The 144,179-nt window shown below is 42.8% G+C and overlaps 2 protein-coding genes and 1 long non-coding RNA gene across 7 annotated transcripts; 1 reads left to right on the forward strand and 2 right to left on the reverse strand.

Annotated features, from left to right (window-relative positions):
- Positions 1–5,487: 5,487 nt before the first annotated feature.
- Positions 5,488–91,386, reverse strand: PAXIP1 (PAX interacting protein 1). Of its 5 annotated transcripts, XR_010598205.1 has the most exons (22): positions 91,034–91,223; positions 85,740–85,874; positions 80,821–80,864; positions 72,930–72,993; positions 71,066–71,179; positions 58,055–58,690; positions 52,764–53,496; positions 51,950–52,044; positions 43,692–43,787; positions 35,983–36,120; positions 28,382–28,503; positions 27,599–27,783; positions 27,397–27,440; positions 25,679–25,746; positions 23,150–23,252; positions 17,282–17,450; positions 16,385–16,483; positions 12,759–12,859; positions 9,370–9,504; positions 9,202–9,277; positions 7,062–7,122; positions 5,488–6,275 (listed from the first exon to the last, which is right to left on the reverse strand). XR_010598205.1 is itself a non-coding variant. In XM_005297195.5 (21 exons), the coding sequence occupies exons 1-21, from the start codon at positions 91,079–91,081 to the stop codon at positions 6,260–6,262; spliced, it is 3,183 nt and encodes a 1,060-aa protein (XP_005297252.2). In that variant the 5' UTR covers positions 91,082–91,386; the 3' UTR covers positions 5,488–6,259. The 5 variants fall into 5 exon arrangements, 3 of the variants coding, with proteins under 3 accessions (XP_005297252.2, XP_065438800.1, XP_065438801.1); XR_010598204.1 differs by lacking the exon at positions 16,385–16,483 and having other exon boundaries at positions 9,202–9,294; XM_005297195.5 differs by lacking the exon at positions 16,385–16,483 and having other exon boundaries at positions 91,034–91,386.
- Positions 91,387–100,423: 9,037 nt separating this feature from the next.
- LOC135981259 (uncharacterized) lies at positions 100,424–111,035 on the reverse strand. The gene is made up of 2 exons (XR_010598203.1): positions 110,810–111,035; positions 100,424–101,195 (listed from the first exon to the last, which is right to left on the reverse strand). It is a non-coding gene; the product is annotated as an uncharacterized LOC135981259 (long non-coding RNA).
- A 307-nt stretch (positions 111,036–111,342) lies between these two features.
- HTR5A (5-hydroxytryptamine receptor 5A) lies at positions 111,343–114,559 on the forward strand. Its single transcript, XM_008163040.4, has 2 exons — positions 111,343–112,223; positions 113,182–114,559. The coding sequence occupies exons 1-2, from the start codon at positions 111,486–111,488 to the stop codon at positions 113,512–113,514; spliced, it is 1,071 nt and encodes a 356-aa protein (XP_008161262.2). The 5' UTR covers positions 111,343–111,485; the 3' UTR covers positions 113,515–114,559.
- The last annotated feature ends 29,620 nt before the right edge of the window (positions 114,560–144,179 follow it).

Below are 144,179 nucleotides of genomic sequence, written 5' to 3' on the forward strand. Positions count from 1 at the left end.
ATGGTGGATTCTCCATCACCGACAATTTTTAAATAAAGAGTGGATCTTTTTTTTTCTAAAAGATCTGTTCTAGCAATTTGGGGGGGGGGGGAGGGAGTTCTATGACCTGTATTATACAGCTCAGACTAGAAAAGGATCATAGTGGTCCCTTCTTTCTTATGAACCTATGAATTGCAGGATCAGGGCCTAAGTTTGTTAGAGGATTAATCTTTGTAGTGTACTGTGAAGACATGAAGTTCTATAACTGCGCTAAGTACTAGAGCTCAGACTGGCATAAATGATTTTACACTGAACATATTTCTGATTCAGAACAATTGCTTTAAATGCAAGACCAGGAGCAACAAAAGCAGTTTTTTTGTATAACAAAAAGCATCTTAATCCCCACAAACTGATGCACAGCACAGAGAAAATGCTTTTTAAACAGCATACAACAGCTAACCCATCAGATTTAATTTTTATATCCCAATCTGTGAAATTCATAAACATTTCAGGAACAATACATTCACTATACGAAAAGGGAATATTACCCCATTCAATTTAAAACAGTTTGTATACAACCATAGAATAATAAAAGTGTAGGACTGGAAGGGACCTCAGTAGATCATCTAGTCTAGTCCCCTACACTCAAGGCAGGACTATGTAAAAACTAGACTATTTGAGTGGTGTTTAATCTTAAAAACCTCCAGTGACAGAGATGCCACATTATCTCTGGGCAATTTGTTCCAGTGCCTAACTACCCTGACAGTTGGGAAGCTTTCAGCCCATTGCTGCTTGTCCTACCCTCAGAAGTTAGGAACAATTTTTCTCCCTCCTTCTTGTAACAACTTTTTATGTACATGAAAACTACCAAGTTCCCCCTCAATCTTCTCTTCTCCAGACTAAATAAACCCAGGTTTTTTTTTTTCAATCTTTCCTCAGAGATCACCTTTTAAAATCATTTTTGTTGCTTTCCTCTGGACTTTCTCCAATTTGTCCATACCTTTCCTGAAATGTGGCGCCCAGAACTGGACACAATACTTCAGCTGAGGCCTTATCAGCGTGGAATGGAGTGGAAAGGAAGAATTATTTCTTGTGTCTTGCTTATAACACTCCTACTATTACATCCCGGAATTATGTTTGCTTTTTTTTTTTTTTTTTTTTTTGCAAGAGTGTTACACTATTGACTCAAATTTAGCTTGTGACCCACTATTAATCCCAGATCCTTTTCCGCAGTACTCCTTCCTAGGCAGTCATTTCCCGTTTTGTATGTTTGCAATTGATTGTTCCTTCTTAAGTGGAGTACTCTGCATTTGTCCTTACTGAATTTCACTCTATTTACTTGAGACCATTTCTCTAGTTTGTCCAGATCATTTTGAATTATAATTCTAGCCTCCAAAGCATGTGCAACCCCTCCCATCTTGATATTGTCCACAAAATTTACAAGTGTACTCGCTGTGCCATTATCTGAATCATTGATGAAGATATTGAACAGAACTATAACCAGGACAGATTCCTGCAGGACTCCACTCAATATGCCCTTCTAGGTTGACTGTGAATCACTGATAACTAGTCTCTGGGAACAGTTTTCCCACCAGTTATGCACCCACCTTAGAGTAGCTCCATCTAGGCTTTATTTCCTAGTTTGTTTATGAGAAGGTCATGCGAGACATTATCAAAAGTCTTAGGCTGTCTACACTACAGCCTATGTCGGGAAAACGTATGTTGCTCAGGATGTGAATATTCCACCCCCCCTCAGAGACATAAGTTACACCGACATAAGCATTAGCGCTGTCCACACAACGTCGGCAAGAGAACTGCTCCCACCGACATAACTTACACCACTCATGGAGGTGAGGTTTTTTATGCTCACAGGAGAGCTCCCTCCCGTTGGTACAGCTGCGCTGCTGAAGCACTGTATGTATAGACATATCCTTACTAAAGTCACGTTATACCACATCTACCGCTTCCCCCATCCACAAGGCTTGTTACCCTGTGAAAAAAGCTATTAAGTTGGTTTGACATGATTTATTCTTGACAAATCTATGTTGACTATTACTTATCACCTAATTCTCTTCTAGGTGTTTGCAAACTGACTGCTTGATTATTTCCTCCATTATCTTTCTGGGTACTGAAGTTTAAGCTGATTGGTCTAAGTCCACAGGTTGTCCTTATTCCCCTTTTCATAGATTGGCACTACATTTGCCCTCTTCTGGTCCTCTGGAATCTTTCCCATTTTCCCTGAGTTTTCGAAGATAATCACTAATGGCTCAGATACCTCCTCAGTCAGCTCCTTGAGTATTCTAGGATGCATTTCATCAGGCCTTGGTGACTTGAAGACATTTAGCTTGTCTAAGCAATTTATAGCTTGTTCTTTCCCTAATTTAGCCTCAGATCATATCTCATTTTCACTGTGGTTCACTATGTCAGACATCCGATTGCTGCTAACTTTTGGTAAAAACTGGAAACAAAAAGTTGTTTCGTAATTCTGCCATTTCCACATTTTCTGGTATTGCCTCCCCAACCCCTCCATCATTGAGTAATGGGCCTATCCTATCCTTGGTCTTCCTCTTGCTTCTAATATATTTGTAGAATGTTTTCTTGTTACCCTTTGTCTCTAGCTAGTTTAGTCTCATTGGGTATGTCTTCTCTACCAGCCGGATCAGCGAGCAGCGATCGATCCAGTGGGGAACGATTTATCGCGTCTAGTCTAGATGCGATACATCGACCCCCGAGCGCTCTCCCGTCGACCCCTGAACTCGAGCTTGTCGAGAGGCACAGGCAGAGACGACGGGGGGAGCGGCAGCTGTCGACTCACCGCGGTGAAGACACCGCCGTAAGTCGATCTAAATATGTCTATTTCAGCTACGTTATTCACGTAGCTGAAGTTGCGTAACTTAGATCGATTTCTTCCCCCCCAGTGTAGACCAGGCCATTATGTGCCTTCGCCTTTCTAATTTTGTCCCTACATGCTTGTGGTGTTTGTTTATATTCATTTTTTGTAATTTGTCCAAGTTTCTACTTTATGTAGGACTCTTTTTTGAGTTTCAGATCATTGACGATCTCCTGGTTAAGCCACTGTGGTTTCTTCCATACTTCCTATCTTTCCTACACAGTGGGATAGTTTGCTCTTGTGCCCTTATAATGTCTCTCTGAAAAACTGCCAATACACAGTAGAAGTTCCTTACTGCTTGAATGAAAACAATAACCCATCAGGAAATACCCAGCCAGTTGACTCCTGCTGCATTTTTCCACCCGTTTCCTTGACTCCCAGAAGTCTTAAAATTAAAAAAAAAAAAAAAAAAAAAAAAACTGTGAAGGTTGATAATTTAAACATCAACAATGAGAATTATTTCACTGCTGATCAAACCCTGTGTCAAGGTTCCTTCCCCACTCTGAACTCTAGGGTACAGATGTGGGGACCTGTATGAGAACCTCTAAGCTTAACTACCAGCTTAGATCTGGTTTTGCTGCCACTACCCAAATTATTTGAGTCATTTGGGAAACTCTGTCTACCTCCCCCCCCAGAATATCTCCCTGCCAAGTACTATAACCCTTCCCTGCGTAGCCTTGAGAGACTTCTCCACCAATTTCCTGGTGAACACCGGTCCAAACCCTTGGATCTTAAAACAAGGAGAAATCAAGCAGGTTCTTAAAAAGAAGGCTTTTAACTAAAGAAAGAAAGGTAAAAATCATCTCTGTAAAATCAGGATGGAAAATAACTTTACGGGTAATCAGATTCAAAGAGCCCAAAGGAACCCACTCTAGCCTTAGGTTCAAAGTTACAGCAAACAGAGGTAAACCCTCTAGCACAAGGAACATTTACAAGTTGAGAAAACAAAGCTAAAACTAACATGCCCTGCCTGGCTGTTACTTACAAATTTGAAATATGAGAAACTTGTTTAGAAAGATTTGGAGAGCATGGATTGATGTCTGGTCCCTCTTAGTCCCAAGAGCGAACAACCCCCAAAACAAAGAGCACAAACAAAAGCCTTCCCCCTCCCCAAGATTTGAAAGTATCTTGTTCCCTTGTTGGTCCTTTGGGTCAGGTGTCAGCCAGGTTACCTGAGCTTCTTAACCCTTTACAGGTAAAAGGATTTTGGTGTCTCTGGCCAGGAGGGATTTTATAGTATTGTACACAGGAGGGTTGTTACCCTTCCCTTTATAGTTATGACACCCTGCAAGAAAGAGATCATATTATGAAGGGTTGCACAACTTGCTGAATGGCATCCCATTTTGGTGTCACAAGGAGGTGGAACTTTTCCTGTTCTGATCCTGGCTAACTTCTGCTCCCTTTCATCATCTCCACCTGCCTTGAAGCAAGAGACAACTTATTTCTCGTGGCTTTGTCACTTGTGATAGGACAGCCATACCAAAACTCATGCCGATCAAACCTTTCTCACTATTGTCACCATCGTGTATTTTCTGTACCCCCCACACATAAAAATCACTACTCAGAGTAAAAAGATATGAAGTGAAAACTACAATGCTAAAGAAAACTGAAGTGATAGTTCAGGGACCTATTGCCCAGGGTGGTAAGAAAACAACATAGGACAACCGGGCTGTTTTCTTAAATATCCTCACACTTAATTCTCAGATTCTAGAAACGTACACGGTGTACCAACATTCACTGCTTTTTAAACAGTTTCAAAGCTCTTACTGACAATGTGCACATGCTCAAGAGTGAGAATCTGCAGAGGCAATTCTCAATGAAGAATCAATATTTATTTTGAGAGATACACGTTTCAACAACAAAAAAATCCAATAGATATCACTAGAACTGGCAAAAAAAAAAAAAAAAAGTCATTCAAAATTTTTAGCAAAATTTTGAACTCAACATTTTATCCAGCTCTAAGATCAGCAGTAAACAGACTGTATAGTTTGAAGATTTCATGTATTATAGTAACCCCAAGGAGGAGCAAAAAATGCTTAAGAAATCACATCAGAGAGTGCAGGACTCCAATTCAGCAAGGTACTTAACCAAATACTTAACTTTAAACATTCCCAGAAGTGAAGCAACAGAGAAAGAGGTCAATTACCACAGAGATTTTATGCATTCTCTAAAACACAAAATACATAGTTTTAAATACTTATATAAATTAAATAGTATGATATAAACCGAGCTTTCTATGGACAAACTGAAGATCAGCTTTGCTCACTTTTTGATATTACTACCTTTGCAAAACCTTCTCAAAAAGTGTGTCTAAATAAGAATATAGTGCCTGCTAAAACACATGGTTAGATACTGTTCAAAATACTTCTGAGCAATTCAGAGCACACTTAAATGCAAGAGTTACACTGGGTCAGCAGCATGCATGGTGCTTCACAAGTAAACAGAATGCCTCTCCCCTGACATAACTGCTTGCTGATTAAGCAAAATGTACGTGCTCTCAGACTGGGTTTTTTATCTATTTGTTGATCAGGATTAAGAATCTAAAGCGATAAAGTAGATGTAATGGCATGTGTATTGCAAGAACAGTTCACTTTTGATAAAATACAAGTTAAAAATAATTTTGAGAGATTTTTAAAAATATTTATTTCATAAAATTGATTACACAGAAGAAAGTTATCACAACAGTGTTACGAGTGTGTGGGCTGTAGTCGCTCCCTCCAAGTTTATAAATGTGTCGAAAGGAACACATTTATGCACTTACAAGAATTTCCTTTTAATTTACCTGGCTTTTATATATTAACATACCCCAAAAAATAAACTTAAAATCTCACACCACTTGGAAAAATGATTCGCTTTCTTTTACCAGAGTGCCATAACTGCACAATATTTAAAAAAACACCACTAAAATTTAGAGTAAAACATTTATAGTACATTTATTTAAAACTTGGGCAAAATACCAATATAAAAGAAAATAGAGTGTAAGAAATAAAAATAAAGTACAAAACATTTTCAATCTTCAAATCCATAACTTAAGAGACAGCAAGCCCTTTTTATTTTTATTTTCACATCCAAATTTTCCTTTAGATTGAAGTACCATAGTTAAAATATTTAAAAACTAGCAAACTAATTAATTATGATATCTAAAACGGGATCTTTTAAAACGGTAGTATAATACAAAACATAGTAAATTATGTTTCCTCATAATAAAATTACACATCCTAAAAAAGATGCAGTTTTTTTTTTGCTTTCCTGCTTTGAACTGCTCATCATCCCAAGGAACACAGCTGGAAAACAGCACTCACAGGAAGTATTAGTTACTTTACACGGTGGCTGGAACAGCTAGATTTAATGCTCCAAGGACTCCGAAGCAATAAGGCATTTTACTATCCATCAAGTAAATTTATATGTAAGTTTGTTAAGGGAAAACAACTTTGAAAAATCAGTGCAGAAAAAATTTACATAAAAACATTAACTCAAAGAAGTATAATGCTTGCTTTTCTTAGGCGAATATTACGGATATCTACAGGGTTTACAATATTTTGGACTAACGAGCTATTTGCTACTTCTAGAAACCACTGACAGATAGAATTTATACTTTTGCTTAAAATGTTGCTATTGTTCAATCTACTTTGTGTGTTCAGAATAATCTTTTCTAGAATATACTTCAAACAAGCCAAAAAAGTTTAAGCGCCCCCCCCCCCAATCAATTACATCATATTTATGTAGTACCTTCTTTATCCATCTTTGATACATTATTGCAATCCAAAAATGTTTAGTTTCAGTAATCAGGATAAAATTTGTCATTTTAAAATTAATTATTCAGACCATTCCCCAACTCATCTACCCCATAGGGTTCTCTGCTTCAGGGGAATCTGAAGTAATCTGTCAAGTACTGGGAAAATAGCAAGTATGTTTTCCACAAATCCACCCAAGTCTGAAATTCAAGACAAAGCAGTCTGTGTCTAGATCGGTCCAACTGTGCAAAAAGGGAGGAGGATGAATATAACATAGAGGAGACTACACATGAGTGATTGGAAAAAAAGTCACCACATTCGTTCTACTTTAAATTGAACCTACGTCTCCAGAAACAACAGACTAACGTATTAACTTACCTTGTCTCCTAGTATATAAATACATTTAGTAAAACCTTTCCCAACAATCACATTTCTTGGTTTTCATATAAAAAGGATATGATTCATAATCCAGTGTTTGAGTAAGTACTCCAGTCAGAACAAACTCCGCATTATGGACATCTAGAAATATTTTAAAAATATACAAGATTAATATACTACAGAGAGCCTTCTTCACTCTACATCGCAAGGAGCATGGGGGATTAGCTGAGATATGTTCACTGACAGACCTAGAATTGAACACTGAAGAACTGGAAGACGGGCATTCTCTGTGGGATTGTTTTACTTTGACCCTATTTCCTCTATCAGTGTGACACAGCTCAAGTATACTGACTTGGCCTATCTGCTTGACCACTTGCCTGAAATGGGCCCTGATCCTGCACAAAGTTCTGTTCGAGAAGAACCCTGTAAATCACTGAAGCACCATGAGAGTGCAGTTCAGTCACTGAAGCACTACAGGAGTGCAGGGGGAGAGGGGTCTCTCCACAGGATCAAAGCTTTGGTTAGGAAAGTGTTGTGGTTTTTTTGTCTGAAGTGTGATTACTGTTGGTTATTACACTGGGTCCATATTTGTGGCTACTGTATGTAGATGTGCAAGTATTGTCTGTGTGGATCCTGCTATTGGTGTTTGGGCATCTCATGCATGCAGGTTCAGAAAGCTTGGCCAGCAGTGTCAACTGGGTCCGCACATGCACCTTGCATGTCCCAGTTCCCCAAACCTGAGGGCATAAAAGGGGGTGCAGCCCCAACTGCCACTCAGTTCTCTCTGACTGCCTATGGCAGCGAGTTGGAACTGTATACAGTCCTCCCTGCTACACGCAGCAGATTTAGAACTTCTCTGCTTATCCCCTCTCTAGTGCAGGATTAGTATTAGTATTTGAAGTGTTCTTCTGTCCTGTTGACAAATTTATTTTCTTCAGATCTTTCAGGATTGGTACCAAGGCAATTCCCCTACCTCACAGTAAACACAGCCCCAAGTGTTTAAACCCTGCCCTTCAATGATGGCCTCATATCAGTCATAGGTGGGTCTATGAAATGGTTTCTCAGCCTGTGGTTCTTAGGGGGACACATCTCAATGGGTGCTCCACTCTCGGTGTACTTGCGCCCCTTGTGCCTTTGTTCAGAGATTTCACATAGCAGTGTCTGTTTGGCCTGCACATATGCTACGTAGTTTCATGCTCCACACCAAACGCTGCATATAGCGCTGTGCAGAATTGCCCTCAGTTCCTTCTCTACTGTGAAGCTCCATAGTACACAACTCCAAAGCAGAGGGGAAGGAGGGCGAATAGTGAAGCACCCATAGGGAAACACCTCTCAAAGAACCAGTTCCTGCACTGAGTAACCATTTCTTCTCGTTTGAGTAGCTAGGGGGTCACAGTTGAGGTAAAAATCAATACGGATGACTGCTAAGGTTCTCTCTCAGACTGAGGTGGTTGAGAAGGAACTGAGGATGGTTCGCCCACAGAGCACCATATAACCACGGTGTGGAGCATGAGACTGGGTAACACACATGCACAGGCCAAATGGACACTTATGTGAAATCTCCAATTAAAGGCGCAAAAGGAGCAAGCGCACCTAGAATGAAGCACCCATAGGGACACTACTTGAAGAAAAATTGTGTGATTACTCTGGCTTGGAGACACTGACAACTTCAAAATCACATTTCCATCTGAAAATGCTGTACCTACTATTTACATTATAATGATTTTATGAGATATACAAAGATCAGAAAATAAACCTAAAACAGAGAAAGATATGCAGTTTGTGCATTTGTTGCTAGTCAACTGCATTTCCTGTCTTATGAATTGGTATGATGACTAACATGCAGTCTTTTTGGTCCTGGAAGACTATTCTGCAGTAGCAGAGCTGAAACTGAAAAGCAGCAGAAAATTTGCACAACAAGATGGCAGGAAGGATAAGATAGGGGTCTGAACTATTGGGTGACAGTAACAGGTCTGCTCAAACATCAGCAGGTAAGCAGAAAAGCCCTATATATTTCATTTTAAAACCAAGGACATACTATTAAAAAGGTGCTTCATCACGTGTTTTTGTTTGTTTGTTTGTTTGTAAGTAGACAGTACTCCTTTAACTGTATTTTAAATCTATGACTGTTCCCAGTAATGGGTGTATGTACTTATACAATGAAAAATAAATACAGTAAGCAAATTATGAATTGGAATCCTATTAGCAGTTCACACGTACCTATGCCTCTGGCAAAATATTCTCGACATAAGTGAAGATCATTTTCACAGGATATCAAGATTATCGCTGACAAACTCTAAATTAAAAAAACAACTAAATATGAGTTCAAATAAGAGAACAATATATTTTATACATCATTTTTAGAAAGCCAAGTGATACTGCACTCACTTTGTTTTGTTTGTGTTCCATAAGTTTTCGAAAAGAAGGTTGTTTGGATAATACTTTTCCTCCTGCACATTCCACAATTGCCTTCATGGTGGAAAGGCTAGGACAAATTCCAGGTGTAATGTAAAAGTATTTCCCCTAAAAACAAAAATCTTTTTTTTAAAATATATACATACACATATATAAATAAAATGTAAAAAAGGGGAAAGTGAAGAGTACAACTTTTGATCCTTTAGCATCTGATATGTGTATAGTGCTGACATCCACTATAATGCAAGGGTCATTTTAAAAATTATGAAGCAGATCTTCTGCTGGTGTAAACTGTCATAGCTCCATTAAGAGCTATGATAACTTACACTAACTGAAGATCTGCCCCTATTTACCTCAAATCTTTCTGTGACGCTTACAATAATGACCATAAAACCTTCAAATGATAAATATTTTCTTAATGAATATTAAACAGCAGTTAGGTAAGGATGCAAAAAGAAACACCCCTATTTCAACTGTGTGGTTGCCCAATGGCTAGCAAAAGGACTTCCACAAAGAAAAGGTGAGTCTTATTTTCCAATTTATAACCACTAAATTTCTATTTCTATCTAGCTATCTAGTTTCACTGACAATTTCTTATTGTCCCGTTTATAACCACAAATTTCTATGGTCTGCCAACAAAACTACAACTAGCTTTCTGCCTGCTTGAGACGGTTAATAAAGGTGATTATATAAAGTGTATTTTATCTGTTCCTACTTGCTTGCCATCTGAACTGGTAAAGAGATGCTATTTTAACTTCTTTGACCCTCCAGCCAACTTTACTTCCAGAAAAAAATTGAAATTTTACATTATTTTTGGCTTCCGAATTTCTGACTGAACTATGCCAGGTGCAAAAGGTTTTATGCTCAATCCCTAAAGAGTTATTTTGACATGCCTAAGTAAATTGGTCTCTGTTAAAACAACACTTCCACTCCAAATCTAAAATTGTTTCTTATAATGCACAATCCTGGGACAAAGTTCAGGAAAGTCATCTTTTAGATGAGGTATGTCTCATTATGTATTGCTCTCAGGACAAAGGTGAATGGTTTCCTTGTTTGCTGTGAAAACGTAGCACAGAAAGGCCAACTTTTTCTTTTTCTTTAAGTATAAGAATAAAACCAATAGTGATACAGATGTAGTGTATACCAATAGCAACACTATCTGACATGATTTTAGTAATTGTCAGGTTATTTCATTGTAAGTTTTACATGAAATATTTAGAAATCTACCTATACAAATATTCTTAGAAGAATCACATCATTCTGCTCTTAACAGGAGTCTGAAAGTAAAGTGATTATACAGATGAAACTAGCTTGCATATATGTTTTCTATTAAGAAGTCAAACTGCTTTAAAAGATTATGAAACTGCATTAAAACTTTGGTTCCAAGTGGAATTCTAATTCAATGCTAACAATAAAAATGTCACATGTATCAGCATTGTGCAGAAAACATATATGCAAGATTGTTTCCCCTATAAGTACATGTATAAATTTCAGCTAATAGCAATAACACACTCCAGGGAGTTCTTTCATTTGGTTTTAGACACCTACGTTTTTAGCCTTTTGTGTTACTCTGCCTTCTTGCCTATGCGCATGCCTACCAGGAAAGCTGTCTTTTTACTTAAGCACATGTTTGGGAAAAGCATTGATAATTATCAGAAAAATACATTTAAGATTGATCAAAGAAAGAGAAACTAGTTGAGCACCTTGAGGTTAATGGCAAGTGCGATAATTTACAACATGGTTTTACGAAGGGCAGATCGTGCCAAACGAATCTGATCTCCTTCTTCGAGAAAGTAACGGACTTATTAGATAAGGGAAATGCGGTGGACCTAATATACCTGGATTTCAGTAAAGCGTTTGATACTGTAGCCCAGGAGGAATTATTGGTTAAGCTGGAAAAGATGGGGATCGATATGAAAATCCAGAGGTGGATAAGGAATTGGTTAATGGGCAGAATGCAGCGGGTCGTATTGAAGGGTGAACTGTCAGGTTGGAGGGAGGTTACCAGTGGAGTTCCTCAGGGTTCGGTTTTGGGACCCATTTTATTTAATCTATTTATAACTGACCTCGGAACCGATTGCAGGAGTAGACTGATAAAGTTTGCGGATGATACGAAGGTGGGAGGCGTTGCCAATTCGGAGGAGGATAGGGATATTCTGCAGGGAGACTTGAATGAGCTTGTGAATTGGAGTATCAGAAATAGGATGAAATTTAATAGTGAAAAGTGTAAGGTGATGCATTTAGGGATGACTAACAACAATTTTAGTTACAAGATGGGGACGCATTGGTTAGAAGTAACGGAAGAGGAGAAGGACCTAGGGGTTCTTGTAGACCGAAGGATGACTATGAGTAGACAATGTGACGTGGCGGTGAAAAAAGCCAATGCGGTCTTGGGATGCATTAGGCGAGGTATATCTAGTAGGGATAAGGAGGTGCTGCTTCCGTTGTACAAGGCGCTGGTGAGACCTCATTTGGAGTACTGTGTGCAGTTCTGGTCTCCCATGTTTAAAAAAGATGAACTCAAATTGGAACGGGTGCAGAGAAGGGCCACTAGGATGATCAGAGGAATGGAAAACCTGTCGTATGAAAGGAGACTAGAGGAGCTCGGGGCTGTTTAGTCTGACAAAACGAAGGCTGAGGGGGGATATGATTGCTCTCTTTAAATATATCAGAGGGATAAATACCAGGGAGGGAGAGGAATTATTCCAGCTTAGTACTAATGTGGACACGAGAACGAATGGATATAAACTGGCAGTGGGGAAGTTTAGGCTTGAAATTAGACGAAGGTTTCTGACCGTCAGAGGGGTGAAATATTGGAACGGCCTTCCGAGGGAAACGGTGGGGGCGAGGGACCTGTCTGGTTTTAAGATTAAATTAGATAAGTTTATGGAGGGAATGGTTTAATGGTAAGACATAATTGGTGGGGAATACCGAGCAATAGCAGGTAAATAGTACAATGACTAACAAGGGTCAGGCTGGAGACTCTTGCCCACATGCTCGGGGTCTTACTGATCGCCATATTTGGGGTTGGGAAGGAATTTTCCTCCAGGGTAGATTGGCTGAGGCCCTGGAGGTTTTTCGCCTTCCTCCGCAGCATGGGGCAGGGATCGCTAGCAGGAGGGTTCTCTGCAAATTGAAGTCACCAAGACACAGGATTTGGGACTTCATCAGCAGAGTCAAGGGAAGGGTAGGGACGGTTTTGTGGCCTGCAGCATGCAGGGGGTCAGACCAGATGATCATAATGGTCCCTTCTGACCTTAAAGTCTATGAGTCTATGAAATGAGTGACCAAGCATGTTTTGTCTTTTATTGTAGCAATGAAAAACATATATGTATTTACGCATGTTATTAAAAAGTGTGTACCTTAAAAAGTGGAGCCACTTGTGCTCTCTTTAGAGACTCCTCTAAACTGAAGCAGAAAAGCACCTCAGCTTCTGCATCTCGGAGCATGAAGTTCTGCTCATCTGGAAAAGAAAATATACACGTTACAAATGTGACAAAGGAAGAAAAGATGTCAACATAACCCTTTGCCCAGATTCAAACCTTATTTCAAATTGTTATAAAAAACGAATGGTAAAAAATCTGGTAAAAACCTCACTTGTTTTGGTGTAACATGAGCATAATCTCATTGCTTTTAATAAAAAACTGCCTTTTATTGAAGTCAAGCTACTAAACAATGTTGTCCATTTAAAAGTCACGACCCCTGTATAAAATGTGTTTTAATTATAATTTAATTTTACTATTATTGAGGATCGACCAAAATTACTGACTGACAAAAATTCTTAATATATTTCTGTATTTTTGCTGTGTTTACTTTGTAGATTTCACAGCATTTTCTATCCTATATGGGCCCCACAACTTCTGTATTGGAGAGCTTCAAGCCACATTAATGCATTTATCCCCATTTATGAAAAGGTTGTAGAGCAGTTTTTAAACTAAGGGCTGGGGGAAAGCTGACAGGGGTGGAGAAGCACATGGTTTGGACAGAGACATCCCTAGGGGAGGATCTATAAATGGAGATTCTCTATGTCCTAGTAAGGAGGAGAGGATGGAAGATGATAAAATATGCATAGGATATGATGAGAAACAGTTACATGAAAAAAAATCCCATTCAATTACATCATGTAATGGCAAACAGCTAAAAAGTGACAAGTTTTTATATTGCTATAAAATAGGCATCACAGAAACTTGGTGGAATGAGGATAATCAATGGGACACAGTAATACCAGTGTACAAAATATATCAGAAGGACAAAACAGGTCGTGCTGGTGGGGAAGTGGCACTGTATGTGAAAGAAAGGGTAGAATGAAATGAAGTAAAAATCTTAAGTGAACCAAACTGTACCACAGAATCTCTATGGATAGTAATTTCATGCTCGAATAATAAGAATATAGCAGTAGGGATATACTACCGACCACCTGACCAGGGTGGTGATAGTGATTGTCAAATGCTCAGGGAGATTAGAGAGACTATAAAAATAAATTCAACAACAACGGGGGATTTCAACTATCCCCATATTGACTGGGTACATATCACCTCAGGACAGGATGCAGAGATAAAGTTTCTAAGTGGAGCACAGGATATGATTAAATAGGTGAATATAGCTGGACCGCCTGATAATATGACCACAATGTAATTAAATTTAACATCCCTGTGGCAGGGAAAACATCACAGCAGCTCAACATGGTAGCATTTAATTTCAAAAAGGGGAACTACACAAAAATTGACAGGTTTCAGAGTAGCAGCCGTGTTAGTCTGTATCCGCAAAAAGAACACGAGTACTTGTGGCACCTTAGAGACTAACCAATTTACTTGAGCATAAGCTTTCGTGGGCTACAGCCCACTTCATCAGATGCATAGAATGGAACATATAGTAAGAAGATATATATACACACATAATACAGAGAACATGAAAAAGTGGAATTAGCCATACCAACTGTAAGAAGCTAAGCTATAAAAGATGCAGCGAGAGGCAAAAAGGCATCCTTTAAAACGAGGAAATTAAATCTTAGTAAGGAAAATAGAAAGGAGCATAAACTCTGGCAAGTGAAGTGTAAAAATGTAATTAGGAAGGCCAAAAAAAGAATTTCAAGAACAGCTAGCCAAAGATCAAAATGTAATAGCAAAAAAATCTGTAAGTACATCAGAAGCAGGAAGTCTGCTAAACAACCAGTGGGGCCACTGGATGATCGAAATGCTAAAGGAGCACTCAAGGACAATAAGGCCATTGCGGAGAAACTAAATGAATTCTTTGCATCGGTCTTCATAGCTGAGGATGTGAGGGAGATTCCCAAACCTGAGCCATTCTTTTTAAGTGACAAATCTGAGGAATTGTCCCAGATTGAGGTATCACTAGAGGACCTTTTGGAACAAATTGATAAATCAAACAGTAATATGTCACTAGGACCATAAGGTATTCACCCAAGGGTTCTGAAGGAACTCAAATGTGAAATTGCAGAACTGCTAACTGTGGTTTGTAACCTATCATTTAAATCAGCCTCTGTACCAAATGAATGGAGGATAGCTAATGTGATGCTAATTTTTAAAAAGGGCTCCAGAGGTAATCCCGGCAATTACAGGCCCGTAAACATGACTTCAGTACCAGGCAAACTGGTTGAAACTATAATAAAAAACAGAATTGTCAGACACATAGATGAACAACATTTGTTGGGGAAGAGTCAACGTGTTTTTTGTAAAGGGAAATCATGCCTCACCAATCTATTAGAATTCTTTGTGGGGGTCAACAAGCATGTGAACAAGGAGGATCCAGTGGATATAGTGTACTTAGATTTCCAGAAAGCCTTTGACAAGGTTCTTCACCAAAGGCTCTTAAGAAAAGTAAGCTGTCAGTGGATAAGAGGGAAGGTGTTCTCATGGGTTGGTAACTGGTTAAAAGATAGGAAACAAAAGGTAGGAATAAATGGTTAGTTTTCAGAATGGAGAGAGGTAAATAGTGTCCCCCAGAGCTCTGTACTGGGACCAGTACTATTCAACATATTCATAAATGATCTGGAAAAACAGGTAAACAGTGAGATGGCAAAATTTGGAGATGATACAAAATTACTCAAGATAGTTAAGTCCAAAGCAGACTGTGAAGAGCTACAAAGGGATCTCACAAAACTGGGTGACTGGGCAACAAAATGACAGATGAAATTCAATGTTGATAAATACAAAGTAATGCACATTGGATACATAATCCCAACTCTACATATAAAATTATGGGGTCTAAATTAGCTGTTACCGGTCAAGAGAGAGATCTTGGTGTCATTGTGACTAGTTATCTGAAAACAGCCACTCAATGTGCAGTGGCACTCAAAAAAGCTAACAAAACGTTGGGAATCAGTAAGAAAGGGATAGATAATAAGACAGAAAATGTCATATTGCCTCTATATAACTCCATGGTACGCCCACAGCTTGAATACTGCATGCAGATGTGGTCTCCCCATCTCAAAAAAGATATATTAGAATTGGAAAGGGTTCAGAAAAGGGCAACAAAAATGATTAGGGGTATGGAACAGCTTCCATATCAGGAGAGATTAATAAGATTGGGACTTTTCAGCTTGGAAAAGAGACGACTAAAGGTGGGATATGATAGAGGTCTATAAAATCATGATGGGTGTAGAGAAAGTAAATAAGGAAGTATTAGTTATGCCTTCTCATAACACAAGAACTAGGGTCTCCAAATGAAATTAATAGGCAACAGGTTTAAAACAAACAAAAGGAAGTATTTCTTCACACAATGCACAGTCAAATTAGGTGTGCTTAACAGGAACTTTGTGGAACTCGGCCAGAGAATGTTGTGAAGGCCAAGACTATAACAGGATTCAAAAAGAACTAGATAAATTCATGGAGGCTAGGTCCATCAATTGCTAACAGCCAGGATGGGCAAGGATGGTGTCCCTAACCTCTGTTTGCCAGAAGCTGGGAATGGGCGACAGGAGGATGGATCTCTTGATGGTTACCTGCTAGGATTATATATACATACGTACACACTCACACACACTTCCAGTCCTAAATGCACTTTTATCCACAAGTGCATTGCACTCAAGCTTTCATCTTTACTTCAGAAAAATTCCTGTTAAGCATACCTAATTTGATTTAAAGAAAAGGGTGGATCAACATTAGTTATTTTTTCTTTGTCTACATTATAGTAATGCCTACCAACATAATGCATAAAATGTGCAGTTTTTTTTTTTAAACCATCTCCCCCTCCCCCCAGAAAACCCCAAACAAACCAACCAACCAACCTAGACATCTAAAAAGCAGCAGAAGTGCAAGTGGATGAAGCACTAGTTAAAATTATAGTTGGTATGCAGAGAACAGAAATAAAGAAAAGGGAGGGAGGCTTATGAAGGCTTTAAGTAATATTAGTGCATACTATGCTATTTGATAATTCAGAACATTTAAAACAAAGGAATAATGTTATTAAAAGTTAAGAAAAAAGGAACTAGTTTTCTTTCCTTTGGGTGAAGTAATTGGTATTAAACCATGCGGAGAGCTGAAGGCAAAGGGCTTTAATTGAAAGAGAAAAAGTTAATAGAAAACCAAGTGAATTTTGTTCCTATGATACCACTACACTGATAGCAGAACCCTTATTCAACCATGAAATATTTTTTAAAAATTAAACATTTTGTCGGTTCTAAAATACAAAACAGACTGCTAAGGTCTTAGCTGTCAACTATGTCTGAAGAGAATTATGTTTGAATTTTTACGTACAATTTATTCAGACAATAACTGAATGCCTAATATCACATTCCAAAATAGTGGTCTAAACAAAATCAATCACAAAAAAATATGTTTTGTTCAAATATAATTACCACCCTTGCATACTTTTAAAAAAAATATTGTTCAGTTTATCTATATGAGTGACTCTAGTATTCACTTACCAACAAATTTCTGGCATTTGAAACACTCTTCTAACCACTCCGGAGTTACTATGTGCTTGACTACTGAAATTGCTGTCAGGAACTTTACAGTACGGGTCACTTTGCTGGCAACTAGATGTGTGCATTTCTGTGCAGATTCTGCTACTTCACCCCCAAGAATGTAGAGTTTCTGAAAGTTAGAATCATAGAATTATAGAAATGTAGTGCTAGAAGGGATCTTCAGAAGTCATCTAATCCAGTCCTCTCTATTGAGGCAGGACCAAATAAACCTAGATCATCTAGATAACCTAATCTGTTCTTAAAGACCTCCAATGATGGGGATTACACAACCACCCTTGGAAAACTATTCCAGTGCTTAATTATCCTTATAGTTGGAAAGCTTTTCCTACTATTTAACCTACATCTCCCTTGCTGCAGATTAAGCCCATTACTTCTTGTCCTATCTTCAGTGGAGATGCAGTACAATTGACCCCTTCATAACAGCTCTTAATATATTTGAAGACTATTAGGACTGCTCCCTCCCCTCCACCAACCAAGTCTTCTTTTCTCAAGACTAAACCTTTTATCATTTTTTTTTAAGATTACATTAATAAAAACATTAAAAAGGATAAAGTGGGAAGCATAAAGCAGTTATCAAACTATTGCATCCCAGAGGCTGCATTAGCTGCTATGGAGTTCTATAGCGATGCTCTGTTGATTGCTAGTGGTGGTGGTACTAAGGAAGGCAGACTCTGTGACACCCCAGCAAATCCTCCTCATATCATGCTTACTTGGACGATGTTCAGGCAAAACTATCTGGGCCTGAGGGAAGATATGAAAGTTTCATTCCAAACCAATTGAACACCCCAATATTCACTTCCTATAGGGCACATATATGAATCTTATAAACGTTAAATTGGTACATCTATGAAGTGCACACACTTTAAAAAACACCTATTTATTTTATGTAGGAAGTTTCAATATGTTTACAAATCTATGCCATGTAAATATCAAAGACAAAACAACTGTAACAACAGGGAGCTTTTGTTTAGATAAGTAACCTCCATTTATACTGTATAATGTTTATCTGTAACTGGAGGTTCTTCTAGAAGTGTGGTCCCTATCTGTATTCCACACATGGGTATGCATACACACCATGCGCCTGAGTCTGGAGATTTTCACTAAGCAGAGTACATTGTTCTGCACATGCACAGTTCTCCTCATGCTCTGAACCTAGGGTATATATGGGAGGCGGTGCAGACTGGCGCCTCTCCAGTTCCTTCTCCTACCACAAATCCAGTTATGATCTACAGCAGAGGGGATGGAGGAGAGGTAGTGGAATACAGCTAGGAACCGCACATCTCAAAGAGACTTTAGTTACAGGAAAGTACGCTCCTTTTCTTCTTCCAGTGATAGTTCCTATGTGTATTCCACATGTGGGAGATTAGCAAGCAGTAGTCAAACAGAAGATGGGTGCAAGGATGCAGAAATGATGGCTGACTGTAATACTTCTGTCCTCATAGTTGCATCTGTAGTAGAAGACTGGACCAAAGCGTAATGTTTTGTGAAGGTGTGAAAGGCACTCCAGATAGCTGCCCTATATCTCTCTGGTAGAAATGCAGTAGTCTAGTCTCACGTACATGCAGTAGAGGTTGCTTGTACTCTGGGGGAATGGGCCCTCACCCTCTCTGGGGCAGGGATGTGAGCTAGCTGGTAACAAAGGATAATGCAATCAGAGATCCATTTAGAAAGTCTCTGTGCAGATGTAGCTTGACCACTCAATCTCTCTGCTATAGTAAACAAAAAGTCTAGGTGTCTTTCTAATCACCGTTTTTCTTTGCAGATCAATGCCTGTGCTCTTAGGATGTACAGAGATTGAAGCTTTCTCTCTCCTCATCAGAGGCATGCAGTTTTGGGGAAAAGTATCCGTAAGTTGGATGATTTGATTCATGTGAAACTCTGGAATTATTTTGGTGATGCATTTTAGGTGGGGCCAAAGAGAGACCTTTTCTTTATAGAAGGCAGTATATGGTGGATCTGCCATCATTGCTCCCAGCTCGCTGACTCTCTTGGCTGATGTGATGGTGCCTAGGAAGGCAACTTTCATTGACAGATGGGACATAGAACATGTGGCTAAAGGTTCAAAAGAAGGTTTGGAGAGAGAAGAAAGAATGAGGTTGAGGTCCCAATGAAGAACTGGCTTCACCAGCAGTGGGAAGGATCTAAGAAGTCCTTTCAGGAATTTAGTCATCATGGGAGGAGGGAAGATAATGTTAGACAATAGGACAACCACACTATCTGGATATCCTGGGACCAGATGATTGGGAGGAAAGCATTGCCCGCAGGTGGATTGCTCTTAGTTCCAGTAAATGGATAGACACCCTGGACTCCCCCAGGGGTTCAGATGCCTTATGCAGTATGTTTGTCCATATGAGCTCCCCAAACTAAGAGCGAGGCATCAATAGCAATCGTTGCGTCAGTTGTAGGTGTGAGCAAAGGAGTCCCCACTCAAACTTTCTCCAGCTTCGTCCACCAGACGAGAAAGGCCAGAAACTTGGACGGAACAGTTATTCTGGCATTGAGATGGACTTTTTCTGGTGAGAAGATGGACTGATTTTGCAGGCAACAAAGATGAAGCCTGGCAAATGGTGTCATATGTGTGCATGAGGCCATGTGACCAAAAAGGGAAAGGCAAGTTCTGACTGAAGTCAGAGAATGACCTGTTTTATGAGCTCTTCCATTGCATGGAATATCTTGGTAAGTAAATAGGCTCTCGCTGTAGTTATGTCCAAGGTCGCTCCCATGAAATCTATGGACCTTGTGGTGGTCAAAGTGCACTTTTCTTGGGTGACACAAATTCCCAAGGAAGATAGTAAATGGAGCAGGAATTGGGTAGCCAACTGGACTTCCTTTATGATCTGTCTGTAGCAGGGTGGTCACCCCGCTCATGACCTGAAGGGCTTAAAACAGCCCTGGGAGAGGGCTGGGGTGGGGGAAAAGCTAGGCTGATTAGGGGAAAGCAGCCACAGGTGGGGCTACGCCCCAATCAGGCCATGGCTGGCCCTATAAGAGGGCTGAGGGCCAGAGACTGGAAGACACTCTCTCTCTAGCTTTTTGAGACAGAAGGACCTGGCTGCCTGGGAGCTGAGAAGGATACCTAGGGTGGAGCAGTGCTGGGGAAGGGCAGTGGGAGATGGGGAACTCCATCCTAGAAAAACCCCAGGCTGCAGGCCTTGGTAAAGGGCCTACAAAAGGCAGCCCAGAGATAGGCAAAGGCAGCAGATCCTAACCCCCATGCTGATGACAAGTGGTTTACAGACTGCAGTCTGCCCCAGTGAGCAGGGGCTAGATGATAACTGGCAGTAGCCACTGAGGCAAGGTAGGGATAGAGGGTTGGGGGTTCCCCTGGGCGGGGAGACCCAGAGAAAGTGGGTTGCTGCTGGGGGCAGAACCCTGAAGTAGAGGGACACCCCGGGGCCAGTGGCGTGCAAGTTACCGGCCTGCAGAAGGCGCTCTGGGTTGGAAAGAGCTAATTCCTGAGATGACCAGCAGGAGGCGCTGCACCAGTGAGTCACTGCCCCGCCACACTGTCATAAGCCAGTTGTTAAGTTACAGGAAGATGGAAAACCAACTTCTTCTTATCCAGGCTGCCACCACTGAAAAGACTTTTGCAAAGACCTGGGGTTCCGTAGCTAGGCCAAACTGGGCTCTGCATTGGTAATTGTCTTCACCAAAGAGGAACCTTCTGTGGGATGGGTAAATGTCTGTATGAAAGAATGTCTGTGTGAAAATCAAAATTCAGCATGGTCACACTGGCATCAATAATTCCCTCCATTGAAGAAGGCAAACTATTTAACAAACAGTTTGCCCTCTTACAGAGAGAGAATTATTGATGCCAGTGTGACCATGCAGAATTTTAATTTTTTGGATGAATAATATATTTAGTTGGCCTAGGTCGAGAATCAGACTCCATCTCCCATTCATTTTGGGGACTAACAAGTATGGGGAGTAGAATCCTTTCCCTTGATGCTGAGAAGGAACTCTTTCTATGGCTCCCCAGTGGAGAAGGGAGTCCACTTCTTATGCAGAATTTCCTCGTGTGACTAGTCCCAGCAAAGGAGCCAGGAAGTAAGTTTGGGGATAGGGATTGATAGAAATGTGATCAGATAGCCATAGTGAATAATTTCCAGCACCCATTTGTCTGTTGCGAAAGCCCTCCATTTGTGGGCAAATCTATGTTGCGACCCCTGAACCTCTTCAAGCTGTATCTGGAGTGTGGACACCACCCTTTGTAGGAGCTACTGATATTGCCTCTAGTCATCAGGCAGAGATGGTGAAGATGGCATAGCTGCCTCATCTGGGAAAGACAATGAAATTGCTCCCAAAACCATCAGAACTGTTGGATTCAGTTCAGCTCAGTCTTCTACATATTCCAATGGAGCCAGCTGGTGTTGGCCAAGAGATGGCAAGTAAGGTTCATGTACTGATTCTGGGTAATGCCAGTATGAAGGCTAAACCGGCTGAGGAGAACCCCATAGCACTGGGTACCACCTGTTTCTCAGAAAGGCCTATTTTGATTGCAGGATGGAACCCTGCTCTCTTTAGGCCCGTTTCTGCATGATAGGGTAGGGGCTCTTCTGAAACCTCTAACTCATCAGATGAAAATGCTGGATCCTGAACTTCTGGCAGAACCAGTGATACGGTACCCAGGTTCAAGGGTGGGAGAGGAGAGAGACCCCATGACCACAGAAGAGGAAGCTCTTCTGCATCAATTATGTCTGTGAATAAAGGCAAACCTCAGAGTAGTGGGGAGTGAGGATAGGGGAGAGCAAAAATGTCCTCCAGAGAGACATAGGTCTCGGACCATCTTGGGGTATGGGGAGAATCAGCTGGTGGGCCTGTCGGATCCAGTGTTTCCCTGGTCACATTGGAAGTTGGACTCAGACATGTGTGTACCTATATGTGGAATACACCTCACTGGGCTAAAACTTATGAGGGAGGTCTTCCTCTCTGAGAGGGGTGGGGCTTAGGACACACCCCTCTGCTTGGCATCTCCCATTGGCTGGCTTAGACAGGGAGCCATTTAATGTGTTTGCTTTTCTGACTCCCATTCTGAGGAGCCTATCTCTCCCCATGCATTGTATAAGGAGCCTGAGCATCTAATTCAGGCTTTGGGAATCCCAGGTATTTTCTAGGCATGGTTAGGCATGTTGAGGCTGAACATCGCCACACCTAAATTCATTTCTGAATCTAGCTCCAAGTATGTAGCAAGGTTCAAAGAGGGATTGGACTTTTATATGGGTAACAAGAATATCCAGAGTTTTAACAGTTAATAAGTTTTGGAAGGGATATAAAATCTCATGCTTTAAAATTTAAAACAATGTCTGTGAAGAAGCAGGATTAAACATTCATGGGAGATAGACAACACAGAGTAGGCAGATATGGGGTAATCTTGCACCTTCCTCTGAAGCATCTGCTGCTGCACAGAGTCAGAGACAAGATACTGCACTAGATTGACCTTGGGTCTGATTCAATATGGTAATTCATACGTTCCTCGCCTGAACTTGGTCATTTGGTTTGCTATTGGAGGTACTGAAGGTATCCTCCCCTCTTTGAAAATGAACATTAGGAAAGAAAAAATAAGACACAAGCATGAAGTACCTGAGTAATGCTAACTTGGATATAACTAGCAAATAAAACTCAATTTACCGAAAACTATACTCTCTACTGTTTTAAAACCATTCCCTACAATTTTCTCTCTTTATATCTATTAGGCCTATTCTGATAAAGGCTTGTAGCCCCAAATTAAACTTGATGTATTAGGGAAAATAATCTAAAGTTGCTAAATGTTCCAAAATATTGTGCATAAGTGACAAATATGAAAGTCACCTTGATATACTGCTGGACTTGTGTTGGCTCAAATCCTGTGAAGAGCACCATTGGGGTCAATTCTGGTGAGAGCTTTTTAGTAGGTGGTGGTATGTCCTCAATTCTACAAAATAGAAAAATACAGGACATCATGATAACTGGGACCAATGTTTTTATTTTAAAACCACTGAAGCACAATCTTGCAAACTTTTACTCATGGAATTACTCGCACAAGTAATGGTTTGCAGGATTTATGGCTTTATGATAAAAGGTTTCCAACCTGAGAACAAGATGTGTTTAAGTTGGTACAAGGAACAGACTGAGCACAGTCCTGACCCAGTGGAGGTCAGACTATCTCCACAAAGGCTTCTTAAGCTGCAGTGCTTTTCCAGAAACATATCCGATACCCTGGCCGCTTTTCTTATTTACACTTTCACCATTATAAAGGACTGTAGACTTTACACAGTGAATACAGAATGATTCCCTAGAGAAAAATCACCAATGTCAAACCAATCATCCAGCATGATTTTAATCCTAGAGTTAATATAAATGCTTAACAGGCAACATATTGTTTGTGCCATGAATGCTAACCCTTTAGAAATCTCTGCTCAATTGCTGGGCCCAGTTTTGGAGACAAGGTGAAGAAATCTCTCACAAGATGTTGTAGTCTCTGATTCATAAAAGGCTCATAAGCTCACTTTTTAGTTTATTTAAAAAGATGCCTTTGCAATTATTATGTTTTTATGTGAATATGTTGTTTCCATTTCACTTTCTCTTGTCCATTCTCTCTTCCCCTCCCGACCTTTTCTATGTTCCATTGGCTTTTTAAATCCTTTTTTCAGTTTTGCTTTCTATTTTTTATGTTTGGATGTCTTCTACATTTTCAAATATATTGATTTCAATTACAACACAGAATACAAAGTGTACAGTGCTCACTTTATAAAAAAACAAAAGAAATAGTATTTTTCAATTCACGTAATACAAGTACTGTAGTTCAATCTCTTTATCATGAAAGTTGAACTTACAAATGTAGAATTATGTACAAAAAGCCTGCACTCAAAAATTAAACAATGTAAAACTTTAGAGCCTACAAGTCCAATCAGTCCTACTTCTTTTTCAGCCAATTGCTCAGACAAACAAGTTTATTTACATTTGCAGAAGATAATGCTGCCTGCTTCTTCTTTACAATGTCACCTGAAAGTGAGAACAGGCATTCACATGGCACTGTTGTAGCCAGCGTCACAAGATATTTAGGTGCCAGATGCGCTAAAGATTCATATGTCCCTTCATGCTTCAACCACTCTTCCAGGAGACATGCGTCCATGCTGATGGGTTCTGCTCGATAACGATCCAAAGCAGTGTGGACCGATGCACGTTCATTTTCATCATCTGAGTCTAATGCCACCAGCAGAAGGTGGATTTCTTTTTTGGTGGTTTGGTGTCTGTAGTTTCCGCACCAGTGTTCCTCTTTTAAGATTTTTAAAAGCATGCTCCACATCTCATCCCTCTCAGATTTTAGAAGGCACTTCAGATTTTTAAATCTTGGGTCGCATGCTATCTTTAGAAATTTCACATTGGTATCTTCTTTGTATTTTGTCAAATTTGCAGTGAAAGTGTTGTTAAAACGAACAACATGTGCTGGGTCATCATCCGAGACTGCTATAACATGAAATATATGGCAGAATGTGGGTAAAATGGAGCAGAGGACAAACAACTCTCCCCCAAGGAGTTCAGTCAGCATGGACGCATGTCCTCTGGAATGATGACCGAAGCATGAAGAGGCACATGAATCTTTAGTGCATTTGGCATATAAATATATTGCGATGCCGGCTACAACAGTGCCATGCAACAGCTGTTCATCTGTTTCAGGTGACATTGTAATTAAGAAGTGGGCAGCATTATCTCCTGTAAATGTAAACAAACTTGTTTCTCTTAGCTATTGGCTGAACAAGAAGTAAGACTGAGTGGACTTGTAGGCTCTGAAGTTTTATATTGTTCTGTTTTTGAGTGTAGTTTTGTAACAAAAAAATCTACATTTGTAAGTTGCACTTTCACGATAAAGAAATTACACTACAGTACTTGTATGAGGTGAATTGAAAAATACTATTTCTTTTGTTTATCATTTTTACAGTGCAAATATTTGTAATAAAAATAATATAAAGTGAGCACTATACACTTTGTATTCTGTGTTGTAATTGAAATTGATATATTTGAAAATGTAGGAAAACATCCAAAAATATTTAATAAATTTCAATTGGTATTCTATTGTTTAACAGTGCAATTACTCGCAATTAATTTTTTTTATTGCCATTTTTTTTTTAGTTAATTGTGAGAGTTAACTGTGATTAATCGACAGCCCTATTGGCAACATGTAGCCATTTTTGCCAGATACAACCATCTTAATAAGTAAGGGATTCGATGGTTCCACGCTGACAGCTAATGGACAGTTTTGTGGACATTCTCTTATGTTTTTTTTTATAACAAAGGAAACAGAACCCTGTGCAAAAGGAAGTTAATGAGCTTTTGTCACTGGTAGTCAGTTATTCTTACCTTGCCCGTTTAGAAGAAGGCTGAAGACTTGATTCATTTTGCTTTGGTTTCAGGGGCAATCTCACACCCTGCAATTAGACCACCATACATTTGTGTCTGAAGTAAGCACAAACTTTCTGATTAGCCATCCTAGTTTTTCTGTTTCACAATAAATCATTTAACTACTATATTTTAAAGCAGCGGTTCTCAGCCAGGGCTCCGGGGACCCCTGGGAGGCCACGAGCAGGTTTCATGGGGTCTGCCAAGCAGGGCCGTCATTAGACTTGCTGGGGCCTAGGGCAGAAAGCCAAATCTGTGCAGTGCGGTGTTGAAGTCTGGGGCCCCGAGCCCTGCCACTGGGGCTGAAGCTTGAGCAAATCAGCCTTGCGGGGTCCCCTGTGGCATGGGGCCTCAGGCAATTGCCCTGCTTGCGACCCCATAGACCCAGCCCTGGTGCAGGCAGGCCGTGGAGTTTTTATAGCGTGTTGGGGGGCATCAGAAAGAGAAAGGTTGAGAACACTTATTTTAAAATATATGAAGACAACTAAATCTACACGGGATGAAAAATGTGCTAGCACAAGCTACATTTCAACTGGCACCTAGAAATTGAAGGCTGCATATCCTATTGCTGCCTACTTAGTCAATCAGTCCCTCCATAAATAGTGTGGTAAGTACCAAATAGTGCAGGCACACAAGACCATATTCCTAAGTGTCTAAACTTCAATTCAAAAACTGGATGATGGCATCAGGCTTAAGGCCAGGTGTCCGGGATACTTTAGTACTGGTTTTGTCAACTGCTGAATGCTTGAAAAAATGGAATTATTTAAAATATTTTGACAGCAAAAAAAAAGTTCAAATGAATTAGAAAGTTATTCAGCTCTTGCTTACTAAAGAGTATGGTAATAAGACTAAGATAACAAATAATCCAGAACAGAAAAGATAAGGCAAGTATTGTGTGTGCAATGTGAAATTTTATCTAAATGCCATCTGTTGTACAACTGAACTGTATATTCATTGGTGCAAACTAGAATTATCCATAAAAGCAAGTCAAACATTGTGAAATTGTTAAAAGAATGACCCTGACATGGATAGGGAAATCCTAGTCTAAAAATTTTCAAGATCATAAAATAGGTTAATGTTATTACACATTGACAAAAACAATTTCCTTGCTTTTGTCAGTTTACATTACAGTCTTACTACATTGTTTATCAATATAACTTTTTAAAACATAATATTCTTAAATAAGATTACAAATGCCTTTCACTTGGTACCAAGTCCCTGGTTTTGGGACTTGATATTGTGTACTCATAACAGTACTTGAAACCATATGAATGGAACAATTCTGCCTTAATTTTGCACAGTATAAATATTATGCATTAAGGCCAAAATTTTCAAAGGTAACTAATGATTTTGGTTGTCCAGCCTGAAAAGTCTTAGAAGGGGCCTCAGTTTCAGAAAGTGCTGAATACTGATCCTCTGAAAACCAGAACCCTTTAAGAGGTTTCAAGTGGGCCCCTAAAATTGCTTGGATTTTGCAAAATGATTTCTTTTCTTTTTCTACTGACCTGAAGCATGAAAATAAATTAACGTGGAGAACAACATCAAATACAGCAAGGAGGCTTTTTTTTAAATATACGTTTATGCCCATCCTGATTTTCACCTACTCTCTCATACATGGATACAACAAAACCCTAGCAATAACTATTTGAAAACACAACTGGAAGAATAAGACAACATACCATTAGAAGCTCTGATGATACCTTCAATGGCACTCTCCAAGCATCTACAAGAGGTGAAGAAAAAAAAAACATAGGATCATGTGAATAATTTGTTACAAAAAAGATATGACGCAGTCCAACATGACTGAGTATAATTATAATTGTATCCAGTAGACTAATCTTTGTGGTATACAGGATATTGTGAATGGAAATTCCCACTTACCCAGAAGGTTTAGAACTAGCTGCTGAGTAGGAGAAAGGGGGTCCTGAAGATTGAACACTGTATATCTGTTATGTTGAATCTGCCGTAATGCTTCAAAATTTCCAAGCAATATATCGCAAATCCACTGCGCGTTTACACATGGTATCCTCCATTCTTTGGCTTTCTCATACTTTAACCCAGTAGGCCTTATTGTGCAGGGGGGGAGAAAGAAAATACACACATTAATAAAAAGGTACTTCCTTCAGTAAGTTCTAGAATACCAACATTCTCTCCTCAGCCTACCCTATGGATTTTTTTTATTGGCAGTTGCAGACAAGTAAGTGCTTTTCCTAAGAGATATTTTTGCTATACATGTGAATGGTTGGTGAGCTAGAATTTCTGCCCAGAACAGAAGATCTAAAATGCCTCTAGTTGAAGACCTTTTAACCAATCAGTATTAATCATTTACTTATAAATGGCCTAATAACTGTATCTTCTCTTAAAGAGAAATAACATTACACTTAATAGCTCAAAAGTTAGCTTTCTAAACTCAGAAGTAAAAAATTGTAATTACTGGAATATAACAGGACTTAGTAATATAATTAATAAACCTGTACATCCATACTGCAGTTGTCTAGATCACTCCAGAAAAACAATAATTAAAACATAAGTGCCTTTATCATAAAATAGCTATAAATGAATAACATATAGCGAGAAAGTCACTAACGTAATCAAGGATCATTTTGTAGCTAGACTGGAAATAGGTTATTGAAGATATGAATGCTGTTGAGATAAACCACTTACTCTTTACAGATGAGAACTGTGTTGCTGCGACACAAATAGCCAGTGTATTTGGCCCCTGCTAGGTAAGCCATTAGTTTGAGATCATCTCGGTCACTATCAACAAATCCTGTCACTGAGATAATCTAGTGTAGAAAAGAATGAGATTTACAATTAATAATAATAATAATAATAATAAACTAGGCAGTATTTACACAGATGCACACATAGGTTGTAAATAAATAGGAGATTATTCTTCTCTAGCCTGGTGAACTTGTCAATGTGTCTCAATGAAATGGAGGTTACTTATTGTAACTGGAAGTTCTTGAGATGCATAGTCCCTATCTGTATTCCACACGTGGATACACATGCACACCACGCACCTGAGTCTGGAGATTTTAACAAGCAGTATCCGTTGGACTGCACCAGTACAGTAAGTCTCCTTGTGCTCCTGACTGAGGGTATAAGAGGCAGTGAGGTGTATGCCCCCCACCCGGTTCCTCTTCTTACCACAAATCTAACCAGATCCAAAGCACAGGGGATGGAGGACGGGTAGTGGAATGCAGATAGGGACCACACATCTCAAAACTTCCAGGTACAGTAAGTAACCTCCATTTCTTTGAGTGCTGGTCCCTATGTATATTCCACACATAAGTGAGTGGCAAGTAGTGCTCAGGCTGGAAGGGGGTGTGAAGAAGCCAGAAACAAAGATTTTTTCAGTATGGCAGATCCCACTGCTACATCTGCAACAGAGGCCTGGACTTGTGCATGGTGTCTAGGAAACGTGTATGGAGTTCAAGGTAGCTACTGTACCTATGTTCTGCATTGGGAGTTCCTGCACAGATGACCCACTTGGATATGGCCTGACCTCGGGATCGCTCTGTAATTGCAATAGAGTGTTTTGGTGACTTTCCGATAGCTTTGGTTCTTTGCAGGTAAAAAGCCAGAGCATGTGGGACGCCAAGAGAGTGAAGTCTCTTCTCTTCAGGAGAAGCGTGGGGGTTTTAGAAAAAAAGACAGATAAGTGAATACACTGGTTGATGTGAAATTGAGAGAGGACGATGGGGAGAAATTTAGGGTGGAGGCGAAGCGATACCTTTTCCTTCTGAAAGACCTCTAGGGAGGATCTGCCATGAAGGTTCCCATTTTGCTGACCCTTCTGGCCAAAGTGAGGGCCACTAGAAGCACCACTTTCATGAACAGGTGGGACATGAAGCATGTCGCTAAAGGTTCAAACGGTGGTCTGGAGAATTTTGACAGCACAGGGTTAAGATCCCATAGCAATATAGGTTTAGTGACTGGCAGGAAGGCCTCAATGAGACCCTTCATGAATTGTGTCATAGTTGGGTGGGTAAAAATAGAGTGCTCATCTACTGGAGGGAAGAAGGCATTAATGGCTGCAAGGTGGGCTTATAACAAGCTAATGAAAAGACCAGACTTTAGATAAAGGAAGTAATCTAAAACAATCCAGATGCTTGAAGTGACTGGGTAAGACTGATTGTGCTGTACAAAGGTGGAGAAATGCTTCCATTTAGCTAAAGAGCAAGTCCTAGTCAAATCTTTTCTACTCTGGGTAAGCATAGCTTGCACCAGGGAATAACAAGAGTGTTCTACTTCCAACGCACATCCAAACACAAGGCCTTAAAGTGGAGCGAGGCCAGGCTGGGGTCTTTGATTCTGCCCCTGTCCTGCATCAGGAGTTCTGGGAAGGGGTGGGTCTTGACTGGAGGGTGGGCTGACATTGACAGCTCTGGGAACCAAAACTGTCTGTGCCAGCAGAGTGCTAGGAGAATGACGCTGGGCTTGTGGCACGTATCTTTCTCAGGACCTGTGGAAGCAGAGGAATGGGAGGAAAGGCATACTTGAAACCTTGTAAGTCATGGCCTATGGCTCCCCTGAAGCAATACAGGGGAAGGGAAATCTTTGTTTGTTTGTTTGGGATGCAAAGAGGTCCCAGGAGATGTGCCCCATTTTCAGAACGGGCTGTGGATTTCCCACTTGCAGTCTGCCTAGAAGTGCCTGCTGAGGTTGTCTGCTAAGGAGCTGCAAACACCTGGGAGGTATGCTGCCTGGATAGGAATGTTGTGCCTGATGGACCAGTTCCAAGCCTGACTGCTTACAGATACAGTGGGAAAGATCTTGCTTCTCCGTTTGTTTATGTAGACAATGGCAATGATACTGTCTGACATCACTTGGATATGGAAGGCCCATATGAGCGGGGGGAAGGCCTTGCATACGAGGCGGACTGCCCACAGTTGCAGTTATGTTGATGTGTAGTCTGGCCTCCTGTGGGGTCCATGTGTCCTGTCAGTGTGATTGTTCAGGAGGGTGTCCTACCCCAGAAGGGAAGCATCTGTTACAATGGTGTCAACAGAAGTGGGAGTAGAGAACCTTTTCTAGGTTCGACTGCCATATGAAGGAAGCGATGATCTTGGCAGAAATGGTCACCTTGGCGTTGATGTGGTCCTTGTTGGGCAAGTAGACTGAATTGAGCCAGGCCTATAGGCATCATAGATGAAGCTTGACAAAGGGTGTCACTTGAGTGGCCTCGCCAGGATAGGCACATTCTCACTTTAGTTCTTGGTCTGGAGGATATCAAAGAAACCAGGTTGCACATCATTTGGAATCTTTCTGCAGGGAGGAAGGAAAGCACTTGTAGAAACAGAATCCAATGTAGCCCCAATGAAGTTTAGCATCCTCGTGAGGGATAAAATGGACGTTTCTCTGTTCAGACAGATCCCCGGGGATGCAAGAAGCTGAATGAGGAATTGTGTAGCTGACCTGACCTCCCATTGAGAGCATCCTACCAGGAGCCAGTCGTCCAGATATGGAAAAACTGTACGGCCCTGAGGTGTCATCTGGGCCGTCACCACAGAGAACATTTTTGTAAACACTTTGGAGGCTGTCCCTAGTCCGAAAGGGAGGACTTGGAATTGGAAGTGCTCTTGACTCACCATAAACAATAGGAACCTCCTGTGGGAGGGATGAATGTCTATATGAAAATATGCCTTCCTCATGTCGACAGCCGCAAACCACATCTCCTCCTGAAGATAGGGAATTATTGCTGCCAATGTTATCCTGAATCTCAACTTCTGAATGAAGATGTTGAGTTGCCAAAGATCCAGACGGGGTCTCTAACCTCTGTCTTTTTTGGGAACGAGGAAATACAGAGAATAGAACCCTCTTCCTTGATTCTGAGGTGGGACCTGTTCTATTGCCCTTTGGTGTAGTAGGGATTTCATTTCCTGTTGAAGAATCACCTTGTGAGAGGGGTCCTTGAAGGGGGATCAGGAAGAGGGTTTGTAAAGAGGGAAAGAGAAGAACTTTATAGGGTATGCCTGAGGGATGAGCTTCAAGACCCAACTGTCTGTCATGATTAGCTCTCAACTGTGGGCAAAAAGAGTAAGATGGCCCGCAGAAGTGGCAGGAAAAGGGGTATGTGGCACCAGTGATGGTAAGTGTGAATCCTAGGAGGGGGCTGAGAAGGGGTCACAATCATGGTGGTAGAGAGGGCTGAAAAGCAGAGCCTCTGAGTCTTCTGTTTGCATGGAGACTTGGCAGGACATTGGTAGTAGAAAGCATGAGGAGGAGGAGTTGGTCTTGGTTTATCGGTCTGACTCTGGTGCCTCCTCCTTTGAGCTGGTATGTAGATCCCCAGGAAGTGGAAGGTCGACCTCAAGTCCTTTAACGAATGCAGAAAGTCATCAGTTTTCTCATTAAAGTGGTTTGACTCGTCAAAGGGAAGGTCCTGAATAGTATTCTGCACTTCCCTGGGAAAGCCCAAGGACTGCAACCAAGAATCCATTCTCATAATAATACCAGTGGCTAAATTTCTCGATGCTGTATCCACTACATCAACTGCAGCCTGAAGGGCTGTTTTTGCCACTAACTTGCCTGCTTTAGAAGGGAGAGGAATTGGGGTCTGTCTTCAGGTGAAAGTTTGTCCTGAGAGGCTACCAGCTTAGAATAGTTGCTGAAGTTGTACTCAGCTAGCAGGCATGGGAATTGACAATGCAAAATTGCAAGCCACAGAAGAGAAGGTACTTTCTTCCCAAAAGGTAGAGTCTTTTGGAGTCCTTGTTTGATGGGGTGGTCCAAAAGTATTGTGACCTAGTCCTTTCTGCAGCAGCCTATAGCACCAGGGAATTGGGGGCGGGGTGGGAGAACATAAATTTGGCTCCCTTTGCCTGGACAAAATAGCTCCTCTTGGCCCTGTTAGGTGTGGTGGCACAGGATACTGGGGTATGCCAGACCAACCTCACTGGTTCCAATATAGCCTTATTAACCAGGAGGGTTAATGTTCAGCCGTCAGGGGTGTGGGTCTTGAACTTCCTCTAGAGGTATTTGGGGATTGTTAGCCACTCTTTGCAGCAATTCTTGGTATTCCCTATGGTTGTTCAGTGGGGTAGGAGAAAAAGGAGAGACCGCCTCACCTGGGGAGGAGGAGGAGATTCCTGTCAGAACTGTCGGTACCTGTGGTTCTGGTTCAATATCCTCCTCGTACATGGAGGGATCCAGAGGTTGGCAAGAAAGAGAAGAGTGGAAAGACTCCGGGGTCGATCCTGGGCATCTGTTATAGGGACCCCACAGTCCCCGATGGTGCCAGAAGGAGGAGCTATTTGTGGGGAACCCCAGGGGACAGAGTAACATCGGTCTCTGGGGAGGTTGTGTCTATATGTGTAAATCACCTGTTCAGACTTGGCTTTCTCCAGGGAAGCAAACTACACTTACTGCACTAAAACTATGACTATACCAAATCTAAGACTAACTATTTACAATTTTATTTACGGGTTCTCCTAAAAACTGAAGAAAAAGAGAACACTAGATTCTGAGTGAGGCCATGTGGCAGTAAGAAAGAACCAAGAGGGCATCAGTCAAACTGCCTGTTACACCTTGCTCAGAAGCACAAGGAGACCTACTGCATATGTGTGGGCTGATGGACACTCCTTGTTAAAATCTTTGGACACAGCAGCATGGTGCACATGCATACCCACATGTGGAATACACCTAGGACCAGCACTGGAAGAAGAATATACAAATTAGTCCCACTTTATAGGTGGGGAAAACTAGGGCCAAACAGTGGAATGACTTGCCAAAGGCCACAGGAGGACTCAGTGTCAGAGTTAGTACTATAGCTATGGGAGTCCTATCTCACTTTTGTGCTAAATTTACTGAACTATCAATTCAGTTCCTTCTTGGGAATTATATATTTTTCTGGGAAATATTTTTTGTTCTTGGTCGCTTTTGAAAGAAAGCCACATCATTATAATTGTGATAATGAAGCCCTGGAACAGTAAATTGCCAAGATGTGTGCAAGCCTTGTTTTGTAACTGTATCTTATTGCAATCCTTGGTATTTCTCTCCCAAGTCCTCATTTGTCTATCTTTGGCCTCATATGTTGCATCATGTCTGAATTTGGAGCAGGGTCCATGTCCGTGTCTTTATTAGCTGCCTAGCACACATCTGATGAGGGGAGGGGACAGAGGGGTAATTTTAAGAATCCACAAAACATATCAAATTTACAAGCACAAAAAAGAATTAAAGATTGAGAGTGTAAATTAATTAATGTCAAGCAGAAATTAAGAAACCATACAGCAAAGAAATAAAACCTCTCCAACCACCCCCAACTCAACATGTGTAAAGTTTGAGTGTGTGGAAGATCCAAGTTACAAAATGAGGAAACTACCAGGCCTCTTGAAATCAGGCCATTAATTCTGAGAACTGGCAACTTAGCCGTCTAAGGTTATGTCTACATTGTGTTTGAAAACCCCTGGTACTGAGTCGCAGAGCCCACGTCTACAGACTTGGGCTTCTGTTATGATGCTAAAAACAGCAATGTAGACATTGCAGCTCAGGCTCTGAAGTCCACCCTGGGCCTGAACATCAACAAAGCTGTATTTACCACATAGCGCAAGACCAACTCTGTTAACCTGAGTTCTAAGACTTGCTGCCACAGGTTTTAAAATGCAGTGTCAACATACCAATAGTGAGAAATGACAGCTATCCAAACTACCAAAGAAAGCTACTGCTGAACTAAGAAAGGATTGCCAGGATTCCTAGGAAACATAACTTATTTCAACTGCGGTGTTTGTTTGGGCTACAGCAAACCTGAATTTCTGTACCTGTATAATTATTAAAATTGCTATTTATGCATATTAGAATACATGGGCCCAATTCTCAGATACCTAAAGCCCTTTTCTGCAAGTCTAGCAGTAAAAGGAGTCTCAGAGGACTGGAAACGGACTCCTGAGAATGCCCATGCTTAGGGCGTCTCTTCAGCAGGTATAAGGGCTCTACATTAGCATTTCTCCCACCCTCACATGCTGTGGCACTAAACTGTTCTCTCCTTCCTAGGGCCCTGAAGCTAGACTAATTTACACCAGGAGCACAGCAGGACTCTAACTGCATCAGAATATGGGGAACACAAAAGGTAACTTCAAGCTAATTTTGCTCCCCAATATACTCCCGACTCAAGTGCAGGACCACAGTAACTGAGACCTGGGACCAACGAGATCGGTTTCTATACTGCAAAGAACTGCACAGTGCTGACTGACTACTTGATTTCTTGCTGTCTGACCTCTATGAAGTCCTCATCAAGTTTTCTTCATTGAGAATGCACTCAAGATTAAAGTTATATTTTAACATCCAAATTAATAGCTTGCTTTTTGCCTTTACAAAGCCTGCTTCAGGCATCAATGCAAACACTAAATTCTGCTCATTGAAAAAATTTCCAGCTTTCATTGCCCAGTTAGCAGAAAGCATCCTAATATACCTATCTCCTATGCTACATGTCCCTCCTTACTTGAATTCAAAATCTTCTCATAAAAGTTACAGGAACTGAAACTACTGGCTTTGGCCCCAATCATGCAAACATTACTCACTGACTTCATACACAAATGTTCGAAGGATCAGGCCCTGTATGGGGAAAGTCCAATGTCTCGTAGCGGGTTTTGCCATTAGTGTTAATGAAAGTGGTGCAACTAAGATGCCATCCACTGCACTCAAAAAAATATAATTTCTCAACCTTAAGTATCAAAATCCAATCTCTTGAGTTTGTGAATGGTTAGTTATCAATCTAAGAACAGGTTTCATTATTCTTTTTGGTCCTGCAAATTGGCATTTCACAATACTGAGCATTAAAACTCAAAACATACAAACTGCTACAGTTGCAAGAACATCAGCATCTATGAAGTTAGAGAAAAATGATCACAGTCTAGTGGTTAAAGAACAGGGAATCTAGATTCTAATCTCGATTCTTGCTGTCCAATCTTGGACAATTTGCTTAATCTTTGTGCCTTAATTTCTTCATGTGTAAGAGGAAGAACTATTAAAGGGTATTGTGAGGCTTAAAACTCATTAATGCATAGAACACTTTGAGATCAATGGATGGTACACACCATAGAAGTGGAAAGTGGAAAGTTCTAACTACCACTTGTAAAAACAAGAGAAAATCCTTTATCTACATGTATCTGAAGCTAATTCCACCACTGGGAAAAGTCAATTAGGTATTTTCTGGATATGCACTGGATACTGACATGCTGTCCCAATACAACAAATATTCAATACTCGGTGCAATTAAAGCTTTTAAAGAAAATGCTAGTTGTTTTAACTTCGGGTTTTCTTACGTGCTGAGAGCATGGTTTCCCTCCTGGTGGGAATGCCACTGGAAAATGAAGGGCTCGATGTGGTGGTATCATTTTCTTCTTCTTCAAGATGGAGTTCAGCCAGTGTGCTGTGATGCACCTCTTCCTTTCTCTCACAGCCTACCAAACACATGTATATACAGTTAGAAGTTGTTATTCTAACTTTAACTTATATTAAAAACAGCATGCTAGGACACCCACTTAACCCATTAAAAAGACAGACTTTGCTCTTTTGAGCTCCCAGAGGATATAATTCTTTCCCCCAGCCCCTTAGGTGCCCTCTTTCACACTACATCTCCTTCAGACATACTATGAACACTAGACCTGGGCGTTCCGGAAGATACATTTTATTTCTCTTTTAATATTAAAGATGTATTATTATGGAGGAGCTGGTCAAAGGAAACTGTTACTTATTGTAATGACAGCTCTTCGAGATGTGATGCAGATGTGTATTCTACTTAGGTGTGTACACGCCCAGAGCACCAGAGCCAGAGAATTTTGCCTAGCACTACTAACTGGGGGAGCAGCGCTTGCACCTCATGGGTGTAACCCTTCCACTAGGCAGCACCACCGCGACACTCAGTTCCTTTGCACCAAAAATCAAGAGTATAGACTCCGATGCAGAGGGGATGGAGGGTGTGTTGTGAAATACACATCTGCATCACATCTTGAAGAACCACAGTTACAATAAGTAACTGTTTCTTCTTTGAGTAGATTCAGACGTGTATTCCACTTAGGTGACTCACAAGCAGTAACTGCAGTAGGTGCACTTAAACAAGGACTGCAAGTCTGCTCTAACAAAGTTTGCATTTGCTCTGGATGCCGCAGTAATGGCATAATGGTTGGTAAATGTATGCACAGAAGACCAAGTGGCAAACCTGCAAACATCCAATACTGAAACGTCACTTAAAAAACACCATTGACATAGCCTGTGCCCTCGTAGAGTGAGCTTGCACCCTTTGAGAGGGCATAGCTCATGTTATTTCATATGCAGTCTTCATGCAGGAAGTTATCCACCTGCACATTGCCTGTGAAGAGACTGCTTGTCCCTTCATCCAGTCTGCATATAACATGAACTGAAAGGGCGAAGTATGAAAGGGTTTAGGCCTCTCCAGGTAAAAGGAGAGACAGCACCTAACATCCAGCAAATGAAGACGCTGGTCCTCCAAGATTGAATGCAGCTTGGGACAGAAGACAGGTAAATAAAGTGGTGTCTCAGTTTCACTTGCACCAGTGTAGGTGTGGCCACAAGGTCACTTTGTCTTTAGAGAACTGCATGTAAGGAAGCTCTGCCATCAAAGCCTGCAACTCACACACTCTCCTCGTGGATGTTATAGCCACCAGGAATGCAGTCTTTTGACACGGAAGAGGAAAAAAAGATGCCACAGGCTCAAATGAAGGTCCCATCAGAGCTGCTAAGACCATATTCTGGTCCCACAAAGAAACTGGTTCTCTCACTGGCAGATGGAGATGAAGGACTCCTTTCAAGAACCATGGCATTCAAAAACACCAACCTCCCCTGGATGGGCAGATGAAATGCTGAAATCACCTTCAACAATCTGAGTGCAAGAGCTGAAGATGTAACAAGTACTCCAAGGCATCCTGAATCCCACTCAACAGCAGCTGAACCTAGACAGCCAATGATCACACCAAAAAAGTTTTCATTTAGTCAAACTAAAGAGACCCCCTCGTCTCTGTCAAATTCTGCCAGAATTCAGGTATCTAAAAGGGTGTCATAAGGAGGAGGGAGAGAACTTGTTCACCTTAGCCTCTAAGGATAGAACCAGAAACAATGGGTTTAAACTGCAGCAAGGGAGGTCTAGGTTGGACATTAGGAAAAAGTTCCTAACTGTCAGGGTGGTTAAACACTGGAATAAATTGCCTAGGGAGGTTGTGGAATCTCCATCTCTGGAGATATTTAAGAGTAGGTTAGATAAATGTCTATCAGGGATGGTCTAGACAGTATTTGGTCCTGCCATGCGGGCAGGGGACTGGACTCGATGACCTCTCGAGGTCCCTTCCAGTCCTATAATCTATGAAAAACAGGCCAATCTGGTGGAGGGTTTCCTGCTATTAAGTTAGATCTGTTGAACAGCCTCCAAAATGTGTTCCTTCTCTTCCTCCTCCTCGTCTAACCATTGATCAGCTACACAGTGAGGAGTAGAGAGCTGAGCGTGGGACACAAGGTCTGACCATGATGCTGGGTCAGAATGAAGAGGGAGAGATGCGGGAGGCCAAACTGACAACACCAGAAGGTTGGAGAACCAACATTGCCTCAGCCATGCTAGAGCAATGAGGGTGATCTTGGCATGGTCCAACTTAAGTTTGATACTAATCATCCTGCAGGTAATCCTCAGAGGGAAAGCATACAGGAATTCTGAATCTCAGCCCAGGTGAAAGGCATTGGTCAGCAAGCCCGGACTGAGGCCCCATGGAGAACAGATGGTATTTCTAGTTGTCTCTCACAGCGAACAGATTGATCATAGAGATGTCCCAAAATGCAAAGATAGAACACAGGACTCTGGGCTTCAGAACCACTCGTGACTCAGGGAGAAATTCCTGCTGAGGTGATCTGCGAGTTGAATCTGGGATCCAGGTAACTAATCAGCCACCGGAGTAATGTTCTCTTTGATGCAAACCACCAGCCTGATTGCTTTTTGACACAGCACTGTCAAGCAAGCTCCTCCTTGTCTGTTCACATAATACATTGTTACAAACAACACCAGTGCAGTGTGAACCACTGAGCTCCTGATATGATCTGGAAAGGCATGGCATGCATTGTAAATGACCCAAAACGAGAGAGAGAGAGAGAGAGAGTGTGAGTGTGAGTGTGAGTCCTACAGCCTAAAAGATAAATAAAAAGAATCCAACTATGCAGTATTTCTTCTTAATGGGGGCTCAGTCAACTTGATGTTAATTTGAATGTTTGTACTGCATCGTTCTGATTGCCATTGAACTCGCTTGAATACAAATAATTTTACCAGGTATCCTGTATTCAGCATAGGGAAATATGGTCACCCTATCCAAAGCAGCAAACCAGTCATTCTGATTTAACACAGGAGGATAGTTGATAGAGTGACCATCCGGAATCTTACATACCTGATATATCTGTTGAGGTTGCAGAGATTGAGAATCAGTCTCACCCCTCCTTTGAATGTGGGAACCAGAATGTTATGGAAATAAAACCCTTGGCTCTGGTGTTGCAGAGGGGCTGCCTCTACAACTCCCACTGCGACCAAAGACTGAATCTTCTCGAGGAGCAGTGTCTCATGAGAAGGGTCCCTGAAGAGGGATGGGATAGAAGGGCAGAGAGAAGGGATGGAAAAGAACTCGGTGGAGTAACCTGATCTGATGGTGCTGAGGACCCAGCTGTCGGTGGTAATCGAGCCCCAAACATAAAGAAAATGAGTCAACCTGTCTCCAAATTGGGGAGACAGGGACATAGAGGTCACAAGTGGATTGCTACCCTGGACAAAAAAGTCAAAACACATGCTTGGTAGACACCGGGGTAGGACAAGTCGACTGACTGAACCCAGTACCCGAAGACCTCTGCCTCTTGTACCTATGACCATTTCCCCTGTGGGAGGGAAAGACTGCCCAAATGAGCACCACGAACAACACTGTCGATGCTGCTGCTGACTGTAAAAATGGCATCGCCGCACCGCTGGAGTATAGATACCCTGAGCGCACAGGGTAGTCCTGGAGTCTTTAAACGAATGCAAGGTTTCATCAGTCTTATCCGAAAAAAGCACTCGACCATGAAAGGCAGGTCCTCAGTAGTCTGCTGCACATCAGTAGCAATGCCCAAATTTTTCAGCCAAGATGCCCTTCTCCTGGTTACCGCTGAGGCCTTAACTCTGACTGATATATCTGCCACGTCCAAAGCCACCTGCAAGGATGTCTTGGCCACCAAAGAGCCCTCAGCTATCAATGCTCAAAAATCCTCCCTGGAGGCTTCTTGGTCTACAAATTTAGACATAGTCTAATTAATAAAATCACACTTGGACAGCAATGCCTGCTGCTTTGCAATACATGTTTGCAGGGAAGAAGAGGTATAGATTTTTCTACCCAGCAAGTCCAGCATCTTGGATTCCTTGTCCTTGGGAACAGAGTTTTATCTGCGCTGCCAGGTCCTATCATTCACTTCAGTCACAACCAGGGAATTAGGGACCGGATAGGAACAGAAGCCCTCAAAACCCTGCATAGGTACAATAACACTTCTCTGAACACTTCACCGCAGGTGGCACTGAAGCAGAGTACTCCAAAGAACCTTTGAAGGCTCCAGGAGTGCATTGTTAATAGGGAAGGCTACCCTCCCCAGGGCAGATGGCTGGAGAATATCCAGTAGTTTGTGAGTATTCTCCAGCCGGAGGTCTGCCTGGATGCCCAAGGTAACAGTCACATGATGCAAAAAGTTCTGGTAGGCCTTTAAGGAGGGAGAACAGCAGCCTGGTAATGCTGAATCGTCAGGGGATGACGATGAAACAGTCAGCTGCACTAGGGATGAGTCCCACCCCCAAACTGTCAGACCTGGATGGGACAACTCTGGAGGCCCCAAGGAGGACAGCTCAACTGATGCCAGAACCTCTGGTAGAACCGACATGCCTGCTGATCTTGCTCTGGAATGGGATGAGGAGTGCAACCTCTGAGACCAAGGAGCGTCCCATGGATTCCAGGGAGGCCACTGGGGATACACTTGGGCCGATGATGGCCAGTAGGCTCTGGGCCAGGGCCTGTCTCAGTATGATGCTGCTCCGAGAACTGTCTATAGCGCAGATCAAGCGATGGAGAGCAGGAGAACTCCAACCTGGATCCCAAGGAGACCTGGGTCTCTGGGAACAGTGGTGGAGCTAGTCCCAATGGTGCAAGGAGCCAGTCCAACTCATTTGCTACCCTGTAGGAAAGAGGTTCAGTTGCCAATGATGGAACTGGCACATCCGATGCCAAATGCATCACGGTTGCATGTGGTGCCAGGAGCTGTGACAAGGTGGAAGACGGGATCTGCTGCCAAGAGAATGGCAGTGCTATGGGGTACACAGGTGCCAAGGAGGTCCTTGGTGCCGGGCCGGGCAATGGCCTCAACTCTGAGTCTGTGGCAGGGAGAGACCACGCTGCATTGCTGATGGACCCTGAGATTCTGCAACACACCCAAAAGGTGCCAGTGAGGCCATGGATGCTGTAACCCCAGCAAAGTCCTGGATAAATGGGGAGTCCAGAATAGGCAGAGTGGGGAGTCTGAAACTGATGGGCTGCTGCCCAGTATGCCATTGGTGGGGAAACAGCTGGTGCCGGCACTGATGTCATTGATATCAAACTCAACGAACACCCCAGGGCCAGAACCAGAGTCAACTCTTGCAAGCCTCTACGCAGAACCAGTGAGCAGTTTGAAGGAACTGCTCCATCCCATATGCCGGAAGTGGCACAGTGCCGGTCCATACTCTTCTTAGACAAAGAGGAAGAATCTCTATAAATCTGGAACAGTCCTGACTGGTCTTATGAGATCTTTTCCTCGGCGAACTCGAGGAGGGCAAACGGCTTCTTCATCTCTTGGGAGAGATGCCAGCCCTAAAGCAGCGAGTGGCATTACTCACCAAGCCAAAGGGTGACCTCTGATCCCACATGGCCCTCAGTGCTGAAACAGGCCTCAAGGCCTACTCGAGGAAGTGATGCTTAAAGGGGAAGGTCTCTAGCCACCTGAGTCCTTTCAGTGAACAATTTACAAACTGAACACCGCTCCTTGGCATGACCCTCACCCAAACAGAACAAGCACCTTGTGTGGGGATCACTGATGGGGATTACCCCTCCCCCCAAACAATGAGCAGTGTTTGAACCCTGGTGAGGGCATCATCCAAGGCAACTAACTACACTAACTTACTAACACTAAGTAGGATACTAACTATACAACCATATACAGAGAAAGCTCTCAGTAACTGAGAGGGGATTGTGATGTGAAACCAACACAACCCCCAGGTGATGAACTGAGAGGTCAGTACCACCCCTCTATGGGTACTGCTAGGCAAAGTTTTCCGGCTCTGGTGAGCTGGTTGCATGCACATCTAAATGGAATATGTGGCCACATCTACTCGAAGAACTCTGTAGTTAAGGTGTGTGTTCCATTCTTCACTTAAAGAGGCAATCTATGAAAAATAGAGCATATCCTCACCAAACTTACAGCACTTACTATTTGAGTAGAGAATGAATTTTCTGAGAAAGTACAGGTAAATCTATTAGTAGCTTATGAGTTAAAATATTAATTAAAAACCAGGTCCCTTGAAAATTTACCATTTGTATCAGTCTTTTCCTTGTCCCATGTGATTTAATAACGGAACACAGACTCTTCAAACTTTCCACATAAGAAAAATTAATTGAAATCTTATTCATGGATTCTGTTCCTAGACAAAAAACTATGGTAAGATGCAGTTACGGCTGAGAGTAATCTAAGGGTAACAAATATTACAAGTTATAATTATCCCAAAACTGAAAATTATAAACCCAGGAAATTCAGAGTGGAGGTTACACTTAAAAGAAATCCAAAACATGTTAAGATAAGAAAAGCACAACTGAAGCGCTCAACCATATCTTGTACAGGCACCACACAATAACCATATGTAAGCATTTTACTGTTTGTGGTCCTAGATTAAACTAATTTTAAAGGCATGTTACACTTTATTCATGCTTTTCCTTCATTTAGGGTGCCAGAAGGAGTTGTTTAAAAATTATTTATGAATTTTGATTAACCCCCCCCCCCACATTAATTAATAAAATAATAGTAGGACCATTTCTTATAAAGCCTATTAAAAGCTGGATTGAGAGAAACAGTGCCAGTCTACAGTCTGATTTTCTCTTGGAGCCACTGAAGCAAGTATTAGGATTGTGTGCATTTATTTTTGATTAAAAATAGAATGTAACATGTATGCGTTTCAATGCACGTTAGGTGCAGCCCATGTCTCCTGGCAAATACCCAATGAAGCCTATAAAGGTTTTACTGGTATAAAATTAGTTGCAATTTATATAATTTAAACATGTATGTATATTTCAGGATAAATTGGTCTGGATTTTCTGTACAAGTACAGTCTAGCTGGTAGATTTTTTTTTTTTTTTTTTTTTACAGTAATGGAGTTCCAAAAATGAATATAAGTTTTATACTGCGTGGTTCCACTTTATCACTTATTTTCAGTTGTATGTACAAATCACGTATCTGCTGAAATACTTAATATAAAACAACTTCCACTTAAAAGGAAAATGGTGAATTAATGGGATCAGATCACAAGTTGTCAGAAAGACAAGCACACAGCAGGTTAAAAAAGAAATAATGAAAAAAATGTAAATATTTAATGTAAAACTACTCTAAAAATCAACTTTCTAGTCTTAAATTGCAGGATCTCATATTTTCTCCAATTCTTTGTATTGCAACTCCACACTGTGAATCTAATAACTGTTACAGTTTCACATATGCTGTCAACTTCTTTCCCCATTGGAGCTATGAAGTTATTAATAGAGTGACAAATCTTGCAGTCTTTACTGAGACAAATTCCCATAAACAGCAATGGAAGTTTTATGTTAGTGAAAACTGAAGAACTTGACCCACAGTGTGTTATTTATTCTTTACAATAAAACCTGCAAACACGGACATACTTCAATGATACTTCAGTACATGAGCGTATGCCAACTTATGTTATTATTTTGCTTACCTGAGCATACATATTACTGACTTGGCTTTCACAGAGAAGATGCGTACATCTGCTTGTAAGCGTGGGGTCCACAGTGCCGCCATGTGCTTGAATGATCTGGTAAAGCATTAAAACCAAATTTTTAATTAAAATGTTTGTTAATCTAACTAGCCCCCAGTTTCAAATGGAGTCATCTGCTTAACAGACAATGTTAGGGGAGTGTTTTTACACCTTAAGTGCTGGCCTCAGTTAAAAAACAAACAATGGCATACTTGCAAGAAGCAAGTAAGTTTTGCAAACAAAGCCAAGTTCTTTCATACATCAATATGACAAGTGTGTTCTCTTGCTTATTCATCTTTAAAAACGCATCCATTCATAATGATTTAAAAATGCATTACTTGGGAACAGCTTCTCTTTGTATGAGTTTAAAAAAAGACAGTGTTACCTGTTCCGTAACTGGTGTTCTTCGAGATGCGTTGCTCATGTCCATTCCATAATAGGTGTGTGTGCTTGCCACATGCACTGGTGCCGGAAGTTTTTCTCTCAGTGATATCCATACGGGACTGGCTCTGGCACCCTCTGGAGTGGCGCGCACATGCCATGGTATAAGGGGCACTGCCGGCTCCCCCCACACTCAATTCCTTCTTGCCAGAATCTCCGACAGTGGGGAAGGAGGGCGGGTCATGGAATTGGACATGAGCAACACATCTCGAAGAACACCAGTTACAGAACAGGTAACTGTCTTTTCTTCTTTGAGTGCTTGCTCATGTCCGTTACATATTAGGTGACTCCCAAGCAGTACCAGAGGCAGGTAGGAGTTCACAGACGCGTAGATTGCAACACAGCTCTGCCGAACCCAGCGTCATCTATGGCCTGCTGAGTGCGCCATGAATGTGTGAATTGAAGACCACATTGTGGCTCTGCAAATGTCCTGGATGGGAATATGCGCCAGGAAGGCCGCCAAGGACGCCTGGTCTCTGGTCGAATGGGCCCTCATGATTGGTGGCGGTGGGACTTGTGCCAGCTCATAACACAGTGGTGGGCTACCGGCAACCTACGGGCCGCACGCAGCTCATCAGGGTAATCCGTTGGCGGGCCACGAGACAGTTTATTTACATTGACTATCCAAAGGCACGGCCACCCGCAGTTCCCAGTGGCCGCATTTCAACGTTCCTGGCCAATGGGAGCTGCGGGAAGAGGCGCGGGCTGGCCGCCGTTTCCTGCAGCTCCCATTGGCCAGAAACAGCGAACCGCAGCCACTGGGAACTGCGGGTGGCCGTGCCTGCGGACGGTCAATGTAAATAAACTGTCTCGCAGTCCGACAGCAGATTACCCTGACGAGCCACGTGCGGCCCGTGGGCCGCAGGTTGCTCACTACTGTCATAACAGCTCCGGATGCAGGAGATGATCCAGTTGGAAATCCTCTGGGAGGGCACCGAAAGGCCCTTCTTCCTGTCCGCTGTCGCGATGAAGAGCTGGGTTGACCTGCGGAAGGGCTTGGTACACTCCAAGTACAACACCCAGGCACGTCTGACTTCCAGGGCTTGCACCCTCCTTTCCTCACTACTGGGGCGCGGCTTGGGACAAAACACCAGGAAGAAGATCTCCTAGATGACATGGAAGGAAGACTCCACTTTCGGCAGAAAGGCTGGATGGGGTCACAGTTGAACTTTGTCCTTGTAAAACACCATACATGGCAGCTCCGATGTCAGGGCTTTAATCTCTGACACTCGTCTCGCTGATGTTATTGCTACAAGGAAAGCGACTTTCCATGACAGGTGGGAAAGGGAGCAGGAGCCCATAGGCTCAAAGAGCAGACCCATGAGCCTAGAAAGAACCAAGTTAAGGTCCCACTGTGGCAGAGGAGCCGAAACCGGCGGGAAGAGCCTCTCAGGAATCTGATTGACATGTCATGCGAGAACACCATCTGACCTTGGATCGGTGGGTGGAAAGCGGAGATGGCCACATGGTGCACCGTGATGGAAAGAGGCTAGTCCCTGGTTCTTAAAATGAAGCAGGTAATCTAAGATAGATTATAAGGAGGAGCATGACAAAGAGATGTTACGCTTAGACACCCAATAGGAGAACCTCGTCCACTTCGCCAGGTAGGTTGCTCTGGTGAAAGGCTTCTTGCTTTCCAGGAGGACTTGCTGGACCTCATCAGAGCAGGCCCGCTCTTCTGGGTTCAACCATGCAGCATCCAAGCCGTGAAGTGGAGGGAGGCGAGGTTGCGGTGGAGGAGGTGCCCGTGATCTTGGAAGGGGCCAGGGAGTGGTCGCCGCTGGGTTCATCAGTGTGCTGAACCAATGTTGGCACAGCCACACTGGGGTGATCATCATGACTTGGGCCTTGTCTCTCTTTATATTTGACAAGACTCTGCTGATGAGTGTCATTGGGAATGCGTATATCAGACCCCCTGACCATGACAGGAGGAAGGCATCGGAGAGAGAGCCCTTGCCCAGACCCTGGAGGGAACAGAATTGATGACATTTTCTGTTCTGTCTTGCGGCAAACAGGTCCACTTGGGGAGTTCGCCACCTCTGGAAGAGCATTTGGGCTACCTCCGGATGCAGCGACCATTCGTGGTGAGAGAAAAAAAGACCTGCTGAGGCGATCTGGTCATGCCGGGGAGGTGGCAGGCCTCCAGGTGCATCACGTGCTTGATGCAGAAATCCCACAATTGGAGAAGCCTCTTGACAGAGTGCTGACGAGCGTGCTCCCCCTTGTCTGTTGATGTAAAACATAGAGGCCGTATTGTGCGTCACCACTCTCACCACATTGCCTGACAGATGCGGTAGAACAGGGGTCGGCAACGTTTGGCAAGCGGCTCACCAGGGTAAGCACCCTAGCGGGCCGGGCCAGTTTATTTACCTGCTGACGCGGCAGGTTCGGCCGATCGCGGCCCCCACTGCCGCGGTTCGCCGTCCCGGGCCAATGGGGGCGGCGGGAAGCTGCGGACAGCACATCCCTCGCCGCTTCCCGCCGCCCCCATTGGGCCGGGACGGCGAACCGCGGCCAGTGGGGGCCGCGATCGGCCGAACCTGCCGCGTCAGCAAGTAAATAAACTGGCCCGGCCCGCTAGGGTGCTTACCCTGGCGAGCCGCGTGCCAAACGTTGACGACCCCTGCGGCAGAAAGACCCTGCAGGCCAAACGTACCACTCTGAGCTCCATGACGTTTATATGCAACATCATCTCCTCCAGGGACCACGTCCCTTGGGTCTGTAGCTCGCCTAGATGCAACTCCCCAGCTGATGTCCGAAGCGTCCGATATCAGTTCAACTGAGTGGTGTGGGCTGTCGAACGGAACTCCTTCCAGGACAGCCTTGGGATCGGTCCACTATTGCAGGGAGGTAAGTAATGGTCTTGTCCAGGTGATCTTTGGGCTGGAAATAGACAGTTGCCAGCCACTGCTGCCAGGGTCGCATTCTGAGCCTTACATGGCGGATGACATACATACATGCTGCCATGTGGCCCAGCAGATGCAGACATACCCGGGACGTGGTTAGAGGGAATGCAGAGACCCCTGCGATGAGGTCCATCATCGTCTGGAACCTCTCCTGCAGCAGGAAAGCTCTGGTGCAGGTGGAGTCGAGCACCGCTCCCATGAACTCTATCCTTTGCATCGGAACTAACGTTGACTTCTTGTCATTCACCAACAGGCACAGGGACCAGCACATGACCTGTAGCACCGTGATTTCCCTTTGGACTTGAGACCTGGAGCGGCCTTTGACCAGCCAGTCGTCGAGATACGGGTATATTTGAATACCCCGATGCCTGAGGTAAACTGCTATCACCGACATGCACTGGGTAAACACCCTCTGTGCTGTCACTAGGCCAAAAGGGAGACCCGCAAACAGGTAGTGGTCCGATCCCACTGTGAAGCACAGGAAGCTTCTGAGTCCTTGGAAAATTGCTATATGAAAGTACACATCCAAGTTGAGGGCAACACACCAGTCTCCTGGATCCAGGGAGGGGATGATGGGGGCCAGGGAGACCATGCGGAACTTTAACTTCTTTAGGTATTTGTTGAGGTCTCGCAGGTCCAGGATGGATCTTAGACCACCTTTGGCCTTTGGGATTAGAAAGTACGTGGAATAGAACCCCTTGTTCCTGTACTCGCGAGGAACTTCCACTGCTACCTTCATCTCCTGTGTGAGGAGACTTTTGTGAGAAGGGTCCCTGAAGAGGAACAGGAAAGGAGAGTGGGAGGGGAGGTAGAAAGAAACTGGAGGGAATAGCCCTGGGCCACTGAGTTGAGGATCCAGCGGTCCGAAGTTATCGTGGTCCATGCAGGGAGAAAAAAAGAAAGACGCTTTGAGAAACATAGGGAGGATGGAGCCGGGTACAGTCTGGTTGGTCGCCCTCAGCTGCACCCTCAAAACGCCTGCTAGCCACCCTGCTTATTGCGGGAGGCGCCCGATTGGGTAGAGGGTGGAGGTTGGTGGCTCTGGCGACGTTTGTAGCCTTTGCTGATCTCCTGCCTGGGTTGGCTCCCTTGACCCTGGGGCTATTGCAGCTTGAACTGCCTACGGGCCAGACCAGGGATGTAGAGCCCTACGGTTTTCAATCTAGTACAGGAGTCCTTCAACCCGTTTAATTTATTGTCTGTTTGCTCATCAAACAGCACTTGGCTATCAAAGGGAAGGTCCTGTATCGATGGCTGGGCCTCTGTCGACAAGCCCGAGAGAAGGAGCCAGGACACCCTCTGCATGGAGATGGCTCAGGCCATGGTGCATGCCGCAGAGTCTGCCGCGTCTGAGGCTGCTTGCAGGGCTGCTTTGACTGCAGCCTTGCCCTCATCGAGGATCACCCAGAACTCCTTCCTGGTGTCCTCGGGAAGCGAATCCTCAAACTTGGCCATGGCTTGCCACATATTGAAGCCATAGCAGCCAAAGAGGGCTTGGTTGGTGGCCACCCTCAACTGGAGGATGAATAAATTTTGTGTCCGAACAAATCCAGCCTCTTTGAGTCTTTATTCTTAGGAGAAGCTCTTGGTTGGCCTTGTCTCTCCCACTCATTAACAGTCACTACTACTAGGGAGCTTGGGGCCAGGTGGGTATATAAGGACTTATGACCCTCAGCCAGCACAAAGTACTTTCTTTCTGCCCTCTTGGAGATGGGGGGCAGGAATGAGGGTGTATGCCACAGGGCGTTTGTGATCTTAGACAACTCTTCATGGAGGGGCCGAGCCTGGCCGGTGTTGTTGATCAGAGGACATTGAATAGGGAGTCCAACGGTTCCTCCAGCTCCTCTGCCTGGAGCCCCAAGTTAGAGGCAACTCTTTTCAACAGTTCCTGATGAGCCTTAGCATCATCCTGAGGAACTGGGTGAGGGGCCCCCAAAATTGCCTCATCAGGCGAAAATGAGGAAGAAGCTGCTGCCATGGGTTCTGACACGTCCATTGGTGGTCCAGTTGGCTGATCCCCGTGGTCCGCATGAGCCTGAGGGGTTCCTGTTTCAGGAACGGCTGGCTCTGGGGGAGGGCGGGATACTGAGGCCGATGGTTTGTCCAAGGCCCCTGCCACTGCCCTGAGCCCTTGTGATGGCTGGGTAAGCCCTGTGGGTTACATGGGTACCAGGCAGCTGGCCACTGGCCCTGGGGCAGTTGACGGTACCGCCGACATCAAGGGGACCACCGGTGCCGGGTTTTGGCACACTAGCAACGATTCCTGTCCAGTGCCGGAGCTCAAGGCCAAGCGGTTGCTCTTAGGTGACCATGAGCAAGTAGATTGGCACTGCAGCGACCAGGATCGCCAATCACTGTGCTTGGAAGGGGAACTCTCCACTCGGGACGAGTCCCTTCCGCGGGTCCTTGGAGACCGACAGTGTTTGGCGGATTGGCGACGGCGTTTCAGCGATCTACACCTCATGCTGCTCAACCAGTACCGGGATCTGGAGTGGGAATGAGAGCTGCAGTGGGTCAGTCTCTGGGAAGACCTTCCTCCCGACCTAGGGGATCCGTGTTGGGATAACACGTACCAGCGAGCCGACAACTGGTGACTCTGCTCCTGAGACCAACTGTCTTGGGCCCGCAACCAGTGACAAGCCATGGGTGAAGCAATGGGCCGGGTCTTGGTGCTACTGATGCTGGGAAGGGCGGACTTCTATAGGCCTGTGCCAGGTCACTGGCGAGGTGCGCCTTGAGTCCTGCAGGCGGTGCCGTGAGTCCGGACACTGGTGAGGGCTTCGCCAAGCCTGCCTCTCTGCCTTCAATGCCTGGTGGCTCCGCGTGGGCAAGCGCTGGTGGGACATCCCCCACGATGGGGAGCAGTGCCGCTGAGATGGTGACCTGTAGAAAGGACCCAAGGTGGGTTTACCCTCAGACCGGGGTACCGCCGTAGCCGGTGTGGACGGCACCGGTAGCACCAGGATATCCTGCACTGCCTGCGGGGCCTCGGGCATCGACCGGACCTCTAACTGACGAAGGCCCTCGTCATTGTCCAGCGTGGCAGGCATGGGTTGGGTGGGCTGGACTGCTCAACCTGAGCTGGGGCCCGACTCCCGGTAGGAGGTATCGAGCTGCCCTCCTCGGGCCTTGGCTCCCCTCCTACCTGAACCTTCCTATTGCGGGATGTAGGAGATCTTCCTCTCCTGGTCTTCTTTTGCCGTTTGGCAGATGCTGGGGAGGGGGATCGATGGCGTCAGTGGGGCTCTCCGCACTGATGCTGTGGTGCTCGGGGCAGAGTCGGACCTCGACTGCTCCAGTGTCGGAGTTAAAGCTGACTCCATTAAGGAGCACTTTGAGACGGAGGTCTCTCTTCTTCTTAGTCCGAGGTTTGAAGGACTTGCAGATACGGCTCTTGTCACTGATATGCAATTCGCTGAGACACCTTAAACAACTATTATGCGGATCGCTGATGGGCATCCATTTCTTGCAGCAAACGCAGGGCCTAAAGCCTGAGGACCGAACCTAGACTAAGCCCCATTTGGGACCAACCAAATAAATCACTCTAACCCTAACACAGTAAGGGAAACTGAACTATGTACAACTATTTTACAAGAAAAGTTTGAAACACTGAACAAAGTGAAAAAAGCTAGCTGAAGCAGCAGACGTTACAGAACAGTCACTGGTGCCAAGAAGGAACTGAGGGTGCAGGGAAGCCGGCGGCGTCCCTTGTATCGCAGCATGTGTGCACCGCTCCAGAGGGTGCCAGAGCCGGTCCCCTACAGATACCACTGAGGGAAAAACTTCCAGCACCGGTGCATGCGGCGATTACACACAGCTAATATGGAATGAACATGAACAAGCACTCGAAGAACTATTAGTATTTGAATGAAGGGGAAGAAACAGACTGTAGTTTACACTTTTTCGCTGAACCATGAAAGATGCATTCTCATCTTTAGAAATATTAGAAAAACAAATATGTGATAACTATTAGTACTCTTTAGAAAATTGAGCAGGGCTTTTTTGTGTGTGTGTATGCTTAGCTATAAAATTAGTTTACAAAATCATGCAATTCAGCCTGGATAGTAAACACAAAGTCTCTACAGAACATTCACTGTTAGAATTTAGCATAATAAAATACAGTTATGTGGTAACTTTGACTACAACCTGTCCAGCAGAGGCTCCGAGAAGATCAGCCTCCTCTCAATTGGCAAAACCCCAACCCTGTTCTTTTCTAATATTTATTCATCAGCATAGGTGAAAATACACCTCTACCCAGATATAATGCAACCCGATATAACACCAATTCGGATATAACGCGGTAAAGCAGTGCGCCGATGGGGGGGGGGGGCTGCACACTCCGGTGGATCAAAGCAAGTTCGATATAACGCAGTTTCACCTATAACACAGTAAGATTATTTGGCTCCCGAGGACAGCGTTATATCGAGGTAGAGGTGTACACTCCTCTCCCATTTCATTCACCTCTATCAGATGTGTGCTTCACAGCCTACTTAGGCCCATTTAACTGCTGAAGTTATTATATGTGCACAACTTTATTTTTTTAAAATAGTGATGTAAAATGCAAAAAAAATATGATAATGCAACATTAAGATTGCAAAGTTTAAAAACACAAAAGGCCAGGAAATGCTAAATCATGCTACCAATAGCAGCATTAACTGAGCAATATTGCATTTGTTGCATTTTCTATTCCTGTTTTGTCTGGTTAACTCCGTAGTTTAATATTATTGTTTATGTCATAAAATAGATAACAAAACATCTGGAATGTGTAGCACAAAGTTTGTAGTGTTTTTAAAACCACAACACTTGCACTCTTTGATAAGTAAAATAATTAGAAAGCAATCATATTACATTTTGAATAAGGTGGAACCTTACCCGTTTCCAGGTCGCTAACAGCTGTTTGTCAGACATCTGTTCTGGGTAATCAGCAATTGCAAAAACACAGCCCAACAGGAAATATTCTTCTGGAACTAGAACAGTTTGCAGATGAAAGAATAGAAAATTGTAAACTAAAGCAGTTTGGAGGCTACCATTTCAGACCACATTTGTTATATTCAAATTTCCCACTATCAGCTATGGAATAAATGAATTTTGAATTTTCTTTCTTTTTAAGGAATTTAATGCTCAAAGGTTCTAGAATTGGACACCCTGGGCACTGAAGTCCTGCTTCTCTAGAATACAGCTCAAGAAGTGTTTCCCCCCAGTGTGAAATGAAAACTAGGTCAACCAAGAATTATATGCTATTCATTTCATATAAACCACCACCAGTGAGATGGAAAAAACTTCCCAGCTGATACCAGGATGGGCAGGAGCTGAAACAGAAATCTAGATGTGAATGGTAACGGAATATCAATTTCTCTCATGACCCATCTAGTTTCCCAGCCTTTGGAATATTCTTCCCCAACCTCTCTCTTTTTGAAAATTTCCCTCTCTACCTCAAAAAGTAAAGTTGTGTTTTGCTTTATATGTACAGTACACATAGACTAACACAATATATGCATTTAGATGGTAGTGGCGAAAAACACAAACCAGAAAATAGGAAGATCTCAATGCTTTCACCTTCCATCAAGTACTGGATAGTCCCTAGTTTATAGTATATTCTATTTTTGATCAAGAACAAATTTTAACCCAACAAACATTTCATATGATTGACCATCACTTTCAGGATTATAAATCAATCATTACTAACTCTCTATGGCTGGATCATGTCCAAACAGCTGATGTTGTTGCAGCTGTGGCTGCTGGTGATGTTGCAGTTGCTGGGCTGGCACCTGATGTTGTAGCGGCTGAGATGTTTGAGTCAAATGTTGCGGCGCTTGAGTTTGCATTTGCTGCTGTTGATGTTGCTGATGTAATCGCTGTAAATGCTGCTGTTGCAACTGCTGTTGCTGAATTTGCTGCTGTTGCTGCTGTAGTTGTTGCTGTTGAAGGTTCTGCTGCTGTATTTGCTGTAATTGTTGCTGCTGCAACTGTTGTTGTTGTAACTGATGCAACTGCTGTTGCAAGGCATGCTGCTGTTGGAATTGCAGCTGTTGCTGAGGCCGGTGGAGTTGTTGTTGAGGATGTAGTTGTTGCTGTGGAAACTGTAGCTGCTGTGCAAACTGGTGTTGCTGATGAACTTGCTGTTGCTGTTGTGAAAACTGATGAGACTGTTGCTGTGGGAAAGGTTGTTGAGGAATCTGTGGTTGTTGCTGTTGCTGCTGCTGTTGCTGCTGCTGCAACTGCATAAGTTGTTGAGGTTGAAGGTGTAAAAGAGGGTGGTGCTGTTGCTGCTGTGTTTGATGTTGTTGTTGTTGTTGTAATAAATGTGTCTCTGGAGTTAATTTCACTTGGCTAAACAACACAGCGTTTGTATGTCCCTGTTGGCTATGATTTACTTGTTGTTCTAAACTTTTTGTAGGTGCTGAAAGGGATTGCAAGATCTAGAAAACAAAGATTAATGTTGTGACCTTTAAGATATAAAAATATAAATAACAAAATTGAAAAATATTTAGCTTTTTAAAAAAATGAATGAATATAATATGCCTACGTTTTACATACCTTCCAAAGTAAACAAAATCCTTCATTTATATGTTATTACATCATCACTACAACAGCATTCAAAAATGGAAAGAGCATATTTAAAGGAATAATTGCACTATAAATGGCATAGCTAAACTCTAAAGAAAACATGAAAGTGGAAATAACTCCAAAAATCTGTGCAGAAAGTCCCAACTGTCTAGGCTGTTTGGGAAGGGGAATTCAGCACCTTTTTCTCTCCGAAAATCTACATGGCATATGGTAAGATTTTTTGTGGGCATCGCAAAATAGATCATGCTGTAACAGCACAAACACTAGCAGTCGCATTACAATCAAAGGAACTTGTGATGTCATGAAACTACCTATTCCGATATGTCCTTCACAAAAAAGTCTAAAAGTTGCTAAAATATGAGGTGTTTTTTTTATTTAGTCTGTCTATGTTAATGGCAACAGTCATATACTTCTGGGGCTTAATTTTCATTTTTTCCTTTGCAGTTCACAATTAAGAAAAGATTGCTTCACACTTAACAGAAGCTCAGATACCATATATATTTAATTTTGTTTAAAAAGGTACTAGATAACAGAAAAACTATGCAAACTGTCAATAATACCAAAATGTGTACGGAAACAGCAGATACTTTTCTAACATTAATAAATAATCAACTTCAAAAAGCCACAGAAAGATACTGTAGTCTCCATGAACTACTAATCTACAAATTTCATAAAAGTCTTTCAAAACATGAAATATTCATCGAGAGGAATCTAAAAGTTATTCTGAAACAATCAAAACTGGTTTATTGGACTATTTCACTACATAAAATCTCAATGTACTGATAAAAAAAGACTACAATAAATTGTATTTAAAGATGGCAAATTAAAATGATAAACTATCCCGTTCCCCCAGCTTTCTTGTTTAGTTCTTTAGCATCTGAAAAAACCTGATGACGTGTCCAATAAATAAATAAATAAATAAATAAATAAATAAAAAGGAAGGTCAGGAAGCCCGCTTTCATTTTTGTTTAATACATTTTCACTTTTGGAGTTTCACTGACTTCAGTCTTCCCATACAATAGTAGACAAATTCCTTCTGTGATGGCACCAGCCATCTTAGTCAATGTAGGACAGTTTATGAGGGCCAGCAACCATCACAGTTCCCACGAGCCAAAAGCAAACATCCCTTGTTACAAGAGATGCCACTACTCAGGACTGGTACTTTATTTGGTGTCAGGATTGATCAGCAGGCAGTGCAGACCTGCCCATAGGAGACGGTTATGTGGGCCCATCACTTGTAGTTTTTGAACATATCAACAGATAATGAATTAAATTAATGAATTTTGTCCTCCCAAATTCCCGGTTATGTACAAAACCACAATTACCCCATTTTACAGATGGGAAACTGAAACAGAGGAATTAAGTAATGGTTTCACGGATGCATGGGACGCTTGTGCCTGAACCTAAATCTCCTGAGCCCCAGTTTGGTGTCTTAAGCACAGAACCATCCTTTCTTCTAGAAGCAAATCCTTTTCAGATGTCCTCCTGCACAAAGTCTTTACTACAGTAAACTTTACTATAAACACTTTTTAAAAAAATCTCTGAGATTGTACAGAATGCAGGGGGAAGAGGGAACACAAGAATTCTAGTGGAAGGGAAATTAAAAGCACAGCCAGTATTAGATTTTTCCCTTTCAAATCAAACAGAAAAACACAGAAAATCTCTTACACAAGATCCCCATTAATATCAATGGTAGTCTTTGTATAAGGGCTGCATAACTGGGCCCAGTTGTGAAACACAGCAACACCAGCTAAAATTTGACATAGACAGACAAATAGGTTAAAACGAAAGCTTAAGTGAAATTTGCATTAGTTATATTTGGTTGTTCTACTGCTACAAAGGAAGGAAAAATATCTATTTTAAAAGTTGCATAGTATCTTCAAAGGCCAAATGATTAAAAAGACCTGCTTGCACATGCATTGTCGTGTATGCATGTGCAATTGAAAGCCAGGTATTGGCACAAGCAGAAAGCCAAGGAGACACCTAGTAATCTAAACACACGTGTGTCTATTTACTCAATCAACAGTTAAGCGCGCACAAAAACTTGCCCTAAGGTCTAATTTACCGTTGCAAATAAAAACAATTGAGAATTTAGCACGGTCATTCCATTTTTCAGACTGTCTGATAATGCGTAGGCAATGCTATGTGGTATGCACTGCTCTGCTCACCAACAGAAAGGTTGTCAGACACCGTAGGCCCCTTCTGATCCCATCTTGAAAGGAGAGGATGGAGTAGGACAGTGGTCCTCAACCAGGGGTACCTGTACCCCTGGGGGTAGGCAGAGGTCTTCCAGGGGGTACATCAACTCATCTAGATCAGTGTTTCTCAATCTCAGGGGACTGCGACCCTCCTGAGGGTTGCGGGACAGGTTTAAATGGGTGGCAAGTGCAGGGCTGGCATTAGGCAATGGCAGGCAGCGCAACTGCCTGTGGCCCCACACCACAGGGGGCCCCACGAAGCTAAGTTACATGCTTCAGCCCAAGACGGCAGGGCTCGGACTTCAGCCCCACGCAGCGGGGCTCGGGCTTCAGGGATACGTAGTCTGGAAAGACCGAGAACCACTGGGGTAGGATTTATCATACAGAAAAAAATATTACATTTGTTACTCAATCCCTTCCCATTTGTTTCTCTTATACACCCGTTATGTCATATCTTTTAAACTGTAAGCTCCTTGGGGCAGCGACTGTTATGTGGTCTATGTTTGTACATCACTTCACACCAACAGGTCCTGACCTCACGGAGGCCTCTAGAGGCTATAATATAAACATTAAATAATAATAAGCACACACAGAGAGGATAGCTTTGGAAGGATCCCCAGTATGCAAGGAGATCTGTACATTGATTCCCAAAATCCAAAAGGTCCCATAGTCTGCAGGACACACAGCAAACACAGGTTATACTTCAAGATGTGGGGCAAAACTCTCAGAAGTGCCTAAGTGACCTAGGAGCCCTTGTCCCATTTTCAAAATTGACTTAGGCACACGGGAGCTTTCAATGTGATTTCGGTTCCTGAGTGACTCAGTCAGTCATTTCTGAATATGGGATGTGTGCTCATATGTCACTTGGGGTATGTCTACACTGCAGTGCAAGCCCAGGGTTCAAACTCAGGCTCAAGCCTAAGCACCCATCTGTCTACACATAAATTGTGCCAACCCAAAGGTGAGACCCAGGGTCCCAGGACCCCACCGGGGTGGAGGGTTCAAGCCTGAGTCAAACCGGGATCCAGGGTTCAAGCCCTATCACTTTGTAGTTTTGATGCAGCTCCACCGGACTTGTACTCTGGAAGACTGCCAAAAGTATCCCACGATCCCATGGGCTGACTTTCTTTGTGCTCTGGATAGTCAAGTTTGGTGGACAGTCAAGTTTTCCCACACTGCACCCATGAGCAAAAGGCTAGAGCGGCCACATTTTGGGAGGGGACTAGGAAGTCTGAGATACGGATGATTGAACTCAGTCCTGTATAATGCAGTGTAATGCCTCTGGAGCCCTAGTTTTGGAACAAGAATTACAAATAAGTGTAGCCGCTAAGGCCCTAGGTAACAAATCCAGGTCTGCTTACTTGAGTTCTACTAACCCTGGGCTTACACGGAAGTGCAGACATATCCTTAGGCACTTTTGAAAGTTTAACCCATGATCTAACTGTTGCACATTCAAGTACAATTATCTGAATAAAATGCACTGTCTATAAGAGTCAAATAAATTCACCAGCATCCTGCCTTTCCCCACTCCCATCCTTTCAACATGCATTCACTGAAATCTAGTAGTGTGTTTATTTCAATGCGTGATCACTTATTTCATATTCTTTTCTAGAATAAATAAATTAACCATAATTATTTTACACCAAAATTATGTGGATTGCTCTGGAGATAGAATGTATAAGTTAGGACTTTCGCAACTGTACCTTGGCTGTACTGCATAGCAATTAAACATTACTCAGTAGTACCAAACACTGCAAACGAACAATAGGAATCAAATTGCAGCTGTTTGAGAGAACCATCAACTTTAACACTTTCTGAGTATAGAACATGGTAATTTATTGCACTGAATAAAAGTACTGAAGGACACAAAGTTCGGTTTAATAAACAGGGTAACTAGCTTGAAGACTGTGAATCACTTTGTGCTCCTGCCAACACTGAAAGTGCCTAATAGGAATCTTGGTATCAAATGCTGGAGTAAATCCTGATTTTTGTAATATCACTATATTCCACCACTCCACAAATTTTTCCTTTTGTGAAGCTAAAATACTAATGAATAGGTTGACTACTGGGGCAAAGTTTAATCTAGCTGTATGTAATCCCTATGTAACCTGGGAACATTTTACCCCCCTTCTCATATTTTGAGGATTTCAAAAGGAAACAAAGTTCTTTAAAATGTTAGCCCAATATTGAAAATTAAAAATCCAACACTTACATGTGCTACATTTGATGGCCTATTAATCTGCTGAATATCAGCACTATTAGTAATGTTTCTTAATGTCCGTACTGCTGGACTCCACGTAGTCATCATTTCTGGTCGTTCAGAGCCTTGGGTACCTTGAACGGAAGCCATTATATTACCTCTGATTTCTGGAGGCAAAATATTGCCTGGTACTGGTGGGACATTGGCACATAAATTAATTAACCCAGAGTCCTTGCCTTGAGGCAACCTGCGCTTTGCTGCAGCTGTCTGTGGGACTTCAGCTGGTGTCCAGTTCAAATTCCTTTCTTGCTTTTCAGGAGAGGAATCTGAGGAATCATCAAACATCAATTCTCCTTTTGTTTTATCAGCACTAACAGATTTTGGTGAAAAAGCCTGGTCACCCAAAGGCGATCCTTCTCGAGATGATGCTGGGCTTGATAATTTTTCATCGGTACTAGCTTCATTTTGAGAATCTTGTTCTTCATTTTCTGCATCTTCTTCTTCCTCCTCCTCTTCCTCCTCATATATAATTAGGCGGGGATGATAGGATATCTCTTCTTTTTTAGCTTTATCAGATATAGAATCTAGTACCCAATCAGGTGTCACAATTTTAATACTCTCTCGTTTACAAGCGCATTCATATTTTTCCTGTGGACACGACATAAGAAAAGACAATAAATAGAATGCATTACATATCCCCTCCCACACATAACTGAATTATTTTTAGTGATATGAATAAAAATTAGCTCCGAATATGATTTCATATACACTTAGCCGACATCATCACTATCAACTTTTATCTTGGTGTCAGTGCACATGACTACACCAGAATCCGTAAAACAGCAGCAACTGAACATTTACAAATTACACTTTAACAAAACCCAAACTAAGAACCAAGAAAGAAGTGATCAGACAGATTAACTCAAGTAAGGCAACTGCTTTCAAGCAACCAACTCTTACCCTTTCAGTTGCAACCTACTACAACTCCTATAATTATTCATTCACTTATGGATGCACTATAACAACTGCCATGTCATTAGTTTGTTATGCCACTAGCTTTAAAAAATAGCTGTGTCAATAACTGTGACAGTGACATTTTTAAATAAAAGATAATTCTTGCTGAGAAGTGGTGCTGAATTACTCAGGATGAGAACCAAAGGATCCAAACTATTCAGAAGATATACCCATCTGTTGGATGATAACATCCAGTAACCTCTCTTACCATAGTGTGGCCTGTGTTACACTAAAATATTAGGTCGACCAAGCTATGTCACTGAGGGGTGTGAAAAATCCAAACCCTGAGTGGCGTAGTTAAGTCGATCTAACTCTGGTGTAGACAGAGCCAAGTCAATAGAAGAGATGGACTACCTATGCTGATGGGAGAACTCTTCCCTTTGACGTAGACAGCATCTACACTGAAGTGCTACAGCGGCGCAGTTCCAGTTGTGCCATTGCAGTGTTTCAAGTGTAGACAGGCCCTAAAACTCAGTCACTGGTGGCATATATTAGTCATCAGATTTTGATACTAACTTAAAATAAAAAAAGACAGTAAATTAAAACTTCATATGGCCACACACAAAAAAAGTGTGTAACAAATTACAATATAATTTCTTCAAACAAGGGACTTGCATTAAGAACTAATTCAAAACCACATTTTAAAAACTAGCACCATTTTTAGTTCTCAAAGCCCAATGATAATCTGAACAATTTTTTAAACAGTTGCATTCTTGACCAATCATAACTTGGCAAAAGATATTTTTCAAATAAAATATTTCACCTCTGGATTGAGAGAAAGTGTAAGAATTTTCAACTGCCAAAGGTAAATGTTTTTAAAAAGTTATAGGTAACTGCAGGATCAGAGCACAAGTGCCTTCTCAAGCTTAATCAGAGCACTGCAATAATATAAAACAGCTCCTTAATTAGCTACTCCTATGAGCTGTTAAACACATATTTCTCCTCTCTTGGAGTGGAGAATTTCTTTTGTTGTTCACAGTTTGATTTCTCTGTATCTAGTGAAGGTTTAGGCTCTTCTAAATGGAAAAGAGGAAAACAGATAAAAACCAAACTTGTGACAAGCACATTATGTTTTCCATAATGTTTTATAAAGCTGTGCAGTGCAAAATCTGGAAACTAGTTTAATAAGTTTAATTTATAATGCATCAAAAAAGACCACATATAACTGAAATAAATGTAATTTGAACCTAGATCTCCATGAGATATGTGAAACCAACACTGATCAGACTGTACCTCTTGATATTTTAAAGTATTAACATCAGTATCACCATAAGGAAACATTGAAGAAAACCAAAATCTGGCATGTCTGTGAGTTGGAAATAGCAATTACTCAATGTTCACTTTATTATTAATGGAAGAGTCCAATATTTGAAGCATAAAATGTGTTCATGCAAATTAAACTGTGAACTTAAACATTACATTTTAATAAGACAGGTAAACGAATCACCAATATATAACAAGGGTTATTACGCTTTAAAAGCAATCCAGCACTGACGTAACTGCTGTGTGTGTACGTCCACATATAAAAATTTAACACTTTCATAGAATCATAGAATATCAGGGTGGGAAGGGACCTCAGGAGATCATCTAGTCCAACCCCCAGCTCAAAGCAGGACCAATCCCCAGACATATTTTTTTACCCCAGTTCCCTAAATGGCCCCCTCAAGGATTGAACTCACCACCCTAGGTTTAGCAGGCCAATGCTCAAACCACTGAGCTATCCCTCCCCCCTGATCACATTATAGATATTTTCAAAAGGGACCTAAATGAAGTTAGGCATTCAACTAGTGGGAGTTTGGTCCCTAGCATTTTTATACTCCTTTGAAAACTCAGGCTAAAAGTATATTTTGCATTTCTTTTCTCCATTCTTTGGTGGTCTTATATATTTAGACTGTATCACTTTAAGACAGGGACTCTCTATTTCTATGTATTTTTAAAGCACCTGGCACATTCAGATTATGATCCTGATTGGAACCTTTGGATGCTACCAAAATAAAATAAAAATAACTATATTAAAAATCCTAAACATAATCTGAAAGATATTTTTTTTTAAATCAACTCACTGTAAGGTTAATATGCTAACTGCCCCAAATACCAGAAGTAAGAGGGCCACTCAACACTGATTTCAAACATTTTCCTCACTTATTAGATCACAGATTGCTGACTCCCATGCCAAATGATGCCTGTACCACTAGACTGTTGACATCAGAGCCACAAAGGAACCTTAGTGGATCATACAGCTAGCCTAAGAGGATCAAGTATTCTTCTCATATGACACGATGCAGCTTTTCATTTTACTATTTTAAATCCCAAAAGGTGTAAACAGTTAGTGTGTGTGTGTGTGCGCGCGCGGCGCACACACACGTGTGTACGCAAAACCTGACCTCCTACAGGCTGGATCCATGCTCCAGCACAATGCTGTAGAAGTTGTGACATCACCAACATAAGGAATGCTGGGGCATCACTTGGAAAGGGAGTCAACAATCTATTATTTTGTGGGACCTGAAAACAAAGACAAATTCAAAAATCAGTTATGTGCTGCAGGCTCTCTTAAACCTCCTATGTGGGGCTTTTAACACACAATCCTTCATTAAGTTGTTGCTTTTAAGAGTATTTTATTTAAAACAAACAAAGTGCAATTTGGTTTGGTGAGCCTCAGTATTTTAAAGGCATCATACAAAATAAATTTAAGATTCACATTAGAACTATATTGATAATGTGACACAATATCTGCAAGTGGCGCTGCTATGTGAAAACAAACTAGCAAGTATTTTAAGAACACAGTGAACCTATAAAATAACTAAGCCCACACTGCTAAGAGACCAAATGTGTAATAAAAGCCTTTGGACGAATCCATAAGGAGTCTCTAAACTACACCACACTTCCTACCATAGAATTAAGCAACAGACATCCTATTGTTTGTGGCCAATAAAACTGTTCAAATCAGCAGGAGAGTCACACTTGTGCAGGAAGTTGCCGTATTCAGATTTAATGCTGCTATTAGTTAGTCTGCTTTATTCTCTGGGGTGTGTAGACTGTCAAGATTATACTTACCAGTCTTTCTAAAACAAAGATGGGCTGCAATGGACACACTTTGACCTGTTCCATGGGAGGCTTAAGCAACAGCAGGCTAATTAAAGGAATTTAGGCACCTCTTTTCCTTTGTGATCATTCTCACTTAAGACTCAAAGTACAAAAAACAAATTGGACACAGAGTACATGATTTTCATTCCAAATCTCATGGGATCTCACCACGCAAATAACTCTCTCCGGTGCAAATAACTCCAGGAGAAATTTAAGCCATTCAGATATTCAAGCACTTAATTTGTACCTCAACTAATAGTGGCCACAAAATTACAACCACAATGCCACTTTTTGACAAATTTAGCACCAAAGATTCATTCCATGGTTCTGATTTTGCTGAATTAGTCGTGAGGACTGAGAGGACATAAGATCCTGGGTATTTGTAGAAGCGCTAAAAGGAGTACATCAGTGAAACTAAAGGAAGGAGAGACAGACAGACAGACACACACACATTCCTCAAAATGAAATCTAGACAGTGGAATAGCTTTCCAAGGGAAGTGGTGGAAACAGCCTATTGCTTAAAGCACTTAAATTACATTTTACAATACGCTAATAAGTATGCTATTGTATTATCCTCAGCCTCTCAGATCTCCCCTTCCACCAGCAGAAGCCAGAACTGCTCTATCTGGGGGATAGGTCATTTTCAAGTGTACCAGATTTTGCTGGTCATTAGAACATAAGAACCTAAGACCAGCCATACTGGATCAGACCAAAGGTCCATCTAGCCCAATATCCTGTCTTCTGACAGTGGCTAATGCCAGGTGCTTCAGAGGGAATGAACAGAACAGGCAATCATCCAGTGATCCATGCACAGTTGTCCATTCCTAGCTTCTGGCAAACAGAGGCTAGGGACACCATTGCTGCCCATTCTGGCTAATAGCCCTAGTTCCACACCTCAGCAGAATTAGCCTGCCTACTGCACAGTATGTTTGCCAACTGGCACAGGCACACATGCCCTAGGCTAGAGAAAAGTGCATCAGGCTGGAATCCAGGACCGCAAATTCAAAACTCACCTCTTCTACTCGTTGTTTATATTTCTCTCTATTAGGCCTGTACTCCTACCTTAGGTATCAGCCCTCCCCAACAACACTGATTTTACAAATAAGTTAACTGTGGAGTTGTAGAAGGTGACTTCAGACAGAAGTCAGAACAGGACTTAGGTCTCTAACAGAGCAGGCCCAAGTCTCAGTCATTCTTTCTTACAAACCCAATGTGACAAATCTGAGGATAACTCAAGAATTAGAGGTCTGTGCTAGGGATCCGAAGGTCCAGAGTTCAAATCCAGTTTACAGTTCACATGAAGAGTCCTTACGACTGAAAATGATAGCACCTGATTTTTCCAGCTCTTTTTAAAAAACGATTTATTTAGTTCACACTGTGAGAAAGCTTCCTTTAAAACTGAATGTATAATTAAAAATACATTATAATCTATAATGACACAACGCATAACAAAATACAGGCGCCTCGCATTTCAATAGTATGTTTCACATTTCTATTGCTTGTATTGCACATTGGTAGATTGCATGGTTGAGTCATGGTCCTGGTCCATTCTCACTATATAAGGGAGCCATTGTTAAAATATTAACTTAGCAGCTTCGCCTCTTACATTGCTCATGTTGGGGCTCAGGACCAGCAGGAGACATTCTGGGCTGGCCTAAAAGCTATAGCTCCTTTTCCTCCACCAGCAACAACAGACACTCACACCCACGCCAGCTTCCTGACATCAGATTTTTACAAACATTTTTACTATGGTCACTTTACAGATGAACAGTTCTGTGTTCCAAATTGTGCACATTACTTGATCATGCATTGTTGTTTCTATTATCCCTGCCTCACCCCAATTCCCACAAACCTGCTGCCTCTTGCCTTTAATTAATTATTCTGTAGACATTTTGGGGTAATATCTTGTATAGCTCCCAGCACAACCAGGGCCTCTAGGTGCTACTGTAACACAAATAGCATCCCAACCTCCCCCAGTCCCTCAAGTTATTCTACTCCTGAAGCAAATCTCAACCTCCCTGCCCACCATTCTCCTCTCCATCATGCTCTCCCTATTTCCATTCTATTTACTCTCTTTCATAATACAAGAATAAGAGGATGTTCAATTAAATTGAATGGCATATATTTAAAACTGATAAGAGAACAATCTGTAGGCCTCACTCCCACAAGATATCAGAGGCCAAGCGTTCAATAGGATTCAAAAAAGGATTGTACAGATAATAAGAACACTACATTTACATTAAATAAATACCAGAAAGGGTATAAACTCTCATGCCCAGGACCTAAATTAACCTTAAGAAGGATTTGGAAGATACTGCTTGTATAAATCAGTTAATCCATAACGGTCCTCTATGGAGTTTCTTACCCCTTCCTCTGAAATACTTTGTTTTGGCCACTGTCACAGATAAAATGCTGGTCTAGATGGACTACTGGTCTGATCCAGTATGGCAATTCCTACAATCCTATTTCGTCCATCAACTTCTCTCTCCATCCCTTTGGTTTCCTTCTCCCTGTCCCAACTTTCTACTTCTTCCTTGGTCTCTATTTCCCTTTCTTACCTCCTTTCATCCCCCCTCTCCCCACTAACTGCCACCTCATTTTAAACTTTCCTCCCCGACCACATAGAGACAGGAAGATATCTACAAGCCCAAAATAAAGGTAAATGTGGAACCCTCAAACTCATGTTATATTTGTAAGCCTTATCCCCACAACCCCTACCTGCCACCTTTTTCTTTGTCTCCCGTTTGTTATGTTATCTTTACATGGAACATAAAGGAATAGAAATGACTTTTTGTGTTTCTGTGGAGTGCCTGACAGAGTTTTGGCATTATGTATAAAAGCACAATTAAATTAAAAAGTTTGGAGATTTTTATTCAATACTTGTTGTGCCCATCCCTGTGGGAACTGCAAACACCACAGATTACGAGTGATTGATAGATAGCAGCATGTCAATTTTGGGTAGGAATTATACTTCCCTAAGAAAGCATAAGGAACTTGATTTTTCTTAAAGTACAGAAACAAGAGAGATCTGTGAAGGTGAATAAGTGACTGTAGCCAAAAGCCCAGTCTATATTTAGATTTGGCTGGGAAAGAAGATCCACAGTTATTCTCCATCTGTTCTCTTAAGTATTTAATTGAAAGTTCCTTAGCCATGGAAACCTATGGAGAAGGCTGTAAGGCCAGAACTTTATAGCATGCAGTAAACACAAAAATAGAAAAACCTGACTAAGACTGACCAGGACGTGCTGACCACAGAGAGATCAATGATATAGAGCTCAGTAGGACATTTCCCAAGACCAACTGGAATAATTAATATTCCCTGAGCCAACTACCCAGAACTGAGATTTCAATGGACCTGAACAATAATCTCTGATTTTAGAAGTGATGGTCCCTGAAAGAGCAGATCCAAAGGGAGAACTCTAGATTTCAAAAGACAATGATCTGAGTCTTCAGACAACTGAGCCACCAAAGCTTTCAAAGACCACACGCCAATTATAGGCGAGACCAACTGGCTTGGATCTGAGAAGGCCTTCAGAAAAGGAGGTTAGTTACCTGTAACTGGAGGTTCTTTGAGATGTGTGGTCCCTATCTGTGTTCCACACATGGGGACGTATGAGCACCATGCGCCTGAGTCTGGAGACTTTTAGTAAGCATTGTCCATTGATCCACACATACCCAGTTGTTCTACTCATGCTCTGAACCAAAGGTTTAAGGTGGGGTGCAGACCAGTCGTCCCCAGTTCCTTCTCCTACCACAAATCCAGTTATGATCCTCAGCAGAGGGGTCAGAGGGCAGGGAGTGGAATACACCTCTTGAAGAACCTCCAGTTACAAGTAAGTAACCTCAATTTCTTCTTTGAGTCATGGGCCCTATGTGTATTCCACACCTGGGAGATTAGCAAGCAGTAGTCAAACAAGAGGTGGGTGCAAGGATGCAGAAGTGATGACTGACTGTAATACTGCTGTCCCTACAGCTGTATCTGTAGTAGAAGACTGGAACAAAACGTAATGTCTTGTGAAGGTGTGTAAGGAACTCCAGGTAGCTGCCCTACATAGCTCTAGTAGAGGTACATCTTGCAGAGCTTGAGCTTGAGTTTGCAGATACTTGCTCCAATAAGCTTAAAGTTCAAAACAACACATGCTATAACACAGAAAGGCATAACAGAACAGACAGAGGAATGAGGGAGGTATGGGAATGGTGTTAGTTAAAACGGTAAAAGTTATTTTTTTTTACATATATATATATATATATATATATATATATATAAAAACACACACACACACACTTTTAAAAATAGCATGTAAGTGTAGAAATATAAATTGGCCTTATTTACACTAATGCCCCTTTTACTCCCCTCTGGTAGTGTACAGGAGACCTAACATGGGCTTAAATTTAATTTACACCCAATTTAAGGGTGTAAATGAGAATCTGGCCCAATATTTATAATTTTGTCAAAGTTATAATATTGATGATTTATGGGAGCAAAGTTGATTGATGATTTATGGGGGGGGGGGGGCCTGCGGCACTCTGGCGGATCAAAGCAAGTTCGATATAACGCGGATTCACCTATAATGCAGTAAGATTTTTTGGCTCCCGAGGACGGTGTTATATCGGGGTAGAGGTGTACTATCATTCCTCTGACTATTCAGATGATCTACTGGAGGGAGCTCCCTCTACAAACACAAATGGGATAAAATGCCACACTAATAAGATTGTGGACAAATTTTAGAAGCCTACTTTGACAGTCTGTGGTAGGAACCTGGAGATTTTTGAATCTGAGCAAAAATCAGGTAACCTGTAAAACTGATAACTAAAAATAATGTAGTTATATCTGAACACTGAAGAAAACATAACAATGGGAAAAATTAATTTCACTCACTATTGCACCGATGATTCTCAAATGAACTGTTCAACAAATATTTATATTAGGTACTGAAGGGAATACTTATTTTGCTTAATCTAAAATAAAACTGTTAAACACATCTAACATTTTTAATACAATACAGTTTATTTGCAAGTAAATGCAAATAAATCAAATCTTCTACTCGGTTTCTGGTGCTTAGATGTTACATTGTAGATAGGATACTTCCTGGGGGAAACCAGGATTGTGAGACACCTCACTACCACCTGCCCTTAGGGTGAGAAGCCTTGTCTTTGCCTGCCACAGGTCAGCTTCCCGACTCAACCAGCCACAGGCAACACAAGCTCTCCCCTAGGCCTACACAGGCCCCTCTCTCTCCACATGTTAGAGACAGGCAGATTTCAACCCCCGAGCCTTCCAAGCATCTCCCTGGAGTGTCCAGCCTCTGTTCAACAGGCCATTCTCAGTATTCACAGATTCATTGCTCCCAAAGAAGCAGTATATTCCAGTTTCTCAGTTACAACTTAGATCACCACTCCTCTTAACATACAGCACTCAAGCAAATTTATAAGTAAATACAAGCAACAGTTTTATTTAACAAAAGAATAGAGATTCAGGTGATAGCAAGTAGAAGTACTGGAAACAAATGGTTACATATAACATTCTAGAACCTATAGATACTTCATGTCTTATAGAGCAGAAGTTCACCCCCAAAGTCCTTCTAGCATTTTTCAGCTCGGAAGGCTATGATCCTTTTTTCATGAGAAAAGCCAGCCAGCTTGTCTCCTTGGTGAAGGATGCTGGGTGTTTCTTGGATCCCTTAGACCAGTGGTTCTCAACCTAATTACCATTGTGGCCCGCATCCGCGGCACACGATATGTTATGTGGGTCACATCCAATACCACCTGTATGGCCCTGAGGATGTCACATGGTCCACAGCTGTGTGCTGACTGGGCCGCAAGCTGACCATGGGCCGCAGGTTGAGAACCACTGCCTTAGACATATTACAATAGTCTTTATTCTTATTCATACACAGGACATTCCCTGCTGACTGGCTTTTCTTGTGGCCTCCCTCTCTTGTGGGCCTTGCAATCATTTAATTATCAAATAGGTTCCATTATAAGACACACAATATATAATGACCAGATAGGAAAATAAGTGTCTGCTACTTCTTGAAATGAACCTGTTTAAGACAAGTCACCTTTTGGTTACTTGCCTTAACTTCAAGGCTTTGAGAACATAATTTCCAGTACAGAGAAATTACTCCTTAAATACTATCCTTACATACATTTCAAAATGATCATCGTGACCAATGGGATACTGCCTCTGGATAGACACCTCACATGCCACCCTTAGGTGAACTTAATATGCATATATCTGACCCAGAGAATCCCTGTAAAACCCTATGCATCCCCTATGCCCTCTGGCACCAACAGGTTCTTGGGTCACAACAGACATATCAGTCATTTCAAGGCTTCTGAATCATTCAATGTATGCTTTGGATACCAGTACTATGTATGTACTGGAAGCTATTAAACTGTACTGGTTGATACAGGTGAGTCTCATCTTATGCGGGGGTTCTGTTCCGTGGTTAGCGCGTAAAGCGAAAACTGCTTATAGTCAAAATTACAATGAGCTGAATGGCGGATGAAATCGCACGCACTACAGGTACAGTATTAAAATAGTTATTTTTCTCTTTTTTTTGTTTTTGCCAACCGCGTAAAGCTGAAATCGCGCATGTTATTTATTTATTTTGGAGGGGGGGGGGGGGAAGAGAGAGAGGAATACTAAGATTCCCGCGCACAATCAACAGGAATACCTTTACCTTCTCCCAACTCCAGGCCATAAGAGACCCAAAGATTTCCCAGACTAATTTTATAGCGGGGCGGAGGGGGGGAGCGAGGACAGGAGGAAGAGGGAAATCACACTGTTGATGTAATGGCAGTAAATTGAATCACTATGTACTTTACAACCATGTTGTCATAAAAATAAAGGGAAGGGTAATAACCTTTATGTATATAGTAATATCAAATCCCTTCTGGCCAGAGGTACAAAATCACTTACCCGTAAGGGGTTAATCAGTTCCATTAACCTAGTTGGCACCTGACCAGAAGGACCAATGGGGAGAGACGATACGTTCAAATCGGGGGGGGAGGAGGGGGGGAGGGGAGGAGGGTGGTTTTTTTGTGTATGCTCTTTGTTGTTCTCTCTGAGACAAAGAGAGGGACCAAACAAGTAATCCAGCTCCTACTGAATGATACTATTACTTACTATTTCTGTAATTTTAGATGTAAGGAAATGCTTTAGAGTATCTTTTGTTTTAGCTTGTGAATTTTCCCTATGCTAAGAGGGAGGTTTAGTCCTGTTTTTTGTAACTTTGAAGTTCTGCCTAGAGAGGAATCCTCTGTGTTTTAAATCTTATTACCCTGTAAAATTACCTTCCATCCTGATTTTACAGAGGTGCTTCTTTTATTTTTTCCTTACAATAAAGTTCTGTTTTTAAGAATCTGATTGGATTTTTAGTATCCTAAAAACCCAAGGATCTGGTTTGTACTCACCTTGTTTACCTATTTAGTTGGTATATTATTCTCAAGCCTCCCCAGGAAAGAGGGTGAAGGGGCTTGGGGGGATATTTTGGGGAAACAGGAACTCCAAGTGGTCCTTTTCCTGAATCTTTGTCTAACTCACTTGGTGGAGGCAGCGACACTGTCCAAGGACAAGGAAGAATTTGTACCTTGGGGAAGTTTTTAACCTAAGCTGGTAGAAATAAGCTTAGGGGGTCTTTCATGCGGGTCCCCACATCTGTACCCCAGAGTTCAGAGTGGGGAGGGAACCCTGACACATGTATAAAAAAATTATTTCTCAATCAAAAATTTCCAAACTTGACAAAGATCTACACAACAAGTTTAAAAGTATACATTTTAGACCCCCAATTCAGCAAGCCTTCAGACACATGCTTAACTTGACAATTTTTTTAGACTATTCACATCCATAATGTCAAGCATTTGTTAAAGTACTTGCAGGATCAGTGCCTAAGTTACCAAAGCACAAAACAAAAAACAAAGTAAACCTTGCTGTATCCACTGATAAGATAGCTAGAAACGTCTAAGTAAAATTTTTTGTGTTTTTTTTTTTTTAATATTTAATTATGGTTTGAGAACAAACACACTAGGACTTTTTTCCCCCAGAAAAGTAAGTACCTGAAATAAGTACTTATACTGGAACTGCTATAATTAGAGCATTACTAATAGGACACTATAAGACTCGGTTCCGGTGTTTTCTTCGTGTGCCATCTTTGGCAAATCCCTTAGCCTGTTATTCAGTTTCCCCACCTATATAAAGGCAATACTACTTAATTAATCTGAAGGTTAGCTAGGGTTTGTGAAGAGCTCTGAATATTAAAAATTCTGTATACATGTTCAGTATTTTTCATCAATATGGTGCAGTAATTAGTGGGACAAAATAACCCTTCATCTTCCTCCAAGAGGAAAATCCTTTGGGAATTTTGTTATTTAGGGTTGCCTTTTGGATTCTTCTCCCCATACACACACACACACCCAAAATGTCAACAAAATGGAAGGCACTGCAAATCTTTTTTCAGTGATAGTCTAGTAATAAGATTATAGAGTCAATATGTGCTTTTACAGTATTTCTACTCTAGCCTTGTAATTCTTCTTCAGGAATGCCACTAAGTAATTATAAAGGACATATACTAATGCACATGCACTATTGACTAGTGTATATGAGTAACTAGGAAGGCAACTGTAAAGCCAGTTATTTATCAAAAAACTTTAGACATCAAATAGTTATTATGCAGCTACAAATCAGATTAGAAATACATAAATTGAAGCTGGGATACCTTTTGAATTAATCAAACTCAAAGCTTTAGGGAAAATAAATATGAGACAATTAGCTGCAATGCATTAACATGATCAGTTCAGCTGTTCAAATCCAGCAAGCAATTTGAGACTCTAAAGAACTTCAGGAAAGGTGAAAATTGTTTGATTATTCAGAAGCAAATGAGAACTACACCAGGAAAGACTGTACATGTAATAAACTCTTACCCCCTTTGGCTCAGGCACAATCAAATGAGTACACTTATTATTGAGGCTCAGCTGGCAATCCCCTCCATAAAAAGTAATCAAAGCCCACAGCACACTTCGATCTTCAGATGAAATCTAATAGGAAGTTAAAAATAAACCTTTTAGATTTATGCAACAACACTTCTTTTGCTTGAAGAGCATTATTATAGCTTGTAAAATATTGTTTAGCAATCTGACTAATGTTCTACTTCCCACCATTTTTAAATAAAGGATTAGTATGAAAGTTTACAAAAAAACACTGAAGGACAATTCTTTAACCCATACAATGAAAAGAAACTTTAGAGATGTTCTTCACTTTTGCTAACCTGAAAATAAGGTATTATTTTTTGGGGGGAAGGGGGTAGGGAAGAGGGGGAGGAGCAAGTAACAACTATAGACCTAAAATGCCAATATCAAGTTTTGTAGATTCATTCATGAAAGACTACTTATTTAGCTTCAACCATTACCTTACAAAATTGGATACTCGAAAAAAACCCTCTTACAATAAAAAGGACTGCTTTATGGACTTTACTTGCATCAACATTCTCCAACCTAGGGAATGTCATTATTGAATAACAACCAAAAATCTTAAAAAAAACAGGAGTACTTGTGGCACCTTAGAGACTAACAAATTTATTAGAGCATAAGCTTTCGTGGACTACAGCCCACTTCTTCGGATGCATACAGAGTGGAATAAATATTGAGGAGATATATATACACACATACAGAGAGCATAAACAGGTGGGAGCTGTCTTACCAACTCTGAGAGGCCAATTAGGAATCAGAATACTCAAAAACCAGTGGGAGAACACTTTAACCTGTCTGGTCATTCAATGACAGACCTGCGGGTGGCTATATTACAACAGAAAAACTTCAAAAACAGACTCCAACGAGAGACTGCTGAGCTGGAATTGATATGCAAACTAGACACAATCAACTCAGGATTGAATGAGGACTGGGAATGGCTGAGACATTACAAACATTGAATCTATCTCCCCTTGTAAGTATTCTCACACTTATCAAACTGTCTGTACTGGGCTAGCTTGATTATCACTTCAAAAGTTTTTTTTTCTTTTTTTCTCTTACTTAATTGGCCTCTCAGAGTTGGTAAGACAACATTTAACAACACATAAAGACAATCAGAAGTGCTTGTTGCCTCTAACAGATTACGTTCTATTCTGCCTGGCATGTCAGGCAAACCTGGGCAATCATTCATATGCAACAGAAAATTAACATTTTTCCTTATAGCACCAGCAATAGCAGCAATTTAAAACCATAGGGCACCAACCTGTAAAGGTGAATGCACCTGTTCACACACTGATTTCAATAGGAATGCTCACCGTGTTCAGAGTTAAGTAAGTGCATACACCTTCCCAGGGCTCTAGCCTAGCCTGTCTCAAATTTTAGATGTGGTACCTCCAGTAAAGTGTTAGTGCACAGAAGAATAGGTATAAACATAGTGATCAGGTATTCTGCAAAGTTTTCCTGCTTAGTGCATGGATAACAAACAAAACAAAACAAAAAAAATCCCCAAAATAAGTTGCAAATAATTTAAAAGTAAAAGGCACATAGTTCCTACATGCTGCTCTCTGCATACTATAGTATCTCTTTATTGCTGAATGCCATATAAATCATTCCCCTTTTCTGCTAAGTGTTGAATGATTCTGTGGATTCCCATGTGTGATATCCAATACAGTATTTAGTCATTTGCTGCTCAGGTAGTGGTACACCAAAGAAGAAAAGTCATGGTACATGTAGAAAGATAAGGAAAACAAGAATCAGAATACAAACGTATACAAATGTATTTATTCTAAGTTATATTTCTTTAAAATGGTTATATGCTCACCTGAGAGAGACAAGCAGTGACTCCAAAAAAGATCTGACATGATTCTGGAGAGAAACCATTCACCCTGGGAAACAGATGTCAAGGACATAACAAAACCAAAATGGAAATTTCTTGAGGGGTTTCGGAAGAGAATTAATGATGTTATGCACAGCACTTTGCATAGATTTGACCATTAAAAAAGCCAAATCAAAACAAACAAACAAACAAACAAAAGCTAGTCCTGCAAAGTGAGAGGTTTTTTCCTTCAAGTTGCAAGTTTCAGTAAAAATTTAAAAGTTTCTAGTCAAACTGATCCCGATTACTTCGAACGACTGGGGGGGGCCTTAAATGGCACTGTGAACTGGCTCCTCCTGGACAGCCTTTTCAACACATTCTATCCCACTAAAAGAAAAAAAGAAAAACAACGAAGACATGAAACCACCAACTTATTTTTCAGACATGTATCTTGTCTTTATAACCATGGACCCTCCATGTAGGAGGATCACAATCACATAACTCTGCCTGACTTCTTGATATTTTATTCCTGTTTTTCTTATGATTTAGCTCCTGAACCTACAAACACTAATACACTCATTGGGACCACTTGTATGCGTCAAGTTAAGCATGTACAGAATAAGGACCTTAATTTTGACTTAGTTTTGTTCCCCCGACCCCACCACGTGCTTTGGAAGGGCAAGGGAATCATAAATATTATAAACAATACTAAGATTTTGTTTTTTGGATTTCCAGTCTTTTCAGAGCAGTTGAAACACAGCAGTGAAATGGTGCTTTTTGTAAAAAGTTCAACAAAATCTAATTAAAAATCGATTTATACTTCACAATTTATATAGAAAGTATGTGTATACTTCTTGCCGATATGCTCCTGTTCTCTGTACCGTTGAGGGCACCAGTGAAACTAATGAGACAGTTGGAAGTTATTTACTGAGCTACTGCTGCTCAATATGCTATGAGCAGCTGCTAAGGCAGGGACTGGACCACCCCACCTCATCCAAGCAGCAGAGGATTCTGCCTTAGCTCTTTTTTTCCTTTTTAGCGGTATCAAAATGAAACTTATAAGAACTTTCAGACAGCTTAATAGTACTATACTAAAAAAAAAAAAACATATTCAAAGATGGCAATAACATGCCCACATTTAGCCAATAGAAATGTAGAACAGGTTGTCTGAAAGAGCTCTTTTTCAAATGTTTACAACGTTCAGCAGAACTTTGAGGATAACAAACATTTACAGTCATTTTATGTAGTACTCTCATATCCCTCCATGGCTTCACTTTTTTCCCCTTTAATACACACACTAGAGCTTTTGCCTGGCCTTGGTTTCTGTTTGAAAACACTGATTAGAGAATGCTGGAAACTGCCAGGCAACAGAAGGAAAATTCTTCAAATTAAGTCAGCGCCACAGAATACACAGGACATAAACATATTAATAACACTATGCAAATTTTAACCACATCATGCATGTTTAAGAAAAAACACATTGTTGAGACATTATTTTATACAGATGATATAGATATAAATATACACACACTTATACTGTAACTGCCATCACAAAATGCAAAAACCTCTATGATTACACCTTTAATTCCTACATTACCATAGAGTGCCAGGAACACATACGGCACCTTGTAAATAATAACTAAACCACAAGGACTGAAGAAAGACTGTACATAGCAAGTGGAAAGCTGTCAATGACTGCCACAGCACACTAAAATTTACAAGAATATAACCAGTTTTACTGCTGTTACATATAGTGTTCAAACAGCAATAAGACTAATGAAAAGTTCTTATATGTTTCACTTTAATACTGCTTAGAAACATAATATAAGGCAGAGGTTCAATCCTCTGCTACTTGGTGGAGGTCTATTCCCTGCATTAGCAGCTGCTCATAGCATACTCAGAAGCAATTTCCGAGTTTCAGTGGAGATCTCACTTGTATACAGAGCAAGAGTGAAACCGATCCTTTTCATTCTGCCTCTAAGAAAAATTACAAGAAGCAGAACAAAGGTGTGAAAAGTGGGAGTGGAAGACAAAAAAGAAAGAATGGGAAATGTAAAGCTGTTATTTTCCAGCAGCAAAGAAGGAGAAGAGTGCAGACTGCCTCCTTCCCTCTGTCAGAGCAATAAGAAAGAGAGAAACTCCTCCCACTGCCTCTTTGGTTGCTAGTAGGGAGGAAGTATAATTGACCCTCTTTTCAGGATGGTAAAATAGGGAAAATGATCTGTGCTTACCTGAATATTTCTTTTCTTTGAGTAATAAGAGCAGCAGATCCATTACAATGTGTATGTTAGCCTGCTTGCAGGTTGGGGACAGAACCAGATTTGTCAGATGCTCCCTTAAGTTCCCTATCGCTGAGATAACTTCTACAGCCAGGATAATTCAATTTCAGTTCTAGTCACTCCATCTCAAAAGAGATACATTAGAATTGGAAAAGATACAGAGAAGGGCAACAACAATGATTAAGGGTATGGAAAAGCTTCTGTATGAAGAGTGATTAAAAAGACTGGGACTTTTCAGCTTGGAAAAGAGATGACTAAGGGGGGATAGGATAGAAGGCTAGAATATCATGACTGGTGTGGAGAAAGTGAATAAGGAAGTATCTACTCCACATAACACAATAACCTGTCCCGTCCGTTCCCCCCCGACGTCTCCCCCCAACGAAATTAAGTGGCAGCAGGTTTAAAATAAAAGGAAATATTTCTTCACACAACGCACAATCAACCTGTGGAACTCGTTGCGAGGGAATGTAGTGAAGGCCAAAACTAGAACACTGTTCTAGATACGTTCATGGAGGATGGGTCCATCAATGGCTATTAGCCAAGATGGTCAGGGATGCAACCCCATGCTCTGGGTGTCCCTAGCCTCCGATTGCCAGGAGCTGGGACTGGATGATGGAATGGATAACTCAAGATTGCCTGTCCTGTTCGTTCCCTTTGAAGCTCCTGGCATTGGCCACTGTCAGATGACAGGATGCTGGGATAGATGGGACCATTGGTCTGACCCAATATGGCTGCTCTTATGTAAATCTACCTTCCTTAATAGTAGGTTGTGTTAACGATATTGTCAGGAAAAAGCATAAGGGTTTCTCCTACTACAAAGCATGGTAAATTGCACTTAACAACAACAAACCCAAATCTTTGGATGTCCATAGCCATCTCTATTCTGTATGATCCATTTGTGTGCAGGATGGGCCGGATCTGGGGACCTCGTCACTCTAAGAAAATAATTTTCCATGGAATCACAGATAATTTTTCTATTCTTCATTCCAAGGTCCACAGAACTGTTACAATGGGATTTTTATAGCAGTGTGCCTCCAGGGTGAGAAGCAGGGCAATCCTTTTAATAAGGATATCCAAAATGAGGTAGTGCATATATTATATCCTCCATCTTCCACTGGGCAGTAAGCATGGAAAAGACTCCTGCCAAAACTAAGGAAATGGCATTCATTAAGACTGGATGACCAATATGCAGAATTTGGTGAAGTTACGTATTGACGGCTATGTGGCAGTCTAGCAGATCTCGATATTGTATAGGAGACGTGACTACTCTGCCCTGAGACTGTCAGTGCTCCTAAGGACTGGACTTTGATATTTAACAGGACAAGTCTGTTATCTATGGAAGGAACAGTGCTCTGAGACCTCAATTAATCACTGTGTTCTAGCTGGTGGATGCTGTATTCTCTTTCTCGAATCTTCCCTGAAAAGAAACAGGAGAACCGCCAAAAAAAAAAAAAAAAAAAAAAAGGGCAGAGAATATACAACTGGCACTAGATCTCTGAAAACAGATAAGATTGGGTAAGAGGCAGAGGAGATATCTATCCAGTATTTCCAGGTATCATATACACTTTAGATCACAGAAGCATGCCTGTGAATGAGTTCAGAATTCATAAGCTCCAATAAGAATTGGATTTTTGTTTCTGATACTACTTGCTTTCCATTATGGCCATCTTCATCTTCTGTTATTCTTCTAAGATGAAACCTTGTACTTGATAGTATTTATCCTCATCCCCAGACAATGACTGACTTCCTTGCTACCATATGCGTGTGTTTGTCCTGAACTCCAGGAACCGTATCACTCGGTGTGTTTGCTTCAGCCTTCTCTTTGTACAGATCCCTGATCAGAAAAATTGTCTAGAAAAAGGTAAGCAAATTTCCTTCTTCCCTAAATCCAGTATTACTGATACCATGATCCTGGAGAGAGTCCATAGGGAGCACATTGTAACATCAAATGAAAATGATCGAAGTTGGGAAAAGAAAAAGGCTGTGGTTCATCTGCAAAACATAAAGAATTGTCTGAAGATGGTAAAATGGGAATGCTCTGAAGACAAACCTCCTTTAGATGCCTCAGACAGGGCCCTGCTCTGCTTCTCCCTGGTTCGCTGAAGCTAAAAATAGGATGAGGAGCAGGCTGCAATCCATCACCAAATGCGCATGACTGATGACTGAATTCATGCAATGGCCTTTGCATGGGTTGCTGAGACTGGGAACCAGATAAAATTGTTCCTGTAATTCTTGTGTAGCTCCATAGGGTCTGCCCTCTGGACAGTGTCATGTGACCACATTTGATGAAAGCTATACATATTCCTATAAATGCTGGAAAAACCTCAGAAGGGTAAGGGGAGTTCAGGGAAAGCTCCCAAAAAGTAAAATGCAGCCCTGGCACACTAATCTAGTATAATGAACTAAACTGTTAGTCTGAAAATTTGAAATTAATTCTGTAATTTTCCTCAGAAAAGCTCTGCAGCAAGGGGATCTGGTTGAGCCACCTGTTGCTGGGGAGGCAAAAAAGAAAATGGAAGGAACTTCAGAAGGCAGGGCATTTCCCTGCTACCAGTCTCTGACAGGTCTGTTCTGCCCCTACTCTGCAAACAGACTGAAATACCAATTGTAATGGAGCTGTGAACCTCAGCATGAAGACGACAAGCTCCAAAAGAACTTATCAGACCAGTCAAGAATGACATAAAATATAGGGCCCCGCAGGGACAGATACAGGACATGATACTCCCCATACAGGACATGCTCTTGCTGTCTCTGAATAAGTAAACAAACTCTGCAATAGAGCATTGAAAGTGGAATTTCAAAAGTGATTAAGTGTTGGCCTAATTCTGCTGCCAGTGAAGTCGTGGAAGTAGTAAGGCCAATGCTGAGCACTTCTAAAAATCCTATCATAGGATGTTTTCAGATTATCCCTCCTCACACTTTCTAGCAGCTTCCCCTGGACCCATAAGGGGTGCACCCTCAACAGCTCTCAACTTTCTTATCAGCTTCTGGCAAGTAGCTATAGTCTACTGGCTAGTAGTTTTCTAGCAGCTATCTGGTAAGTATTTCAAGCCCTTTTAAACATTCAAAGGGCAGAAAAAGCTCACTGCATCTTTGGCAGTCAAAAAGAACTCTATCCTTTTATACCTGAATCTGGTACAAAGGGAAGAAAAGGTAACACAAGATTCTGAGCTCATCTGCCAGGCAATTCTCACAAAAGGGAAGCATCAGCCTGAATCACTGTCTGTTATAAAGGGTCTCCTAGGACCAAATTTTCAAACAAGCTTCAAACTTCACCCTTGCAATAAGGTTGCTTCATTACCCAATCTGCATCCCTGGACACAAACAAGCAATGCACAAACAAACTGGTGAGGCAGGCAACTACCTGGTTTCTCTGTGCAAATGCAGACTGCTTATGCACAAGTGTAGAGACCTGTCTGAAAATTTGGCCACCAACATCCAGATAACATGGTATTTTTCTGGTTACTTGTGTCTCCACAGCTTGCAGTTTTTGTTTTATTTAATGTAGAGATTGTAAAAAATTCTGAATTGATGTCCTAAAGACTGTGCTGTATCGGCAGGAGCTGCCTGGCTTTCCCACACTGCCCTGCCAATATGCAAATCCTTCCTTTTCACAAACCGATTACCCGCGGCAGCGCTTTGAAGTTTCGAGTGTAGCCACGGCCTTAGATCGATCTCCCCCCGTAGTGTAGACAAGGCCTTAGCGTCCACGTCCATTCAATCTTTGGCTTAGCAGAAAAGCCAAAATGTTAAGTAGCCTGTGGCCTTCAACTAAAATAACATCTAAGGATGGCATCGCTACAAACTGAAAAATACACTAAAATTTTAAAAAACTACACCTTAAATAAATAGTACATAGAAGTAATATAGCATGGGGAATGCACTACCACATGCTCCAGTGTTATGAATGCTATTAAAGAAATCACCTGGCAACATGGGCAGCACATGAACCACTGGCCTAGCGCCTAGTCCTGCCCTTTCCACCCAAAGCCCCGCCCCAGAGTGCCGGGAGGGCGGATGGCACAGCCCCAGCCCTGGAGCACCGGGCGGGCAGTGCGGCCCCAGCCCCAGCCCGGTCCACGGTACAGAGTCAGGGGAACTGGCAGGAGGGGTTTGGGGGTGGAGCATAGGCAGGGCCACGCCTGGCTGTTTGGGGAGGCCTGGCAATAATCATTACAGATAAATTATACCACCATTTTTATATGTTCATATCTTTAGAAATTCACTTATTTGGCTGAAATTTCCATACTTTGCCTCTGCTGAAAGATTATTTGTTTTGAAAGTGTAAACTCTGAAAAAGTGAAAAAAATCCTCACTTTTCCCCCATTTTAAAAGAATGTACCACTTTTCACTTCCTCACAAATAATTCACAAATGGCTCAGTTTTGAAACTTGCCATGCTAATAGCCTTCACAAGCAAGTATATCCATGAACAAGTTTTTAAAAACTTGGCAAAATAAAGTGATTTAAAAAAAAAAAAATCACTCTTGGACATACTAAATCAAGCATCTGCTAACCACTTCTGCAATGCCTAATTAAGGCCTATCACTCTTTGTTACATTAACACTGCATGTTCTCCCCATCCAATCTGACATGCACAGTGGTAGCTACTCATGGGCTGCTGTTCGGAAAACTTGCTGCAGAGATACTGTACATATCTCATTGAAACAAAAACAAGTTACTGCAAAAGAATTGCCACAAATTGAGGGCATTAAAAAAATAAATAAAGGGATAAACAATTTAGAGCATCTGTGAAATGGCTGCTCCATAGGCCAATATACTGCAAATTCAAAACTTTCATTAAAAAGAAATAATTCTGGCCCCTTTATACAAAAGATACAACCATCACAACATAAAGAGACATGCTGCTACTGAGTTAACCCAGACTTGCAGAAAACTGTCTCAAGGCAGCAGTAGAACCAAAGGCTGGGGAACTTGCCACTTTATTCACCTTTACTGAAGGTTTAACTTCAAAGCCTGACTGGAACCACTGAATGCGGATAATGCTGAAGTTGTCTTTGCAAATCATCCAAGCGACTCCCACCCCCACACTTCTTCATTTTTTATTAAATTGAAATACAATACATTGTAAAATACAACACTTAGGTCAGATAAGGTTGCAAAATTAAAATAAAAGTCAAGGAAGCGCTAAGTTATGGTTATACAGCAATATTGACTCAGCCAACCTGCACAAACAGTGTCTTCTGATGCAGATTTTACAGCATAAACACTAATAAAACTACATTCTTAATCAGAAGGAACAGGTATAGATAATACTAGACATATGCAGTGTAACTGAGTTACTATTTATTATTTGCATTGCGATGACACTATTATTAGACCTTTAGGCCTTGATACTGCAAATGTGTACGCATGTGGTTTACATTTACTACCACAGGTAGTAACAGTGGAACTACCTGCATTAGTAAGGTTAACCACATGTGTAAATGCGTGCAGTATCAGGGCCTTATCTTCTGTATTTCCTGATTTTTTGGCTTTAACGGTGCACCCATATTGTGGCAACAGATTTTAGCATTTAATATGCAGAATATACACTTTAATTTTGACATATTTTTCATACCGTATGTTACAATTTGAACAACTCAATAGGAAGGATACGGCAGAAGAGCGCCACACTGAACAGACAAAATCACCCAGGAAGGCTGCAAGACAAAATTAATTAAGTATATTTTTAGTGAAGTTTCTGCAGCAATACACACAAATAATAGTTTGATTTCTGTTTGTATTCATTTTAAAACCACTCTTCAGTTCTATACCTTTCATCTTAGGAATACCAAGTGCTTTATAAACAATTTACTTAATCCTCACAACACTCCACATGATATTATTAGCTTTTAAACACAGCTCAACTGAGCAAGGCAGCAGCAAAGATTGGAATAGAACCCAGGTTTCCTGACTTCCAGTCCCCTGCTTTAAACACCATATATTTAGACTCCCTTAAAGATATGTAGAATTCAAGATATATGTATTTATTTTGAGGATTTAATCCTCTCCTCCTCCCCCCCCAAAGATTTATTTTGTTTTTCCTTAAACTTTTTCAGCTTTACCTTTTCCATTTTCTCTATTTCTTTTCCCTATTTTAGCCACACACTATAACTACTTTTAGTCCCTTTGATTTCCCTCTCTCTTCATACTTAGGTTTATCTTCTTGATTTACAAGCTCACACTATGATGTTATCAGATCAGATTAAACAGTTTAGCTGAAAGTCCTGCCCTTCTACTTGACAAATTAAAAAAAAAAAAAAAAAAAAAGTTGGTACTACTACATGAAATTAAATTATTTAAATTAAAGCCATTAGGAAGTGGAAAACACTGTTAATGCTTCTAAGCCCTTCCTCTGTACCTAAGACTGACAGCAATCTCCTTGTTTGTGAATACAGAAGTAAGCCACAGAGCATTCAGTGCAAACAATCAGCCATAGCATACAATGTATCTGCAAGTGCCCCAGCTGAACAGATCCATATCTACTATATACAAAAGCAGGGGCACGGAGTTACCAGAAGAGATAGAACTTAGAGAGGCAGCATTGTCTAGTGGATAGGGCACCGGCAGTGGTGGATTAGCCACTGGGCCAACGAAATCAGTGCCCAGGGACCCCGGCCAATTGGGGGGCCCCCAGAAAAATGGGTGCCCCCGTGCCTCAACCTGCTTGGCGCTCCTGCCGGGGAGCGGGGGAAGCCCACGTGCCCTGACCCCGCTCCCTAGCAGGAGTACCAGGTGGGGCAGGAGCATTGGGTGGGCGGGGGAAGCCCCCACACCCAAACTCAGCTCCCTGGCATTGGAAGGGGAGCAGAGAGCCCCACAAACCCCTAATCCGCCTCTTGGCACCGGAATGGGTAAGAATCTGGAAACCTGGGGTCTGTTTCCCAGCTGTCTGTGCCTGGCAGGGAAGTGTCTCAAGGTCACACAATTTTGTGCCAGTTTCCCCATCTATGAAGTGGGGCGTATGACCAAATGCAACCCTGTATTTACACCCAATGCATTAGTGTAATAATCATGAATAACATAATCCTTGTGATGTATCATTTGAAATCTAACAATTCACTGGTCAATAATATCATGGTGAAATGTGAGTAGCAACATTACATGTAAAGTTATGAACATAAGCTGAAACTATGACTGAAATGTGTTTACCAGACAAATCTGGGAGGAGTAAACTTGTTCCTCAAAGACAAAGGACAAGCTAACACCTCTAGCCAGGTGTCATCAAAGCAGATTGGCCATCACTGGTCAAGTGGCCATTCTTTGGCACCGGAGGGGAGCACGAACAGATCAATCTGCATTTTAACAAATAACATGGAACCTCTCACCATGAGACTCCATGTCTCCATCCTCAGGAAGATGCATTTCAAAGGGTGACTAGACTATAAAAGTGAGGGGCAAAAAACCCCAGGTATTCTAACTTTCTTTCTCTCCCTATCTCTCTCTCGCTCTCTTTCACCTAAGACAACAAAGGAACCAGACTCTGGACTTTGGAAGGGTTCTGACCTGAGAATTTGGTCAGCCCCATTGCTGGGAACATGTGTAAGGATTTTACCTTGAACTAAGTCTTGTTTGTTAAGTTTTAGTTACTAGAAAACGTTTTATCTTTATTTCTCTTTAACCATTTCTGACTTTAATGCCTTATACTTGTAGTCACTTAAAATCTCTCTTTGTAGTTAAAGAAAATTATTTTAACCTTTGATCAAAACTAATCCAGTGTTGTATTTAAGTTGAACTTTTGGGTATCTCCAGTTAAAAAGCAAACTGTTGGATACTGATCCCTTATAGGGGCAAGAGACCTCTAACATCTGAACCGTCCAGGAGAGAGCTGGACAGTGAAGAACTCAAGTTTTGGGGAAATTTTGGGACTGGAAGTGGGTTGGGGTCATCCTGCAAGTGGTAACCGAGGCTGGTGGAAGCCAGAGTGTGACTGGAGCGTGGCTGGCAGGCTGCAGCTATACAGACGCTCAGGGTGTGACCGGCATACTGCTTGTTGGGGGGGGGGCCAGGTTGGGAGCTACAGCAGCAAAGCATAGTGAGGCACCCAGTGTTGAAGGGCAGGTGAATTGCACCCCAGAATGTGATAGGGAGAAATGATACTCCCCTTCCACTGATCTCACAGATGAAAAGCATTGTAAGAGAGCTAAGTATTATAATCACTATTATTAAACTAAAGAGCCAAAAACATCTTAGAAAATGGACTTGTTTGATTTGTGTTTGAATAGAAACCTGCTCCTACTGGAATTTCATTTTTGACTTCCACTATTTCCTGTTAGTTTATTTGTATTTCTACACTGTCATGCAAACCCAGGTACTAGTAGAACCTGAAAGTTACAAACACCTCAGGAATGGAGGTTGTTCGTAACTCTGAAATGTTCTAATACTGAACAAAACAGTATGGTTGTTTTCTCAAAAGTTTACAACTGAACATTGACTTAAGACAGCTTTTAAACTTTACTTTGTAGAAAAATGCTGCTTTCCCCCTTTTTTGGGAGGGGAGGAGGGTACTTTAACACAGTACTGTACAGTAACTCCTCACTTAAAGTCGTCCCAGTGAACGTTGTTTCATTGTTTTGTTGCTGATCAATTAGGGAACATGCTCGTTTAAAGTTGTGCAATGCTCCCTTCTAACGTCGTTTGGCAGCTGCCTGCTTTGTCCACTGCTTGCAAGAAGAGCAGCCCGTTGCAGCTAGCTGGTGGGGGCTTGTAACCAGGGTGGAGCGGCAGCCCCCCATCAGCTCCCCCTATCGGCTCCCCGCTTCCCTAAGTTCCCTGTGCTGCAGTCGCCCAGCAGGCTAGCAATTACAGCTATCCCTCCCCCCCCACTGCCATGTGCTGCTCCTGCCCTCTGCCTTGGAGCTGCTCCCAGAGATTCCTGCTTGCTGTGCAGGGGTGGAAGGAGGGTGGGAGGGGGCTAATGTCAGGGTGTCCCCCTCCCCTCTGCTCCTGCACCCCACTTACCCCTGCTGCATATAGAGCAGGGAGGGGACACGGACAGAGAGAAACAGAGAGAGCCTGGGGCAGCAGCTGCTGTCTCAACATCCTGATCCACTGAAAAAGACAATGCACTTAAGAGTGGGTCAATTTACTTAAAGGGGCAGTGTGATCTCTCTCTCTTTTTCCCCACACACAAGGTATGTGTCTCTGACTGCTATGCTGTCTCCCCTCCCTCATGTTCGTGCTGCCTTGTGTGAGAGGGTACATTAACAACAATGTGTTAACCCTTGAGGGCTCAGCCGAGTGCTAGTTCATCATTTAGCAGCAAGGCATTCCCTGGGACATATCCCTCCCTCTTCCACCCTCTAACTTCACCACCTCAGCCACGCTTCACAATCATTATAGCTGTGAACAGTATTAAATTGTTTGTTTAAAACGTATACTGTGTGTATATCTATATATAATATAGTTTTTTGTCTGGTGAAAAAAAATTCCCTGGAATCTAACCCCCCTTTACATTAATTCTTATGGGGAAATTGGATTTGCTTAACATCGTTTCGCTTAAACTCGCATTTTTCAGGAATATAACTACAACGTTAAGCGAGGAGTTACTGTATTTGCCTTTTTTTGGGGGGGGGTGGGGGGGGGAGAGCGGGTCTCTGCTGCTGCCTGACTGAATACTTCCAGTTCCAAATGAGGTGTGTGGTTGACTGGTCAGTTTGTAACTCTGGTGTTCGTAACTCTGCAGTTCTACTGTACAATATATTATAAGCCACCAGAATTCAGTATTGCCAACTTCTAGCATTAAAAAAAAACACATCATGAGAGTCATGACCTCTCATCCCCAAACCATGAGATTTTTAAAATAATATATTCTAAGATCTTTATATTGACTTTCTGGCTCTTAAACAATTAGGTTCACATTTTCAAGCTTATTTCCACAAACATGAAATCAAGAAACATACTTTTTTTTTTCTTTTAAATGAAAGCTGAGATTCTGGTTTATTCACAAGACTCCAGCACTTTAAGAAAAAACACCAAAAGACTCACGATAACATCACAAAAACTGGCAACACTGAGATTTATATGGAATCTACCTACGCTTTACTTTTTAAAAAAACAGGTCTCAAAATGTGCATGTGAAGAAGAAATGCATATGCAGACTACTTTTTATAATAGAAACGGATGTATTTTATTGCCAGCAGCTGCAGACAGACTTTCCCAGGCAAAATAATTGTAAAGTGACTAGGACCACATCACCCTAGATAACCGAGGAAGAAGAAGAAAGGTGATGGTGATAAAAGAAATTGGGAAGGACAATGAGAACAAACAGGCAACTAGTAACCAAAAAAAAAGGGGGGGAGGGCGGGGGAGAGCACAGTTGTGGTAAAAGGGTTATACTACGCTTTGGAATCCTATATAACTGTCATTCAGAAAATAAGGTGGGCACCAAATTTAGAAGCAGGTTAGACACCCCTCCCCCATTTTCTTCACACATCAGATGAACATGAATGGTACTTTAAAACCCAAAATACAATTCATTACAGTGGAAAACAATTATATTAACACTTCTACCATGTTATACAGTAGGTACTCACCTTTACCACAGGGAGATCGAAGACCTCACGAGATTCTCCAACCTCGGGATTGTCCCCATCTTCCGAAATAATGTGGGAAGCCAGTGCATTATAAGAAACCTCCTTCGCTTTCCCAGCTTTTAGAAGCTGAATAACCTAAAAACCAAAGAGCAAGACAAATTCAAAGGTCATGTGATAATGTTTGGTTTCAGAAAAATTTTAATGTAGCAACCCTTGGGAGTTGGAGAAGTAATATTTCACTTAGTTCTCTTGTTTTCTTATAGAAAACATAATTACGTTGTAGGCAAGGCTGGTAGCACTGCCTAACATTAAGTTTGCCCAATACTTGTTTTCAGTTGTTTATAACTTTGCCAAACTTTAACCATTTGGCTGAAATTTTACATGCTGAGTTTCTGCTTCATGCTGAATCATTTTGGAAAATTTCATAAGAACATAAGAATGACCATACTGGGTCAGACTAATGGTCCATCTAGTCGAGTATCCTGTCTTCTGACAGCGGCCAATGCCGGATGTTTCTAAGGGAATGAACAGAACAGGCCCTGTTGTCTAGTTCCAGCTTCTGGCAGGCAGAGGCATAGGGATACCCAGAGCATGGGGTTGCATCCCTGATCATCTTGGCTTATAACCACTTGGAACTATCCTACATGAACTTGTCTAACTTTTTTTTTAGCCCAGTTATACTTTTGGCCTTCACAACATCCCCTGGCAATGAGTTCCACAGGTAAATTGTGCATCATGTGAAAGTAGTACTTCCTTATGTATGTTTTAAATCTGCTGCCTATTAATTGAATTGGGTGATCCCTAATTCTTCCCTGTTCAATTTCTCCACACCATTCATGATTTTAGAGACCTCTATCATATCCCCCTTTATTAATCTCTTTTTCAAACTGAACAGTCCCAGTCTTTTTCATCTCTCTTCATATGGGAGCTGTTCCATACCCCTAATCATTTTTGTTGGCTTTCTCTGTACCCTCACCCTTTTGAGATGGGGTAACCAGAACTGCACGCAGTATTCAAAGTGTGGGTGTACCATGGATTTATATAGTGGCACTATAATATTTTGTCTTATTATCTACCCCTGCCTGGTTCCTAACATTCTGTTAACTTTTCTGACTTCCTTGGCACACTGAGTGGATGTCTTCAGAGAACTATCTACAATGACTCCAAGCTCTCTTTCTTGAGTGGTAATAGTGAGACCCCATCATTTTGTATGTATAGTTGGGATGTTTTCCAATATGCATTACTTCGCATTTATCACCCATGAAATTCATCTGCCATTTTGTTGCCCAGTCACCCAGTTTTGTGAGATCCCTTTGTAACTCTTCACAGTGTGCTTTGGACTTAACCAGGGGTTCTCAAATTTCATTGCACCGCAACTCCCTTTGGACAATAAAAATTACTACGCAACCCCAGGAGGGGGGACTGAAGCCTGAGCCAGCCCAAGCCCCTGGGAGGGGGGGGAGGGGGGGCAAAGCCGAAGCCCAAGGACTTCAGCCTCAGGTAGGGGGCCTGTAACCTGAGTCCCGATTCCCAGGGCTGAAGCCCTCGGGCTTTGGTCCTGGGTCCCAGCAAGTCTAAGCCAGCCCTGGCGCCCCCATTAAAATGGGGTCATTGCCCACTTTGGGGTCCCAACCCACAATTTGAGAACCACTGGAGTTAACTATCTTGAGTAATTTTCCATCATCTGAAAACTTTGACACTTCACCTTTTATCCCCTTTTCCAGATCGTTTATGAATGTTGAACAGCAATGGTCCCAAAACAATTTAGCTGTTTACAAGAACCAGACTAGTAACTAATACATTCTTTGTTCATGTTAAAAAATTCTGGCAACCTTTTATTTGAACCACTCTAGTGTCCCGATGCTTTGGAGCAAGGACTTGAAATTTGGGACGGGGTGGCCTCTGTATCAGGGATGTGGTTTTGCCATTTTCATAAAAATCCACTCAAATATGGCTGCTATAAGCCTTTGGCATATGTCAGTTGGCATACGCTAAGTAGAGACTTGTTAAGAGTTTGGCAGCTAAAATCTTTGAAAATTATTTCCTCACTAAGCATGCTCGAGCCCATCCCAGCTCTTACATGTGACCAGACTGCACATATGCCATCCCCACAGAACAACTGAACATGCTCCAGACCAGGACTACAGGGGCAAAGCAAACTTTCCCTGTACTTGCTGCTCCCTGTGACTCTGGGCTGGAGTAGGGCAGAGCACCGGAAGTTAGAAAGCAGGGAGCCTGTCTCTCTTGTGCTCTCAGTGACATCCCTCTGCTGGCATCCAGGCAGCACAGAGAGGGAAGATGTCTGATTCAAATGCAGGGGAGACAAAAGCTGAACCAGGGGAGATGGAAATGAATACACTGGGACAAGGAGTCTGCTGAGACTGGGAGCTGGAGGGGAAGAGAAGGCTGAAACTGGTTAGGCAAGCAGACTGAGGTGGAGAGCTGGTAAGGGATATGTTGGAGGAGGACTGGGACAGAGAGCCACATTGCTGGTGGAAGTGGGGTGTTCACTGAGATTGGACAAGGAGCTGAGAGCAGAGTAGGACCAGTGTGTACAAGGATGGGACGAGGAGACAGATCTGACAAGGAGCTAGGATGTGAGGGGAGAACTATGACTGGCTGGGTAAAGAGATTGGGACATAGAGCAGGGGGCAGGAGTGGGAAGATGGGAGAGACAGATCAGATGAGGAGCTGGAAGAGGGGAATGGGAACAAGGTGTGGGAATGGGGAGAGACTGTGATGAGAAACCTGAAAAAGGAAGATTGGGACTGAAAAGGCAAGGAAAATGGGAATGGGACAAGGAAGTAGGGGTGGGGAAGAGACAAGACTGAAAGAGGGACAGGGTAGAAGGACTCATGCTTGGGACAAATTGCCAGAGAGTCTATGCCTGGTAGGGTACATTCCCCTCCATAGGCTGGACTAGAACTCATGATTGCTGAGGCTAACCATTCCTCTGTTGTCAGCAAATATCTATGAAACCAACTGGCAAAGGTGTTGGTCCACACAGAGGATGACAAACACAGCAGAGATCTCTTCACTGGATCTAAAAGGTTCCAACCCTGTTGATGACCACTGTGGGTGTCAATATAATACCACATGTTGGAATTTCTATTTTTTAAGTTTGCTTTTTTAAAAACCTAGAAAGTTACACATAAAAAGCTATATTGAAATACCATTATTAAGATTGCAAAGTCAAGCACTCAAAAGTTAGGAAAAGACAAAATTAAGACTGCATTTGTAAAACGGGAATAAATCCGCCCCTCACCTCACAGCAGCGTTGTGAAGATTTAATTAATATATGTTTGTGAAGCACTTTAATACTATAGTAAGAGGCACCACAGAAATACCCTTGAGAAAATTAATAATTCTGTCTCCACAGTGGAGTTTGAATAGTGTGCAGTAAATAAGGCATGGGGTCACACACATTGAACAATGAGGATAAAACAAAATACTGAATAGCCGCTCATTAAGTGCATCTGAAGAAGTGAGATTTTTACCCATGAAAGCTTATGCCCAAATAAATCTGTTAGTCTTTAAAGTGCCACCGGACTCCTCGTTGTTTTCATTAAGTAAGCAACATCCATATTTGCAAGGAATGAGACAGGGTTTTCTCATGGGAAAAATAATACATAATCATATAATTAAAAACTTCTCATAATGCATATGCACAAGGGGGCTGAATTAAGGTTGCACAGACAACATTAATTCTGGCATTTCCTATCTTTTGAGTGCTTTAGTTTGCTACTTTAATAATAAAAACACTTTTTTGTGTTTAATAGTATAACTACAAAAACAGAACAAATCTAGGTAAACTGTCTCTGAAAACTCTGCCATTTTTTTATTCTGTCTCTGATGCAAGTGCACCCTACCATTAAGAAACACCCCCTCCCCACCATCCCTCAGCATGTATCCCTGCAGGTGGCACTTCAAGTTCTGTTTTATTTTCAATCCTGGAATGTTTGTGATTTCTTAGAATGGTCTGATTGGGGCCTTGCGTACTACTTACTGACAATCAGCCAAAACTTTGTGAAGAAGTTAGACTGCAAGAATATTCTGATTTACTTTAAAAAGTAGAGAAAAGTTCTTTTAATCAACTCCAGCAGTTAGTTACAATAGTTTTTTTATACAATTTTAATACTTTCAGAGATGAATGCTTCAAGTTTATCATATGAAACTATAACAAGTCCTAAAAAGCCCCCAAAACACATTTTTCCCCAGGCAAAAAAAGTAATAACTGCCTGTTTTAACAAAGTTATGTACAAACATAGTAACTAAGTAGGTTGGTCACATGCCTAGTCCACACATTTTTAAGTGTATTAATTATAAATCCAAGAACACAATGACAATGTTCTCAGTATGTTCTCCATCCCCCCCACAAGCTAACTTTCTGCATAAAAGCAAATATGACCAGTATGCTCTGAGGCTGGGGAGAGAGCTGTCACTGGGGTCAGTGCCCATGGTCAGGTGCTTTGGTGGGGCGGGGGGGGGATTATCAGTGGAGTCAGTGCCCATAGCTTGGAATTTGGCATAGGGGTGGTGACGGGGGTATGTCAGTGGGGTCAATGCCTGCAACCTGGAGTTGGGCATGGAAGAGACGGAGCAGTCAGTGCCCATGGCTTGGGTCTGTCAATGGGGTCAGTGCCTGCAGGCTGGCGCTAAGCATATAGGGAGAGGTCAGTGGCTGTGACCTGGAACCGGGCACGGGGAGGACGGGTCCCTCGGTGGGATCTGCATTGGCCGCCTGGTGATGGGCCAGCGGGAGGCTGCCTGTCAGCGGGGTCAGTGCCCACGAGCTGGCCCGGGGAGGGGCAGAGGGAAAGGAGGCTGTCGGGGGGGCCGTGGCTGCAGGCTGGCTCCAGGGAGGGGAGGGCTGTGGGGGAATCTGTACCCACGGAGAGTGGGGAGGGGGCTGACGGGGAGGGCCGAGCTCGCGGGCTGGCGCCGTCGGAAGGGGTCTGGGGTCAGCGCTGTCCCAGCTACTTGGGGCACTGGCTCCCGGCCCGCCTCCCTGTTCCGCAGGAAGTCCCTCTCCCCCGGCCCGGGCCCGGCAGCTCCGCGCAGGCTGCTGTGGGGCCTGCGCACCAGGGCGGCCGGTTCTGCGGCGCGGGGTACACAGAGGCTGCAGCCCGTTCGCCCGCACCCCCCTCAGAGAGAGCGCGAGTGCCTCCCCACCCCCCACCTTTGCGCGGCGCGAGCTTTAAAGCGGCGCGAGCTTCCACGGCTGTCACCGGCGCGAGCCGCGCGGGGAAGCGGTGGAAGAACCCACAGTACCCAGCGGGGGGGTAACCCGGTACCTTGGGGTCGATGTCTCCCACAGCGAAGAACTTGACATCTTTGAACATCTCCTCGGGCACTTTCAGCTCCTCCCCCGCCCGCCGACATGGTCCCGTCCGTGCGGAAGCCGCGGCCCGCGCTCCCTGGGGCCAGCCCGGCGCTCACGTCCCCTCCCCGTCAGAGCAGCCGAACCGCGGGAGCAAGGCGCGCGCTGCGGAAGGCACCATCCCCGCCGGGACCCGGGGGGGGGAGACTGAGCCGAGCGGTCCGATCAGCGTCCCCGGCTGCCACGGACTCCGCCGGCTGCGCCTCCGGGCACGGGCTCTCCCGGAACCAGGGCCGAGCGCCTGCGTTCAACTACACCGCGGAGCCTGCCGCTCCCCCCTTCTCGCCGCGTTCAATGGACTCTCCCCAACGAACGGGGCAGGCGGCGGGGATGGCTGGTCCCGCCCATTAACAAACAACAGGGAGGAGGGAAGCCGCTCCCCTCGCAGGCCCCGCCCCTCCCTCATGCCCTCCCTCCCTGTGTCCCCCGACCCCCCCCTTCCCTCCCAGCCCCCGTCCGCCCCGTATCTCCCCCTGCTCCCCGCCCCAGTCCCCCTCCCCCACCCCATTCCTGGCCCAGACCCAGGCCGCCAGCTTTCTCCCAGACCCCCTCCCTTCAGCCCCCCCCGCTCCTCCTCCCTGGGCACATGTGCGCACCCCTCCCCCACACACACGGGCCCAGGCCGGGGATTCCTCCGGCTCACACAGACACTGCCTGCTGTGGGGGCGGGGGAGATGTCTGGCTCTGTCCCACAGCCTCCCTCCCCGCTGTGTAGTCAGAGGTTGAGATCCCCTGCAGTGAGATTGACCCACTCAGGGCTTGGCCACGTAGGGAAATGGACCAGAATGGTTACTGCGGAGTAAGCGGGTTGGGCAGTAGCTATTCCGGAACAGGTCCCCCTGTGGACACTCTACTCTGGCATAAATGTCACTTTGTTCCAGAACAATTAGTGTACTCTGTGGCTGGGTCTACACTACCCGCCTGAATCGGCGGGTAGAAATCGATGACGCGACAATCGATCCCCGAATCGACGCTCTTACTCCACCAGCGGAGGTGGGAGTAAGCGCCGTCAACGGGAAGCCGCAGAGGTCGATTTTGCCGCCGTCCTCACAGCGGGGTAAGTCGGCTGCGATACGTCGAATTCAGCTACGCTATTCACGTAGCTGAATTTGCGTATCTTAAATCGACTCCCCCCTGTAGTGTAGATGTAGCCTGTGAGTGCACTGGGTCCATGTCTGTACTAACAAGCTTGCAGTGGCACACCTGTACCGATACAGCTGTGCTGTGGTAAGAGCGCTTGTGTAGCCGCATTTTGTCCATGGGAGAGAGCTCTCCTGTCCGCATAATAAAACCATTTCACTGAGCATCTTCTGCTGATATAGAGTTGGGCACACAAGTGCTTATGCCAGCATAATTTATGTCAATTGGGGCATAACCATTTTTCCCCCCACACACCTGAGACACAAACATTTTGCCAACATAAATACTAATCAGAGGGTCCTGTGGCACCTTTAAGACTAACAGAAGTATTGGAGCATAAGCTTTCGTGGGTGAATGCATGAAGTGGGCATTCACCCACGAAAGTTTATGCTCCAATACTTTTGTTAGTCTTAAAGGTGCCACAGGACCCTCTGTTGCTTTTTACAGATTCCGACTAACACGGCTACCCCTCTAAGTACTAATGTAGACATGGCCTAACTCAGGCCTTTCCAGTCCCAGTGCTACTAGGGAGCAAGCCCATTTATTGCTCTTCTCCCTGCTCTGTGAATTCCATGGCTCCCCGTTACAAACATGAGATTAAAGAATGAGGAGTACTTGTGGCACCTTAGAAACTAACAAACTTTTGTTAAATTTGTTAGTCTCTAAGGTGCCACAAGTACTCCTCGTTCTTTTTGCTGATACAGACTAACATGGCTACCACTCTGAAACCTGTAAACATGAGATTGGAGCTGCTCTACTCAATTTTAAAACACTGGTGCATGTGAAGATTCAATTCCTAGGTTACCTTTGGCTTCTTCATTACTTGAGGCTCCATTTCTCTGTCCATGGGGACCTAATCAATATTCAGTGACTAATCATTGCCTGCTGTGATAGTCCAGGTACTATAGATGATGTCTTAATGAGTATTAATATTTGTACCATTTTACATATGTCAGGCAATCCAGTAGTAAATGCCTCAGGGAACAGAGTATTCCCTCCTGGGTTCTTTTCCCAGGTCTGCTACTGATCTGCTACGCTCTGTTCCTCAGCTTCAAGCCCTGATTCAGTAAAGCATTTCAGCACTTGCTTAACTCCCTTTGATGTCAATGGGACTTTAGACTTGTAAGTGCTTTGCTGAACTGGGACCTCAGTTTCCTCAGTTGTAAAATGTGGATAATAAATTTCTACCTCACCAGGGGTATTATGGACAGTTAAGTATTTAAGGCCAGATTCTGCTACCCTGACATTTAGTTTCATTGAAAAAGCTACTTGTGAATTAGGATGCTGCTCAATGAGAGTTAGTGGTGGCAGAAGCTGGCTGCTAATGATTGTAAGGTGCTTTGAGAATCTTGGATGAAAAGTTGGACATGATGCTAGTATTATTACTCAGTCACTACATTTTATTAGGTTATTGAATACATGAACAAAAATTACAGACTATGTAGGAAATATCGAATGCATGCTAATTTAAAACAAAACAACAAATTACTGCAGATAGTGATTGATTTATTAAACACATACTGAATACAACATACAAGACACTAAAAAATTACACCAGGCATAATATACAGTATACAATGTAAGGGCAACATACAAGGAAGTAAGACATTTCATAGGACAGTTACAGGGAGAATTTTTTAAATTATCATTAAATATTGAAGGCACAATTCTGCCCTCACTCACATTGAAAAGTATCTTACTCTGGGAGTAGCCCCATCGAAGAATATTCTCTCAGAATAAGCTACAACTCAATTTGAATAAGTGAGGCAGAATTGGGTCCTAAATAATTATTGCTTAGATATGCTCATATGCTTACTTGCTGTTATGTCCCAAGTTGTTTAATTGCTATTTGTATACAGGTCACCCCCAAATATTTATATTAAAATGATTATTTAACTTCCTGATGCATTTTTCTTCTTAAAATTCACATTTTCCACGCAATATTTTAACTACTTCAAAATTAGCAATCACATGTGGTTTATGGCTATAATGGTGTAAGTCCTTTTAAATATCATTTAAAACAAACCTTATTAAAGAATAAGTATTTTAGCAGTTGTGTCCTCTCCACTCTTTTAGAATTGCTCTGACCAAACTCAGTAACAGTCTTCTCATGGCTAAGTCTGAACATTTATTTATCATCAACACCATTTATTGTTCTCTCTTCTTAAGCTTTCTCTACATTGTTGGCTTATGAGTTTCTGTGCTCTACGGCATCTCCTCCTACCTTCCTGATGGGTCGCTCAGCATCTTCAGTGGATCCTCATTCTTCCCTCTTCCCCAAATGTCTGTATCCCTCAGATTTCTGTCCTTAGTTCCATCATTTTTTTCCTCTGTATACTCTTCTCTTAGTGACCTCACTCACTCCCATGGCTTCATATGCTGTCTCTCAAATCTGATTGCCAAATTTGTCTCTTTACCCATGACTCCTCCCCTGTCATCCAGTCTTATATCTCCAAGTATCTTGTACTGAATGTTTCACTGCCATCACCCCCACCCGAATTTCTTATCTTTCCTCCTGATTCCCCTCCTCTACCTACCTTCTCTATCACTATTAACAGTTCCCCTTGTCCTTCCCATCTCTCAGGCTCACAATCTTGGTGTCATCTTTGACTCCTCTCTCTCCTCTTCCTACATAGCCACTCTCTAAGCCCTGTCCTCCTTGTAGTGTCATCAAAATCCATCCTATCCTCACTAGCCACACTATATGGTCCACACCTTGATTGCTGAAACCTCTCCTCTCCCTTTGTAACTGCTAAAGTCAATTTCTCTCCCCCTGCTATCCCTCCATCACACACTTCATTCCATGAATCTGTTTGCTGACTTTGCCTCTTACTGGATTAAATGGAAATTCCTTGTCCCCTCTTTCAAGACCTTACACAACCTTGTTCCCTGCTCTCATTCCTTCCTATTCCTGCCTTTGCGCCTTGTTCTTCTCCCAATCAATTCACTTTATCACTCCCTATATGTCTTTTTCACTCGTTTTTGTGCTTCCTATATCCTGTCCCTCAAAGTTGACACAGTTTACCACCACATCCATCAAGACCCCTCTCTCTTTTTCAAATCCCTCCTTAAAATCTACTTGTTCCAGGAATCCTTCCTTCCAACTTCTCTTCAGCAATCTCTTATCATACTCCCTTTCCTGAACTGTTGATCTAGGTCTTGCATTTGTTTCTTTTTGGGTATCTTAGGGCCCAATTCTACAAAGTCTTACTCAGATGGGGGGATAGCTCAGTGGTTTGTGCATTGGCCTGCTAAACCCAGGGTTGGGAGTGCAATGCTTGAGGGGGCCATTTAGGGATCTGGGGTAAAAATCTGTCTGGGGATTGGTCCTGCTTTGAGCAGGGGGTTGGACTAGATGACCTCCTGAGGTCCCTTCCAGCCCTGATATTCCATGATTTTCATTACTCATGGAAGAAATCATTATGACTTGGATTTTCCTAATATACTAAACCTTTAGATTGCAAACTCTTCAAATCAGACACTATGTTTTACACTGTTTAGAAAGCACATTGCAAATAGACAGCACTGTGTACATGATTTTTAATAATAAATACCCTTGCCCAGGCCTCTGCTTCAGTAGTGCTAGGCAGAGGCAAGCTGGGCCACTTTGATTTTCCAATACAGTAAAATCTAAGAGTTACGAACACCAGAGTTACAAACTGACCAATCAACCATACACCTCATTTGGAACCAGAAGTATGCAATCAGGCATCAGCAGAGACAAAAAAAAAAGGGGGGGGGGGGGAGGGGGAACAGTACAGTCCTGTGTTAAACATAAACTACTAAAAAAATAAAGGGAAAGCAGCATTTTTCTTTTGTATAGTAAAGTTTCAATGCTGTATTAAGTCAATATTCAGTTGTAAACTTTTGAAAAAACAACCATGTTTTGTTCAGAGTTACGAACATTCAGAGTTACTAACAACCTCCATTCCCAAGCTGTTCGTAACTCTGAGGTTTTACTGTATTTATTCAGCAAGACAAATCAGGAGCATAGGAGATCCACCTGATATTTAAAATCCCATCAACCTGACAGCCTCTTTAAAATATCAGATGTTAACTATGCAAGGTCAGAGCACTGCACATGTTTAAATCATTGAGACCTATCACTTAATGCCCATTAATAAGGTGTCAGTCTTAACCAAACTGTTTTTCCTGGCCAATTATGATAAAGATCTCAGGATGAAGTTTAATTCCATCTGGGCATGGATGTTTAATGCAATGTGAATAAAAAGGGGGAAAGAGTCCATAAAACTGCACCACAGATAGAAATCCATTTTATAATCTTTAGTCTCTAAAAAGGGTGCATTTAAATAAAAACACCTTACAGTTGTAAAGTTTTTCCCAATATGTAATTTACAGTTTCTCTACTGCCTTTTTCTTTCAAAATATCTCCCCGATGGAGTGGTACATTTGAAAAAACCCAAACTACTGGATATTTAGAATGAGGAACACTTCTCCCCCCCCCCCCCATCAGGTTATACAAACTAAACATAGATAAAGCTTTTGTCCCTAAAATATTAAGTTCTAAAATCGGAAGACTAAAACTCAGGTCCTTGATCCTGAGATTCATGACAAAATCACCATTGGCATGGAGCAGGATTGGGCCCAAAGATTATACCAGAAGAGTATCACAATTTTTTCTCCCTGTCTTTTGCAACATCAATGATTGCTTCCATTTTTCCCCATTTTTAATCAATTCTGTTTGAATGCTATCAAATTTAAAACAAAATTGGGTGTGTGGAGGGGGAGAAGGTAGTAAACAGTAATACATTTTTTGCAAAGGGAAATAGTTTCCAGTTTTCTTCCATTTGTTTGAATTTGTCATTTCCCAGTCAGCAGATGCTCCTTTCTTTCCCCACAGTATATGAGTATCTGCCTCCCACTGAAGTCAATGAGAGTTACTTGTACCCTGAGGGGCAGAATCGCACTGTGAGATTGGGAACATTAGTGCTGGTCTTAATGTAGAAGTTAGTTCTCTTTCAATTCAAGATTCCTCAGGGCATTTTACGAGAGATTTTTTAATAGCATATGAGATTTTTTAAATTTTTCATTTATTAGTTGGGCTGGCCTGAGAGACTCATGGAAAGCTAATTTACAGAGTTGTGTAAATCCATTTCTGAAATGACAGTCACAGTAGTCTCTGTCAGAAGCTCTTAAAAATGGAATATATATGTAAAGTTCAGGAAGTTATTTAAGCCAGGTTCATTAATTTTGCATGCATATAGAGATTTATAAATGTTTGAAATAAACTAAAATTTCTGTGGGATTTTTAGAGATTCTTGGCCTGATTTTTTCCTTTTACACCAGTGTACGTCTGGAGTAATGCAACTGATGCCAATTAGGAAACAGATCTAATAGCTCTGTGCTGCTGTAAAACTGCTTGTGAGGAAGAATTAGGCTCTCTGTCTTCACAACATAACTGAGACACAGTCTCTTTCCCAACCCACCTCCACAAATTACCGGTACTTTTTATTAGACAAAAGAAATGTTATTCTCATACACATCCCATCCAGACAGTTATTAAGGACTTTATTTTGCTTTAGGCTTATTTTGTAGCTGATTTTTCTGCCAGAAATGGTGAAGTCAGAGAAGTCAACTGACAAATCTAGCTAAATATTATATCCTGATACTCACATCTCTTTTTTCTAGCTTCCAACTTCAAATATAGGGCTTGATGCTGTAAATTATTACTCATAATGGGTGAGACTGACACCCCGACTGATGTGGAGTAGTATCTTATTCCATGAGTGGCCTCACTGATTTCAGTCTGACTACTTATGAATTAAGGCGCTACTCAATATCAGTAGGGCTATCAATCTGCCCACATATGAATATCTTATCTTTATCCACGTGAGTAGTCTTGTTGGCTTTAAGGTGATCACTCACGTCATAAAGATTACTCATATGATTGGGTGTTTTTCTGAAAGATCTGCTTTAGGAATTATTTTGGGGAAGTTCTAGCCTATGTTACATAGGAGGTCAGACTAGATGATCACATTAGTCCATTCTGGCCTTAGAATCTATGAGTAAGAATATACAGGCTCTGTCCCTTAATTAGTTTCTAAATTAGAGGGGGGATTAAATTAACTAACCTATTTTTAATAAAGCGTATATTTAATGAGACATTTCCCAACAAGTTATTTTCCAGTTTATGGCAAAAAAACCCCAACATCAAGTTCTGCATTTATGTTCATAACTTATTTTATGAGAGAATAGAAAACTAGACTGAAAAATCCTGATTTTAAATATATTACCCACACACACACACACACACAAATATTTACCACATGTGACGTTGTGCAATCTATATGGTTTTATAAAAATATGATAAGTGAATATTATGTAACTGGAATATGCTTCATGCAAAAGGTCTCTTGTTAGGTATCGTTACAAAGTTTCAGAGTAGCAGCCGTGTTAGTCTGTATCCGCAAAAAGAACAGGAGTACTTGTGGCACCTTAGAGACTAACAAATTTATTAGAGCATAAGCTTTCGTGGATTACAGCCCACTTCTTCGGATGCATATAGAATGGAACATATATTGAGGAGATATATATACACACATACAGAGAGCATAAACAGGTGGGAGTTGTCTTACCAACTCTGAGAGGCCAATTAATTAAGAGAAAAAAAACTTTTGAAGTGATTATCAAGATAGCCCAGTACAGACAGTTTGATAAGAAGTGTGAGAATACTTACAAGGGGAGATAGATTCAATGTTTGTAATGGCTCAGCCATTCCCAGTCCTTATTCAATCCAGAGTTGATTGTGTCTAGTGTTCTCCCACTTTAACCTGTCTGGTCATTCAGTGACAGACCTGCGGGTGGCTATATTACAACAGAAAAACTTCAAAAACAGACTCCAACGAGAGACTGCTGAGCTGGAATTGATATGCAAACTAGACACAATCAACTCTGGATTGAATAAGGACTGGGAATGGCTGAGCCATTACAAACATTGAATCTATCTCCCCTTGTAAGTATTCTCACACTTCTTATCAAACTGTCTGTACTGCGCTATCTTGATTATCACTTCAAAAGTTTTTTTTCTCTTAATTAATTGGCCTCTCAGAATTGGTGCGGTGTGTCTACATTAGGGGTTTGCACCAATATACCTACATCAATGTAGTAAAAACTGTACAAATTTCCAAAATCCACATGTGCCCTGAATAGCAAACTTGCTGCATGAGAAACATATCAAATCCCAATGTAAAGTATGAATACATTTATGACCACATTTTTAAAGGACCTTCCTTTTAGCACAGTGGTTTTCAACGTGTGGTCTGCAGACCCCTGGGGGTCCACAGACTATGGCTAACATTTCCAAAGGGGTTGGCACTTCCATTTGAGATTTTTTAGGGATCCACAAATGAATAAAAGGTTGAACACCACTGCTTTAGCATCACTTTGTCATGACCTACAGCTCCCAAACCAGGGCTGCGGGTCATTACACTTCACCCATCCATTTAGAATCATAGAATACCAGGGTTGGAAGGGCCCTCAGGAGATCATCTAGTCCAACCCCCTGCTCAAAGCAGGACCAATCCATCCAACAGATTTTTGTCCCATATCCCTAAATGGCTCCCTCAAGGATTGAACTCATAACGCTGGGTTTAGCAGGCCAATACTCAAATCACTGAACTATCCCTCCCCTTGACAGCTTACTGGCATCAACTAGAACTGAGACTCCATGAAGTCCAGTTGCAATAGACTGCTCCACCCACAGGCCCTGATTGGTGACACACTGAAGCGCTGATTGGTTTGCTCCCCCTACTTTAGCCTAAAGAAGGAGCAGGAAATAATCTGGGCTCTACCCTGCTTATCCAGTGCTACCTACTCCTGTCTCTGACCTGACCTGGCTCCTGATCTTTGACTTGTATCCTGATCCTGACTTCCTGGTTCCCTGACTCAATCTGATTCCTGGTATCTGACTCTTAATTACCAACTCAGCTTCTGGTTCTGAATCCTGGCAGGTGTGGGAACCCAGCCCCCTACCTTAGGCTAACCACTGGGCCTGAGTGCCAATGTCCCAGCCCTGACACTTGCATGTACGTGCGCACGCTAGCATTTGTACATGTGATTGACAGGATTTGCATAAACAACACTTGCATGCACTTCGTATGTGCAAATGGCTTTGCTTGAGTAAATTATCTGTGTTCACAAATGATGGATGTCTCTTTCCCAATAAACTGTATTTTCACAAAATGATATATTATCCAAGACGTTTGTAAGTTTCAAACTGTTGAGCTGTTGTCAAAATAGGCATGCTTGCTATATTGTCAGCAAGCTAATTTTTTTTAGTGTGAGTTAATATTGATAAGAATCTTTTCTAATCATTTGAACTTAAATCTATAAAAACATGTATATACAGGACTAAACTCTGGCTTGAGATGTACATGCACATTTTGATTGTCTTCAATACACAGGCAAACATGATATAAAATTTAAAACTGTCTTTCATTTGTGCTATAACTCTGAAACTCATGTGAAATGGATGCTTTCACCCTCAATTGTTTGTCAGCTTCAGAGCCGCAGTGAGAATGGTTTGTCACGGGTTTGAGATTAGAGAGGCTACAAAAATAGAATACTCAATAATAATGGGGGATTTCAGCCATCCCATATTGACTGGGAACATGTCACCTCAGGATGGGATGCAGAGAACATTTCTGGACATCATTAATGACTGCTTCTTGGAGCAGCTAGACCTGAAACCCACAAGAGGAGAGGTAATTCTTGATTTAGTACTAACTGGCCCACAGCATCTGGTCCAAGAGATGAATACAAAACTACACAAAAATAAGGAAGCTAGTTATACAGAAAAGAATTAGATAAATTCATGAGTCTCTGACTGCCAGAATCTGGGACTGGACAAGAGGGGATGGATCACTCAAAATTGCCCCTGGTCTGTTCATTCCCTCTGAAGCATCTGGCACCAGCCACTGTTGGAAGACAGAATACTAGGTTAGATGGACCATTGGTCTGAGTCAATATGGTCATTCTTATGTTCTTATGACTTTTTTATTTTAAGTATACAAAATTACTTGTGATATCTCAAAGAACAAGGAGTACTCTTAATATAACAATGTATAGTTGGGGGGAAATGTTTTTATAAACACATATAATATTACAAATCTGAGCAGAATCACCCTTAGCCGTTTTGGGTGGGCCTATAAAATAATCCTTGCTCCCATTCCCCCCCTTCCCAAGTGTAACAAAATGTATCATGCTACTATGCACAAGGTTGGTTTGTGGACTTTAGGGTGGACTAGTGAGTTGATTTTTATGTTATGACTTAAGTGCCCTATGTAAGATGCAGAGGCCTTGAAAGTCATAATACATTTAAAATGAATTCTGTCCCTGTTTTGAGTACAGAGGAAGAGAGGAGTATAATTAAGGTTTTCGGAGTTCTCCTAACGCTGTGGTTGAGAACTGAGGCGCAATGCATCTAAATTAACTTGTCACACTATTTGAGGCCATCATTTATAAGTTCCCCCCAACCAAGACTGATTTTGCTCCCTTTTTCTAACAATACTACTACTACTAATACAATTATGAATTTTTGTATATTCTTTAAGTTTCTCAGTGATAATTCTCAGTGGAGGAAGATGTCTAATTTTTCATACAATCCTCTCTTTTCCCAGGTATGTTAAGATGGATTCAGAGACTTTGCGGATGGACCAATTAATATCCACAAAACAATACAGAGTGGAGGATTGCTTTTAAGTTTGGCTGCCATTTATATAGGCCATCCCATAAATAGGCCACAAAAATAAAATAAAAACTTAGAAGCAACAAAACTGATTTATTGAGAAAAGAACTAATTTCATTCCATTTGTGCATGTAACGTACTATGTGATCCAGATGATACTAACATCTCTGCTTATTATGAAATTCTGTGTATGTAAATCCAGAGAAACTCAATGAAAGATGGTGGAGTTACAGAAGACATTGTAGTGTGGGGTGGATGTGATTTGGGATGACCTGCATAACTCATTCACAGCTTTGCCTCTTGTGAGTCATGTGAACATGCTGAACTCATGCTGATAAAACCTTTATATCACATTCGGTCTCTTGCGTCCGTTTTTTTTTTTCTGTCAGAGATTTCCTTATCATCCAGGCTACTTTCTTTGTTCTTCTCACAGTAAAGGAATGGGCGACAGCCACCCCACTCACAGTGCTGGGGCTACAACTAGAGTCAAAGAGTTCTGACAAGATGTTTGTGATGGCCAGATTCTGCTCTCATTTACACAAGTGTAAATAGGCAGTAACTCGATCATCTTCAATGCAGTTTCTCTAGATTTCATAGATTCTAAGGCCAGAAGGGACCATGATGCTCATGTGATCTGACCTCCTATTAACGTAACTAAGAGTAAAATTGTTCCTCTAAAATAGCCACAATGACAGATTCACTACTCCTCTTCGCTCACCTCCCTCCCAAATATTGATGTGCAGTGACACTTACTGGGTGCTTGAAAGACTTTACTTCTTGCCTTTCATTTGTCTTGCTTCCCCTGCAGTATGTCAGGAAATTAAAATGTGACACACTAGCAATGTTGCCTATGCATACATAGATGGATATGCATGCACACACATGCACACCTATTTGTCCTCCTTCAGAATATTATGTGCACAACTGTCCTCTTCTGGACAGAATGTCAGAGCTGCTCAAATCTGTCACCCCCTAGTGGCTGAAGCCTACAGTGGATATCTGAACTTACACTATTGTACTACACAAACGAGAATGTTTCATGTTACCACAAATTATTTATAGCGGAGCAGAACAGGATTTCCATTGTTGTGGGGGTTTCTCCTCTACCTCAAAGATTTTAAACCAAGAACATCTCAGCATTATTACAAAATATTTACAGTAGTATATAGTATTGTATCTCGTTAAAATATACCACAAGCAAAATCAATAAATGTAACTTGACTTAGGAGCTGTATTTTAGCTTAATTAATTAGACTGAGATCTAAAACTAACTGCCTTTTTATTATGTTGTAAGCAGAACACATTATGCACTAGCATATTGGGCACTTAGCCACTAATTATCTGCTATCTCTCAATGCAAAAATTTGAATTATTGATTTGGTATCTAAAGTAAGCCTCGTTTAATGATCTCAAGTTCATAGTATTAACCAAGAGAGCGAGTCCCAGAAAGCAGTTCTCACTTCCAAGATTTCAATTATTTTACACTTTTACAAAACATATGTGGGCAACAGATGTAATGAAAAAACATAGGGGCCTGATTCTCAGTTCCTCCATCCTTGCAATTAAGAAAGAAACAGAGGGATGTAGGGGGAAGTTGGCTTTAAATCACCTTTTTTTCTCCCTAATGTCTTCAGGGTAGAATTCAATGTATTGAATTTAACCTATAAAACCCTCAGTGGTTAGCTGAGAGATCAGCCCTCTCCTTGTGATATACTGCCGCAGTTGAGACCAGCAGAAGCACTTGGGCAGGAGCTCGCCCATATAAGCAAGAACGAGCTATTGGCAGGGAGTCATCTGTGAGGGTGCATCAGTTTTGGAATTCCCTCCCCCCTCCAGTCTGCCAGAGCCTGGATGGATTTCTTTGCCTTAGGAGCATGTTGCAACACCCATCTCCCCCCCCCCGCCACCTTTGTTAAGGTTGTTGAAGAGGGCGTGGGTCAAGGTGGACATATTTATGGGCAGTCCTTGGTTTATATGGTAATTTTTAAAGTAGGGGCAGAGCTATAGATGTATTTGAAAAATGTAAAAAAAATAAATTAATAATTATTCTGGGGAGGTTCGAAACCTCAGGGCCCAAGGACTTGTCTAGTTTGGTACTGGATTCTCAAGAGTTCTGAATGGAAGAAATTGTAACATTTGGCAGAATGTACCACTGCGGTAATAATCTTCCTTCTGGGTGTCAAACGTATTTGCAATTTGCCTCATGGCCCATGTAGGTGATTACAGTGTGAAGGTAGGATACATCTGCTTTAATGTATCCTTGAACTCTCTTACATTTTCACTCATCTTGCTATAGCCTTATCTTCAATTACACTCCTTTTCATAGGCCCCAAGCTGCTATGTGCCATAAGACCTGTCTGACCCCGTTGTATCCAAAATGTCAATGAATTAAATCAAATTTTTATACTTTTCAACCTCAACAGTTATCTCACGATACACATAACAAATAGATAATGAGATTTGCAATTTATTAGGCACTCTGGTGCTTATCAATGTTTAACGATTAGGCTAAACCACTTTGCTGCTCACAGTTGTAATTATATATTTTTTCTCCGCAGCTGCAGGGCTGTCAATAGATTTAACTCATTCTAAATTTGTGGCAAAGTATATTTCTTAGTGCTTCTTGTCCACGTACTTAGAGAATTGGATTCATTTCTACTTTCTCCTCCAAAAGGGAAGGGAAATTTCCATGTCCACATTTTCCCTACAATATAAGATTTTGCCTCCCACATAGCGTGATCATTTTCCTAACCTTTGTCCCTGATTCAGGAAAACACTGCATGTTTTTAACTTTAAACATCTACTTAACCCCTGTTGACTTCATTGGGACTTAAGCACATGCTTAAAGTTAAACACAGTGCTGTCCTGAATAAAGATGCTTTGCCAAATCGGGGCCTTAGAAAAACTGATCCATTTATTTCTATTTGCAACATATGCATCTGTCCCAAGAGGTCTACCCATGATTTATATTGTGCCATACAAACAAAGCTCACAAAATTAAATTATAACAATCCCAACTTGGATCAATACCTGTGTAAATAGGTCAGATTAATCATGGAATACAAAAATATCCATCTTTCCTAGAAAAAGACCAGCCTCCACATGCCTCTCAAATACTGTGAAAAGTGTGCCTGGCACCTGATGGTCAAACATATTGTAGATATCCAGCCTAGTCCCAGACTCTCTGCAAATCTGATTGGATAAAGGATATAAGCAATGTAGTCTTTTCACCATAAGCCTACAATTCCGCTAAAGGAAACAAAAATTAATTCACACAAATATAGCAGGTTGAGATCTTCAAAGCAGTCGAGGAGATTTATACATCTACATCAGCTGATGAAAAGAGCTATACAAAAACTAAGTATTAAATATGATTATATAAATACAAGAGTTCCTATATTAATTTTTAAAGAATAGTCTATTATTGATTTTAATGGAATACGTGTACAAATCCCCTATTCTGTTTGAAAATCTCAACCTCATTATTTTATTGATATTCACGGAGAACACCTACCTTGCATTTCCATAAAACAAAACAAGACACATTGATGGTTAAGGTTGGTTCACATACATAACCAAAGCCTTAATACTAAACCTGACCTGCATAAAACAGTTCAGCTTTGTATGTATCAATAACTGTGAGATGCACCTTAGGCATCTTTTTGTGATTCTCCACAACCCATTATGCTCTTGTAATACTGTTGCCATTAAGCCATTATTATAATGCAGTGTTTGTGGGGCATGCCACCAGAGGGTGCTAAGGACTATCTGGGAGCACAGATAAATGTATTTATTGTTCTCCAGTTTCAGCTTTCATTTAAAAAAATGAAGTCTCTAGCTGTTACGATTGCAAAGAAAACCTTCAAAACGGTGAAGTGAGCATAACCGATACAGAGGTATCTGCTTGAGTTTGCAAAGCTCCTGAAACAATACTGTCATTCACTATGTTAGTCATCCAGTCACTGATAACCTTTTTGGTGAAAACTGAAACAAAAAAAGTCATTTAGCACTTCTGCCATTTCCACATTTTCTGTTATTGCCTCCCCCTGCTCCCCCAGCCGCCATTGAGTAGCGGGCCTTCCTGTCCTTGGTCTTCCTCTTGCTTCTAATGTATTTGTAGAACATTTTCTTGTTATCCTTTATGCCTATAGCTAATTTAATCTCATTTTGTGCCTTGGCCATTCTAATTTTGTACCTACATGCTTGTGTTATTTGTTTATATTCATCCTTTGTAATTTGACCTAGTTTCCACTTTTGGTTGGACTCTTTTTTTGAGTTTCAGATAATTGAAGATCTCCTGGTTAAGCCAGTATGGTCTCTTGCCATACTACTTATTTTTCCTACGCAGTGGGATAGTTTGTTTATGTGCCCTTAATAATGTCTCTTTGAAAAACTGCCAACTCTCTTGAACTGTTTTTCTCCTTAGACTTGCTTCCCATGGGATCTTGCCTGTCAACTCCCTGAGTTTGCTAAAGTCTGCCTTCTTGAAATCCATTATCTTATTCTGCTGTTTTACCTCCTACCATTTCTTAAAATTATTAACTCTACCATTTCATGATCACTTTCACCTAAACTGCCTTCCACTTTCAAATTCTCAACCAGTTCCTCCCCATTTCTCAAAATCAAATCTAGAACAGCTTCTCCCCTAGTGGCTTTCTCCACTTTCTGAAATAAAAAATGGTCTTCAATACATTCCAAGAACTTGTAGGATAATCTATGCCCTGCTGTGTTATTTTCCCAACAAATGTCTAGGTAGTTGAAGTCCCCCATCACCACCAAGTCCTGTGCTTTGGATGATTTTATTAGTTGTTAAGCCTTATCCTCTTCTTCCTGGTTAGGCTGTCTGTAGTAGACCCCTAACATGACATCACCCTTGTTTTTTCCCCCTTTTATCCTTACCCAGAGACTTTCAACAAGTCTGTCTCCTGTTTCCATCTCAACCTCAGTCCAAATGTACACATTTTTAATATATAAGACAACACCTCCTCCCCTTTTTTCCCTACCTGTCCTTCCTGAGCAAGCTGTACCCTTCTATACCAATATTCCAGTCATCCATATTATCCCACTAAGTCTCTGTGCTGCCAACTATGTCATAGTTGTGCTTATTCACTAGCATTTCAAGTTCTTCCTGCTTATTCCCCATACTTCTTGCATTAGTATACAGATATCTAAGATACTGATTTGATTTCCCCCGTATGTTCTCTCTTGTCTCTCCCTTATGACTGCTAAATGACCAATGCTTCCTCCAGATTCCAACCCTTCTCCCAAGTCTCCATGTTTTTGATTTACCTGTGGGCTTTTGTAATCTGCCTCCATCGAACCACACATGCACTTGTCTAATCTCCCAGAGATCTGTGCCTGGAGAAAGACCTCCTCATACACAGCCCCCTGCCTTCCATGCAGAAGCAGGACAGAACCACCTCTGCAGCACTGTCCCCACAACTGACCCTACTTATTTGCCCCCTTTGGGGGATCTGTGTAAAGGGGTGCTGGGGACATGAGGAGCAGCACAGGAGAGTGTACCATGGCACTAACCTCTGCTCTGCATCCAAAATTTCTGCAAAGAAATCCTGGTGGGTGCTAACACTTTGTATTATCTCCATTTAGGTCTTCTCCATAGCAGAACAGCTCCAGCAGAAATTGTGTTTCCAGGGGCTCACAAGGATGGCTCCGGGCTCAATGCAAAAGTGGGGATATCCTTCTTTGTGTATTCCTAAAATATGCAAGTTTGGGGGATTGGGGCTGGCCTCCAAAATCCACGTGCTGTCCCCTTCCCACCAGATGGGATAGTGTGAAGAGAACCCTGTGATGGAAACCTTATGGAGTTTTCTTTCCCTCTACAGCTTTCCTGATTTGTTTTTTTAATGTGCGAGAAGGAAATGTCTCATAGTACTTACATACATAATATATGGAAAAAACACATCTTTACATGGACCTATTGATGGAATTTGCTGTAATTTACTGTCTATGGATGTGAGACACAGTCCTGCAAACTCTTACTTGTATAAGCAGTCCCTACTCACCAGTAGGCCCAATTATTACTCAGTGTGAGAAAAAGTTTGCATGATCAGACCCTACAGTTTAATATGTTGTTAGCTTATGAATGACTGGTTTTAGTTGTATAAAGCTCCCAGTTGCTTTTGTGGTGGGCACTGATCTAAATGTCTAAATAAATAGCTTCACAAAATTTACCCAGGTATCACTTCACCCACTAATGAAATGCATCCAGGAAGGTACTTCACCATGTCTCAGTACTATGATTTCAGAACACAGAGTGTTTAACTTACTCAAATGAACAGCAATTTGCACAATATCAAAAGGCTGCAACAGAAAAATCTACAAGTCTGATGAGAACTGACAACCTCTACTTAAGAGTCAAGCAAGGAAGCACACATTCCATAGCTACAGGAAAAAATGTGAATGTGGATCTGGTGCATCTCAGATCCATCTCCTGGATCTCAGATTATTCTCCTGAAAGCAATCCACAATGTGGGACGGCAACACACTGATAAGTCGATTATGCCAACAGAAACACTTGGCAGGTAGACAAAGCAGTAGTGGAGTGGCTGTTCAGGAAATGGCATTGCCAAGTAACGAGAAAGCTTTCAATTGCATATCAAGAAACGAGGATTAAGGGACTAGAGATGGGGAAAAAATATCCCTTAGAAGACATCTACATTTTACTTCTGACGTCAATGGTTCTTTCATTACTATGCAGGTTTACGCTGCGTTATAATAACAAAACCAACTTGAGAGCACTGGGGAACCCCAAAGGCCAACACAGAAAACTATTTAGAATGATTTCTGTCTTCATCTTTCATAAAAGGGTAAAGAAATCAGACCTTCAGGATGATATCTTGACTGGTTAGAGAAGAGTCTTAAAATGTATATAATTTCTACTTTGGTGTTCTGCAGAACATTGCCACAGTCCGAAAGGATTTATATAAATATAGGTCATCAGATGCCTGGGATGAAGCAGAATGACATTCAGGAGAACACACATCGAGAAGTCCATTTGCAGTCTAGTGACATCACAAACTTTCCCACAGTTTCAACAATTTACTAGCACCAATGCCAGTTTGCCACCAAAATGCCTAAAGCTTGTGAGAAACAAATCTCTTCTACAACTTGCCATCCGAAAAAAGGGTCAGAATAACAACTGCATTTTACAGATCCATCCATTTCCTATCATCAGTGCCGTCTGTCTTCCTGGCAGATTCTTGATAGTTTGTACTGGAAGCTTTGATTGTCAAAGCTCATGTATTAAGCTAAAGACACCTCATCTTCCTGCATACAATTTCTTCTTAATATTTCTTTCTGTGTCTATTATTCTAAAAAAGAGTGACACATGGTGGAATATACTTATGTTGATGGACCTCCAGCATGCTAGTTGCTCTCAAAAGCATAATTCATTTTAATAAAGCTATTTAAAAATAAACTTTAAAAGGAATATGGACAACAAATTTCAGGTGTGATGTGTGCATTTATGTATGCATCAGTGGTCTGCCTTTAGTTGGCTTATCCTGCAGGAAATTTACAGAAGGATTATGAGACAAATATATCATAATTGCCTCTTATGGGCTCATCACAAACTGGTTGAACATCACCGTGTGGTTGAGCATCACCTATGAGGTTAAAAATGTGCAGTACCAAATACCCATTTGATTTTTAGTTATGCTATTGCCTGTGGTAATGTGCAGTTGTGTATCTCTACAGAACTGCTACATCTTTATTTCCTCTCCTAAATCCAATGGAATTGCATTAAGGTCACAAATGTATTGATCACCCTTCCTCAATATTTATTTACTTATTTCCTTTCTTCCACCTGCTGTTTGTTTTATCCAGTTGGATTGTAAGCTGATTAAGGTACTGACTATCTCTCTCAGTGTCTGTACAGTGCCTAGCACAATGGGGCCCTGACTTCATTTGGAGCCTATAATCACTACTGTTACAGAAATAATAATTAAAAAAAGTAAGTAAAATAATACAAAAATGTGTTGTAGTAGTCAAAGAAGAGTTCTGTTTAGCTTTAATAAAAAGTTAATTAGTAGCTAAAAGTCTGGATATGCAAAAGGTGAGATTCCGAAAGAAACAGTCACTTGACCCCTTACACGTATTAGTTGGCTTGTTAGGTACATGCTGTACTGTGAGACACATTCAATGTGGGTATATTGACATTGCCAGGGATACACAAACTTTTGAATTTTTAAAACATCTAGGTGTAATTCTTTTGAATTTTAAAATTATATTTCACAACAGGGGAAATTAAAGTCCATGAAAAAGCACAAATGAAGTGGGATGGTGCCCCAAACACTTAGCAGAAAAGCAGTACTGGAAAGGCTGAGTTGACTTAACTATAGCTAATCTCTAGATAAACATCTTTAAACTGAAATGACTAAGCAGGATTTTGAAAAGCTCTTATTCTCCAGCTCCTTTTACCCATGCACTTGAAATCGGAGACCACTTTAATTTGTCTCTGCTCTGCTGAAGCCCACTGGAAATACTCTGTTTTCACATATGCACAGGTAACCCACCTGACCAGTTGGTTACATGCATATGCACCTTGCCGGGTAGAGCAGAGCTTTGATTAAAATGCCTATAAACCTAAGCCATGGATACCTGCTCCCTTATAATGAAAGCTGCATCCTTCACTGTAGATAACCCCCTTTCTTCGAGCAATCCAAATCGTTAGGCATGTAATAGTTTATTCATACGAGCAGGTGCAGAGCAGCACCCTGTCTGAACAGGGTAATAGGTGCATGAGATGAATAGGTGTGTAACAGCAGTGACAGCGCGTGAAGCACTAAGCTGAGCACAGAGAAGGGAATTCGGGGATCCATTTACCATCTGCTGGTGCAGTCCTCTGCAAAAAGCCTGGGCTGTTCTTGGAGACTTTCAGGGCGAGGAGCAGCAGGGCACTGAGCTAAGCAGCGGTAGCAGCAGGTGCCGAACCCAAGCGGGCTCCTCCTCCACCTGGCAGCGAGCGAGGGAGGGAGGCAGGGACCGCCATCCGGCCGGGGAAGGCAGGCAGGCTCTCGCTGAGCGAGGGGTGCGTTCGCCCGGGAGGACTGGAGGGAAGGGGGGTTGCCGTCAGCTGATGGGCCACGTTTTGACGTCGGAGTCATTCTCCTCTTTGATAAAGCCCCGCCGCCGGCTCGGACTGCGCTCGTCGCCGTTCCCAGCCCTGCACCAGGGAGCGCGGCTCGGGCGCCCGGGGACGGCTGCCCCAGGCGGGGTGGCGGGGGGTTCCGCGGCAGGCCGGGGCCAGCAGGGCTCGCTCGCGGAGGTGCCGGGGCTGGTCTCCCGTCCCCTGGGCAGGCTGGGAGCCCGGCGCCGAGCCCGCGGTCACGCTCCCTCCCGCCGGCGCCCAGCGCCATGGCCGCGCGTCCCCCCAAACTTTGCCTCGGGCCGGGCACGGAGGCGCAGCCGGCTCCCAGCCCGCCGCCCGCGCCTTGAATCCCCCTGAGTCCCACGGGAGCTGGCGGCCGCTCTCCGCTCCCCTTCCCACGCGGCGGGCAGCATGGACGGGCCCCTGAACCTCTCCGTCACCCCGTGGGCAGCAGCGGCCAACCGGAGCGGCGGCGGGGGCCCCCCGGCGGCCCTGCCCGGCCGGGCCCCGCTGTCGGTGTTCGGCGTCCTGCTGCTCACCCTGCTGGCGCTGCTGGCCGCCGCCACCTTCCTGTGGAACGTGCTGGTGCTGGCCACCATCCTGCGGGTGCGCGCCTTCCACCGCGTGCCCCACAACCTGGTGGCCTCCATGGCCGTCTCGGACGTGATGGTGGCGGCGCTGGTCATGCCCCTCAGCCTGGTGCACGAGCTGGCCGGGCGGCGCTGGCAGCTGGGCCGGGCGCTGTGCCATGTGTGGATCGCCTTCGACGTGCTGTGCTGCACGGCCAGCATCTGGAACGTGACGGCCATCGCCCTGGACCGCTACTGGTCCCTCAGCCGCCACCTGGAGTACACCCTGCGCGCCCGCCGCTGCATCTCCAATGCCATGATCGCCCTCACCTGGGCCCTCTCCGCCGTCATTGCCCTGGCCCCGCTGCTCTTCGGCTGGGGCGAGACCTACTCCGAGGGCAACCAGGAGTGCCAGGTCAGCCAGGAACCTTCCTACACAGTCTTCTCCACCTTCGGCGCCTTCTACCTGCCACTCTGCGTCGTGCTCTTTGTCTACTGGAAGATCTACAAGGCGGCCAAGTTTCGCATCGGATCCCGGAAGAGCAACTCCATCACCCCCATCGCCCCTGAAGGGCTAGAGGTGGGTCGAGCCTGGGGTTTGTTTACCAGCTGGCTTGGGCTGGGTGGCAGCTGTGATGATGTCCATGGCCCTGGGACCCCGCTCTGGCCCAGCCCTGCGGGAGAAACTTGCCCAAGGACTGTGGAGCACTGAGGTCTAGAAGGGAGACTTGGAGGCCAAGTGTGCAGTCATTGGGTGCTAGTGGAAATGTTGTGCAGGAACTTTGAGCCTGATTGTGAACCTCTGATTCAGGCTAGTGAGCAATGACTCACAGAAGTAGCCCCTTGAAATCCTGTGGGTCAGTGCTCACTTGTATGACTGAGGGTTTCACAGGTGAGTCTGGCCCCTTAGTAGTTAGGGGTGGAGAGTCAGTAGGCAACCACCCAGAATATGGAAAATAACCTGACATCGTCTTAGGGGAAATATTTGTCTGTGCAGGCACCTACACAACCTTGCAAATTGTTTCCTAATGGTGGCTAGATGCTTTGAACTCATGGTTTGCTGGTGTATTAATGAGCTATATGACTGTTTTTGGCAATGTATGTTGTACGCTCTCCTAGTGCATTTTTCTCCTTTTCCCCCATCATATGCCCCTCAGAGACTAGCATAGTCAGAAGAAGCAGGCAGGGCTGTGTGTGAGAGAGAGAGCTCTACTGCTCTGATTGTGCTAAATGTGTGAAATATACATGGTCGGATTGTGATAGTGGGAGTAATTGTGCATATGCAGTTTCCACTATCACTGCTATTTTTATAACCTCCATTATTCAAAACTCCTGTTTCCCAAAACAGGGACATATACTTCACATCTCTTAAACAGAATAAAGTTGCACTGTTGACCCAAACTACTTCAGTGTGCCCTATCACATTCATATAACTGCAATTGTACTGTAGATTGTTTGCTGACACATGCAGTATGCCTGGTGTGATGATGGGCAGCAGGCAGGGTGCATATGTTGACGCTTGTGCTCACATCTGGCAGGTGAAGGAGGCCTCCCAACAATCCCAGATGGTCTTCACAGTCCGCCACGCCACTGTTACCTTCCAGACCGATGGAGACACGTGGAGAGAACAGAAGGAGAAGAAAGCTGTCCTCATGGTGGGCATCCTTATTGGGGTCTTCGTACTATGCTGGATCCCCTTCTTCATCACTGAACTCATCAACCCTCTCTGCTCCTGTGACATCCCACCCATTTGGAAAAGTATTTTTCTATGGCTCGGCTATTCTAATTCCTTTTTTAATCCACTGATCTATACAGCTTTCAACAAAAACTACAACAATGCCTTCAGGAACCTGTTTTCCAGACAGCACTGAGCAGCAAGCAGGAAATGGGAGGAAACCCCCTCTTCTCCAGCAACCCTTCTAAAGAGCCATCACCTTCCCTACTTAGCACATCCTGTGCAGACCGGGGAACGCTGAAAGAAACTCTCCACTACAGAGATCACCAGAATGATTCATTGAGCTCATAAAAGATTGCCTCTGAAATTCAGCAGCCCTCAGAGACTCTGCCCACACTTCCTTTCCCACCCTCCAAGCCAGTCATTTTGTAAACAGCACACAAGGGCTTGCTGAGTCTCCAGCTGTGTCCTTTTCCAGCATGTGGCTGACTTCACCCTCTCTTCAGTGATGTCACTCAGGTGCAGTTTGCTTGCAAGAGCAGGGCAGAGAAGTCCATGTGACACAGAAGGGTTTTTGAAGCCCAGTGCCTGCTTAGCTCCTCTTTGCATGTCAGAACTGTTAATTTGCATATTCTCATATGCAAAGCCAAACTCCTTTAGCAGTAAGGTTTCTCATGACTGTGTGAAACATGCATCTGAAGAAGTGGGGTTTTTTACCCATGAAAGCTTATGCCCAAATAAATCTGTTAGCCTTGAAGGTGCCACTGGACTCCTCATTGTTTTTGTGTGAAACCAGCTATTTTACTGAAAAAACTATTTTTCAGAGGTGAAGATGGAATCTGTGTTGCAATCAGAGATTCATTTTAACTCTAAAAATGAATCTTATTTCCCAAATATAACCCTTGGTAAAGGTATGAGAAAAGGCTTCTGCATTATGGATCTATCAACAGCGGGATGTTTACTATTGGATTCGGTGTAGCAAGTTTTTCCATATTTACTTGTTGTGGAAGCTTAATTTGGTATGTTCAATAGAGTGAGAGAAAGGGGTGCATCATTAAAAACATCTGTTTCATACGCCTGATTTAGTTATGAAATACACAGGTGTTCCTTGGCTGTGAATGTTTAAACTTAATATCTCTGTTACACAAAGGAAGCTACTCTAATTCATGGATGTATTTTAATCAACTTTGGGGCAAGTTTCCTGTAACCATTTGAGGCTACGTGAAATGTATTTCAAAATGCACATGAGTTCAAAGCTGTGTTTTACTTTCTAGAGCGTGGTACAATTCCCATTGAAGTCAAAGGAAAGACTCCAGCTGATTTCAGTGGGAGTTAATGACCAGTCTGAGTATAGTTAGTGGCTAATGAAGTTTGACCCTGGGAGTCTAAGGTTTCCAGCAATTGGGGGAAGGCTGTGTTAAGAGCCAGCATGCTATGCTTCAAGCATAAACCAGCAACAGCCATCCCTTCTGTCTAGGTTAGGATCAACTCTATCCTTGTTGCCCCCTTTTTACCATAAGTGCGGGTCCTGGCTGCTGCTTACTGTTTTGCTTTCTTCCTGTGCCTCCACTGCACCAGCATGATTTTAGCAACTGCCATGTCACTTGCACCTACGAGTACAGATACATGCTTTCTGCCCTAGGACTGCTAGAATGACAAGTTTTCAGATGGAGAATAGCATTACCTCCACCTATCAGTTCTTGAGGTGCAACTATTAAAATCAGACTGGAATTTAAAAGGTGGAGGAGAAGACAAGATGGGAATCAGAATTACATGATTTCAGGGTCTGATATCTTGAAGCAAAGATAAAGAGGAAAAAAATGCTATAAATCACTGGAAAGCTTTCCAGTGATGGACAGGATTAGTTTCTATCCACCATGTCTCATGAGACATCAGACCTTAAAACTGTCACTGGTCCTTCAAATCAAGCAAAAATCCTGGCCTCGATGGTAAGAGGCCTTTAAGCATCCTGGCCAATCTGGCCCAATGCACTGCCTGGTGCAGGTGAAGATCATGGGAGCAGACTCCAGCTATCAGGAGGCAGTTTGTTTAGAAACAAAGGATGAAATCCTGGCCCTATTTAAGTCAATGGCAAAACTTTCTCATTTACTTCAACGGGCTTGGATTTCACCCAAGACATCTTACCCAGTGAATTTTAAAAATATTCATTATATAACAGGAAAAACGAGTGAGACTGGCATAATCCCTCAAAAATCCACTTGAGCAGGTTCTCTGAATGAGGTGGTGTGCTAACCATGGACAAGCTACAGACATTAAATAAAGAGCCTTTTAGTACTTTTGTTGTATGGTTTTAATCTATTTTCAGTGGAAGCTCTGACATGTTAGATAATCTAATAAACCCATGAGCCACATTTTTACTGATGATCAGCTTGTATGCTGTGTATGGATGTGATTGTTTCACTAGAGAAGATGCTATATTTATAAAAAAAATTTTTGTGTGGAAAGCAGTGAAGCCAAGAATGACTAGGAGGAAACCAATACAATGTTTGTTGTCCAGGCAGAGCTTCTGTTATACTCCACAGTGCTTGAAAATAGAAGGAAGAATATTTAACTGGTCTGAGCAGCTGTGCGCTGCAATATTCACAACACATGTTTCAAGGATTTATGATTTATTACAACAACCTATAACCCACTAACAACCCTTCCCCACAACTACCTTCCCCCCGCCATCTTCTTGCCCTCCCCCATGACTGGAGGGGTGTCAATGGGCCACTTCACCTTGAATGGTTCCTTGAAATATGTATTAACTACTTATCTTAAACAATCTGTTCCACCTTATATTTAGCTGTCGCACTGTGAGTCTGGCTTTGTCTACAAGAGCATTGTGTCCGTTGGGTGTGAAAAAAACACACCCCTGTCTGACATAAGTTTCACCGACCATAATGCTGGTGTAGACAGTGCTATGGCGGCAGGAGAGGCTCTCCTGCTGTCATAATGACTACCGCTCGTTGGAGGTGGCTTAATTATGTCGACAGGAGAGCTCTCTTCCCTCCAGCAAAAAGTGGCTAAACGGGAGACCTTGCAGTGTAGACCTGGCCAAAAACTAGGTCTACACTGGCACCTCCCTGAATGACATAAGTGTTTTAGCAACGAAAAGCGCCAGTGTGGACTGTGCTTTGTTGGCGGGAGCCATGCTTCTGTCGACGAAGTTACCGCCCCTTGGCGTGGTTTTATTTTGTCCCTGGGAGAGCTCTCTCCCGGCGATAGAGCAGCTACACAGCGCATGTTACAACGGGACAGCCACCCAGTGTCAGGTGCGCTGTGTAGACATAGCCGTAGTTTCACAGACCTGAAGAAGAGCCCTGTGTAGCTTAAAAGCTTGTCTCTCACCATCAGGAATTGGTCCAGTACAAGATATTACCTTGCCCACCTTTTCTCGTTAATTTCCCCTTTGTTGTGTCATTTCTGTGCAACCAAAAGGATATGAGAGGATTATAAAATGGTATTAGAAAATTCTGATTTGTCTATAGTTGTGCTTTAACAAACAACATCATATTAAAATCCACAGTACCCTTCTGCAAGTAATGGCTATCGACTAGCCCCAGTTATCTACACTATGGATCAAATCCTGGAGCTCTTACTCAGGACTTAGGACTGCAAGAGTTGATCTCAAATATCAGCCACGTAACATGGGTTTAATAAAGATTTCTATCCCAAAGATCATTCCAGAGATTCACACCTAAAATGAGACAGAGGAGTGATCTGAGCACAAAGTGGAGGAGCCAGGAACTTCTGAATTCTGATCCCAGCTCTGAGGCCTTGTACAAGTCATTTATTTTGGGGCAGGGCCCAGAGGCACAAATCAGGACCTTGATGTGCTAGGTGCTGTACTGAGACACACAGTTCCTTCCCCAAAAGAGCTTACTTTTCTGCTTCAATTTCCCATTCTGTAAAATGAAAATACTAATATGTACTTATCGGGGTGTTGTGAGGATTAATTAGTTCACATTTCTAAAGCACTTAGAATGTGGAACACTGTATAAATGCTAAGTGCTGCTATAAAACAGCTTCAATTTAATTTCTCTGAAGGCCATTATTATCCATTATTGCTCTTCCTGTGCTATTTAATGACAGTATAGTACCCCCAGAAAAGATTTAACTAACCTTTTCCAAATTTACAATTAATGCATTTTCCTCTCAGTGCTGTGACAGTTCAATGAACAGCCTAGAACACCTGTATTGAGACTCAATAACTAGATCAAATAAGCTGTGTGTTAAATGCTGCCTGGTGGTGAGCCTTGCAGCACACTGAATGCAATTATCAAGGCTCAGGGAGCAGCAGCTTTTAAGACAATCTGTTACTTACATTAGTTGCCTTTATTCTGAGGAAGGAGAGAAGGTCACAGCTGACTGCCCTTCGATTCAAACAGAAAACAGGTTGGCTTATTCTTTTTTTTTTTTTCTGGAATGCTGTTGGACTTCCTTTTCAGTGTGGTCAGACAAAGCAGGCAGGAAACGTGCTAATCTAACACAGCCGGAGATGTGCCAGGTATGTCTTCATGTTCCGATAATTTGACTGGACTTTTCATTAAAATTGCTGCTGAGACACCTGGCAGCGGTAGTTAAAGGGGCGATTTTGAGTAGGCAAAGTGCTATCTGGTTAAAGAAGTTCTAGCTAACATAGATCATTGATGATTATTTGCTCTTGTCTATCGTGATCAGCATGACTAGGCAATGAGGTACAACAGGCCATGCGGTAGGGCTTGTCTATGTTTAAAATGCTGCAGCAGCACAGCTGCACCGTTTCTGAAGTGCTTCAGTGAAGACACTACCTATGCCAATGGGAGGGCTTCTTCCATCGACGTCTGTCATTGATCCAGCTCCCCAAGAGGCAGTAGCTAGGTCAATGGGAGAATGTTCCTGTTGACGTAAAGCTGTCTACACTAGGGGTTAGGTCAGTTTAACGGCATTGCTCAAGGATGTGGATTTTTCACACCCCTGAGTGACCTATTTACCTACTGTAGACCAGGCCTTAGAGTGATTTTTACATACATCTGAGAGTGGTGGGAGCTCCATTTGCAGCCAGAGTCAAAAAGTTATTTTGTAATTAGGCACAATATTATACACTGACTAGGTTCTCTATTATCAGTTCTAATCATTGGAAGTTGTATTTGTTATACTCCTATGTCAGAAATATAGAACACTTACACCAACCCCCCACTGACTTCAGTAGGGTCAGGATTTCATCCCGGAAGTTCTAGCCATCTCAAAGAGTTTATGATCCAATGTCAGGGCCTGTGTGATGGTTACCAAGCTAGATGCACCCTTGTCCCTTCTCAGGGTCTCACCAAGAGCACCCCTGCGGGCCTTTACCTCTCCTGGGGTGGAATTCTGCAATCCGACCTCTCTCAGACCAGGATCGGGGTTATATCCCTCTGGGTACTAACCATGACTACTTCAGCAGGTTCAACTGGGATTGGACCCTGCAAGGGTTTCCCTTCAGGTACCTGCAACAGCAACTGATTAAAGTGATACAAAAACAATTGCTTCAAAACAAAGCAATAGTTCTACTTTCTCTCAAAGAGACAAAGCATGCAGGTTCAAGGTATACAGCAAAACAGAGGGTCCTATATGCATCTTCCCTTCCCTAAGCTTAACCTCTCTAGCCATAGCTCAGGGAGGTCTGATTTATTCCCCATCTCTGCTTGCAGCATGCTCCCTCCATCTCTAACTTCTGAGGCTCTCCCCAGCCTGGCAGCTTTTCCATTGACTCAGCCTCTCCTGGCTCATCCAAGCCCTGCCTCCTTCTATATTCTGAGGTTTTACAGTCTCCTGTGATCCCTGCCTTAGCCCTGGCAGTCTGGATGGAGCCAGCCACCTAGTTTCTTCCCGCTGATGACCCAGCCATTGTCTCCTCAAGGAGCCTTATATTGGTATTGTTTTAGCTTTCCTGCTCAATTCTTAACAATCCCTTTATAGCCTCCTTTGATTTAACTATGTACATTCCAGCAAGCAGTAATCCAAAATTGACCAGGGAAACTGAATCACACACAATACTAATAAAAATACAGATATGTTCCCAGTTTGTTACAGCCTCCATTCAGCCTTGGGTATTTTGTTTAACTGAGGGGTGACAAGGCTGGAACAGCTGATCTTACCTTCTATGTGGTGCATGGGCAGGGAGGGTTTGCACAGGGAGTTAAAGCCAGAACCAAACCCATAGAGGGCTTTAAAGATTAACACTACCTTCAATAACTATGGCAGGGTCCATATGTCAAAAGAATAGCCACTGGGTTGTGCCAACTGCAGAGGAAAATAAATGGTACTCTGGCCACTGACAGCACCTGGGATTCTTGGATCCTCCACTGCCCCAGAGGTATCCTACACTGTTAATATCTCTGAAAAAAGGTGGCACCCCCCTCACTGATGGGGTGCACCATCACCATCCAACCAGTGTCAACTATCTCTGCACTGAGCCTCAGGCTGCTCTCTGTCCTCCAGATCCCTACACTGGCCAGGCCAAAGGCACTGCATCATCTGCTTCCAGTGATACTTAATACTTAGTCCTGCCATGACTGCAGGGGACTGGAATAGATGTCCTCTCAAGGTCCCTTCCCGTCCTACAATTCTATCAAACAGCCGTGTAAGAATTGGCTGTTATCAGTATCCTGAAGGCAACACCATCACACCACTTCACTCTTTCCCACAAATGTCTCACATACAGACTGAACAAGAGAGGTGGCAGGAGAGAACTCTGCAGGGGACAACATAAATTCCACCCTCTGGGATCTCTCTCAATAACCAGGCTTGAAACTCAGCTCATGCAATACTGAACTGGAGAGCGTGGAGCTACAAAACCAGTGTGGCATAATTCACCCAGGATTGGCTTTCATAGCCAACTCTGGGATCTCATATATGATCAGATCATGGATGATATTAACTTTATTAGCTACTCACCTTGTATAGAGTAGCATGACATAAAGAACAGGGTCCTTAACTGATGTCTCAAAAGCACAAGACAACAGCAGTGGGACTGAAACTTCTATACCTAATTCTCCTCTTGCTTTATGGTATTCTTGACATGGCAGAGACTGGAAAATCCAAGCTCCTCGAAAGAGTCTTCTCCCACCCAATGGTCCTCCATAGCCCTAGCTTAGAGCTGCCCATCCACATTTCCTCTCTCTGATCTCTCAGATCCCAGCATGCTGAACTCAGCCTCAGTCACACCAGAAAGTGTGTATTTAAATAACCTGTAACTACTTTAAAATCTGACTTTGGTGCATGGGCCACAAGCTTAAGAGTGAATATGGTCACCAAGCTAATCAATTTAGCTTCTTTCTATGTAGGGTTAAAATAGCTTGCAAGGCATTAATTCTGTTTAAATGCAAACTGACCTTTCTCTGCGGACTACACCTGAGTTTTGCTGTATTTCATGATTTTTAACCATGTTCCATTCACATCCTCATTTCATCCTTTTAGCATCTGCCACCATTGTATTTGTGCATTTGGTTGCTTTTCCTATTTAACAACATTAAATATTTAGAGCAAAGGTTTTAATGAGTCTAAAGGCAACTGAGAAAAATAACTGGATTTTACTACAAGATCAATTCAACTGAGGTTAGATACAGAAAATCCCAGTACTGTTTGGTTCCAAACAAACCACACCTCTGAACCAAGCTCTTTGAAGAAGTTCAAGGTACAAGCATTAAGCCCTCAGAACATCTATCTAGGTCACATCTGTCCATCCATCGCTGTGCTGTAGTATCCAAACAGCTTTTGTTAGCTGATTATACTCTGTTGCTAGCTGCTTGTGAAAGCTGTAGCTTCCCAAAATTAATCTGCTCTAGAGTGTTCCATGCACCACCTGTAGCCCAAGCAGACCAAATTGTCCTAAATCTTGTAAAACAAGTATTGTGAAAAGTGGATACAGTAACTTCATGTCAATACACAGCAGATGTTTGTCAACAGCAGAGAGACATTTTCAAAGTAGAATGGAAGACGTATGCAAGTGAACACATATCTGGAGATCATCGTGTTAGCTGCCTTGAATAGGCCCCAGATCTGCAAACACTAAGGATTTGTCTACACTACAAAATTAAGTCGACGTACAGCCACTGCAGTAATTAAAGCAATGGTTCCTGTGCACGCTATGCTCCTATCGGCTTCTCTGGACCCTGAGCCATGTATCTACTCTATTGGAAAGTTAAACCTTCTGTGTAAACTGCATATACCCCACATCAAACAGCTGATGGTACTGGTTTGAAGTTGGGCACTTTTCACACTCTATGGCAGTGGTCCACAAACTTTTCACATCACCCCCCCCTTACCCATGTCCGAGCCCCCTCCTTGGAGCTGGGTCTGGGAGCAGGGCCGTGGCTCGGGGGGAAGAGGGGGCGCAGACAGGAGTAAGAGGGCCAAAGCTGGGGGTGGGTCTGGGGCCCAGAGCGGAGTCGAGAACGGAGCCGCGGCCAGGGGCCGAGTCTGGGGCTGATACTGGGAGCAGAGCTGCAGCCAGGGGCCGAGATTGGCTGTGGGGCTGGGGCTAGGAGCAGAGCTGTGGCCTGGGCTGGGACTGGGAGCAGAGTGAGGCTGGGTGAGGCTCCCAGGCCCAGCCCCTGCCCTCCTGAACATTCCTACATGTCCCCCACAATTTGGGGACCCCTGCTCCAGGGACATTTCTCTTGTTGGTCAAGCACTGAGTAAGAAACATATTAGCATGAAGAAATTACTGGAAAGTTACAGAACAGCATTTACAGTAATATCCCCACAACTGTAGGACCTTCAATATCTCAGTAATAAAGACAATGGGCCAAGTTCTGGCTGGCATTTGTACTCATGCACATGCAGAAAAGATGCTGATCAAGAGCGTTTTTCTTAACTAAATCTGGCTCCCTTTCCAGCTCTCAGAGGTTACTCCAGAGACCTGGTGGGACAAGAGGCATGGAGAGGAAGTAAAAGCCACGGTCAAAAAGTCAGGGAACTTTGTTTTAGCACATCTGCCTCCTTGACCTGGCAGTGGCCCTATGCACTGCCCCACAGATCAATTACACTCCTAGCAGGAAGACCTATACAGGGGTGTTCTACACAGAGGTGGTGCACTCCTAACACTGCTTTCCAGTGACAACATGGACCCATTTTAGCAGCTGAGGAGAGCTATTTGGTCCAGTGCCACACTTCGACCTTTCAATCCTAGTAATGAGCAACAGAGCCTATGGAGCCACTCTCTCAGTTGTTTGTGATTTGCAGGGCCATGACGTTTCTCTCTCCTCAGCTGCTTGACTGGGTGCCAAACTTTCCAAGTGCACCTGCAGTACTTCTGAACGCCCCCAATGCACCACCACATTGTGCAGAATATTAAACAGACAGTGACAGCACAGCAGCCATGGCGTGGGGCAGACCTGGTCACCAGGGGTTACTAAAAGGTGGGAGCTGAATGGCTAAAGAACCGTAAGGCACATTATAACAATGTAAAATAACAAAACTTTGTTGTGCCTGTATCAACCTCTCATTAATAGATGCCAGTGGAGGTTTGGGACATGTGAAAGTGCACACACTCAGTTCGTTCTAGAGGGCTGAGAGGGCACTTTCCTATGGAAATGTAAGCTTCCCCGGGCTCACCTCAGATGTATCCAGGTCCCCTGCTGGGAAGGTTATATTGTTCTCCAAACTGCCAGCAGATCCCCTTCATACACTGGAGCTGTGGCACTGCTTTCTCAAGGCCTAGGCCATGTTCTCTGCTCATTACCAAGTCACCCCTATCAATGCATCACTTCCTTTGTGAGGATACATGTGGTTTGTTTCTTTTAGCGTGTAAGATTTCCAGGTCAGGGGTGGTCATTTGCTATGCGTTTGAACAATGCCTGGCACAAATGGGCCCCCAGCTTAGTGGAGGTCTCTCAGCACTATTACAATATATTTGATAAATAATATTCTGCTTTTAATCTAAATTCACCTTAATAAAGTGAGGTAACTTTATATGCCATGGGAGAGCGCCAGCAGCTTGAAGGCTATGCAAGTAGTTCAGAAGCTCTGGGAGTGCTGGAGGCAGGGTGGAAAAGGTAAGAGGAAAGAGCCAGAGGCTGGGGCCTTTGCTAGAAGCAGACATATATGCCCTGCTACTGTCTCACGTTGGACTGTAGACTCAGTGGTTTGGCTCAGAACACCACAATGAAAGCACACAGTTTTGTAAAGGGGACCACTCAATGGAACAAAAATAAGTCTACGTACAGGACTGCAGGCTGGTTTAACTTCGAACCCATAATACCCTGAATAACCCTGTTAACCCATTGATGACCACTTTACTACTCACAGCAACAGAGGAAGCAATAGCTGCAGGTAACAGACAGCACATCTGTCCTGTTAAGCAATAGCAGATTTTGGCAGCAGACATACAGCAAAACGACTCCACCATTTTGCTGAGAAGGAGATTAGGTCAAAAGCCTCGTCAGGCCTGCTCATCTTTCTGCTTGTTTGTGCAGTATGAGAGTCTTTTGTACCGGAAGTGAGTCAAAGGCTGAGTGCTCCCTGATATTCTCACTGGCAGTACCATTGCTCCTCCAAGCACAGGGCAGCATGAGAGCAGTAACAATTCAATTCCCTGTATTAGCCCACCATGTGAATAGGGTGACCAGGTGTCCAGTTTTCGACCAGAACACCCAGTCGAAAAGGGATTCTGGCGGCTCCAGTCAGTATCGCTGACCAGGCCGTTGACTGTCCAGTTGGTGGCGCCGCGCAGCAGGGCTGGCAGGCTCCCTGATAACCTCCACACCGCACAGCAACCGGGGAGCAGCCAGCATGTCCCCGCTCTGGCTCCTATGTGTAGGGGCAGCCAGGGGGCTCCACACGCTGCCCTGCCCCAAGCACCTCCCCCGCAGCTCCCATTGGCCAGGAACTGCGGACAGTGGGAGCTGCAAGGGTGGTGCCTGCGGACAGGGCAGCATGCAGAACCACCTGGCCGCGCCACTGCGTAGGATCTGGAGGGGGGACATGCTGCTGCTGCTGCTGCTGCTTCTGGAAGCTGTTTGAGGTAAGCGCCCCCCTGCCGGGCCCCAACCCCCTACCCCAGCCCATATCCCCCTTCTGCCCTCCGAACCCCTCGATCCCAGCCCAGAGACCCTCCTTCACCCTAATCCCCTGATCCCCAGCCTCACCCCAGAGCCTGCACCCCCACCGGAGCCCTCACTCCCCCAACACCCCAACCCCCTACCCCCCTCCCGCAATCTGAACCCCTCAGTCCCAGCCCAGAGCACCCTCCTACACCCCAAACCCTTCATCCCCAGCCCCACCCCAGAGTCTGCACCCCCAGCTTGAGCCTGCACCCCCCCACACTTCTGCCCCAGCCCAGACCCCCCTCCTGCACCCCAAATCCCTCATTCCCATCCCCACATCAGAGCCTGCACCCCCAGGTTGAGCTCTCACCCTCCACACACACCCCAACCCCCTGCTCCAGCCAGAAGCCCCCTCCCACACCTTGAACCCCTCATTTCTGGCCCCACCCCAGAACCCGCATCCCCAGCCGGAGCCCTCACCTCCTCCTGCACCCCAGGCCTCTGAGCCAGCCCAGTGAAAATAAGTGAGTGACTGAGGATGGGGAGAGCAAGCGACAGATGGAAGGGAAGATGGAGTGAGCAGGGAGCAGGGCCTCAGAGAAGGGGTGGGGTCTGGGTGGGGCCTTGGAGGAGGGGCAGGACCAGGGTGGGAAAAGGGTGTTTGGTTTTGTGTGAGTAGAAAGTTGGCAACCCTAAGTGTGAGCTAGAAAGAGGGGACAATATCCATTTCTTGTTCTAGCTGTGGCCTTGACAGGCAACCAGGCACTTATAGCTCATTATGTAAGCAGAGGAAGAAAAACACTCCATGGGTTTAATAATTACATTTCAGTAGGTGAGTTCTCAAGGTACAGTGAAAAATAATGATCACTTATACTTTGTATTCATGTGTTCAGAAGTGCTCATGTTTGCACAGCACTCTGAAGATGTAAAGCACCTATGGCCCTATACAGCTACAATAACACCTACGCGGTGGGCAAGCAAGCAGCATTATTCCTTACTTCACAGATGATGGGGGGGCCTGAAACAGGTGGTCAGATCCTTGGGTCTCCTCCTACTGCTTTCCCTGTGGGTGCTCTACATTTTGGGAGGGGCCAAGCTTGGATTAGAACTCCAGAGTTCCTGGCTCCCATTCCCATGCTTAAACCAGGACTAGTTCGGACAAAGATGAGGTCCCCTACAAAGCCGTTCAATGGGGCTCAGCTGAAAGGCTGAGGGGAAGTTCTACAGCATTTAATAGGTATGAAAAGTAGGGTCCTATAGAAATTACTTTAAAACCCTACAGAATTTAATAGAGGGCAGTATCCTTTCAAAATAATTTTTGAACCATCCTATAAAGCTCTATGGCAGGGATATAATTCTCTGAATTTTGTAGAAGAGCTACCATTTTCTATTATACTTTACAAAGGACTAGTCAGCGTGCAAGAACACGTACCAGCCAGAGTTTTGTCCTATGTGCACAATGGAATAGACAAATGAGTGAACGCAGACATAGGTGGTCTTCAAAAATGTATTGCTTACCTGCTACAGCCACTCCAAATAAATAAGCAAACTCTACAATGTGCCTAAATGTACACAGGAAAATATGTTTTTTGTGGGCACAATGATCAGCCCACACATTTGGGAAAATGTCACCACTCTAGATGGGTAATTTTCCTACAATATATACATTATATAATTGGGGTTGCCAGGTGTCCAGATTTCAACCAGAACACCTGGTTGAAAAGGTTTCCCATGCGGCTCTGGTCAGCACTGCTGACTGGGCTTTTAAAAGTCTGGTTGATGGCGTTGGGGGCTGAGGCAGACTCCCTGTCTGTCCTGGCCCCGTGTGGCTCCCAGGAAGTGGCGACACATCCTTGTGGCCCCTAGACACAGAGGCGGCCAGAGAGGCTCCACATGCTGCCCCTGCCCCAAGCGCTGGCTCCGCCACGCCCATTGGCTGGGAACTGCAGCCAATGAGAGCTGTGGGGGCAGTGCCTGCAGGCAAGAGCAGCATGCAAAACTCCCAGGCCGCCCCTGTGCCTAGGGGCCAGAGGACATGTTGCTGCTTCTGGGAGCTGCCTCAGGTAAGCGCTGCCCAGAGCCCGACCCACACCCTGAAGCCCCTCCCACACCCCAACTCCCTCACAGAGTCTGCACGCCACACCCTCTCCCATACCCCAACCCTCTGCCTCAGTCCTGAGCCCCCCCCGCACTCCGAACTCCTCAGCCCCACTCCAGAGCCTGCACGCCTGCCAGAGCCCTCACCCCCTCCTGCACCGCAACGCCCTGCCCCAGCCATGGGAAAATGAGCAAGTGAGCAATGGTGGGGGAGAGCAAGCGATGGAGGAAGGGGGGAAGAATGAGCGGAGAAGGGGCCTTGGGGAAGGGGCAGGACAGTGGGTGGGGCAAAGGTATTCGGTTTTCTGCAATCAGAAAGTTGGCAACCCTATATATAATATACACCCGCACCCACCTTTCTTTTCACACTGTGTCAACCATTTTAGCCTCTTCTGCCTGTAGGCTACCTGTATTTTTTATGTGTGTGTGCAAAGAATGAAAATCTATTTAAATAAAAACTTAATTACAAAAGACTGCTTATAAAAAGAAAAACAAAACAAAAAAACAAAGTTAAGGGGTTGCAAGTTCTTTGGAGCACAGGGTGAGAATTCAAAATGATCTTGACAAACTGGAGATAAATCATCTGAAATAAAGAGGATGAAATTCAATAAGGCCAAATGCAAAGTACTATACTTAGGATGGAACAATCAATTGTACAAATACAAAATGGGAAATGGCTGCGTAAGAAGGAGTCTTGCAGAGGGGTTATAGTCGATCACAAGCTAAATATGAGACAACAATGTAAACAATGTACTGTGGGAAAAAAAAAAAAAGCAAACATCATTCTGGGATGTTGTGACAGGATATACCAGGCCTTTTGTGTCCCCCTGCTGGAGGCCCATATGGCCCCACTACACTCTGCCCCAGCGAATGTGGGCCCTCCAGGCCTGCCAAGAGAAGCTACACAGAAACAGTCAGTCAGAGCTATAGGAGCCTGAGGGTCAACCAGCGTTTGATTCTGGCTATAGTTGCATAAGCTGGGAGAGAGAGGCACTAAGAACTTTAACCCTAAGGTAAGGGGTGAAGATAAAGGGGCCAGGTAGGAAGAGGCCCAGGAAAATAGCAGCAATGAATTGAAGTGAGTGGTACTTGGCTGCTGTTTATAGGAGCCCTGAGTTGGAACCTGGCATAGTGGGTGAGCCTGGGTTCCCCCACTGGCCACTGTTGATGTGGCCTAAGCCCCGAGAAGGGGACAAGGCTCATTTAGAAGCCTGAGCAAAAGGCTGAATTTAAAGGGCCCAGAGCTGGGGCTGAAGACCCTGGTGAACTCTTTGCTAGCCTGTAAGGGGTTCATTTTTGACTGTGTGACCTGGCAGGGGGAAGCTGACAACCTACTGGGAGTGTAGGAGCAGGAAAAGGACAGCAGTACCACATGCAACAGCAGGAAGTGCTCAAGAGCTCAGTGCCTCCTTGTTACAGAGGTATTAGCGGGAGTGTTGTAAGCAAGACATAAGTCATTCTTCCACTGCACTCAGCACTGAGAAGGCCTCAACTGGAGTACTGGGTCCAGTTCTGGGTACCACACTTCAGGAAAGATGTGGAGAAAGTCCAGAGAAGAGTAACAAAATGAGTAAAGGTCTAGAAAATATGACTTACGAGGAAAGATTGAAAAAATGGGTTTGCTTAGTCTGGAGAAGAAAAGACTGAGGTGGGGACATAACAGTCTTCAGGTATGTAAACTGTTAATAAAGAGGAGGGTGATAAAGTGTTCTCCTTGTCCACTGAAGACAGGACAAGAAATAATGGGCTTAAAATACAGTAAGGGAGGTTTAGGTTGGACATTAGGAAAAACTTCCTGTCAGGGTAGTTAAGCACTAGAACAAATTACCTAAGGAGGTTGTGGAATCTCTGGCATTGGAGATTTTTAAGAATAAGTTAGATGAACACTGTGATGCTGCATCCCATAAGGCTTCATGGGAATATGCTTATGAATGTATATATGACATAACTGGAATATGTTTTATGCTACATATGCCATGTAACATATCTCTGTAAAGGCTATGGTCTACTGAATCTATTAATCCTATTTGTATGTATGTAACATTTTTGTATTCAAAGTTGTGAATATTGGCTGGGCACTGGCTTGATTTTTAAGCCTTTGTAAAGCATTTGGTCAGCTTCTTGAGAAAGGAATGTGCAAATTAAGTGCCCAATCAAGAAGCACTTAAGGGACAATGGATCTTGGGAGGCGCCAATCCACATAAGAAGTCTACATGAGGACATTCAAGGGAGCAGGTAAGCCATGGCTGCTGCCTGTAAAAACTGAGTCATGCATGGACATGTGACTTGTCCATGTGACTCCAAAACTCCATCTTGGAGCTGGACTTTGCATAGGAGAGAGGAGGGGGTCTCCACTCACAAGAGAAAGTCTATTTAAACCTGTGGGAGAACTCTCCATTTTGTCTTCAGCTGGCTAAAGAGATAGTCTCTCCATACCTAAGGATACCTGAAAGAGACTGGGGGTACGTCTTCACTTACGGGAGGGTCCGGCGGCAGGCAATCGATGTTCTGGGATCGACTTATCGCGTCTGGTTAAGACGCGATAAATCGATCCCGGAAGTGCTTGCCGTCGACGCCGGTACTCCAGCTCGCCGAGAGGAGTACGCGGCATCGACGGGGGAGCCTTCCTGCTGCGTCTGGACCCGCGGTAAGTTCGGACTAAGGTACTTCGAATTCAGCTACGTTATTAACATAGCTGAATTTGCGTACCTTAGTCCGAAGTGGGGGCTGAGTGGGGACCAGGCCTGGAACAAAGGACGTATCTACAGGGGGTGTGAGTGATTGCTGGACCCAGACTAGCAGGAGACTAGTCTGTAAAAGGAAGCTTACTGGAACTGGTGAGGTTTTATTTTCATTCAGTTTTCTTAGCCATAGACTTGCATGTTTTATTTTATTTTACTTGGAATTTCACTTTCTTCTGTCTGCTACTATTTGGAACCACTTAAATCCTACTTTCTGTATTTAATAAAATTGCTTTTTACTTATTAATTAACCCAGAGTATGGATTAATACCTGGGGGGAGGGGGGACAAACAGCTGTACATATCTCTCTATCAGTGTTATAGAGAGTATATAAAGGGGCCCAGGGCTCCCCGCAGCAGCCAGAGCTCCGGACCCTTTAAAGCACTGCCGGAGCCCTGCTGCTACCCCGCTATATGCGAACCGGTGTTATATCGGGTCGCGTTATAGCGGGGTAGAGGTGTATATAGAGTCATATAAACAAGTCATTGTGTGAAATTTTGGTTTGTACTGACTTCACTAGTGCTTTTTATGTAACCTGTTGTAAAGCTAGGTAAATATCTAGATGAGTTGGCATACCCCCTGGAAGACCTCTGTGTAGCTCCAGGAATACGTGTACCCCGGTTGAGAACCACTGATCTAGATGTTTCAGTCATTTCCTTTTAAATCTTCCTCTTTGCTGCTTATTCTCTGCTCACAGAATTTTAGCCACAGTTCCCTTATATCATCTGCCTTATTATCCAGGAATTCTCAAGCCTCCACTTGCTAAACCCAGCCCCACCATGGCAATTTCGAGGAAAGAACCACACAGCCCTACAGACAAACAACCCCACAGTATGAAATGGTTGGGTTTTTGCAAACCCCTAGAACAGTTTTTTTTTCTGTATATTTTGGTTTTCACTGTGGAAACTTGTGGTGTGCAAACAATAAATACTTCTACTGGAAAGTTATTCCTACCTTACTTTCAGGGGAATTATTTATTATTTGTATTGCAATAGCACGTAGGAGGCCTATTCATGGACCAGGAACTCACTGTGCTAGGTATTATACAAATACAGAACAAAAATATGGTCTCTGCTCCCAAGAGCTGATGACCTAACTAAAAGCTATGCAGCAGCCCAGGACCTCTCAACTTGAATGTTCCATTTTTGCTTTGAATCTGGAAATCAAGATTTTCATGTGGAATCTAAATTTGGCAAAATGAGTGCTCCCATTCCTGCTCTACAGACACCAACTGTCAAAAGTAGCTCTCATTTTCAGTGATTTATTACTAAGTCCAGTAATTGTTGTTGCTTTTATAATCCCACTGAAATCACTGGAGTTAGCCCTTTTCCCCCTGGAACTGGGTCTTCAGTACAAGAATTACATTCATGCAGATAGGAAAGGTCTCCAGGGTCCAGCATAACATCTCTGAGCATGCTAATGTTTTGCCAACAGGCACTTCCAGTTTCTGGTTCTTCCTCCTCATACCGTGCTGAGTTTAGTATATCATCTCAGTGGCCGATTGTATATAGGAACCAGATATCATGGTATATCTTCTGGATATTTATACTATGGCAAGGCTTAATCAGAGATGGTGTTTCATGCACAAGAGATATTTACGGTCTTCCTTTTACTGTTGTTTACATTAACTATTTGGAGATTTCAGATATCTAGGAACTTATATTGTTTCCATCACGGTTATATCCACCTGCCACTAGTACTTAAAATAGAAACAACAATCTTTCCCATTTTTTTGCTTGGCAACCTACAGGAAAAAATAGCTTGATTAGTCTGTAAGTTGTTTGTAGGTGTGTTGTGTGTATAGAGAACTGCTACGGGAAAGAGTTTTACACAAAACTTAGGCACCTCTTCCAAGTGTTAATTTGTCTGGCATTACTAGAGAAAGCCAGTAGTCCAAGGATTAAGAACATCCATATATAGGTAGGTGATAGACTAAGGCCAGGTCTACACTACCCCCCTAATTCGAACTAAGGTACGCAACTTCAGCTATGTGAATAACGTAGCTGAAGTTCGAAGTACCTTAGTTTGAACTTACCTTGGTCCACACTCGGCAGGCAGGCTCCCCCGTCGACTCCGCGGTACTCCTCTCGCCGAGCTGGAGTACCGCAGTCGACGGCGAGCACTTCTGGGTTCGACTTATTGCGTCCAGACTAGACGCGATAAGTCGAACCCAGAAGTTCGATCGCTCGCCACCGAACTACCGGGTAAGTGTAGCCAAGGCCTAATATGCACCACTGGCTGATGCCTCAGTGTGAGACATCACAATTTGCACCAAAGACAGTAGTAGCTTCTGGTGGCCATAGGGTTGCCTTACAATATAGCAACAGTCTGCTGTTCTCTTCTCATATACTTCTGATAACCTCAGTCACCTGAATGAACTTCTTATTCACTTCTGAGTGAACCTGTTGTGATTCCATCTGTCTTTGTTGGCAGCCACAAGTAGCCAGAAACTTCATGTCTCCCTTTCCCACAGTTGTGCAGATCACTCTTTTAGCATCTAATTGCCAGCATGTCGCATCATTGTTAATTCTGTCACACACGAGACATTTGCTGGTTGCCCTTCAAAATTCACTGTTGCTGCTTGGCATCTAAGCTAGTTAAAAAGTACTTTGGGAAGAGCCAAAATACCAATGAAACTCAAGTGCATGAGTGTAGGTTGTCGACAAGCACACTACACATCCAGGACATCCTAGTTGTAAGAACATACTCCATAGATCTTTTTGGTGAAAATCTGAGAAACACAAGCATCTCCTATGTCCGAGAATGGGATATATAGTTGTTGTTTTGAAAACAGCTAAAACATTACTGGTGACTCTTTAACTGGGTAGAGAGTGGGAGAAATTACTCTCTTAGCCCAATGCTCTAGAAAACACTCTCACCATGATGTGACTGTGAAGAACCCATGTAGTTAAGTCTCCCATTCTTCAACAATATTACAAAGCATCTATCAAAGAGACATTTTTCAGTGGGCAAGGGATCTATTCTTTTATCACTGGCCACTCTATAAATAAGGACATGAATGTCCTATGGCAAAAATATTATGGGCTTTCAAATGATAGCTCCTGTGGTCTCTATAGAAAATTACTTAGTAGAATATCCACAGTAAACAAAAGGAAGTTTACATCACCACTGGCAACCAAAAGTGATACAAATATTTATATTGCTTGAGACAAACAATAAGTTTATGGAGCTTTCAACAAGAATATGCAGTACACCTGTGACGGGTTGGATCACAGAAACCCCCTTGGGAGCTGCCACCAGATGTGCAAAGACTACCCCTGCTTCTGTTTTCCCTGCCAGCTCAGGACTCCAGCACCCTGTCTTGCTGAGCCAGACACTCCCGCCTGGCCCCAGACACAGACCCAGGGTCTGAATCACTTGTCCCAAAGCTGCAAGTTTACCTGAAAACAGCTCGCAGTAGCGTGCTTGTCTTTAGCACTCAGATGCCCAACTCCCAATGGGGTCTAAACCCAGATAAATCCGTTTTACCCTGCATAAAGCTTATGCAGGGCAAACTCATAAATTGTTCGCCCTCTGTAACACTGATAGAGAGATATGCACAGTTGTTTGCTCCCCCAGGTATTAATACATACTCTGAGTGAATTAATAAATAGAAAGTGATTTTATTAAATACAGACAGTAGGATTTAAGTGGTTCAAAGTAGTAACAGACAGAACAAAGTAAGTCACCAAGCAAAATAAAATAAAATGCGCAAATCTATGCCTAATCAAACTAAATACAGATAATCTCACCCTCAGAGATGTTTCAGTAAGTTTTTCTCAGACTGGACACCTTCCAGGCCTGGGCACAATTCTTTCCCCTGGTACAGCTCTTGTTGCAGCTCAGGTGGTAGCTAGGGGATTCTTCATGATGGCTTCTCCTCTTCTCTGTTCTCTTCCCCCCCTTTATATATCTTTTGCATAAGGCGGGAACTCTTTGTCTCTCTGGGTTTCCACCCCCCCTCACTGGAAAAGCACCAGGTTAAAGATGGATTCCAGTTCAGGTGACATGATCACATGTCACTGCAAGACTTCATTACTCACTTGCCAGCACACACATATACAGGAAGACTCACAGGTAAATACAGCCATCTGCAGACAATGGGAGTCATCAAGATTCCAAACCATCATTAATGGTCCACACTTTACACAATTACAATAGGCCCTCAGAGTTACATTTTATATTTCTAGTTTTAGATACAAGAGTGGTACATTTATACAAATCAGATGATCACACTCAGTAGATTATAAGCTTTGTAATGATACCTTACAAGAGACCTTTTGCATGAGGCATATCCCAGTTACTTACATTCACTTATTACCGTATTTTCTCTAAAACTATCTCAGTTACATTATATTGACTTATTATCAAGTTTTTATAAAACCATATAGACTGCACAACGTCACAACACCATTGAGAATTCATATTCTAAAGGATCAGGAGAGGTTGCTGTTTTTCTCCTACCTCTGCTACCTGGGGGAAATATGAGTTTACTTTCTACCTAAATTCTTGGTTAGTTGCTCAAAAATGGCCAATTCAAATATTCTGCTCACAGCTAGAAGCTGTCAGGGTTTCAAAACAGAGACACCCTTTGCTTTAAAAAAAATAGATCAGTTTTTAATCTTTTAGTACATCTAGAAAATGAACAGCAACATTTTTCACAAATGATTGCCTGTGAGAGGAGTTCTACCAGTAACACTTTACATTTCCTATGTATCATGAAGTTACCTCAGGTCATACTTGGCAATTCCATATTACAGAATGGTACATACTTTGTCCTGGAGGTTATCTGGCATCAGATGGTGTCTACTGCTAATGATTGCCATATAACTTGCTTTATATAAATTAATGGAGATATCCTAGAACTTGAAGGGAGCTTGAAAGATCATTAAGTCCAGCCCCCTGCCTTCACTGGCAGGCCCAAATACTGATTTTTCCCCAGATCCCTAAGTGGCCCCCTCAAGGATTGAACTCACAACACTGCATTTAGCAGACTAATGCTCAAACCACTGAGCTATCCCTCCCACCTATGATTTAAAAACATAGAAATAACCATTTAGTTACTGTGGGCCAGGTATCTCCTCAGCAAGAGATTTCTCTCTGGATTGTCTCCATTGCACAGTGCATCCCCTTCTAGGCCATGGATGCCATTCTAGGAGAGCTCTATGAAGCAAGGGTTTTTCCCAGGGGCATAGATGCAAGGCCAGGGTCAGGAGGCAGACAGTAAAGCACTAACTGCTCTTTGCAGCATTGTCCCTGCAGCCCACCATGGATACACTTATAGAAAAGCCTCATAGAACCTATGAGGGATGAAACCAATAGGGTTCTATAGCAGTTACTCTAAAAACCAGAACGTTAATAGAGAATGAGTTTCTTGCAATAGAGAATGAGTTTCTTGCTACAGGTTTTTTTTAAAACTACCCTATAGGCTTCCAAAGCAGGGATATAATTATCTATTAAATTCTATACGTTGGTTTTAAAAAAAACCTTAGATTATTTTCTATGGGACTATTCAATTAGGGTATCCAAGCAGAAGCCTGAGTGGGAGACAGTGCTGGAAAATGTGCTTTGGCCAAATACAAATTATTAGGCTCAATAGAGGAGTAACTGGATGAAATCCTATGGCCTATGTTCAGACTAGATGATCTAATGGTCCCTTCTAGACTTAAAATCTATGAATCCCAAAATCAGTGCCCTGAGAGATGCTGCATTATTTACTTAAAGTGCTTTTTGAGTATTTGAGCTAAATTATTGTGCTGTATTTTAGGGGCTATTGAGTTGTGGTTGGTTTTTTTGTGTTTGTTTTTTTTCATAACTTCTTACTCATCAGGCTGATGTAGGGTCATTATTTTAAAAGTTGGGGTTTTTTTTAAACCCACATGTTTACAACATAGGGAAACTGGTGTTTATGTATGTTGGGGCTAACCTATTAGTGTGTAATATGGGGCTAAAGACCATATGGGTCATATGGAGACCAGTCTGCCTTTATGCCAGGTGGATCAGCTGTTAATGGCACAAGGTCCAGGTAGCTTGGCACCAGGTAACTCTGGAATATAACTTGTGAAAAGAGCTGGACTTAACACTTGATGGCAAAACCTTTCTGCTCCACAGCATGGGTACTTTTGTTTTCAGGTTTGGAAATGTTTGCTTTTGGGTCCAATCTGCATTTCACGTGGGAGTGACTGTTGCATAATTCCCAGCCTACCTGTTGAAATCAAGGAAGTTGCATTGGCAAAAAATGATGGAATGGGTGAAGAATCAGGCCCTACATATGTCAAATGGATTTAATCCCATCCAACATGATCAGCACAAGTTGACAAGAATTGCCCCGTCCTTGTTCTCAGGAATTTCAATGAAGTGAGTAACAAACTCCTAAGTGGCTCTCATTTGATGAGTCAAAGAGCAAATAACCCTGTCAAAACTCAAAACTGCCTTAATTGTTCCCCACATTTTGGGGGCAAAACCAATACAAATAAGGACAGGGAAAGAACCATTCAGAGGCCCATTGTCAAATTATACTGGGCCCAACAGCTAGATTCTGAAGAAGCAAGAAAGGATGAATCACCAAATATAAACATTTTCATGACCTTAACCTTTTAGGCTGGGATTTTCAAAATAACCTGTGGGAATGAAGCACCCAACTCCCAGGGAATTTCTCTGGGATTTGTGTGCCTAAACAACCCAAGCTAACAGTAAACGAACTTTTCCTACCATTTTGTAAGCCAAGACATGGCACTGTGCTTGTGTATGAGCACCAGGAAGTGAAACGGCCAATACACAGGTTGTTTACTCATTGCATTTTACTCCGTCAAAAACCAAATTAGACTATGAATAGCTGTAATAGGCCAAAGGCCTAGTTCAGCATAGTTCAGCATTCTTTAGGCTTAGTTTCACCTGACTCTGGAGCATTGTAAGGAGCCCTTAGATATGATTAGAAAGATCTAAAAGGGAATACACAGAGTACAGAGGCATGCAGGAAACAGTGAATGGCATTCGATACCACTCATCTCCAGAGCACAAAGCTGACCAAAGTGCAATGTGCTTGAACTTTGACAGTTGCTAAAAGTTTAGTTTCATCTAATAAAACTGATTTTAGAAATCCACTTTTGAAACACTTGGTTGATGTTCAGAAGCCAAAAAAAACAAAAAACCTTGTTTAGTTTTACTCCGTCTAGAATCAATTAATTACTGAACCGCTGCTGCATTTTCGCAAATCATCCAAACGGAGGCTTGTCCGTTTCTGGTTAGCCGAAGCTGTTTTACAGTTGGTTGTCGTCTGCTCACAGATGAATACTGGCATTATACACACTGCTGGTAGATTATTTACAGGAATAGAAAATATCAGGAGAATTAATGTGGACCATTGGGTTCTCCCCCATCACTTCCTGATGTTTGGACTTAAATCCATATACAGAAACAAAACTCTCAGAACACTGTCCCTTCCTGGGCTCTCCTTCCGTCACCCCACTTCCTCCCACCTTCCCAGCACCCATAGTATCCCTGCCTGCTGCCCATTTCCCTTCGCCTCCCGGTTCAGCCCCAGTGTTCCCCTCATTCCCTGCTCTCCCTCTAATCTTCCTGGCGATTACACACAAAGACAATAAAGCTATCCCCTCCTGTGCCTGCTAATGGCTCCTCTTTTTATTGACAGTGCCATTTCCTGCCTTCCTGCTGTTAACAAGCCTAATAAGGGCCCTGCTCCTCATAGAGGCTTTCCCCTTTAACAAGCACCTGCAGGTGCAGCTGACTCAGTAGGCCAAGGCCTCCATTCTAGGAAGTAGGTTCCAGTCATCACCTTCTTACAACAGGAGTGCTTCAAAGGAGCTGAACTTCACGGACCAGCCACACCCAGACGAAACAAATATATTTTAGACTTCATCTCCCAGAACTCTCTGCATAAACCCTACTGTAAAGAAAGGAAACGCTCTTTCTCCCTAGCCCACTGGGCAGCTTTTCTAACACGTGCTCAAGATTCAAGATTGTTTCCTTTCCATGCACAGATGGAGCACAGCATGGGTTAGTGGTCTGAGCAAAGGCCTGGGAGCCATGAACTTCTTCAAGGTCTAGACCAGAATAGCATCAGGTCCAGCTGTGAGTGGGAGTGAGTTTCTTAGCCTGCCTGGCTTCCGTTCTCTGGACCTGATTCTCCACTGGGTTACACCAGTTTTATCCCAACCTACCTGTTGAAATCAAGGAAGTTGCATTGGCAAAAAATGATGGAATGGGTGAAGAATCAGGCCCTACATATGTCAAATGGATTTAATACCTACCTCAGAAGAGAGCTGTGAGGATTAGGTAATTTGGGCCCGATTTTCAAGGGTTTAGCACCCAGTCGCTTCCACTGTGACTTTACTGGCCAGATTATCAAAACAGCTCTGCACCCAAGGGGCACCAACTGAGCACTTCTGAAAATTCTGACCTTGGGGCTCAATCCTCAGGTGTGTCCGCCGTGCTTGGTGCACCCTTCTTATTACAATTAATTTGTATTGTGGTAGCACCTTGGAGCCCCAGTTGTGGACCAGGGCCCCGTGGTGCTAGGTGCTGTACAAACATAGAACAAAAAGACAGTCCCTTTCCCAAGGGGTTTACAATCTAAGTATAAGATCTGGGTAGTGGATGGGGTTACACCACCCTTCTCCCCTATCCCCCAGCATAAACTAGAGCAGCCTCTCTGCCACAGTGGGATCTGAGAGCCTCCCAAGTATTTAAAAATAGAAACAACGACCTCTCTCTTCTTCCTTCTCAGCCTGCAGCTTGATGAGTGTATAGTCAGTCTGTGTGCCCAGGCCAGCTCCATGGGCCTATGTGTGCACAGGGTGACGCAGATCCATGGCTCCCCATCCCAGGGCTTTCACAGAAGGAGTAGTCCCTTCACTGATCCTATGCAGAGACTGCAATTGTCCTGGCACCTTGCTCTGCCCCCCGCCCCCTTGCTTGCCTGTGCAGCAGCCAGAAGGAATCTTACCCAAGGATCACTAGACTGAATTGATAGAGTCGGATGCCCCCATAGCCAGACCTCGAATTCTGAAGATGGGTGGGGAACCGGAGAGAACAATAGACCTACCCTGGACTGAGGGGGTATAAATAGGAGTTACAGGATGAAATTAATCAAAGAAATTCAGGCTGACTATGAAGAAGAATTTCTCTAAGCAATAATAATTGTACTAGCCTGAGGAATTGTCTCCCTCTGGAATGGTGGAAGCTCTGGGGCCTGTGTCATTCAAATGGGACAAAACACGCTGACGGGAACAATCCTACATGGCCAGGGGCTCATACTAGATGACACAGTGAGTCTGTAATGCCTATAGGCCTGATGCTACAAGATGTTCAGAATCCTCGGCTTCCTTTGAAGTCAGCCTGACAGGAGCACTCAGCCCACAGCAGGATGGGCCCTTAAAATACTCCGGTGCCTAAATTAGCTATTTGGACACTTATTGGTATACCTTTAATTATGCCATTGTTTTGCATTTGTTGCAGTCCGATTAAATCATGCACGGACAGATTGCTGGTGATAGTTTATTTTAAGGAAAAAAGATTTCTCCGCCAACGGTTAGTATACTTATTGTTACAGGAGGTATCACCAAGTGATGCTGCTTCACATACATCCCAGGCCCACATTAGCCCTGTCACTTACACCTTTGCACTGGGAGCTTGTGTTCAGCTGATTATCCACTGTGGCACCCAAGTCTTTTTCAAAGTCGCTGCTTCCCAGGATAATTTCCCACTCCCCCCCCCCCACCTCCAATCCTGTAATATGGCCTACATGCTTTATTCCTAGATGTAGGACTTTGCATTTGCATTGAAATGCATATTGTTCTCTCATGCTCAGCTTACCAAACAAGCAAGATTGCTTTGTATCAGTGACCTGTCTTGTTCGTTATTTACTACTCTCCAAATCTTTGTCATCTCCAAACTTTATCAGTGATGATTTTATGTTTTCATTGAGGGTCATTGATAAATATGTTAAATAGCAAAGCACCAAGAACCAGTCTGTGCAGCAGGACCCCACTGGAAACACATTCCCTTGATGGGGATTCCTTGTTTACAATTACATTTTGAGATCAATTAGCCAGTTTTGTGCTCTACATGCTGTTTAGCTATTTCTGTTGCAGGACTGGTGTACATGTATAAATAAAACAAGTTACACTTTGAATATAGCCAGATTCTGCACCACTGATTTCTCTGCACTGGGAAGGCAAACTGCAAGGCTCAGGACATCTGCTGTGCTGCCACTTGGTAGAGGGGAAACACTATTGTCAGAAAGGAATACCGGAGTCGGAAGAAGAGGCCCCATTCCTTCTTCAATAGAACATTATACATATTGATTTTGGTTTTTTAAATGAACCAGAAGCTGAATCTGATTTTTTTTTATTAGAGCAAGAAAATCCCTTTACCTGAAATTATTTGTTTAATTTAAATGAGGAATGAAACCAAAGTTGATATGTTTTATGTACCCAAATCTTACTAATGGAAGCCTATTCAATACAGATTTATAAGCCATCTCAAAGTTTTCCATAGCATACAACAGAGTCATCAGCACACAAATTGGTCTAGTCATGGACCTTTCAATTCCTTTTACAAAAATAGAAATAAAAGTGTCTAGAAGAACAATTCTGGGCATTTTCAATTTAGGTTTTCCTAATGCTGCAAAAGTAGAATGATCATTAAGGCTGTCAGCTGGCGTCTAAGAAGCAGTTAGTTCATCATCCTCGAAAACAAAAATCACTTCAAACATAGGACGATTTCTCATTTTCACAGTCATTTCCATAGAAGAATCATTTACGTCAGTTAAATGTTAAGTTTGCCAGTTTAATTTTCAAAACCGCACTTTCATTTTTCTTTCCTCATTTTAATGTAAAATCTTCAGCAATAAATATTTCCCATTTGGGAGATTCATCAACTGAAGAGTCTTATCTAAATTATCCCTTTGACTAGAATTACAATTCAGATGGCATTATTTTGCCTCCAAATCAATGGATTTGCATTTTGGAATGCATTTGGCCAGACAAACATATTTCAAACCAATAAGTTATAGAGTATATTTAAATTTCCATTTTACTTAGAACAGCAGCTATCGGCCACAAATCATGACACTTCTCACTTCCTTTTAGAATATTACTATCTAAAGTTAGTAAAAACTTATTATAATCTAAGGACGCTTTTGGCAGTCTGGTTGAAACGAACACAACAGGGCAGGGGGTAGCAATCTAAGCAATCAAGCCAGCTACCCTAGAATGCAGGCTCTAGAAACCGAACTAACACAAACTCTCTCTCATGATGCTTGTTTGGATCATTCCAACACATTATAGACTCTTCATGCCCTGAATTTAAACTCAACAGCACTTGAAAACAATATCAGAATTAAACAGTACATCAAAAGCTTTTTTTAAGCTGACCTCTGTTTTTCAAACCACCATTGAAACCTTTTGGATAAACAGGAAACAAAGTTTAGCCGCCTTGCGGCGAAGCCAGTATTCTGGAGGGAATGCACAAATGTTTTAATTCATGGTTAACTATCCTCCGATGAAAAAATGTTGGAGGTGTATTCTCCCTTTTGCTGCAGCCACAGGAGGACAAGCACATCATGCCTGAGAGCGGCCTGCATGTAATTTCCCCTATTGTGGGATGAATGGGAATTTATTCTGGATAAAGAGAAGAAGGCACAATATTTAAAGTGCTTTTATGCTCCAGAATTCCACTGGCTAGGAAGAAAGGATTGGCCATGCTGGGTCAGGCAACTGTCCATCCAGTGTGATGGACTACTTCTGTAACGTACCTAGCCAATTGCATGATGCTGAGTGTATATCCTTCCTGACCCCTGCACATGATTGGTGCACACCCTGCAGCAGCAGATCTGAATATTGTTTTAGGACATAGAGTGGAAGAACTTGTTCCTGTGGTTATAGGGAGCCAGCTAATCTGTATACTATCCCTGACTCTGCCACAACCTTCATGTCAGATATTGGGCAAGTCTCACTGGCCTCAACTCTTCCTCCTATGAGGCTGATCCCAGTGCTTAATTTGTGCCAGGGCTTGCCGGGGCTGAGGCCTGGCACCTCGAGGCCTGGGACCTCTAGACTTGGCAGTTCATCGCCCCGGCACCTCTGGGCTTGCTGCGTCAGTTATGAAAGTAAAAAAATTACTTGCGCCCCAGCATCTAAATGGGTGAGAGCCCCAGCACCTCTTTCATTACAAATTAAGCACTGGCTGATCCATGCTGAGGAGGGGGAAGAAAGTGATGATTTTGGACAGAATAAAGCACCCTGAGCACTGGGGAGACTGGATGACAAGATACCTTTTGCTGCCCTTTTAAAGAGGTGAAACAAATGCTTCACTCCTAGAGCAAGCATTCTAGTGGGGTGAGCGGGCTGTGCAGAAATGCACTCTTCCACACTAGCCAGTACTGTTGGCAGTGCTAGCCAGCTGCCCATCCCTCATGCTTCCAGCACTGGGAGATGGATTATACAGGCATCCTGCTTGAGTGGGCTAGTGGGAAGAGAGATGCTATGATTTAGTCCAGGGGTCGGCAACCTTTCAGAAGTGATGTGCCGAGTCTCCATTTATTCACTCTAATTTAAGGTTTTGCGTGTCAGTAATACATTTTAATGTTTTTAGAAGGTCTCTTTCTATAAGTCTATAATATATAATGAAACTATTGTTGTATGTAAAGTAAATTAGGTTTTTAAAATGTTTAAGAAGCTTCATTTAAAATTAAATTAAAATGCAGAGTCCCCTGGACCGGTGGCCAGGACCCTGGCAGTGTGAGTGCCACTGAAAATCAGCTCGTGTGCCGCCTTCGGCACGCATGCCATAGGTTGCCTACCCCTGTTTTAGTCCATGTCTGTATCTATAGCAAACTGCAAACTCCATTTTGTTTCGGGAGCACCATTTGGTTGTAAAATTGTCTTGTGCCGCCTTCCTTGTCTTTGTCCAAGAGACACTGACAGATGAACAATGTAGACTGATCAAGAGTCATTAATATTGAATGACTTTGCCCTGTCAACATAATGGGTATGCTACAGAGGGCGACAAAGTTGCAAGAAACCAGTTTTTCTAGTTGGGACTTCAGGTGCGTAAATAACCAAGCAGCAGATCATTTGATGGGGGCTTTAACCAAGGTCACATGACCAAGGGCAGTGGAGAGCTATAAAAGGACAATGTCTGGTCCTAGCAGCTCTCCCGCTCTTATGGACCAGAACAAGAAATTGAAGGCAAGACAAGGCAGAGGAGGGTCTTGGGACCCTGACAGGACTGACCAAAACCCAAAGCACTTCTGGAGTAGTGAGGACCATGGAGGGAGGGTTTTGCATGCAGCTGTTTATTATTTTTGCAGGGAACTGTAAGTCCCTTCCTCTTTCTCTATGAGTAAAGTTCATGTGTGTTTAGAAACCCCTTTGCCGAGTATATGCGTCACTGGCTTATGCTGTCATGCAGTCCCCAAAGAGGGAAACAGTAAACCAGAGGACCCCTAAGATGAGCACCAGCTACTGGGGAGAGCTGGTGCTAGTTCCAGGGCCTAGTAATGGAACCAGGGCTTCCCACTGCCAATAGGGGTGTCAGACATCGAGTCTGTATCTGGAGTGTGTTTCTAGAGTCCAGAGACACAGTGCCCAGCCCCAACAAGCCCAGTACATGTGGGACTCAATGTTTGGGTCTAATACTGCAGCTTGGTGAGTGTTCAGCGGGGGGAGGGCATATCAGGATTGCAACAGTTGCACAAGAGGAGGTATAATTTAGCACTTACTCACTCTGTGCCTGTTTCCCAGTCCATGAAACAGGGACAACAACATTTGCCTCTCTCAGAGGGCTGCTTTGGAGCTTAATTCCCTAATGTTTGTAAAGCCTTTTGAGAACCTCAGCTGGAAAGCACTAAAGAAATGCAAAACATTATTATAATGGTAATTATAATGTCACATTATGATAACTCTAATGGTTAAAATCATGGCTAATTTTACCAGTCTGTATTTGCACAGCAGAGATTCTTGTAGGACATTGTTCACATTTGTATCCCTGTACATGAGACCCATGCAATGGTCAATCTTGACACCGAGACGACCAAGCAGTAAGAGCAAGAGCTCAGTATTTTTCATTGCTAGCTTCAGCTGGGGTTTTCAGTTCAAGTCCAGTAACTGTAAAGGTAGGAAAGGCCCTTCAGAGAGCTGTTATCCTTTCAAGATGTTTGATGTCTCTCAGCAGGGCTTTGCTTTCACAAAACACAGACTTTAACAATCAAATTTGTCATCTGAGGAGCCAGAGAAGCAATTCCCACCTGCCCTCTTCCTAAACACTCTTTTTTTTTTAAACAGGTTTATTAGGTCTCCCTTCTGAGATAAGAAATGCACAGGGTAAGAACACCACCAAGGAATTTATAGCAAGCTGTCTGGGCCCTTTTCTCAGATCACAGCAGTAATATATGCCTCTCTGCCTCTTTGCAGAAGCTGGGAATGGGCGACAGGGGATGGATAAATGGATGACTTGATGGTTACCTGTTCTGTTCATTCCCTCTGGGGTACCTGGCATTGGCCACTGTCAGAAGACAGGATATTGGGCTAGATGGTCCTTTGGTCTCTGACCCAGTATGGCCGTTCTTATGTTCTCTCTCACAGCATAGAACTTGACTTCCATGCTGGCAGCATGAAAGAGCTGATTTCACAAGATGCTGTTTAATGTGCACTCATATATGTTAAAAGCAGGATCAAGGCCAGTGGGGTTTATTTCTGCACACATAGAAAATCACTGGCAAAACTAAGCAAACATGGCTTACTTTATGAACGTGAATCCTTTAAAGGAAAACACCAGAGCACAACTACTCTTCACTGTCACACACCACAGAAAATGGTACAGGATTCACTGTCTGAGGGCGCTCGTCCTTCAGGCTTACAGATGGATCTGTGGTTGGCGTGGCGGCACTTCACACTTGCCAATAGGCCTTTGTGTCAATATTCCTGCACCCCCTGACAATTTCAGATGTTCTCCTATCCTACGATGAGATACGGTCCCAGCTTGCTCACATG

The sequence above is a fragment of the Chrysemys picta genome, chromosome 2 (genome assembly GCF_011386835.1).
Source record: "Chrysemys picta bellii isolate R12L10 chromosome 2, ASM1138683v2, whole genome shotgun sequence".
NCBI classification, from domain to species: domain Eukaryota; kingdom Metazoa; phylum Chordata; order Testudines; family Emydidae; genus Chrysemys; species Chrysemys picta.

What these genes read in the sequence shown, in the direction of transcription:
- PAXIP1 (XM_065582729.1), bottom strand. Translation starts at nt 91,081, where the DNA reads ATGTTCAAAGATGTCAAGTTCTTCGCTGTGGGAGACATCGACCCCAAG. An exon ending in TATCATCAGAGCTTCTAATG is followed by an intron (nt 25,747 to 27,396) that starts GTATGTTGTCTT and finishes GTCTAATTGCAG; the next exon opens with GGTGTGAGATTGCCCCTGAA. An exon ending in CAAATGCCAGAAATTTGTTG is followed by an intron (nt 12,860 to 17,281) that starts GTAAGTGAATAC and finishes TTTCTTTTCCAG; the next exon opens with ATGAGCAGAACTTCATGCTC.
- HTR5A (XM_008163040.4), top strand. Translation starts at nt 111,486, where the DNA reads ATGGACGGGCCCCTGAACCTCTCCGTCACCCCGTGGGCAGCAGCGGCC. An exon ending in TCGCCCCTGAAGGGCTAGAG is followed by an intron (nt 112,224 to 113,181) that starts GTGGGTCGAGCC and finishes CACATCTGGCAG; the next exon opens with GTGAAGGAGGCCTCCCAACA.